This window comes from Dermacentor andersoni, chromosome 3 (assembly GCF_023375885.2).
Source record: "Dermacentor andersoni chromosome 3, qqDerAnde1_hic_scaffold, whole genome shotgun sequence".
Lineage (NCBI taxonomy): Eukaryota > Metazoa > Arthropoda > Arachnida > Ixodida > Ixodidae > Dermacentor > Dermacentor andersoni.
Window position 1 is genome coordinate 154,797,676 of NC_092816.1, and position 143,259 is coordinate 154,940,934.

A 143,259-nucleotide genomic window follows, 5' to 3' on the forward strand; every position below is an offset into this window, starting at 1 on the left:
GCAGCCAACTTACCCCCATTTCCCCCCCCCCCCCCCAACCCCGCCCACTCTTGACCGTGTTACTGCGAGCGAGCTCCCCTCTTTCCCTTTGCTCGAGAGGAAAGGGGGCACTCGTCAAGCCACCGTCTTTCTTTTCTCACAATTGCACATTTTCAATTGCACCTAAAACACAAAGTGCGTGAGGGGTGATAGGATCTTATCGCACTTGTACTTTATACGGAACATGATGCGGCTAGCTCTACTTCGGCGGCCACTCTTGTCGTGCGGCGTGCGATTAGATAGGTGCGCTTGCAAACAGCCGCTTGTAATTGAATCATTTGACCATCTGCGTCTGCGGAAGTTTCTATTTACCGTCTCGGCATCGCTTTGTGGTTGCAGTGAAATTTCGTTATATTGAAATGGCGTACAAACACACTTTGCTATATGAGGTTCTAAATACATGGTGTTCTATGGACAAGAGATTATTAAAAGTTAAATAGGTTGTTATATCGAGAATTTCCTTATATTGAAGTTTGTTATATCGAGGTTTAACTGTATATGCATCCAAGCATTCCGTCAAGGTTAGGAGTACAGACTTTTGGGCTAGTTGGTCGGATACAATTGCTGCGACTATAGCACTAATGTGTCATTGACAAAACAGAATGACAGGTATGGTGAGCCATCACACTGGCCAACAAAGTTGCACCAAGGTTCTTGTGTTTAAAACACACTGCCTCTTAGCCAGACCATATAGTGTAATAGCATGACAATGCTAGAGCCATGTGCTATGCGGCTGAGGCTCAGCCAGATTTATCATTTATTTAAGCCCCACACACAAGAAATGGACGTTGAAGACCACCACGTGAACACACAAGCTTCCATGGCAGCTAGCAAATGTGCATGTAGAAGAAACTCTACACATCAAGGCATCAAGGGGTTTCACATTTATTGGCTGGCTCAAAACAAGTACAAAAGAAACACTAAGGACATTAATGTTTCCCCTCGTGACTAGAGGTGCCTACACGAGAGCTCTTCCTACCTATACAGCATCAAGGTCGTCTATATGCAGTGCATGCAGTTGCTTGCTGCTGCAGCTGTCAAGTATAGTATACGTGTACCATCGGCATAGTCACACAAACAATACTTTAAGTAGTGCATATATGTACACATTTCTGTATTATGCAAAGACTGTACAAACACGTAAAATAAATTAATGTCACCATCTGACTGAAAAAGGAAGGGGTGGAAGAGGGCGAGGAAGGCAACCGCGTTAGATGCAGCGCACAAGTGCTGGCGTATGAAATGTGGCTGAAATGGGAAAGACTTCATGCAAAGGAGCATTTGTGTAGATGATGAATATTGATAGTAAAGAAAAGAAAAATAAAGGATAAATTTATAAGATTTCCCTTTCCTTCAAGGCTGCCTGCAAAATTATACACACCTGCAGGTTTAGGTGTGGATCGCATGCACAAATGTTCAAGCGAACATCACTAAAGACAGCAGCAATATGAAGAAGTAGAGTGTGTGTCTGTGTCATTTGTGTAGGTGTTGCGAAGTATAGGCATGTATAGTACAATGCAGGATGCATCTTGTTGTTGGTATGAGTAACACTCGAGTGACACGGGCACATTTCAAAGGCCCTTGAGTCAAGGGCCGTTGAAACTGACAATCTCTGTTGAACTTGAAGGAGTTGGGTTGCTGCCACATGGCAGTTTTCAACGGCCATTGAGAGTTTCACTTGTTTCACATTATGAATGAGTGGCACAACGATTACCACACCAAAGCCACACAAAAAACAAGACGAAAAACCCAATTGATTATGTATAGCACTATTGGCGATTATATAAATTATTTTAACTCGATGCTGATAATCTTTGCTGATAATTTTGAGAGAATGTTGTGGTGGCAGATTTTTTTTTTTTTATTTCGTGTTGGTTCGAAAACACTGCTACGAGAGGGCACACGGCTGCGACTCGATGGCATATGAAATTTCATGGGAGTTCCACGGAGCTAATTGAATTCAGTGGACTAGTGACTCGATGACCATCGAATCTGCCTGTGTAGCAGCACCCAATTCGCCGTTGAGTTGCAAGACCATCAGTTGAAGTGTCTGTGGTGACACCGGTATAACTGTCGCTCAGTCACATTCTGAACACAACGCAAGCATCAAAGGCATTTACAACTGTGGCACATGAACCAGTGCACACTGTCCGGCATGTCCACTGCAAAGGTGATGACACGCAAAACATGACAAAAACCACTTGTCATTCTCACTTCCTAGGCATACACTTGCTGCTATCAGAGAGTTTGAGGTAACATTTGCAGGCACGGAACAATCACACTGCCCAAATAAAATCACAAGATCCAGTTACTGTGTGCTCAGAATGAGAGAGCCAAGCAATGCATTTCAAGTATTGCATTTGCATACCACGCATTGCCTGTGGCTCTGCGTCCTTTTCCAATTAAGCCTGCTCGACTTCCATCTTGCATCACCTGCCATCATATGAAGCATGTTTTCGATCACCTGCTGCATGCCCAGTTTCACAGCCTCCAAATTTGGCATGAAGTGCTCAGAAACCTATGAAATACATTCAGTGTTCCTCAGTTAGCAATTTGTCATTTACTTGAAAAGAAATTCAGTTTAGTTACGCTATGCAATGTACAACTGAGTAAATGCACATATTTTTTTAAACATGAAAAAGAAACGACTTTCACTGGTTCACCAGCACATATCAAACCTGCACTGCCCTAATACAATTAGTGGCCTTTAATTAGTACAGTACACTTCCGAGTCCTAAGAAAACGAACATGCTAAGCAATGACAAAGTTAGCAGTGTTGGATCTATTTTTGTATGAGCAGCGTATCTAATTACGTACTGAACCAAGCAAACAACGCAGACTGCTTAGTTAAATAGAAGATGGACAAGGTTCATTCGGGCAGTTGGAGAGCATAAAGAAAGAATATCAGCGACTTTCTAAAAATAGCGCATTCTGAAAATCTCAGCTTACGGTTCACAATAAGCTAACAATACACTTTGCTTAGTACACCAGCTGAGCAACAACAAATTTCACTTTTTTCACCTTAACTTGTGACAGACTGTTATGTTGAAGTTTTTGGAGCAGCAAGGAGACTTCATTGAAAGCACAATTTCATTAAATGTGGAGTGGTATAGGAAAGGTGCACCAGTAAAAGAAGCTATGCAGTTGAATTTTGTTAGGTTTGGTTAGATTCATATCAGTGACAATGTGTTAGCATTGTTTAAATGCCCAACCCCACATCCCCCCGTAGAATAGAAAAAAATAGCTGGGATGGTTCTCACAAGCCAGCCAGCACCATGTGCATTTTCAGGGGTCTTGCAAAACTCATTGTGTTTGACACCACTAAACTTTCGTTTTATGCAAAACAAATAATGTTACAAGTATTCTATATCATTATAATATCTCAATGTTGCTTGAACACCCATCACTCATGCTTTTACAATGTTTTCCCAGGGTAGCTGCTCCCTGCCTCATCTTCAAAACAAGCTTGGTACTCAACCCTGATGCCTGTGCTCAGTTCCCCACTCAGACACATATAGTGAATGGCACATTTATTCTAACAACCTTAAAGAAGATCTTGCATTTGCCACTAATTTTTTCTCAGTTAAATTTAGCAACACCGTTTAATTTTTTGGTCCACATTGTTCAATGATTTACTTGGGATCTTGAGCTTATCTGGTTTATCCGTAAAAATGAAATAAGAAAAAATACTGTTGTATATGTGCGCATTACCACCAAAGGTTATCTGGTCTAATTTTAAAATTATATTCCCGTGTAAGTATAATTTTCCTGTCCATCACTCACATTGTCCTTAGCTTCTCTGAGAATTAGGGCCTAAGAAGCTTTAGTAGATTAGACGAGGGATAGCTGCAGCACTATCCGCCTTATGCAAATAAAATAAATCGAAATGAGAACCACCTGTGAGAGACTTTTAGAATTTTACTAATTATCTCTTTTAGTTAGCTGAGTAAACCATGGCCCCAGTAAAACGAAACCACTTTCACAACAGAGATTTACAGTACTTGACCACATTATGCTGAAAAACCAGTGAACTAACTGGAAGGATGGGTGCGGCAGTTCACATTTGCTTAATAAGGACATGAACACTGCTTGTGAGAACATGCAGCAAGCAAAAATTAGTGATTTATCATATGCAAATGTGATAACAACACTGCATAAAGAAACCATGGAAGAATGCCAGATAAGATTTTATCATCTCGCACACTCTTTAAGTAAACATGTAGGCGTACCTGTCATATTAGCCCGCCCACAAAAAGACATTGCTCCTTAATAAACACCTGCTGTGATAGCCATGCTAACCTATACAGAACCTGACTACAGACAAATATGAGGTTAATAAGTGATGAGAAATTTATGCCTCTGCTAAATTATGATGCATGATACTCAAGACTTTGCCTTTATAGCCGAGCAATGAATGATGCAGAAGACCTATTGTTTCTCAGCCTTTGTTCAGCAAGCAAGAAATATAGTAGGGAAGCTAGAGTAACATGCTCTTTATGGATGTGTATCATGTCAAACTAATACAGAAATGTAAAAAAAAAAAAGCTCATGTATTGTGCAAATATTTGAAATGGAGGTCCCCCGAGCAAATCTAGTAGCTGCTGCATTTTCACAAAGCAGATGAGATATAGTACTCGTACGACATGAAGACCGCTTTTGCAACTATGTGTGCTATCCTAAAATGACAGCAGAGAAAAGAGCCTGAAGCTTCTATGGAAAGGTAAATAAGAGTCAATAAATAATAGATTCAAGGATGTCAGCTGTGACATGCGCCACCATTCAGCATTGGTATCTACAAATAACGCAAAATCTAACTAGACAAACAACTTTTGATAAAACGACTGAGCAAATGTCAAGTGAGCGGACAAAAAGGTGCAACATTACAGCACGAAAACACTTGGCAAAAAAGCTGGTGCTCGCCATGTTGTTAGTTTTGCTGAGCAGCCCGTAACATGTATGTAAGAAAGGAAAAAATAAATACACATGCACATTCCCAGAAAGTTATAACGCACTACACTGTCACGTGCTGGCACCATGCTGACACGTGTCTGCCAGCAGCGTCACGTGGATGAGTTGCCAGTCTTTGTACTTGGTCTTTCAGAAAACTCCAGGATTCACTAAGTTCATTCATCCCTGCGAAGCTGGACACAGAAACTATGAAAAGTTTTTGCAACCTTTAAAAATGAAGGAACTCGAAACACTTCTCGACCCTGCATAATAAGTAAGTAATAATAAATAAAGCCGTCTCACAAGCAGTAACAGGTTTTCTTCCAACTTGAATTTGCCTTAGGTGGTTTTATTATTGACGCTTGGCGAGATGCTAGGACACAGGCATTTCTTTGGCATATATCACATGTCTCAAGCCTGTCATTTTCAATGTGGTAACTGCCCATCTATCTCTGGAGCACACTGCTTCAAGGACATTGCTCACATAAACTAAGAGGATGTCAGAGATATGCAAGGTCAGACTTGAAATGAAAGCAATGTATCAAAAGATATTTGTTCAGTGTTTCGTGTACATTGCGAAAATGGCAGTACAATGCAGCAAATGCCTTATGCTAATGCAAGATTTCTGATACTCACCAAGAAGAATACAAAATAACAGTTTCATTTAGCTAAGTGGTAAAGTGAACAATGCCGAAATCACGGGTAGCTTTATCGATGTCGACAACTTTTTCATATCAGAATCTTGAGCTTGCGTTACTTGGTCACTGCTGTAGCCCACGTCAATGGTTCTGAAGAACAATTACAGGCTTGAAGAGCAAATAGTATCTCACTATTGTATAGGCAATCAAAAGATCCCTTGGATAAGGTATGATGAAATAACTGCCTTCCCTTGGTATGAGGGATCATTCAATGCTGCATCCTAAATAATACACAAGCAAAAACTGCCACTGAACACACAACCACCAAGAGCATGCATGCTGCTGCCTTGGCAGTCAAGTTGGAGCATGTGCAAAAGCAGAGCAACAACATGTTTTTTGCTTAGTATTTGCAATGGCAAATTGTGTTTTATGAATGAGATTCCTGTGGCCATTACACGCTCTGTTCACTTACAAAAGCAGCAGCTCGAACACCGTTTGACAGAGGAACCAGAAGAGTGAAACCAAGAGGTTTGGCTCAGTACATTGTATATACAGTTCGAAAAGCACCGCAAGCGGCAATATATATCTATATTGTACAATCTGGTTCAGGCTTATTTCAAATACTGAACATTTCAGGATGCAGCCGCCTGGTGAAAGTGACATGTATGCGGCAAAAAGTTCTTCTGCTTGGAATTCTCAAAGTACAACCTTGGTCCGTAAACAAAAAATTCCTCTCAAAAGATGGCAGAAGGTACAGATGCAATCATATGGTTAAAAGAAATGCCGCTCATGAAAGTAGGGCAGCCCGTAAAAAATTGCACGACTTGAGATGCAATGTCCTCAAGACTTCCCAAATTGTATGACTACAAAGCTGCAACAGTGCTCTGCAAAATGTGCAAAACAATGATGAAGCAGCTGCTACAGTGGCATCGGACGCAGTGGGGGAAGTGGGGTGCAGTTATGGGGAGGTGGTGAGGCAGTCACCCCTAGATTTCTAACTATACTTGTGGACAATGTTCTGTGGCAATGAGGGGAGAGCTACAGGCATGGAGCTGATACATGTGTGTCACTACACCAAGCATACGACAGGGTTTGACAGCGCTCTTGGAACAGATGCCGAATCAGCGCAGCTTCTACATGTGACAGTTTCGCATTTCGCCAAAGGCAGAAGAAAAAGGCAGTAAAATAAGTTCAATTTAACAGTCACTGGTGTCTTATTTTGCTGTTGTAAGTAAGATGTTTTATGTTTCCTCTTCGCTAGCCTTAGCTAATGCTGATGAGAATGCAGGACCTTTATTAGGAGCACCCTTACTTGTGCATGCTTTGATTCCATAGCTTTTCCTTCATTGTCCCAGAAAGTTGTCCATGACTATACCACTGCAGATCACAGGCACATGAAGGGTCTCACATCGGCGGGTGCCAAATATTTCCACAGTGCACCCCCTTTGGCACATTCTCGACCATTTAATCCGAGAAAGCGCAAAGTATCATGTTTGATGCTAAGTTAAATACCTCAAAGCTCTGATTTAAGCATGGGGAACCTAATGCAATGCCCATGGTAGCATTTTTGATATGCTGGAGCGAAGCTTTGGTTGTGGACAGTTCAGAAAACCAATTACTAATTATTTACAATACTAATTAATTTTAACTAAAATGACACATTTCTTTAGGTATAAATGTAATCTCCATGGCCTGAAATAAAGGTAAACAAGTTGTTTTAATTTCCCCTCATGTAGAATCGTGTTCGGGCTTGGCAGAACTAATGTTCACTCCATGCCAATTAGCTGTAAAACTGCCTAGCCTCCCAAACAGCAGCTGTATGCTACCTAATCAACCTTATGCAAGGCATATTTTGTGCTTGCAATTTGACGCTCTCAAATTCAACAATGCATATGAAACTCTTCCAAGTTATCTTTCACAGTTCTATGGGATATCGAAAACTGTAGGGGCAAACTCGTGCCCCAGCAAGCCTAGGGAGTGCTATTGGCCCCCTTGCCCCCACTGAGCTGCTCACTGGAGAGAAGGTGACTGCTCCGCAATCCCTCACCCTTTCACACCCATTCCCCCCCTCCCTCCTGTCCTAATGCCAAGGACTTCCCATTGTTCTTTGTCAGCTTATGCCTCAGGGGGAAGCGCAAATGCAGATGCTTTCCTGAGATCTTTGGTGCGCAGATGTAAATAATTGTGAAATATTCCAAATGGTGCAAATAACCTAGTATACACTATAGACAACTATAAGACTAACATATGGCACATAGTATAAGATGCACTGGCGTTCTAAATACCTAAAACAAACAAAAACATTAACGTCGAAGCGTACAGGCATGGCTAGAAAACATGGCCAAAGACAAAACCTGCTGCAAGCACAACACATGGCAACTGGAATGAGCAGCAACACATTCTTCCCATTGTTGTGTTTGTACAAAAATATGCTTAAAGAAAGCATACTGACTATTGCCTTAAGCCACGAACGATTTCCAGTGTGTGCCAGCTCACATCTACGAGCCTACGCAGCAGCCATGCCTCCTGAGCAATGGTGGTTAGCATCTACAAAGGATGCACACTCACACCTGGCTAGGCGCCATGGTGGACGTTGTTTCAGATTGAGCTTAATTGATGGTGCTTCGAAATGCTTCAATTCCGTTGAACATATTCATTTCCTTTCCTTTATTTCTTAAATTGCAGCATGAACCTAAATGGAAGAACGCTTCCTCAAATGACATAATTTCTGCAGATGGAGGAGTAAGGTAGTCTGTACGACATCACAGCTGCTGCGATCACCTCAGTGCGGCGTGCTTGGACAGCATCTTCTGATTGGTCTCTATCTTTAGGTGCGTGGCAACGTTAGCTAGCACGGGCACCCATATTTGACCGGTGTAGATGTCTGCGCCTGCATGTAGATTAACATAGGCATGTAGACACGAGCTGGCACGCAACCAGCAAGCATACATGAAGTCTGGGCTTTATATGTATGAAGAGCACGAGAACAATAGTCAGTTCCATATTTTCCTGGAGTAATAACAACATGCTTTTAAATCATGATGAAAACTGACAAGCACAACTTGCCACAGCTGTAGGATTTGGTCACAACAAGGATACTGCCCCGCATTCCATAGTTCCCCACGTGTCAAAACTTCCGAGATTTCCTGCAATTGGCTACATTTGTATATGCTTCAATCATTGTACACTGCTCTCATAACAGGGGCAATAGTCAGTACACAGCAGCATATGAGTGGCCACCAGCGAAAAAAATCACTTTGAACGATACCGTGGGGCTCACGCTGCTGCGATAATTAGTGTCACAACGCCTTGAACACCGTGGCACTGCAACGCAGCGGCACTACCAAACGCAGTAAGCATAACATACAGGCAGCGCATAGTACCCCAAATCGATCTCGCGCAAACCAGTGCGGCGGGGCACGTAAAAGAAAATATCTTGCGAAACCGAGGAGCAAGAAGATACAGAGGGCACTGCAGGCTTCACTCACCCGTTTGCGACTGCACGTGCTCAGAGCAGGAAGCTGACAGCACCCTGTCACACAGCGACACACCTCCCTTCCCTCAGGCACAAACAAGGCAGCTGTCACAGAGGTGCTCGTCAGACAAGTCCACCGAAAACGGCCTGCAAGAACTAACCCCCACATCTGAGAAATGAGTGAGCCTGCTGCTGCAGGCTGGCTGCATAAGAAGCGCTGACACTCGGCCAGAAAAGGAACCATACGGGAGGCAAAGGATGGTTGATTGTAGCTCCATGCAAAAAGCTGGTGGTGGCGTGGCGGCGAACAGAACACCAACCCGTCGCCAAAGCATGCAGAAGTAAGTCACTGCTCAGAGTTCACGCAGGCACTGCCTTGAGGCAACCTTTGCCATCTCTTGCAAGGTTGCGTATCAGCTGGTGTGCATCGCACTCTCGAGGCTTCCTCCGCTACTTTCTAGGCGCTCGACTCCTTCAGCGAGTCAAAATACTCAACCAGCTGGTCATAGTTCATGCCTTTGGTGACGTCTTCCCACTCCAAGGTGCTCCCTGCTACTGTCTTCCCGTTGGCCCGTGCTTTCACAACCTTGCAGATGGGTGGCAGAACACTCCTGTTGCTGGGAGACGTAGACTTGGATTCGGGTGAGGTTGTCTTGGATCCACCCGGTGACGTGGACTTTGTGTCTGGCGATGTCCGAGATCCCGGAGATGTTGTTTTGGAGTCGGGTGAAGTAGTCTTCGATCCGGAAGAAGCCATCTTGGAGCTAGGTGACTGAATTCGAACATGTGGAGACAATGCCCTCTGGTGGTGGATGTTGCCATTAACGTGACCCAGAAGTGGCACGTTCTGCAGCGAGTCGGTGGCGGGACTGGTGCGTGACGTGGTTCGGTGTGGAGGCACCGGGGGTGGTCGGGTGAACGTAAGCATGGGGTTGGTGCGAATGCGGGGCTGATGTCCAGCCTTCTTGGTACCAGCGGTGTCATCGCCAGTGCTCTGCAGCGGGTTGTTGTCGGCAGTGGTGATGCGGCCTGTGGTGGCAGGATAAGGCAGGGAGGTGGGAGGGCTCTTGGAGTGGTCCTCGGGGGCCACCAGCGCTTGGGAGCAGCGCGTGTTGACGGAGCTGCGTTCGAGCGTGGCCCGCCCCAGCCAGACCCAGTCATGGGCACTTGACACTGGGCGGCGAGGGTGCGAGGGGGGAGCAGCAGCAGCAGTAGCAGGTTGCACAGAGACTGTGGTGTTGTTCACGTCCTGTCAAGAAAAGCACCAGATCAGAGGTGCCAACCCCAAGATGGCATTGAGAAAGCAGAGCTTGCTAATGAGATATTTCTTTGGAGAAGGGCTTTGGATCCACCAGCAGCCCTTCCAGATTCCGTAAGAAGACAGAAATATAAATTAGTTACTCAAGCTAGAACAAAATGAGCAAACAATGGGACTTGCCTCAAAAGTGGTAAAATGTGGTGCGAAAGTTAGCAAGTAGGTGTGGCTCCACCAAACCCAACATATCATTTTTGATACACTAAGTTTGATACCTCAAAATTTCAGTTGCGGATCGCTCAGAAAACCATCACTACTAATTACCTTTTCCCTACTACCACTGCTAATAATTATCGTACTTACTGGAATAATGGTCGCACTTTTTTGTCAAAAAAATTGATGCAAATTCAGGGGTGTGGTTATTACGTGGGTTAACTTTTCAGCGGAAAGAAAAAAAAATTTTTTTTCATCCTGCGTTTGCTGCGGGATGACAACAGGTCAACAAACAGGCGGCTGCCGCTGTAACAGTGCAGGACACCAAAACAAAAATGGCGGCCGACGCAGCAAGCCGAACGCGCCGAATGTGTTTTTCTTCTCCAGAGTACATTACATGCATTCAAACAGTTTCTTTCCTATCAGTAATGAGTAATATCGTTATTATCGGCAAGTTTGTGGCAATAACGTAGCCATGTCCACTTTGAGGGGACAGAAACAGAGATGGGCGCGCTCAGCTGCCAGTGACATAGAAACACATGGTGGGCATGCTGCAAGAACTGTGGCATTTTTCTTCCCTACTATCCTAATACGGCAAGTTTCCGCTAAGGGCGGGTGAATGTTAGCTGTGTAACAAGCGTCAGCGTATGAATAGGGTACGCTTCTAACGTATCAGTGTAAATGTGGCTACTATTGTTGCCGCTCAAGATTTGTTGTGTGCCCACGAGTGCAGGCGAGAGGAATCGAAAGGTGCCTTTTTTGTTGTTGTTGTTGACCACAACCATTATAAGGCCTACAAATAATAAAGCCAAGGCAAGTTTCGTTGTAGCTTTTCTTTTTTCATGGAAGTGTGGAAAGTGATGAAAGGAATGAAATGGGGCATCTGCTTAAGGATGTTTGGCACGTGCACACCGCTTGGTATGTCCTGAAGAGTCGTTCGCGTAGCATTCGACAGATGGTAAGCTCTCGTGATCATCATTAGCTAGACTTGGCACACTACATATTGCTGCGGCAAGTTTGGGGTGCAATCATTACACGAGAAAGAAAAAAATTGAATTTTCAAGACAAAATTCAAGGGTGCAATCATTACGCAAGTAAGTATGGTACTTAATTACTAAACTATGGATGGATGGATGAAAAACTTTATTGGGATCCTTTGGGGCGCGCACTAGCGCGCAGCGGGCCGCTCCCACGTCGGGACAGAGAGGCCGAGCCTCTCCGCCGCGTCGCGGGCCCGTTGGACAGCCCATAACTGTTCCTCGAGGTTGCGGCTGTGTAGGACCGCATCCCAGCGTGAATTACTAAACTATGTCTAACTAAAATACCACATAAATGCTTTTTTTGTACAAATTTATTCTTCATGGTCAGAAACAAACATGCACAATTTGTTCTAATTTTTCTTGATGTGGAATGGTGTTACGGCTTTGTGGGATCAAACTGCCTATAACAAATCAATTACCATGTGACCGCACACACTCCAAAAAAGAATTCTTGAGGCACAATAGACCCGACAGCTGAGACAGCAGACGACACGCTGGCACACTCACTGCATGCTTCTGGTATTTCACTGCAAGCACGGTGCAGCCCGTGACCATGACAGCGGCAGCCAGGCCCAGCACACCAAGAAGGGCATACAGGCCCAGCTCCAGCGGTGAGGCCATGAGTGAACGCGATCCATCGGCTGAGAGGGCGGCCCGGTTCTGGTGTGCCTGCACCGACGGCTCCAGGTGTCGTGCACCGTCCTGGTATGGCACTGCATCCAGGCTTCCACCGGCACCGGCCGAGCTGAACCGGGCATTGACCCTGGCACGTGCCCAGGCCAAAGGGGCACCTCGGCGCCGCCGCTGACAAGCTTCGCCCAGCTCCAGGCTCAGCTGATGGAGTGAGAAGAGAATGCAAAGATGTGCAAATCACGCAGTGCAGAGGAACCCTGGTAAACAGTTGGTAATTGGGTGAAAATGCTGGTTCGATAAAACGAGTCTTGAGATTCGGTCAGTCTACTATTCAGGCAACGCATATAGCTCAATAAAACACGTACCTGGGCTAGCTGGTGCATGAATTTCTGCCAGAATTTTGATGCAGCAAAAGACCAGGGATGACAGAACCAACATGGAGAGGTGCAACAATGCAAATAGACTTCCAATCACCAAAACCTAATTTATCGCACCTAAAATGAAGCTAGAATGAGAATGGATTGACAGCAATAGTCTAAGGTCATCATGGTATGGACCACTGTTTAGCTTTTTCAGTCTTTACACACCATATGACCATAGAGTTGCCCAGTTACCTTATTTTGCACTTAATGATGCACTGGCTTGAAACATAAAGTGTGCTTAGCTGTAACCTCTTGAGTTCGCATTTTGACCACTGTCATTCTATCACTACAGATAGGCAAAAATACAGTCACGCATCATGCACTGAATCTCTATTCCCTGGCAATAGAGGTCGCTCATGCTCTGGTAGCTGAACGATTGAGGGTTTTTTCGTAACAGTCGCCGTCCGCCAATTTCCTCACTCATTCATTCATTGCAGACATTCAGGGTGTAGTTGGTGTCACTTGAAGCTACCTGACGATTTTGAGCAACGAAAATTCGTAATGACAATCAGTGAAACTACCCAGGATTGGTACTATTCAATGTGTCAAGAAAGAAAATGCTGGATGTGCGGAACTCGCATGACAAATCACAAATGCAGCCTCTACAATTTAGCCGCTTGGCTCGGCTTGTCCTGTCGTTTGGTTGTGAATAGCGACTAGTGGATCAACTAAGCTTTGCTAGCTTCAGTTCTTGGGAGGTGCCAGTGACATGGCCAGCAACGTATCAAAACAAGGATATCGCTCTCTCTGCTTGACTCAGAGTCCAAATTAGCTCACAGTTGTGCAGGCGGTGTTCGAATTATTGAGCGGCATGCTGTAAGATGTCCGAAATTTCAGTTGTCCTTATACATTAAGTCTATGAGGCCAGTGGCAGTGTCATGAAGCTGTTCGAATAATCGAGCATGCCCGAGTTACTGACATTTTAACCCTTTGTATCCCATGCTCCCTGTAGTCAAACATCTAGATATATAGCAGTAGTTGTAGCCAGGCTTCTTGGTACATATTCAGTAAATATAAAGAACATACTTTCTAGATTCCTGTCTTTAGGCACGTGTCAGTTTCAGTTGGCCCCTTTGTGCATGAGTAGAGATGCACGTACATAAGCGGCCATCATCAAATAAATCTGGTTGACAGTACAGTGCTCGTCCCGTCCTCTTTCTTCATCTGTGTTCCAGGATGCGCTCCTTTATGTTTACTTAAGTAAATATCTGATGGCTGACTTTGCATTAGACAGTGCCAAATGATACAGAAAAGGAAAAGATAAACCTCCTTCAATGAACCTGAATTATTCAAGAAAGTAAGTGTCCACATATGTGCACACTAGGAATACAGGGTCACTCTTTGTGGAACCTTTCGAAGCAGTTTGTCGGTTCATTCTTCATTGCAGAGACACACCTTGCGGGTTTTGCACTGAAGCCTTGTTCTGTGTAAGCACACACATATATTTATGTAGTATATATAATCCACACCTGCAAAATGATGTCGTGTTGCACTAAAAACGAAAGCACAATTACGTCTTGTTGCATTTCGTTGTACAGTGTGACGAAAAATGCACCTGGACAACGCTACGTGTGCAGTTTGGGAACTCCGCTTTGCTGACAGCAACATGTATGCGGACGCAACATGATGTGTGGGGCAAAAAAATACTTCTGCTTGCCTCTTCCCGAGAAGCCTCACGTAAAAGTGATCCTTGTGTAATGCTCCTTCATACAAGAAATGTCACGAAGAAATAAAAAAAAAATACATCATGACAAGTTGGAAGCAAGTTAAGGTATAAACCGAGTCGCGGTACTTCGAGGAATATGCCACCTTTCTTTATCTTGCTGAGCTGCTGTGAGGACAGGTTGTGCCACCAATTATGTACATTTTTAAACGTCGAAGTGCCAAAAAAAAAAAAAAAGAAAATTAAATAAATGAAAGTGGTATTTGAAAGTCCGGTGGCGCGCACATGACTCTCAGCGCTACTTTATGTTATGGCAACATTTGTTGACATTGGGATAGGAAGAGTTAAACATCAGTTGGTGCCCATATCACTATCTCATCACTTCATTCTCCTCTCAAATGCAAACAGAGATCACTGTGAATAATGCAAGAATGTTTCTGCAATTATTAACCTTAGTAGCATGAATATGGGGTTAAAACACATAAAAAAGAAAAGGAGAAAGGAAAGACAACCATGAAGTTGATGTCAGGGGCCCTTCAAGCTAATAAACAGTTATGTTTATGGCTATCTGCAGGGAAGAAACATTTCTCCTTAGCTAAATTGAGAAATTCACAAAACTGATCTCTTTTTTTTTTCTGATCATGGTTTAGTGAAGTACCTGCAGTAAGCTTCCCTGCCCTTGGCCAATGGCCACGATACGTGGTCGTGCCGTCAGACCACCCGACGAGGGCGCCACAGGTGCCAGAGCAACCACCCCTGGATCCAGGCTTTCAGTGACGAGGCTGAAGTCCGACTCCGGCACGTCTGTCAGTGGAGTCCACGTGCCGTCCGAGAACCTCAGAGTCACATCCAGCAAGCCTTCCTGCTCAGGACCAAAAAAAAGAATAATAATAAATTATGGGGTTTTATGTGGCGAAACCAAGATCTGATTAAGAGGCACGCTGTAGTGGGGGACTCCTGCAATTTCGACCACCTGGGGTTCTTTAACGTGCATCTAAGTCTAAGTGCGCGGGTGTTTTCGCATTTTGCCCCCATGGAAATGCGGCTGTCGTGGCCGGGATTTGATCCTGCGACCTCATGCACAGCAGCCCAACACCATAGCCACTGAGCAACCATGGCGGGTTGCTCAGGACACAAGACATACCTTTTAATGCTTTAACGTTAGGAGTGTCCAAGTGGAAAAAAGTGCATGTATGTGAAGTGTGGGAAGCCAGTTGCTTGGTAAAGGTAGAGGGAGGACAGAAGACCTTAGAAGAGAGTCTTACGTGTGTATGTGAATATGTATGCATGTGCATATGTATGTGTAAAAAGTGTGTGTGTGCGTATGTGTGTGTTTGTGTGTGAGAGAGAGAGAGAGAGAGACTGCCAGTGACACTTCGCTCCTTGAAGAGGCAGGACATATCCAGTGAGCTCCTGAATGACACTTGGCAAAGTGGTGAATGTGGTTTCAATCGTGGATCTGGGACCTCAAAGGGGTGCGCCATAATGCCCCCAAATGCATTTCTCTCACATTTAGTGCTTAATTGCCAATGAATTTTCATATGCACCAAGCACTCTTCCTCCATTGAAGAGGTGAAAAGATCAACTGCCTCTGTCAGAAAGCACAATTCTGCCTCTCCAAGCGAATTCCTGTGTGGCCTGGACATTACTTGCACAGATCAATCAGCAAAGCTACAAATGTTCACTAATTATTTCTCCAATTATTGATTTGAGGCAGAGTGGTATGTAATGAATTACCATATTTACCCCATTCTAATGCACACCTTTTTTCGAGGAAAATAGGCCCAATAATCACATGCATGTTAGAATCGAGTACAGACCGGAAACCACCCCACAATTTCCCATCGCCATCACAAGGCAGTGGTGGTTTACTTGTTGCTGGTAACACAACATTTCCTTGTCATTTTCTGCAGTTGCAGCAGCCATTTTCGATCGTGGAGTACTGCCTTTGTTACAGTAAGCTGTACGTATCTTTCATATGTACAGCCTTGATACGCACATCTGTTACAGTAAGCTGTACGTATCAGTGACATCTACTCGCATACTCACTTGGCAGTCTATCGTGCTTGATAAATTTCAAGCAAATGAATGCAGCAGCTACATAGACGTGTCGTTTCGGCTATGAAAATTGCTTTAAGCGGAAAGTGATCCTACGCGCAGAGTAGAGCGGGAACAGAGCTACAGCACGCAATTTTGGCGTACAGGAGACTTGCGTTCGCAGCTGCTGAAAACTGAAGAAATCCATTTTCAGCAGTAAAACATCAAGAAAAGGCCACCACGGTCCGCGAACAGGGAGGTTCCCGGACCTTGAAGATGAGCTGGCCGACCTTGTCAGGAAGATCTGAGTGGACATGCTTGTGACCACGGAGGCGCTAACTTGCGGCCCTTGAACTTCCCAGGAGTCGAGGCATTCCGAGAAGCCAGTTTAAAGCAAGCCGGAACTAGACTAGTAGATTTATAAAGCGCAAAGAATATTCTTTGCGAAGGCGGACTGGAATGTGCTAGAAATCGCCAAAAGAATTTGATTTTCTTTTCAGCGGTTTGTTTTATCGTTGCGCCACAGCAATGCTTAGCAACATCAACTCGGCCAGATCGGTAATGCCGACCAGACTCTGATGTACTTTGATATGCCTGCCAACTCAACAATGGAGTTGACAAACAAATCCAATGCTGGCCTGTACAGCAGATGACCACAATTAAAACTTCTTTCTGGGTGAGTTGGTGCATACTTGACATAAAAATTGTAACAGCGCAAGCACATGCAACCACAAAGTACCAAGGATGAGACACAAGTGCTGCGCAGTGCGCAGCGCTTGTGTCTGTGATCTTGTGTCTGTGTCTGTTATCTGTGAGCTTGTGTTGTGGCGCTGATCTGTGCAGCGCTTGTGTCTGCGCTGTTACAATTTTTATGTCAAGATGACCACAAGTTGGCACCCTTTCTTGTTTTTAAGTGCGAGACTCTCCCCAAGGCTGTAAACTCTCTCAGAGGTGTTATAGTGCACACCAACAAGAAAGGTTGGATAGACACTGAGCTCATCCTTGACTGGATAACTGTGTGTGGCGCAAGAGGCCCGGTGCTAGCTTAGGACTCTGCTTGATGCTTGCGCATGGATACCTGGACCACCTGGTTCCACATGGACCAGTATGTCAAGGACAAGCTTGCAGCTTGCCACACAGACCTGGCGGTGTTGCCGGCCAGGATGATTTTCCAGCTCCAGCCACTAGACTTGTGCATTAACAAGCCTGTCAAAGAATTCATTCTGGCACTCTATTATGAGCGGCTGATGAATGAAGCCACAAATTCACAGCCAGCAATAGGCTGCAGCGTGCTTCAATCGAGGAAGAGGCAAGGGGCATTGTGGAAGCTTGAATTGGGATACCATTAGCCATGGTTGTGAAGTGCTCAAAAAAAAATGCGGCATTTCAAATACTATGGACAGCACTGAAGACGAGATGCTGTAGCCCAACAGTGAAAGGGAGCGGAAATTGGGTGCGCGTGAAAATAGGGTGGGCGTTAGAATCGGGGGCGCGTTAGACTCAGGTGAATACGGCACATGTAAATAATTACTCGTAATCAATTGCGTTTTCTTTTGGCAATGTTGCAATTTAACAATTATTTTGTTTACTCGGTAATGTTCACTGCAATTCAATTGTTTTTTCAGTAACCAATTACATGTAACCAGTTACATTGTTGACTAAACAAGTTCTGACAGGTGACGCAGCTTTGGCAGAAACTACAAAGTTGAAAGGAATAAAACACCTAAATGAGTTACTTCCCATCCACAGTCAGCACCCTGCAACTACAATTCAACCACTGGAACATGGTACGCTTACAGATTTGCACATTTCTTTTGAAAGTTCGACCTATGAGCTTTTTCCTTAAACGATGTAGACCGCTTATAGCACAGGTCACGGGAGTTCTGAAAATCTGCGCTATAAGTGGTACCGCACTATAACCAAAGCATGCACTTATCAGCTCTTGCACATGCTGGTAATATACACATACACACATACAAATAACTGGTACTCTGCTTTGTGTGCCTATACTTGTGGTACAGGGTACACATATACTTGAGTTCTATGGGAGACATGCCAGTGGTAAAAAAACCCCGCGTTATAAACGGTCCTGTGCTAAAAGCAGTTACATTACAAGTGGTCTGTACTGTAGTAAACATGGAAGCATTTAGAGGCGGCTTTCACGGGCGGTAAGAGCTACTGCTAAATTCTTCGCTTAGTGCAGTCTGACTTCTCTGACAAGTTCTTGGCCAATCAGCCCATATGTTTTTATCTGTCTTATATATGCATGACTCATGCACACCTGTTTTTGTGATAGTATTGCATGAACAATATTTCTACGACTGAATGGTATGCACCTTTATTTTAATGTGCACTACAACTTTGGCCACCTATTCAAGGAATGTGAATGTCTGCTGGCATCTATTACAATTATTTGTTTATTTATAAATGGTAAAAATAAATAGATTACAGATGAATGAAAGGCACCGAGAGAAGGTCCACCAGATGTTTGCTGGCAAATCGAAATGGCACTTCTACAGCATGATAGCAATGGCCACTTTGGATGTTGGTGCCAGGGAATCACCTATATACACTTTTTCAGTTTTTTACTGGCCCTGTTGGGAGTGCCTTCCCCTGCCACAGCAACAATGATGCACTGCGCTTCATAGAGAACGAAGACACCAGCATTATGGTGATGAGTAACCACAATTTTGTGGGCAAAGTGTTTATATGTTCCAACACAGCCCTTCTCTCCAGCGTGTGTGTCGAGCGAGTTTTCGATGTCGATGCAGATGTCTTCACATGAAAACAAGGGAAGATTACCGAAGAAAATTTTGAAAGGAATTTATTAGTGAAGATAAACAATGTGTGTAGGGGTGCAGAGGATGCGCTGGAAGAGTCAGGCCAGCTCATTCTATTTAGTATATTTGTGCAACGTTAATAAAAGTAGGGACGAAAGTAACTTCTAAGTAATCAATTACTTTTTCGTAATTGCTCCAATCCTTTCACGGGACAGTAATTGATAACCGTAATCAATTCCATTTTTGAAAGAAGTAATTGTAATTTGTTACTTCTTTTCTGTAACGCATAAGTGTGATTTGAGGTAAGCATTCTACTGCAGAATTGAAACTAAATCAGGGTTGAACTCTTTTCACAGAAGAGTATATACATAGGTGTTGTAATTACAGTAGAACCTCGTTCATACATTTAGGAAAAAAAACACAAGAAAAAATGTATTTATAACTGGGAAAACATATGACTGGAAGTCACTAAAACATTTGGCAGGCTCAACTGTAGTTAGCACTGCACGAATCATTGCAGCATGAGACACCTATTCAGACCCCCGATTTTTCAGACATGCTGGCTATGTTGGGCACCTTCACAGCACCACCATAGAGCCAATGTGTAAGGACGTCCAAAATTTCGGATGCTGGAACCCTTTGTCGTCTATTTTCTGGGCTTCTTGGCATGGCTCAAGGTCCAAAACAGCATTAATCAAAGTCACCACCATCGCCATTTTGATCTGTAACAGCGCTTTCGTACGTTAATATGCTGGAAGCCATACCCAGCCTCAACCACCGTGGCCATTATGTGCTCTGCAAGCTGCTTCGACATTTGTTGCCAAGTTTCCGGTCATTCGGTGCCATGCTTTTCGTTGAAAGTATTTGCTGCTGTCAGCAATGGCACCGAGTCCACCTTCATCATATTCGCCGGTGGCTTTGAAGCGCAGAAAGCCCGACAAGGGTCTAAAAACCGTTGCATACTGCCAGTCTTCCAAAAGTCACCTTTGCCACGATACAGCAGTGCTACGCGGTCAAGCATATGCAATGTATTGCGGTGAAGCGTACTAGGTGTGCAAAAAGGCCGCTGTCACTGGATATAGTAAGTGCTCCTTAATTATACAAGCATGCAACTGCGATCTCCTGCCACAGTACGAGCACTGAGATGCCCAATAAATGAACGGGAACGTCTAGAGCTATTTCGGACATTCCTGTGGCGATTTGAGCCCTTGAGGACAGTAAAAGGCACGCATTTGTTTTTTCGTACTGCCAGATTTTCCAGACATTCACAGTACATGCAAACGGTAATGAATTCAAATTTAAAAGCTCTATAAGTGCTGTGTGCATGTGTTTACGAGATGCAATTGCGCCAACACAAGTAAACACAAGTACACACAAGTACACAAGTAAACACAGATATACAACAGGAACTTGTTGCATCAGAAACGTTGCACGATGGTGAAAAAGCACAGACTTCAGACGCTACAGGACGAGTGAGCCCAACTCTCGTTCCACTGTCCAAACTTGCCGAGCCGCCGTCACAGACGCTTGCTGCAGTCACGGGCACTGCACGCGTTTGGTGTGAGCGCGGGAAAATGTGGACGGCGTCGGTGATCGCTCTGTCCCATCTTTTGGTGCATTGCCTCGTTTGTGCTGCTACAGCTCTAATCTCGTCCCACCACTGAATCCGCTGCAGTCCTCAAGTGCATTTTTCTTTCTTTGCACCCAATAGAGTACTGGTTATATGCTCACGGGAATGTACTCACTGTAAAATGCTTTGTTGTCATACACCAACAGCTAGCATCACAAAAAAAAAAAAATTAATTCTGGGGTTTTATATGCCAAACCCATGGTTTGATTATGAGGGCCTGTCGTAGTGGGGGACTCCGGAATAATTTGGACCACCTGGGGTTCTTTAACGTGCACGCAATGCACGGTACACCATTTTTGCATTTTGCCACCATCAAAATGCAGCCGCTATGGCTGGTATTTGACCCTGTGACCTCATGCTTAGTAGCCCAAACCTTTAGCCACTAAGCCACCACAGCGGGTTACTATCATAAAGCCCACTCCTAATGTATAATACCGTTGAAGTGCAATAAGTAATTAAATACACATTTCCATGCTGTGCGGTGTGTAGCTTCCTTGCCTGGTAAAGTGAGGTGAGTGCCTGGCTGGTGGACGTCTTGGCCACGAACACCCCTGAGGCAGCGTCGTCGGGAAGCACCTCAAGTGAGAGGCCTGTGACGAGCTGCACCTCGAGGCGCACCAGGCTCTCCTTGTCCGTGCTCACCCGCAGCTCACTCGCACCCAGAACCTTGCCTGTGATGGGTGACAGCACCTGCAGAGCCAAGGGGCACGCACAATCAGAAAAAAAAAAAAGAATACAGTGCCAATTGGCTATCACGCAATGTCTTTAGGGGTGTACCGATTCTTTTTTTTACAATTTGATTATATCGTATGCACCAACCTTCCCACAAACTGAAACAAATAAATAAATGTTAAATTGTTTGGTCTGGCGTCCCGGAGTCGCACAAGGGGCTATGAAGGACACTGTAGTCTTGCACTCCAGATTAAATTTTACTATGCATGGTTTCTCTAAGAGCACTGACACAATTTTTCTCAGCTTTTTTTTTTTGCTGTTAGATAGCCACTAACTCCAACAGCTGCTAAAAACAATGCGAGGCCTCAGCTTCTCTGATGTGGAACAAATCATGAATTATAACCTGTTTTAATGTGACAAAATCAAAAAGCGGGTTACATTTCGTGGCATACGAAGGGCTCCCTCATACGCCACGAAAATCAGAGGGGATGGGAGTGCCACATGATATGACAGATGTGCGAGTTAGTGCACTAGTCAAAGCCACATTGCGACTGTCTTGTCAAAAGCTTCATACGACTGCATAATAGGGGAGAGAAGGTGCACATTCGGACAAAAGTGACAGCAGAGAAACAGGCTTACTAGCCAGCGCAGAATGCGGAGAAGTGAAAGGAAAGAACAGTTTATGCAGCATGCGTCCAGCTTTTGGCAACATGGTCATTGTGTGGCTTATGACTACAGTGCAGTCCACTTATAACGATATATCGGTTACAACAAAAAGTCGACTGAAGAATATCAAATTATGCATCGGGGCTATGAGAGAAAAAAAAAACATATACAGTCAACGTCCGATTTTTCGTACTCCCTAGGGGCCCCAAAAATGATCGAAAAATCCGACAGTCTGAAAAAGTGAATTCATGCCTTTTACCGCCCCCAAGTGCTCATATCGTCACAGGCATGTCTGAAATTGCTCTAAAGGCCTGCCAGTACACTTATTAGGCGTATCAGTGCTCGTACTGTGATAGGGGACAGCAGTTGTGCACGTGTATAATTAAGGGAAACATACAATGTCCCGTAACAATTGCCCCTCCCTACTTGTGGTGTGCTTCATGGCGTAATACTACTATATGCTATATTGAGGCGAACCTCACTTTTGTGAACTGGCATTATGCAACCACGCCGCGCTTTCCGAGCTTTGAAGCCATTGGCAAGGATTGCAAAGGCAGAGTCGGTGCCAGTGAAACAGTGGTGAATTGATTCAATAAAAAACACGGCACCGAACAGCAAGAAGCTTGACAACGAACGTTGAAGGAGCTAGGCATAGCGTTGTTGCAGTCGTGACTATGTCTGCCAGCGGATCTGCATGGGAGAGCGCCAGTTCGAGGCTGCGAGGTAATAAAAATGGCGGCGGTGGTGGCTTCAATTAAAGCCATTTCGGACCTATGGTTATGGCAAAAAGCCCAAAAAATTTCTGATGCGAAGGTGTTTCGCATCCGAAATTTCAGCCATTCTTATACATTGATTCTATGGGGTATGTGACGGTACCGCGAAGACGTCCGAATTATTGGGCATGTCCAAAAAATCAGGCGTTCGGAAATCAGTTGTTGACCTTATAAGAATATGTTATTCAACACATATTGGATATAACGATCAAAATTTTCCATGGCATTTTCCATGTAGAATAATCATGACATTTGCGTCGCTAAGTTTCCATTAAACGAACAATGCCGAGACAGGGCGAAAAGCTTGCCTATGCGAGTTCATATCCACCGCCATGATAGCGCAGTGCATCCCACCTATGTACTGATTGCAAAAGCCACTGAGAGCACTGTGAGTTGGTGCAGAGCGCCACAAGATGGTGCCAGCCACTTCACGTCCATGGCACCCTCAATCATTCTCCCCGCGTATAGAGAAAACGAGAGAGAAAATAAAGCAAACAGGCGAAGCGGTGTCCGCCCTTTCTACACTCTCTCTCTCTCTCTGTCAGCAAGTGCAGAAATGCGACGTGGAAGGAGCCCCGAAGCAGTGGAGAAAAGAGCCCAGTTAGTAGAAGATGACACCGACAAAGCACAAAGCTGTGTCGCTTGATACAAAGCAACAAATTTTGCAAGACTCAAATAAGTACGAGCTCGTGCAGTTGATGATATTGACGATTCTGAATACTGGGAGCACCGCGATCATGAAGGCTGGAACCAGTGGGCTTGCCGATCAATGGAAAAGGCCGACTTTATGCGCCAGGGTGAAACCTCCTTGGGTGAAACCAACACAGTGGAAGCCGCCGACATTACCGAGCTCTGCAAGCATGTCACTATGGATGACGAAACAATCGGAGCTTTGATGGAGGAGTTTCTGAGCGCAGATAGTGCTGCTTCATTCTGCGGTTATATTCAACAGCGCGATTGCTGTTGTGACAGACGGCAAACATTGTTCGACAGAGGCGATGACAGCAGCGGCAGCGACGACAAGATTGATAATAGCCCGTCTTTGACACCGACACCGATTAAGTCGCTCATTGATTTCACGCAAGCTAAATTACTGCCACCAATGTTTGCGCTGCAGCTGTACATGATGCACACTGCGGTTGTGAACCTGAAACTCCTGTGAGAGCAAGTGCATATTTCTATTTCATCACGCCAACCGCTTGACACGCTATTTAGAGGTACAAATAAACATTTTATGTTTCACTGCCTAATGTCTCTCTTAGCACAAGTGGCAGATTTGGTTTAAGATCTGCAAAGGCATGTTTGTCATAGTTTTCTTTCTTTTTGCTTTTTGTAATGGTAGTCCAGATATAGTGATGATCGGTTATAATGATAGGATTTTTCGTTCTGCTTGATATTGTTATAAGTTGACCGCACTGTTCTAGATCAGGCTGACTAGCGCATGCATGAGCGGTTTGCAACACCACGAGACATGCAGTGTTGCCCATGTAAACAAAGCCTATGCCAAGAAGCCAAGCTACATTTTGAAATGATCCCATTAAAAGAGGATATAATTGGCGATTCTTTACGCATGTTTGAGGAATCTTGGCACGACACTGCATTTACGGGGCCGGCAGCTATCTAATAAAGCAGAAAAAGCAGGATACAAAATTTTTGTGTCAGTACTCTTGCACTTAATCTAAGTACATGAGTGTTGTGAATGCAGCCAACGTGGCCAGGTGTCAAACCTGCAACCTCGTGCTCGGCAGCTGAATAACATAGCTACTGAGCCAAAGTGGTGGGTAATGAAAGAAATGTGAAATCTGCACAACACCATACCAGTTAGTTCAAGGAAGACAGACCTTGTGAGCAGCAGTTTCAGTAATCTCCTGTACAAAAGCACGTACAGAAAGTATACCACCTTAGCTGTAACTCAGTTGGCACGTTTGGGGAAGAACACTTCCTGCAAGCCAACAAAGCCTTCTGGTAGTACTCTGCCTTTTCCTCCTGCTTTCCTTTTGACTTCTGGCTCTAGGTGCAACCCGAGATGGTCAAATTTAATCCATTAATGACTCAGCCAATTGCAGTCTTCGGCACTGCATTGGGCACCAGTCATGCGCTCGCCTAGAGCGAGTGCAGTGTTACGACTTTGCACCGCTGCACCACTATTACGACTTTGTGGTACCGTAGCGCTCGTCACCAGTTTCGTGACAGAGCGTTGGTAGCGAAGACTCCGAGCCAGGCGTCGATGAGAATAACAAAAGGGACTTTATACACTATATACAGGTCATTATACAGGACATGAAGGGATCGGCACTGGGGCCGAGAGCTCACAGCAAACGCGACTGTTCCCGCACGGCAACGTCTGGCGAAAACGCGTGACACATCTCGCTCCAGTCGAGAGCGGCACTGGCTCCCGGTGGGTCGGCGGATCCGGTTTTTCAGGCGGCGCGCCTCCGCTTATAAGCCCCCAAAACCATTGTCACCCTAACGGCCCAATACAAAGCGAGCACTCGACGGTCGTCCGAGAGGTCCAACCAGCGACCGCGCTGGCCACCTGGTTCAATTGTGGCGGGCGCGGTGACCTCCAGGCAAGGGCCGGAGGTCACCTAGTGGATGTCTACGGCGCCGGGCCGTCTGGCACTTGGCGACACGTTCAAACAAGTTGCTCGCCGATGCTTCTCCCGCAGGACACCGCTGCCTGACGGCTCAGCATCTTGACTTTTCAAGGGAGAATTTGGGCGCTCGAAGGATAATTTTGCATCTTGCAGATTCGGAATCCGGGCTGGTGGTAATGGCACAACAGCATCCCCGCCCTCAGATAAGGCGCCGGGAAGACGAGCTGCCTCCACGTGGCTCGGATGCCAGGCGCGCACGTTCGTCAGGCTCGTCCAAGTTCACGTCCAGTGTCGGGACGCCAGGTAACTTCACGTGCTCAGGTCCGACTCGCCAGGACAGGAGCTCTGCTCACCGCGTTGTCGCCAAGGCACCTCGACCAGCTCCGCTCGGGTCGTTCCTAAGCCCTTGCTTCTCGCCACTGGTCCCGGTTGGTCGTTCTGCAGCTTGCAAAACCGACCGGCAAAAGGCAACCCCCAACACGAACAAGTGCCCTCTGTCTCCCGTCAAACACCAGACAAGGCTATAATCCAAATCAACCTAACTGAATTGCTATCCCCCTTTTTGCTCCCGCTGCAACAAGAGGCAGGTGTACGATCTAGTACACAAGGCTCAAACAACCAGTTTTCAACTTAACAACACACCAAAATATCAGAAATAATTAATAATCAACAATAATAATGACAAATAGAATGGTCCCCTTGAAATCACTTGGACCGAAAACATACTACTGAGGAAGCAAATGAGGTCATTCATTTTTCCCGGCGATATTTTCGCGGAATCCGAAGCTGCTTATATTTGCGACCCTGCTTATCCGTGTAGCGGCGGTACAATAAGCCAGATTCCTTGCCAAATGAAACCCTCTTTTTTTTCACTCCCCGTTTGACGCTCTTCCTCAGATCGGCTAGTGAACAGTCTTCCTGTTGCTCGCGAATCAGAGTTTCTCTTTCAACTGCCGCCTGCTCCTGCCAGCTGGCGGAAACCGGAGCGAGTGTGGAGCCCGCGTCGCCTAATTGCGGCGTCGCGTCTATATCGCGGCTAGCACTGCACGCGTCACTCCCACTCACTTCCAGGACACGCTCGCCCAGGCCAGCCTCCGAGCTCTGCCTCTCCCGTGCCTGCTCGCCACTCAAGTTACCTTGATCGGTCCGTGTGCCGCACCGCTGTTCGCTCACCGACGCAAAGTCAAGTTCCCTCGACAGCGGGCGCGCTTTGGATCGCGTGAGGGCCATGTACGCCCCGTCAGCAAAGAACGATTCGCCCTGATCCTTCAGCAGCTGCTCCGAGCTATTTGAGAAGAGGTAGGGAAAGTGCTCCGGGAGGGCGGCTGACACAGCGGCTTCGGTGTTAAGTTTCCCAAACCCTCCTTCAATGATAACCGTTGCGATCGGTAAACAGACACTCTCCTCCTCGGCCACTTGCCGTATCCTAGCACACTCTCCCGTAAAATCACTCGAGGAGACGAAAGACGGGTGAACAACGTCCATAGTTGCTGCAGAGTCCCGAAGTGCACGGCACTTCTTACCGTTTATCTTAATTTCCTGCACATAGGGCTCCAATAGACGTATGTTTTTGTGAGTTTCCTGTATTGTTGCAAAAGCAATTCTCTCTGGGCAGCTTGCAGCGATGTGCCCTTGCTTTTTGCAATTGTAGCAGGTTAACGGTTTCCGTTTTTCAAAAGAACGCGTCGTATCGTTTCGCTGTTTCGGACCATCGTCATCATTCTGAGATGCATTCTGTCCTTCCCTTACAGTTTCTTTGGGAAGGGACTCGTCTTCCCGAAACTCGCGACGCCTGATTTCTTTTCGTTCATCGGGCTCCCCGGAAAACCCATCTCTCCTATCTGCTTTTTCTACGCGCACTGCCTTGCTGTGCAAGCTGCGGCGGGTGTAATACTCTTCCGCTAACTCTGCTGCCTTGTTTAGCTTAACCTCCTTTAGCCTATCTTGCAGCCAGAGCCTGACATCCTCATCAATGCAACGGTAGAACTGCTCCAACGCGATGCATTCGACGATTTTGTCGCGGTCGTCGTAAACCTCTTCGCCCTTCAGCCATTCCACCAGGTCGGCTTTTAGACGAAACGCGAAGTCAACATTCGACTCCTTGCCCTTTTTTGCATACCGGAACCTCTGCCGGAAAGCTTCGGGCGACAATTTGTACTTCCGCAGTAGCGCTTCCTTCACATCACTGTAGCTTTCAAACGCCTCTTTCGATAAGCAAGTTATTACGTCTGATGCCTCCCCAGGAAGCAAGGCTAACAGATTCTGTGCCCAGAGGGATCGCTCAATGCTATTCCGTTCGCACACGTGCTCAAATTTCACGAGGTATTTGGCCATATCCTCTCCGACGACAAAGGGTGGAAGTTGATCGCGTATTCTTGGAACGTTAGAAGTTAGACTAGGCGCCGGCGAGCTATTTCGGGTCTCCAACTCTTTCATTTTAAGCTCGTGCTCACGACGTTCTCTCCTTTCCTCCTTTTCCTCCTTGCGACGTTCCTTTTCTTTCCTTTCCTCTTCGCAACGTTCCTTCTCCCTCTTTTCCTCCTCGCGACGTTCCTTTTCTTTCCTTTCCTCCTTGCAACGTTCCCTCTCCTTCTTTTCCTCCTCGCGACGTTCCTTTTCTTTCCTTTCCTCCTCGCAACGTTCCTTCTCCCTCTTTTCCTCTTCGCGACGTTCCTTTTCTTTCCTTTCCTACCTTTCCCGACGTTCATTGATATCCGCCCAGGCCTCTGCGGCTTCCTCAGCCGTTACGTCCCCAGTCCTCATGACCTCAAGGATCGCATTCTTTCTTTTAGTTGAGCCCAACTCAATGCCCAACTCCTCACAAATTTGGAGAAGTTCCTTGACCTTGTACTTCTCCATCGTTCACACTGTCCTCCTGCTGTTTGCCCTTCTTGAATATACCTGCCGTACGCTACTATAATGCTACTAGTAAGACATATGCAAGTATTTCACACACTGCCCTGTTTACCCCCTCAGCATCCCCTGGTTTTCAAAACACTCTAACTAGGCTTGAAACACACAAGGTTAACACAATGCAACACCAAATCCTTCCCTGAGCTACTATAACCTGTGTCAGAGAAAGTCTGGTGTTTGAGGTAAACTTCAGGCACTCACCGCGCCGAGGTAGCTGATGCCGGTCAATCCCGTAGCTGCCATCCACTGTTACGACTTTGCACCGCTGCACCACTATTACGACTTTGTGGTCCCGTAGCGCTCGTCACCCGTTTCGTGACAGAGCGTTGGTAGCGAAGACTCCGAGCCAGGCGTCGATGAATAATAATAATAATAATAATACTTTTATTGCCAATAATCAAATCAGTACATTCATGCAGGCCTGCCAAAGCCTTTGAAGGCTTGAGCGGCAGTGCCTGGCAGGCAGCAAAACCATACACGGTACATTGATATACCAGTTATAAGCAGCGAACTCAAGTATAGAACACCAAAAAAGGTTATTGGAATTTATACAGTGTCTATGAAAAGAAATTTCATTGAGCATGATGAAACACAGAAGTACAGCAATGCGTGTGAACAAAAATTACCGTGAGATGACGCATAACCATATACCAGACTGACCGTCATGGTGCAAAGGAATGGCACAACCATATGCACAAAACACAAGCAGTAACGGTAAATAAATGGAACAAGTACGCCTTTACGAACAGACACGCCTTAGCAGTCTCTTTAACTTATATTTCGTTTTGGCAAAAAATGTGCTGTGCGGTAATTTATTGAAATAGGTGGGCACATAATGGGCCCGAGCTCTAGTGCCGTACCTTGTGGAACAACGTGGCCTCCAAAAGGGGTCCCTGGGCCTTAAGCATCGGGAAGCTGTGTATGGAACAAGGAATTGACTGCACCAGAAGTGTTTCAAAACAACCGTTTGCATTAAAAGATCATTGAAATTCGGCATCGAAAGTACTTTGAAACGGTCTGTGTCAGCAGTCAGGTTCAGATCATAAGATATGTTTTTTAAGAGGGAGCGAAGTATCGCATTTATTCTGTTGTGCCAGCGGACAGCACAGTGCCCGTAAATTGTTATTCCATACCGGAGTAGACTGTAGCCTAAAGCATGTGTTATAGTTTTCCTTACTGATAAGGGCATGTAGTATCTTATATTGTACAGTAGACAGGATACGGCGCGAAGCTTTTTACAAACGTAAGCAAGGTGACTGTTCCAAGAAAGGTCGCTATCAAGATATAAACCAAGATATTTTACAACAGGTGAGTACTTTAAAGGTCTACAAGAACAAGCTAAACAATCTGAAGAATGTAAAACAAGAGGATAGTCAAGGGCTACCCTCCTTAAAGGATTATGGAAGCAGATTAATTGCGTCTTAGATACATTTATAGTAATTAGGTTGTTTTGAAACCAATCCATAGTTTTTGTGGCAGCAGACTGTAAAGAGGCAATCGCATCATAGTAGCTGTGGGCGGTAGTTACGATCATCGTATCATCGGCGTATTGATAAAGAGAAACGGGTATCACGCTAGACAGGTCATTTACAAAGATATTAAATAATAATGGGCTGAGTATAGATCCCTGTGGAACTCCAGCATTAATAATGGAGAATGCACTATGAACTTCCCCAACTGAGACGACCTGACGCCTACCCCGAAGGAAATTTGCTAACAACGACCAGAAAGCACCCCGAAATCCTAACAAGAAAAGCTTATTCAACAGCAGACCATGATGAACACTGTCAAAAGCCTTGCTACAATCAAGAAGGAGCGCACAAGCAACTTTGTTATTATCGAAAGCTATATTCAACTGATCGGATAAATCTTCCAGAAGGGTCTGAGTGCTTTTGCCGGGTCGGAAACCATACTGACTAGGCGATAAAATGTTGTGGGCGTCCAGAAAGCTTGTCATTGTTAACAATAAGTGTTTTTCAAGTATTTGAGCGATAGAAGGCAGAATTGAAATGGGGCGATAGTTTTCAATTTTATTACGTGCACCGCTTTTATAAAGAGGTATAACCTTCGCAGTTTTCAGTTTTACAGGAATTTCACCACTTGAAATTATGCGATTAAGTAGGGTTAGCAAAACTTCGTGGATGTATTCATATGTTCTGCGCAACTCATTAATGGAAATGCCATCAATTCCAGGAGATTTATTACATTTTAAATTGAATATAATCGATCTTAGCTCTTCCTGAGAAATTGAAGGCAGATATGCAGATTCTCTAATGCTGTGACGCAAAGTACAAGAATCTACCTGCAGGTTTGCGTTTCTCATTACACGAGAAAAGTGATTATTAAACTCATCAGAAATATTCTGTCTGCCACTGGATAAATTGGAAGGAAAATAATTCATTATATCAGCTCGCGTATTAGTGCCTCTAAAGCTGTTAATTAACGACCATGTTTTCTTACTGCTGTAACTAGCGGCTTTAAATTTGTCTCGAAAATGTATTCGCTTTGCGGAGCGGATCATGGCAGTAACTTTGTTTCTGAGGAGCTTAAATTTGGCCCGTAAGTCTGCACAATTCGGGGCACGCTTGCATTGGGCCCACAGTAAGTCTTTTTCTTTTATTGCTGCGAGTATGACAGGCGACATCCACTTGTTATCTACGTTACGTTGTTTGATATGTATTGTTCGGGTAGCACTATCTTTTAAGTTTTTGAACACTTCCACGAGTTTATCATATATGGTAGCAGGAGACTCTATTGCTAAAAAAGATTGCCAGTCATATTGAGCCACCAGATTATCAAATATTTTCGGATCAAGCACTGAAATTAGTTTTTTAGAATCTGTGGGCGCTGTCGCAGTATCAGGATAACTCATTGAGGCGCAAACGAAATAGTGGTCAGCAATCTTAATTTCTACAATTGCGGATTTTATGGCTAGATTTTGAGCACGAACGATAACGTGATCAATGCAGGACACAGTGAGCCTACCAGCCAGAAATTCCTCACGAGTCGCTTCATGAATGACGCATTCCAAGCCCCATTTGGAAAGGCTATCGAGGTAATCTGCGACCAAGCCTACAGTAGGACGCAAAAGGTCAATATTGATATCACCTGTGATACACACGTGTTCCTCGAGCGATAAGGTTGACAATGTGGAATCGAGTTCGGATAAGAAAAGCCGCGCATTAGAACTAGGAGGTCGGTACACCGATAACAGAATCACCGAAAAAACAGGTGTGCTCAAGCGCAGCGATATCACTTCAGCTTGGGAAAAGGAAAACGTTAACTGTGAAGCTGCCCATTTGTTACTTATAAAAACTGCAATGCCTCCTCCTTTTCTGCTTGGACGCGTGTACGAGAAGCCCTGGAAACCCGGCAATGAATACTGTGGAATGCTCTCGGCAGGAATATTAATTTCAGTAAGTACAAAAGCATCGAACGTTAGGCGAGATGATGAAATGATGGCATAAAACTGATTCCAGTGTTTCCGAAGGCTGCGAATGTTCACATGAGCAACTTTGAAACTGCTGGTGGAGGCATCAGAAAAAAAAATATTTAGATCCGCAAAATCAGTGCATTTCATACTCTCTATACCAGCCATGTCTAGGCAATCCTATCCAAATCCGAGAATTTCTCAACTCGAATGAAAGGTGCTCCCTCAGATTTTCTTGCTAGAACCTTTCCGTTCCTCGTCCACACGAACTTATATCCATTTTCCTTTCCTTTGGAGCGGGCCAACCGGAAAAGCTCCCGGTTCAACCGCGTCAAGTTTTCGTTGAAGAACAGACGAGGAAACCTTTCCGGCCGAGCAAGATCCGAGAGACACTTCCGAGCACGAAACCATTTTTCTTTCACTGAAGCGTTCTGTACTTGCACAAGGATAGGAGGGCTAGAGCTAGATTTACTCCCGGTCGGTAAACGGTGTATCCTGCAAATTTCATCTTCCTGGAAGTTACTTAGGCGCAGTTGTCCAGCTAAGTCGCACATGAAGGACTTCAAGTCCTCACCAGGCTTCAAAGGGAGGCCATGGATTTCGAAATTGCAACGTCTGCCATATTGATCAAGTTCGTTTAATTGCATCGTTGTTTGGTCTAGGATTTCAGCCTGACGGGCGACTGTACCGGAAAGTGACTCCACTTGAGCCCGTAGCTGAGACACTTCGGTTTGATAAGTAGTCACAGTGGAGAGCATAGAATCATACTTTTCAGAAAGGAAAGCGATAGAGGCTTGTATGCCGGTCACCGTATCGGCCATCTTTTCACAAGTTGCCTTGAAAGAGAGCAGTTCCTGAACCTTTACCATGAGCGTCTGAATAACAAAAGGGACTTTATACACTATATACAGGTCATTATACAGGACATGAAGGGATCGGCACTGGGGCCGAGAGCTCGCAGCAAACGCGACTGTTCCCGCACGGCAACGTCCGGCGAAAACGCGTGACACATCTCGCTCCAGTCGAGAGCGGCACTGGCTCCCGGTGGGTCGGCGGATCCGGTTTTTCAGGCGGCGCGCCTCCGCTTATAAGCCCCCAAAACCATTGTCACCCAAACGGCCCAATACAAAGCGAGCACTCGACGGTCGTCCGAGAGGTCCAACCAGCGACCGTGCTGGCCACCTGGTTCAATTGTGGCGGGCGCGGTGACCTCCAGGCAAGGGCCGGAGGTCACCTAGTGGATGTCTACGGCGCCGGGCTGTCTGGCACTTGGCGACACGTTCAAACAAGTTGCTCACCGATGCTTCTCCCGCAGGACACCGCTGCCTGACGGCTCAGCATCTTGACTTTTCAAGGGAGAATTTGGGCGCTCGAAGGATAATTTTGCATCTTGCAGATTCGGAATCCGGGCTGGTGGTAATGGCACAACAGCAGTTACATTAAGCAGCTGCTGGGAAGGTTCGGCAACAATATTGAAGTATAATGAGTGATTACGTGCTGTGCCAGCAGCTTGGAGCAGCCGAACGGTCTATGCATTGCAGATGATGCCCCAGTGTGCCGTGACTCATTACATCACATGCTGCATATCAACATGGTGGATGCTGCCAGTGGCAGGAGCCTCAACTTATAGTTTGAGTCGCTAAGTCCAGATTATTAGAGCCTGCAGAGCCCTTAACCTTTTTGATTAGGTGAACAGGCTCCTGCACTTTTTATTGAGACACAAAACTCCAATTTATGTTTGACCATATCATAGACCCTTGAAATACACGATTTAGTGCCTTGTACAAGCTTAATGTGAAGCTGTGGCTCTGGTTACAACACTATGCACATTCTCAAGGTGGTGATAACACACACTCAAAATAAAGGTACCGTTACATTTGTGCAAATGATGCACACGACTTGCAACACTGCGCCCATCCTCAGAGCCCCACAGTGCAAGTGATGAATGGAACTCGGTGCAGTCACCTGGACCTCGGTGCGCCCTGCACGCAGCCCTCGGACGGTCGTGCCCCTCAGCAAGGCAAGGTGCGCGTCGGCCACGCGGAGGAAAGGTGCCACGAGCCTGGTGACGGCCACCTGGGTCCGACGCCCTAGCAGGTAGGCCTCCCTGCCGGAGTTGTGGTCCACACTCTGGAAGCGCGTGAGCACCTCCACCCGCGCCTGCTGAAACCGCAGGCGACAGGACCCCGGGGAACCACCCGACGATGGCCCATCGCCCTGCATGTGGGGGGAAATAAAAGGCTTCAACACTACCGCTGCTTCTTGCAAGACTTGAGAAAATTATGGTTAAGAGGAAGCCTTAGCATGGGGGCTCCTAACTAAATAGATGGCAAAGGAGAAATCATTTTTCTTGGCAACCTCCAGAAAAATTTCATGAGGTGTGTTGCATTTAGAAGAAAAAGATAAAATTTTGTGACTGTTTTAAGTGGTTCTTTTATGTAAGCCATCGGTATTTAATAATGATTGTTGAAAATTGCAAATGCCCAGACAACAGAACTCAAGTATAGAACTCTGTGGCTTAGCAATAAAAAATGATATCGAGATTCTGCAAATTGTACCTAATAGTACATCTAAGGCAGACAAAATTGATGTATTATACATGGTTCTCAAATACACTACTAATATGCAAGTAGGTCTTTCGTGAAACTCTTGTAAACTGTGTAACACCATGCAAGATAAAAGTTATGATATCAAATTTGTCCACTTATGATATTCCAAGGGGTGCAGTTCACAGAACTGCAATATATATTTTTGGTGCAAAGTTACGGATTTGTAAGTGTTGTGCTTCTATCTTTTTTAATCTTGCCAATTTTCAGCGATCAAAAAAAAAAGGAAGCTCATAATTAAAATTCTATTTTGGAAGAGTCACTAGAATTTAGAGTTCTCTCTAAAATGCAAGAAATTTCATTAAGATCGGTCCAGTGGTTATGGTTACTGGGAAGAGCGGTAGCACAAAGCAATACAACTGGACGACATCACAAACAAGGTCCTTGTTTCTCCTGTCGTCCAGTTGTGTTGTTCTTTTTTTTGCTTTGCACTACCACTCTGCCAAGTAATCATGACATAACTCCTGTGTAGCAGTTTGGGCCAGTTGGCATCTCAGAAAAGCATTTCTGCATTTCACAAGTAAGTGAACATTCAGCATCAGAATTTAGCATAAGCTAAAGCTTCCTCGTAACTTGAATGGCCAAGAAAAATGCTGAAACAGACATGAAAGTACAATGACCAACAAACAGGAGACAATGAATGGGAAGATGGGGAACAGGTGGGCATGATTTTTGTTAGACACGAGCCTATTGACACAAGCTGCCTTCAAATTGGGCATGCCAGCCATTTGCTGTGCCCTCCCAGTCGTTTACGAATACGCGTGAAAAAGAGCAACAGTGATGCATGGAACTCATGCTCGCAAGGACCATGCTGTCACAGTAATGTGCCATCAGCGCAGGACACGAGAAGAAGGCGTGTGGAATACTTATAAAAAGACAGTGTACATTGTAGTTGCAAGTCAGACTCTCACTTAGCTGTTTGTTTGTCGGGCCCAACTTCACCCAACGTAAACTGAATGAAGTATGTTCTTTCAACTGTGTGTTACAATATGAAGCCAATACATAACGAAGCCAAAGGAAGCATTGGGCAAATTATTCATTATTTTAAACTTTGAAAATTCTTGACTGTGAATCGGAGCCAATCACAGTCAAGAATATAAATCTAGATTGGGCTCGACCATGATCGAAAAAGGCCGTGTGACAATGGTATAAATGTGAGGTATTCAATGAAGGCAATCTTTATTGAGGTGCAAAGAAGTTGGTTGGCTGCATCTGCCGTGTGTGAGGAATGCCTGCTCCAATCTGTTCAGGAACTGCATGAGGTCGTGGTTGCCGCTCGTGCAGTCAACAACGATTTGCAGCAAACGGAGGCTCTGTATCACAAGGCTGTTTGTCCATTGCCTACTTGTCCTCATCAGGGTCACCAAGAATGAAGTCTATTCTTTCGGTATCTGTAGCTGCGGCAACGACGGGAACATCAGCATCAGCCAACGCGAATGAGTTGGAGTTGCCTTCTGCCTCTTCACCAACAGTTCTGCACACTGATTTCTGGAGATCATTGCAAACCAGGTGATCATCATCTGGCTCGCCTAAGCATGGTTGGCAAATACCTGCATGCGCAAGACGAAGTTTGTGATCCTTGCAGCTCTCAGCTCTTTCATATGGCAGCAAGCAGGTCGATGTTGTAGCCTTTGTTGGCATCACATGCAATGAGCGTGTGTTATAAAAGACTTGCGGCATAGCTTTCACGAGGTCTCAATAATGCCCTGATCCATAGGCTGCAATATTGTGGTTACGCTCGCTGACAGAAAATCCAAAGTGATCGCTTTGAGATTGTCAATCTTCTCATGGCTGGGGACCGTTGTCAACAACGAAAAGTGCACAGCGATGCTTTGCCTTGATTCAGGAGGTGGACATACAGTCACCAACCGATAAATTGGACACCGATAATCCGGACGTGCTCGGTAATTCGAACAGCTTCGTGGCATTGCCAATGGCCCTATTTACTTAATGTGTAAAGACGACTAATATTTCGAACAGCTGCCAGCTCTACATTTAATTATCTAGACTCTGTCCGTGGCTGTAGCATACACCGACTTTGCTGCCATTATCTCCTCTGGCAAGTACGGTCTCAGAGATTACACGCTAAACGTGTGAGGCCTTGCCTTGGTCGCAGCACTGCGCCTCAGAGATTTAACTGCAAATGCCAATCTTGGAGGCTTTGTTCGACTGTGAGGTCGCATCAACATCGTGACCATCCCATACATTCTGGCACCACTGTGCGTCGCCCACTGTTGTTTGCTGAATTTGCCCTCCCGACAGCGTCCTGCCATTCTGTGCTTGTTTGTTTGTTTAGTATGCATTCCAAACAGCACTCTGCTGGCTCCAGGAAGTCTTTCTTGTGAAGTTATCGACAGTCCGCTTCAAATGGCACTAACGGTGTCCTCGTAGTCTGACTCCAAATGAGTGTTGAGTTGCAGTCCGACTGAGCCGGACTCCGCAACTTAAGAGTCTGAACTGCCGCCTACCATAACGAGCTCAAATGCGGACATCATTGATGACCTGCTAAGCTGTGGTGTGCCGATTCCTGCTGCCGTTACATCTGAACACTTTGCAGGTGTTGACAGAGTGGTGTCATCATGTGCCGAACTGAATGATGATGGAAGAATTGAGCAAGTTCTCCCATAGTCGAACAGCGGCTTTAACTCTGGTGATGATGATGTGGCGTGTGTTTTGGAGCCTTCACATGTGGATCTGACTCGAGCCTTTGCAATCCTTGCATCGGCGTACAGAGACAACACAAAACTGGCATAAATACAGGTGGACTTGGTTGCACTTAAGCGGAGGTGCACACAGTAATGAATCGATCACTGCTTCTTTGCACAGGGGCCTTAAAACATAAATAAAATAATGTTTTTTTTTTTTAGGATACATTCATTTTTTTGGACATTCGATAGTTTGGACTTATTGACGTTCCCTACAGAGCCCAAATTATCAGTTGTTGACTGTAGTCCTGAAAAACAGCTAACAGTCATCCAAGCATATTTATTGTCTTTACATATGAAGTCTTTAGGCATCAGTGCATTGCAGAAGCATCACAGCTTTGCCTTCCCCATTATCAACAAAGTAAGCTTGTCCTCAAATGAAAAAGTAACTCAAGCCGACTGATGCCTGCACCAGCAAGTATGACCGGCGAGTCACTGCACCAAAATGTCTCGCGATATGCCATTCACGTCTGCTTACAATGCCATTGCCTATAAAATAAACGGCAGCGTATACAGATGTCCTGTTGGTTCTGCGGTTTTGTGAATGCGGTTGCGTGACTGGCCCAAAATGGTTGCTTTTGGGGAAAAGTGTCCATTTGCAACCAACTTGGTTGCGCGACCACTGTCAGCCACCAGTGTGAATGAGCCTTAACACACTTCTTGCATTCTTTGCCTCTCAATGAGGATCCTACTGTAATGTATGTGTGCTTCGCCAATGATTTGTAGAAGAATGCAGCCTCAGGTATGTTGCAAATGCCTTTCTCTTCACATTACTGACGTAGGGAGATTAGCCAATGCTTGCGCCATCCCTCCAAGATGTCATGGTCCACGGCTGCACTTTCGCCAACCATTGATTTTGAGGAAACACCATGCTGTCGCTTGAAGCATTCAAGCCAGCCATTGCTGCATTTAAAATCTTGCTTGCCCACTTAGAGGGCGAAAGCTTCGGCTTTTGCGGTCAGTGCAAGCCCATTCACGAGGAGGTTCACACTTCTGGAGTTTTACAGCCACTCAGGAAGCCCACTCTCCACTTCAGGATAATTTGAATCACGGTTGCACTTCTGTTTGGCTGAGAAGCTCTTCTCGAAGTTGTCCAGTATGGCTTCCTTGTTATTCAGTGCAGTTGACAATGTTGAACGCAGTAAGTCGTGATTTCCCATTTCTGCCGGTTGCCCTTTTCCAGCTCACATATCGAAAAAACTTTTTGTTCTCGGGTCAGACACACTCATGCGGGGACTGGCAGTGCCATTCCCAACTGAAGCCATGCGTTTACACAGCCTGCACCGGCTGATTCAAGCTTGCACGCAAGCACAGGGGAAGCAGTGCGTCTCAGTTTGGGTGACTCTGGACATGCAAGGCACGTGAAAGGTGGCGCAAAGTAACATTTGTTTCTTCTGTTGCACACTACTTCCATAGTGCTGCTCGCTGCTGATAACATGCAAGCGCAACACGGAGGAAGAGGGTGTACGATGGAGAGCTGCGAAGAAGAGGCTGAGGATCGCTCGTGTGGTGTGATAGGTGCGGAGTGCTGGCATGAGTGCGCGAGCACGCGCTCCCCACTGGTAATACATGGGCGCAGCATGGGGGAAAAGGGTGCGCAGGCAGCGCGATGGCATAGTTGGTGACGGAGAAAAGTTACTGGCTTCTTCTACTTGCTTCTTACGTGCAGTGCACTAAACATTAAAGTCTGGCATTAGTCCTCTCCATTCAGGCACAGAGAGATGGTGCAGTGTGTACTAACAGGCCCCAACAAACATTCTGGCTTAAGAAACACATTCAACAAATGATAGTCTACGTACATCATCCCACTTCTCAAGGATGCGTCGCTTGTTGCGCAGCCAATTGTTACGGCAGTCCACGGTCCCTTGGAGGAGTGGGTTCCGGCACCTGGCAAGGCACAGAGAGTTCCAGAATTTTATACTTGCTGCACTGTAATAACCACAGCAGTTGAACTTGACAAACGAAACTGTATGAATCCGTAGGCAAAGTGGATCTATGTATTATTGTTAACATCGTGAGGAGCACAAAAAGATGAAGAAAAGATGTGCTATCAGTTTACAATGAAACAAAAGTAACCTGTCAAATTACAAAATATTGCTTTTGTATTTACATCCTAAATAACCCATACACATGGCTCATTTGCTTAATGCTACTGACATGAAGGGCCACCGCTTATAATACTATCCTGTGGAAGTGATGGGTGTGCGATGATGGGTGAGGAACAAAGAACATCAAGGATGCAAACTGTCTATCAGTAAAAGCTGTAACTACAAAATGAAAAGCACCACTTAGCCTGGGCATCGTGTGTTGAATTAACACCTGAGGCAACTAGGAAAAATAACCAAAACGCCACTAGACGGCACAGCGTGTGTGACAAGTGAGAGAACACGAAGAGCTGATAGAGGCTCTAGAATAGCAGCTTGGGCTTGTTGGTTTTCCATCCTGGTGTTAACAGCACAAAATGTAGACAAGAGACAAGACGATGGTGTCGTCTTCTCGTCTCGTCTCTCGTCTAAATTTTGCGCTGTTAACACCATGATAGAGGCTGTGGTGTGGAGGTCAGTGCACCGGGGCCAGGCCTTACCTCTTGTGCCTGTGCGGAGTGCGCCAAGCTCGAATCTGGCTCAGCTTTGTGTCTGAGAGCCGCAGGTCCAGGGGAAGCTCGGGCATCCACACTAGAAAGGCAGCCTGGCCCGTGTATGTTCCGTACTTGACTAGCACAGTTGCATTCTGTGAGCCCCGCACTTCTGAGCCGTCCAGGTACACTGACGTGCATGACGGTGAGACCTGCATGGATAAGGCCAGGCCACATAATTGGTACTTGTTAGGAACACATGCAAACCTCCCCACGTTATTTTGGTTAAATAGCTGGTCGAGTACTAGACGATAGTAAGGCACCACGCAACCTTGAGCATCTCTATCTCACCTGCAGTGCATTGGCGTTTCTGCCTTCATTATCCATCTTAAAGATAAGCAAAACACTCGCTGCGTTATCCCAGTGGCAATGGCATTGTGCTGCAGAACTCGAGGTTGCGGGTTTGATCCTGGCTTTGTCATTCAATTACCACTAGCTCTATCATCCAATTGTGCCTCGTTCAAACAAGCATTTGAAGAAAAAAAAATACTGAAGGCCCACCAATGAAGTGCTTCAGTGCAATGATGTGTCGCTATGTTTACTTTGTTGCTATTGTAACTATACGTGCTGCGCAGAGCCAGACAGGGAAACTGCCTGCTCTGTTAATGGTGGCACAGAGATAATGCTTCAATGACTTATACAATTAATTTTGTGAACTGGCTGTGAGCGAAGTGTACAAATGCTATAGTTAATGTGTCCTTAGAGTTCGCTGAAGTACATCCCCATTGTTTACAAGATTGATGCATACATATCCTTCAGTTAAAATCACTTTCGCATCTCGTTACCTTCAATTTGCGTGCAGGCCCTCTGGATCAGTTTAATATGATGATACTGCTTACAATATTGAACATGGGTTCTAGCCTTGGAATAATAGTCGCAGTACTGGGTTAAAACTAATGCTCTTGAACTAGGAATTTCTTGTCACTAGTGTGAGTGCTTTATGACTGTCACGAGTGATGAATAAACACTTGGAAAACCTCTGCGCATATACTTGAAGCAACTTCCGAAGCTATGCAAAGTAACTAGTCCTGTGGAACAGCCTTTGAATGGACATATGGAAATGGTGAGAGCTGACCGGACCCATGAGAGCTACTGCTGTGAATGATGCACTTCTCAAGTGTATAGTTCTAAGAAAGGCTTAAATAAAAGCATACATGTCATAATTATTCATTTATTTGCCTTCTTAAACTTTAAGCAAGCACATTTCATACTCTGCAGTAGAATGAAACTTAACTCCACTTCCCTTGTTGAAGTATCATGTTTTTGCAAAAGTAGTTCACAAACTATTCTACTTTAAAAGTTGACATTTTGCAAGGTGTGGACTATCTATGTATACAGACTACACATGATTTTATTTTTTAAGATGAAAGGCACACTTCAAGAAAATGAGGTCACAGTGTGCCGGCAAATATTTATCCTGCTATATAGACCTTGGTAGACCAAGGCCTGTGATCTTGAAATTTTATGACTACAAGGAAAAGGATACTGTCCTCAAAAGCGGCACAAAGCTAAAGGGAACTTCAATCAGGATAAGCAATGACTATGCGAAGGAAACAGTGCAGATCCGAAAGAAATTATGGGATAGTGCTGCCTTGGACAGGGACGCAGGTGCAAAAGTAGTTCTTGTGCACAATAAACTTCGGATAAACGATCAGTTATACGCAAGGGATGACATCAGAGACAAGCGTTACTTGCACTCGAGCAAACGTGATACTGATCAAATGAAGCGAAGTGAGCGCGTTGTATCAACTAAGTCAAATGGATCTGATAGCTCATGCAGCTCATTTGAGACACCAAAAAAATAGCTAAGATTGCTCTCGTTTAATGCGTGCAGTATAGTAAATAAGACTACGCATCTTGAGTATTTATTGCTTTTGCATGATCCTCACATAACCACTATAACTGAAACATGGTTGCATGAAATGTACCGAATGATTGCACTGTACCTCCCGGTTACAACATATTTAGAAAAGACAGAGACTCACGTGGAGGTGGGGTGTGTATATTAGTTAAAAATTCTCTGAATGCTTCGTTGATTGATTGTGAAGTACCAGAAACTCTCTGGTGTAAAATAACTTCCAAAGGTACTGTTTTCCTTATCGGAGTTGTATATCGGCCACCCTCAAGCTCCCCTGAGTTTCTCGAAAACCTGAACAAGTTCTTATATTCTCATGTAAATGGGAACACTAGGTTGGTAATGACTGGAGATTTTAACTTACCACATATAAATTGGAAAAATTTTTCGTATAGTGGTGTGGAATCAGTAAGTGCTGAAAAAATACTGGACATTATGTTTGCGTACAATTTGAAACAAATCGTGCTTGAAGATACCAGAATTACGCCGACGTCAAGGTCAATACTAGACTTGGTGTTCCTATCAAATAAACTAAATGATTACAATGTGAGGGTAGAAGATGGTATATCAGATCACAGGATGATCTGTCTCGATGTGCCTATCCGAGCAACTAGGCAAATAAAGAGCTATGTGCCAGTAAAAATTAAGGACTATGCTAGGGCTGATGACACTTCGATTCTTGATTTTTTGGAGATTCAATTTGATACTTTCAAGAGTACCGCTGGTCTAAAAACAGTAGAGAAATTATGGCAGGAATTCAAATGTATTATAAGTCATTGCATGGACAAATATGTTCCATCAGGGGTTAAAAAAACAAAGCAGACAAGTCCTTGGATCACCCGAGATATAATTCATATTAAAAGAAAAATTAAGAGATGGCGTAAAGGGAGCAAGTCGCCAGTGGTCTTGGCCAATTTAAAAACTGAACTCAAACGTACTTTGGCTAAATCTAAACAAACATTCTTTGAAAAAAACCTCAGTGATTTCCTTAGATCCTCACCTCAAAAATTTTGGCGATATTTTAGCGACAGGAAAGAAATGATTGACGAAATTCATGATGGAAGCGACATTATAAGAGAAAAGAATGAAATAGCAAACAATGCTAACCATTTTTTCCAATCTGTACTTAACGTCCCAGAAACTAATGTGAGTTTGGAAGCCTTACATATTCCCCCTACTGTTCCAATGGAAACCCTTGAAATCACCCAGCAAGGAATATTTCAGCAACTACTCAAATTAGATACGAAAAAATCGAGCGGACCCGATAATATACCTGCAGTATTCTTCAAGCGATACGCAGAATGGATATCACATTATCTAACTGTCATATTTCGAAAATCTTATACAACTCACTCATTGCCGCAAGACTGGCTCACCACATTCGTGATACCTGTATTTAAAGGAGGTAACCGAAGACAGGCAACAAATTACCGTCCAGTGTCGCTTACTTCAGTTACCTGCAAAGTCTTCGAACATATAATAGCAAAACACATACTTAGGTTTCTAGATCAGAACAATTTACTATATCCTCATCAACATGGCTTTAGGACCGGGTTATCAACTGTTACACAGTTAATAGAAACAATTCATGACTTTGCGGGTGCAGTAGATATAGGACAACAGGTTGATGTGGTTTGCGTGGATTTTGCGAAAGCTTTTGATAAAGTACCTCATGTCCAATTAATCTTCAAATTACGTAATGCAGGAATAAATGAATTGATAATAAAATGGATTGAAGCATATTTAACCAACCGTACGCAGGTAGTTAAACTGGATGGTTATGTATCAGATTCATTAGCTGTACTCTCAGGAGTGCCCCAAGGCTCAGTATTGGGACCATTATTGTTTCTCCTTTATATCAATGACATTAGTAGCGTGGCAGAAGAGGGTGTTCAGGTTAAGCTTTTCGCAGACGACTGCTTAATTTACACCACAATTACTAAACTTGATGACCAGCTTAAAATTCAGTAATGTTTGCAAAATTTAGACGATTGGTGTAGGAAATGAAAAATGGAAATAAATTATCCCAAATCTACATATACACACATCACCAAAAAGAAAACTGTCTATTCCTTTTTTTATAGCATTGGAGGACATTTATTGGAGAATGCGCACCAGTTCAAGTATCTAGGGGTAACAATATCAAGAAATTTGACATGTAAGCAACATATAGATAACGTCTGCATGACTTCCTATGAAAAGTTATAGTTTCTGAGAAAAAAACTGGAACATGCATCGCGTAATATAAAACTTATTGCATACACCACCTTCATTAGGACGATACTAGAATATTCAGCCGTTGTTTGGAGTCCCCATCAAGTGACGCTTAAGAGAAAATTGGAAAGGATACAGAGACCGGCGGCGCGTTTCATTTGTTCGACGTACCGAAGGAAGGAATCTGTCACGCTTATGCTACAACGTTGCAACTTGGATCTTCTTGAAGTACGTAGAAAGAAATATAGGCTGAAGATGCTTTATCAAATAATGCAGGGTCAACTTAAGATTGATAAGCTCAAATATCTACACGCTCCAGGCAAAAGAAACCCGCGAACTAACCACGACTACGTCATAAAGCCGTACCGTACCAACACTGATACATTTCGATACTCTTTTTTCCCGGCTGCAATAGAAATGTGGAACCAATTGCCAAACGCTATTGTTAGCCTAAAAGATGTCACCAACTTTGAAAATGCTGCTGAGGCGTATTTACGGGAGTTTACAATTGAGCTTTGACATGCCAAGTGATATGTGCGGCTTGATGTTCATTGTAAGTACTTTGATAAATGTCAGAAGTGTGCTGAACATCATTCAAGTGAACATCTCATTCACTGTGAGTTGACATGTGTTGAGCTACTTTACGTACATTGGCATTGTACATATTTGATGTATGTAATTGTATTGTCCTCTCTGTTATGTCCCTCTATGAGGGTTGACAGTATTAATAAATAAAAAAAGAAATAAAAAAATAATAAAAAAAAAAATATATATATCACAGCAAAATCAGCTCCACAATAATTGTCATCGTGAACAAGCAACATTTCCAGCTCATAGTGGCAGCTTCTGATATGCAAGTGAATGTTGCTCGCGATGATTAAAGTGGCTGCTTTCCAGGGCTTTGGTTTGTGAACACATGAACAAAACCTAGTTGCAAAATGTGCAGTGCATTTATATGCAACTTATTATATGCACAAAACACAAGGACAATTGTGATGGCACCAAATACTATATGCTCAATATAGTTGACTGCCATTTATTCAACCTTTTTGGAACCAAAGATTTGGTAGAATTATCCTAAAGGTCGAATTAATTAAAATATCTTTTTATTGCTTGAAGTACAGTCCAGCCCACATATAACGAACTTGATCGTCACGTGGCATTTGTTCGTTGTATCCAAAGTTCGTACTAAGTGGACCACCTATAATACGGGAAAAAAGAGCAAGCGAGACGAAAGTTCACTTTGTTTTTGAAAAAAGTCCGTGATGCATGTCTGCTTCTTCAAAGCTGATCGCATCACTGCCGTTTCTAATTTTTCCAGCGCGGTAATATGTTCATCGCCAAGGCCTCTGCTGCACACGAGTTCCTTAAGCGACGCGATGTAACCGATCGCGGTTGAAGCGTTCACAGCAACTGGCGGTAGAGCAGCATCCTCGTCATCGTCCTCGTCGGTCTCTGGGCAGTCAGGAAGGGCTCGCACTTCACGCACAATAGCTTCGTTAGTGCATGGCTCCGCAATGTCGGCGTCGTCATCAGCAGAAACGAAATCGTCCCATGTAACGTCAGGTACGGCCAGCTGTGTGTCAACGACGCGTTGCCACAAGTCCTCGTGCGACCGGCCTTCCGGTGGGTGGTCTATGGCGTCCTCGGTGCCTGGGCCCATAAAACCCGCCATAAAGCGGAAGCGCTTTTTCTTTTTTTACTTTATTTTACCCGCAAAGGAGCGCCGGGGGACGCTTTGTGCGCTCTGTGTTCGCGTCGTGTCAGGGGAACACAAAGTGCGCGAAATTCGCCTGCCGCGGGTTCGCAGTCCAGCGAAACCGCACCAAACACCGCCGGCTCGGTCAACTACAGGGGCCCGACAGCTTCGCGTTCGCTCTAACCGAGTGTTGAGGCCACAACAGTTCGTTCTATGTGAGACAATGTGCCATTGCCCCAATATATATTTTGACGGTAGCACCGCCCTCGTTCGTACTAAGCGAGTGTTCGTTATATCTGCGGCTGTTATAAGTGGGCTGGACTGTAGTCTTTCATCATTGACAGGCTACTTCAGTCATCATCATCAGCTTGTTTTATGTCCACTGCAAGACGAAGGCCTTTCCCGGCAATCTCCAATTACCTCTGCCCTGTGTCAACCGATTCCAACTAGCGCCCGCAAATTTCCTCATTTCATCGCTCCACCTTGTCTTCTGCCGTCCTCGACTGTGTTTCCCTTCTCTTGGTACCCATTCTGTAACCCTAATGGTCCAACGGTTATCTCACCAGCGCATTACATGACCTGCCCAGCTCTATTTTTTTCTCTTAATGTCAATTAGAATATCGGCTATACCCGTTTGCTATATGATCCAAAATGCTCTCTTTCTGTCTCTTAACGTTATGCCTAGCAATCTTCATTCCATCGCTCTTTGTGCACTCCTTAAAGTCCTGTTCTCAAGCTTCCTTGTGAGTCTCCAAGTCTGTGCCCCATATGCCAGCACTGGTAAAATGTAGTATTACAAAGTATTACAAAAAAAAAAAAGTTGTAGTTTCACCTGAAAGGTGAAGCATCGATTGCGATAGCAAATTACTAGACAGCTATACGAAGTAAGGACAGTAGGTTTATCGGCCATATAAACTAACTAAATTAAGCATAGTGTCACACGCACACAGGCAAGAATTAACACATCACACTTGATGACTGCAGATACTCGCCGTCAAACAGCTGGTGGGAGGAAGCGCGGCAGCAAAAGCAAGCGAAGTGACCTTCATGCTGGCTAGCGGTTCAACGCAAACTGAGTGGCGAGAACATAGTGCACACGAACCTATTGGTACTCTGCACTCTGTCCCCACTGCAGATCACTTTCAAGATAGGGCCTATACGGTTGCGCCATACACAGTTGCTGCTGAAGTAGAACACCGCCCCCCTTCCTCCTCTCCCCCTAGTGCCTTGCATGTGACCGAAGACGGCACACGTCCTCACTGCTTTCCTCCCTTGTATGCGTGAGGTTGAGCCACCATCGTCAGCTCACCTTCGCACGCTTTCACTCGCACATACAGCATATGGCACACAGCGACAATGTTATCGCCCTTGGACTGCATACTGAACGTCACAGTGACGCCGAGAGCAGAAATACGCCTCCAGTGTCCATATACTAATTGCTATTGCAATAAAATTACGGCAGAACTTCATCTCGCAGCGACTGTCCATGGCAATGCAATTAGCATGTGACCAATGTAGTAACACACCGTATATCTGAAGTCAAGTTCATTTAACATCTGCAGTTGTCATTCTGCGAGTTCCGTTGTGTCGGCTATATGTGACATAATCGGCTATCCTTTCGTGTTACTACTGCACTAGCTTTCCAAGGTCACCTATGAGCTTTGCGGCATGACGATGATTCTGACGTTGACACACTGACGACGATGGAATAATGAGCAAGGAATGACGTCCATGGAATGACAACGGCGCTGTGACAACAATGGCACGACGACAATGAGATGACGACAACTGTACGACGACAATGGAGTGACAACAATGGTATGATGAAGCTGGAACGACGATGATGGCATGACCACAGTGACACGTTGATGACGGTATGACCATGATAGTGACTCTCTGACGACTACGCAATCGCAACAATGGTATGACAATGGCGCCGCAATCACGAATGAATGACGACATCAATACAATAGAATGCTGAAGAAGAAAAGAGCTTGACTAATCAATGAAGGTGGTATGACGATGATGGAATGACAGTGGAATGATGTTACTGCATCACGACAATGGCATCACAATGATGGTACGACAAGGAATGCACGACGATGCAATCATGACAATGGCATGACGACGATGGCAGGAAAACGGTAAGAGGACAATGGGATAAAAACGAGTGTATGACGACAATGGTGCTATTACGACTGCATCAGGAAGCCTGTGTGACAAGGATGGTCCAATGATGGCAGTATGACGAGAGTCAGATAATGAAGCTGGAGTGACGATGACTGCACGACCCTGACTGCATGAGAGCGACTGCCTGACAACGACGGAATGACGACGATGGCATGACCACGGTGGCATAATCATGATTGAAAGATGACAGAATAATTACGACAGAATGACGAAAAAGGATCGACATAGATGGAAAGACAAAGGCAGTATGACATTGATGGCATGACGACAATGGGATGACGTTACTGAAGTGATGACAGTAAAACGGCACAGTGACGACGATGGGGCAATGACAATGGCATGACAAGAGGTGGCCGAATATATTTAAATTGGCGTTGGGTTGGCGTAGAAGGTGTGACAACAGTTAGATGACAAAGCAGGAATGACGACTAAGAAACAACTATGGCGGCATCATGACCCTGCGCAGATACTTCGTGGCTCAAGCTGGTTGACAACTTCGGTCACTGGGTTGGCGTAAGAGGATGAACAGATAGACCGACAAACAGACAAATTTGAAGTAGTAGCTTAGCGCAAAAAAAACCACAGACACAAGGAAGACAGACAAGGACAAGCGCGACAAACAGACAAGACAGACAGGCTCAAAATGCCTGAAGCAGGCAAAGAATGCTAACTGCACTAAAACTATGCATGTTGTCGTTAATCAGTGGCCCACAGACAGCAGCACTGTCATCAGCGCTGACAAAATCTTTAAAGGAGACATTGACCAAGGTATAGCACAAGTCGTAATCGTCATTGCAGGAAGGGTTGGTGCCGTCACCATTGTCGCCTAGGGAAGCAGTAGTGCTGTCTGCTTTTAGTAGTCCCTGCGCACTTGAGAGGGCGCTGATGGCGGTCGAATTAACTGATGCAGCATACTTTCACACGAAAGCTAAATGAGTCTTCTTTCCATAACCTATGTATAGATTTTTGCTGGGACTTTCTAATGCATTCAAATTAAGTGAAGAGTTGGATTAACTGAGGTCAAATTAATGGGAGTCTAGAGCACTATGTACAGTATACTGGCACCAAATAAAGTACTATACTGTGTCTGCTGGTAGCAGACAAGCTGAAAAGCCTATTTTCAGTCAAAGCTCATGCCTGCGAGCTACACAGCGGGTAAGGACTATAGCCTGGAAAACATGGCAATTGTTGCAACCACTTGCCTTGAGAACGGACTCGTCAGCTGAGTGGCATGAGGATTGCAGGGTGACATCTCCCAGGAGACCAGACTGGCTCACCACGAACACCTTCATGGGCTGTGACACCTGTTTGCCGGTCAGCACTGCTGTATTCAGCAGCTGGTTTGACTGCAAACAATTCACAGCATGCATGTTTTAGAAATTATGTAACACTTCTATCCCAGAAACTATGTGAATGTAACAATTCCCCTTCAATAATATTTTTTTTTTCATGTCATCAGTGCTTTGAGTGACATTCTGCCCCTAGTTATTATTGGCATCAGCCAGCAGTTAACGGTGGAAGATAAGAAAGGAATACAATCGAGTGAAGGGAAGTGAAAGGAATCCTATGAAAACCCACAAGGTGAAGGTGCCCAATGTTGTTTGCTGAACAGTGCTGATGTTCTCTTTCGGCTCTCTGGTTCATTGCTTTTGAAGAAGTCTGCCTAGATATCAGTGCTGGTCTCATTTCACCACCACTCAACTTTATACAAAAGACTGCCCGTAAACACTTTCATGTGAACGTGTTGCTTGGCATGATTGATGCACTGATGCTCGAGTTCTTTTCACATGTGCTGAATGCAATGTGCCCAAGAGGCTTCCATGCTCTCTGTGCTCGATGGACACCAGACGTGAGACTTACACATGTGGGTGCGTTGTACTATGTGTGCTGCGCTCGAGATGCACCTGACAACCACCAGGCAAACCCAGTAGGGCACCTAAAGAAAGCTTTGCCTTAAAACGAGTGTTCGATGCTTTACTGAAGTTACGAGCACCACTGCAATGAGTCTCATGCAGCAGAGCCTGCATTCAAATGGCGCTCTCTGAACTGTCCTGACTTGCCAAAAGTGTGCGAGTACCTTTGCGACAAGAAGCACGGCTTGGACGTCGTCCTTGTGGATGTCCAGCCGGGAGGTGAGCTTGATGCTGTCGTCAACCTCGCTGACACTAGCAGTGCTGCTCACAGTGGCTGTGCTGTCCAAGTTGGGGAGGTCTAGGTAGCGCAGGTGCCAGGTCACCTGACCTCCATCTTCATGGCCCAGACCTTCCTCCACTTCGAAGAGCCAGTTGAGTACTTCTTCCCCACTGTGTAGCAAGTGCAAGAGGGACCATGCAACTGCAATTTTCAACAAGAATTGCTAGACAAAAACATGATGTTAGTGTTCGTAGTAGTACAGTTGTCCACCGACCATTCGGACTCGACGAGGACAACCAAAACATTCCAAATAACTGGGAATCAGAAATAGATTCGCCCAAAAATAAGTTACTTTGTTCCATAAGTGACCAAGAAAGACATGCAGTATTCTCAGGTCATCACTTTTGGAGATGCTTTCGATTTTGTGTGACTATAGCACAAAATACATCGTCATCTAGGAGCGACGGCATTCTTGGCACGGTAGCCGGGAATGCTATCTTGTCACTGTGCCGAAATGCTGCTGCCCATCAACGTGTACGATGCTAGTTGCACAAAAATGAAACTCTCTCTCTAAAGTGATCGTTGAAGAATACGGTCGAAGTTTGTCAATGTGTGTTGGTGTGCGCACATACACCTTGCCCTTGGCCGAGATGTTCTGTGGCCATGATTTTTCTAGCAATGCCTTTTATGTTATTCCTTTTCACGCTTTTCGTGCTTCTTCAGTGGACAGGGTGATGCTCTGCACACGTTATCGACAGGATTAACCAGCCATGGATAGTCAATAATAATTAAGAGTGGCATAGAATCGAGCGGAAAGCCTTGCTACAAAATCACGGCTCAAGTGTCATGCTGTCGCTACAGATAGATGAAAGTACAGTCAATGCATGTACCAAATTTTCATCAGCCACTACTAGGTCAATTAGGCTTTGCTAGTTTCGGTTTCGTAGAGCACTGGCAACAGAACCGACGGGCAGGGACACCTCAAAACAAGAATATTGCTATTTCTGCTCGACACGGTGGCGATATCAGCACATGCTTGTGCAGGTAGAGGTGGAATTATTGCACAACATGCTGTAAGGTGTCCAGAATTTTTATTGTCTTTACACGTTAAGTCTATGGGGCTAGCGGCAGTGCCACGGGGCTCTCCAAATAATCCAGCACGTCCACATTATTGATGTCCGAATAATCGGTCGTTGACTGTAGTGTGCTTTGTAATAGTTGGCAACGCAGTGGTGTAGCTAACGCCACTAATAGCACTAACATGCTACTAGAGGGCGCCACGAGGAGGGTGCATTTGAGAGTATATATTCTGGGAATAAATGGTGCATAGTATTACATGGGCTCACTGGGATACATTGCAGAGCTGAAACAATTGTTTATGTGAAAAAATTTATTACAGTGAAACCTTGTTCATCCGTTTTGGAAAAATCGGCGAGAAAAAATCTTACTAACTTTGGAAACGTACGATTCAAAGTAACTAAAAAATTTGAGAGACTCAATATTGTTGACATCTTACATAATGCGAAGTGTCGCGCAGATCTTTGTGGTATGAGACGCTGACACAAGTCGAGCTGGTGGTGCTCTGGTAGCCCTAGACACATTTTGTTGATTTTCTATTGTGTGGTGTTTTAAGAGGGCTATGGGAAACCGAGACGAAATCAAGCTGGTGGGCGACGCCGGAAGCCACCGAAGCGAAACGTGATGCCCACATTGCACCGCCTGCAGCAGGGAAGGGCAGCGTGTTTTGGTTATCGCCTAATAAAACCGTGTGCTACACTTCCAACGGCACCACATGCTGTGAAACAGCTAGATAGGTGAAAATGCTTATCGCAACAGGATTGGCGGTGATAGCTGTGAATGCTGTGTGTGATGACCCCGCAGAGATTTGCTGGTAATGAAATGCGAAACTGAGTGCACACTGGTGTTCTCACGTGAGAGGGTGGGCAAGTATTGCAGTGAAGCTGCCGTGGCAGGCAGCTATATACTGGCCTCAATCGCGCGCGCCTCGCACATTTTCTTGTTCACAAGGGATCTAGCGGCCTGAAAAGGTGTCATACGGTCGCAGTTTGGCGATGTACTGAATATTGGTGCCAAAAAATCGTATTTTCCGGGAAAGTATGAATCAGAAAAATATGAACGCAACTCTATTGGGTCACTTTTTCTTATCGATTGCGAACGTGGGCCCCGGAAAAACGTGCGTGACGGGAACGTATCAACGAGGTTCAACTGTATATTGTTACCCTCATAATTAACAGCCCACATTTAAAACGACACTCAAGAGAAAGGCTCTAAGAAATCGCCCCTTAGAAACTTGCTGAAGTACCTTTAATTTCATGCCCTAACACTGTGTTAATGACATCACTGTAACATCGCAAACATTTAGCTGTGTTTTTATGTACCTAGGCCATTTTCGTGCAAGAAATCTGAATATTAAGGCTGACATTTTGTGTATCTTACAATGAAATTGATAATCTTTTCTTTCTTAATAAATAATTCCCTAGCCTCAGCCAGGGGCGCATTCCTGGACAGTCACTTTTGGAGATAGCTCACTTTTGCAAGATTTCCAGAGAATAGGCACCAGACGAGGGTTGAGCAAACACGAGAGAGAAGCTCTATAGTTGGCTCTTGTGGGCTGACTCTTATGAAAGTGAGACTATCGCTGAAACTGATCGCCTGAGAATATTACCCCTAATGTCACCAACATTTATGAGAACATGGGGAGTTGATTGAGAAACTTCAATGCAGTCTTGCCACTCGTATCTTGACAGTACATTGTTCTCTGGCACACCAAGCCTTGCAGGCTAGGTAAATTCAGCCTATTTGCATCCCCAGGAATGCAAGCCAGCAGCACGGCTTAACTTAATATTTATCTTTTTATATCTTTTTAATGCCCTGAAACCTACAAATCAGGTATGGTTTCCTTCTGCAGATAGATGCATAGCTCATGAAAGTGGCAATACTTAAGAACTGACAGACCTGTACCACTAAGGTTGAACAGAAAGGTTGAATTGAACAATGCTGAATTATTGGAAGTCTGCTGTATCATACAACACCTACAACTGCATGACTTGCAGATTTTGCTGCTAGCTGTCTAAAGTGTACACTGTACAGCCAACTCTCACATCACTCACCCTTCTCTTCAGAGCTGCTACTTGTGTAGAACTTTCATTTTTGGTTCGGTGAAATGTACAGTGTAACTTCTATAGAATGTGATCCTTTTAAACAGACAAACTCTTAGGACTATTTAATTTAGTTTCAGTTGACCTGTACATCTGTATAAGGCCAGAGTGTTCGTCACAGGTATCTCCTGTGTATGTAAAACTCTCACGACATCACACGACTTGCGCTAACACTGGAAATCATTGCTTGCTGCTTTCATCAAGGGTGCATTGAAACTTCTTGTGACATTTTTCAGACCTTTCTGGCAGCGCAGTATCCTCACTGAGGCGAGTGACGGTCACAGTCGCAGACGTCTGCTTGGAGTTTGTGTCAACTGCAACATTCCACGACTGCTTAGCCGTAGGCTGCACCTGTAGAATCCTCAACCCAGGCTTGACCTTGGCCCTGTCAGAAGAGAGCAAAGCATATGCTTGAAATCAGTGTCACAGCTGCAGATTGTTACGTGCAACTGCCCTTCACATTATTAAATGTCAACTTCTTTGCAAGAATTCAGTCTCTCAATCAATGTATAGTTGGGTGATCTTTGACAGCAAATGCGAAGAGACGAGATTGGGTACACATAATGAAATGTCTTATACAGCCGATCCTGGATATATTAAGCTCGGATACATTGAATTATTGTGTAATATCGAACAGGTGTAAAATCTTCTTGAAAATTCCATGCAAAAGAATAGTGATGGACTATGCATACAGCGAACTGCCGTTCACCGCCACATTCAATATATCAAAGGCTACACCCCTGCAAGTGCACTTTGCCTAAAGGAGATCCGATCGCTTCTAGCGCCAGTGGAAATATTTAATGCCGACAAATTTAAAATGGGACTGTATTGGCAGATGCTGTAAAACAAGAGATTGACTTTGAAGAGTAGTACATGCCATGGAGCAAAAATAAGCAAGGTGTTTTCAGTTTTGCTAGTTGCGCATATGGATGGATCATGTGAACTGTGGCCATTCATTACCGGTAAAAGCAGATCACCACTCTGCTTCAATAACAGGAAAGGCCTCCCGGTCCGATATGCATTCCAGAAGAAAGCGCGGATGACACATAATCTGTTCACTAGGTGGTGCCAGGCATGGGATGCCGAAGTGGAGGTGCGCCAGGTTTGCCTTCTTGTAAACAAAGGCTATCCACGAACGGCATATTAGGATTCTGTGGGTGGCCAAAATGAATCCGACCCCAACCTCCACTTAGATGGATCTTTGCATCACAGTTTCAATTTAACAAAACCACCGCACACCACATACACACTTCACGGAAATACTCCATTGCGGCAGTGGACTCATTGCTGTGAGATCTGCAGGTCCGTGCTGAACGCATTTCATTCGCGCTCGGAAGGTTAAATGTATTTGGTAAATCACTCGGATGTTTTACAAGTTGAAAGCCACTTTCGAAACCAACAGCGTGTGTGTAGTGTCAGCAGTCACTGACGTAGGGGCAGGAGAAGAAAAGCTAAGAATGAAAGGACATGCCGGCTACGAGGAGTTGGAGCGCTCAGCAGCACGCACGAAGAGCCTCGCGCCGACTTTTTAGTGCGGACAAGAAGCAAGGACGACTGGTTTCAACAGGAAGTCGGTTTCTAAATTCTACACAACAGTCCACTTGGCTCATTGCCCACATATGACTATCGGCCGTTTAAATGGCGTATTGTTGGTATTGTAATGGACAAGCAGCCGAGCACGTTTACACGCTATTCAGAGTACAAGTGCGCTGATGGCGGCGGCACAGCGTGATCAATATATCAAACTATTCATGATCCCCTTTGAGTTCCGATATATCCAAGATAAACTATATGACCATCTATACCAACCCTACAACTGTACCTGTGTGTGCTCTCTACAGAGTTTCGCAAAAGAACAACAAGCGGTACGCAAGTCTCCTCACTGAAACAAATATTCACCTTCAAACACACACGATATGTTTATTAAAGTTAAGCTTGCTTTACATCCCCCCCTCAAGGTTTGGCGCATCTGTTTGGTCAGTTGCTTGGCAAATAAAGTGGGCTTATTCTGCAGACAGTGTAGTATAGTAAAATGGGCAGATCCTGGAGATGATATAATCCATGGTCCCATGGCTTATGCGGTAGAGCCACAGCTCATTGTGCCACTCCCTTCCTAAATGTGTCACTCATGTGTTTGTTCACGCTTTGTCCTTTAGTTGGTTTATACGACTGTCATTCAGAATTGCAGGGGACTTCAAGTAAGCTAATGCTATCTTTGACAAACATTACCAATGGTTTGTACTGGTATTTCTTCTTAAAAGGGATAAAGCTATGCAACAGTGTTGGTGCTTCACTTAAGGGGGACCCCCGCTGTGCGAGCATTATATTTACCAGCACCACACAAACAGACAAAGCTTTTGATGGGAAATGCTGCAACACTGAAGCAACAAAACAGACTGTGGCCCACTACTTGCCTAAAACCCACAGCACAGGCAACTAGGACAATGTGACTAAGCTTAAAAAAAAAAAAAACACATAAACCCAACTCGGTGAGCTTAGAAAGCACAAGTTGGCGATACATAAGCTGGCTTGATGAAATGAACTAGACAGCACAGATATCCAAAGATGATGCTCTGCTCAGCACACATACTATGTTTAATACGTACTAGGTCTTACAAAGGCCAGATGGCTGAAGCTCTGTTTATGGCCCTCTGAAATAACTAAAAATTTTTAACCATTTGTAAAGCAATTAGCCTTCAAGCTAGCCCACCTTTCTTATGTTTTAGTCGCTCTATCCGCTAATAAAAAATATGTTTACTCAACCATACACACAGAGAAAAGGAGGTGAAGCATGTATTTAGATATCTAAAGAGGACTTTGTACATACTGAAAGCTTCCTTACAGCAGACTATTGCCAGCAACAGCTGTATTGCCTTTAATGTTTGGGTGCGTTTGCATTCTTAGGGTACTACACGCACTTCCTGGATTGTGTGTGCATGTTGGTGTGTGTGCATGTCTATCTATCTATATCTATCCAACTATTTTTCCCACCTGCCTCGATCACTGGGTAGTCCAGGATCGAATCAGTAGCGCATCGAGCTGCTGTGCTGAGGGAAAAGGGTTCGAGACCAACCATCGGACCAACTTGGGTCACTGAGTATGTGGCAATGTGTATATATGTGCCACTCCTTCGACGAACCTTTTTCATGCCGACATGGGGCACAGTAGATGCGGGACCGGGCGGGTACCACTGTTAAATGAATTCCTTTGATGCCAACTTAGGTCACTGGGTATGGGCCAGTAGGTGTGTGCCACTCTTCAGTGAACATCTTTGATGCGAACATGATGTAACTAGGTACTGCATTTATTCGATTATAAGGTGAGGGTGCCAGTTGGAGGACCCAAGAAAAAAACCTTAAGTATGCACACTAATATAAGGTGATATACAGTAGCAGACGGATTATTCAGACTCGGCAGGGATTACCCGAAATAATGAATTACTAACATAGCCAAAACGCAAAATGGCGAACATGAAATATGGGGAAAGGGAGCTCCAACATGTGCAGTGCGGGTTACATGTGAATTTTTTCCTTAAAGTGTTACTTCACAGCGGTGCGAATATCGCCTTATACTGTGGCTTCACGGCATAGATATGCGTGCTGCCGTGAAGCCACATCTAAGGCAAAATTTGCACATAAGGCATGGGGTGACTTCGAGGCTGAAGATTCTGGGAAAGAAACCTTGCCTTATATTCGAATAAATACGGTATGCGCCACTGGAAATGTGTCGCTCTACAATGACGAAGGAGATTTCCTAAATTTCTCCGATGCTGAGCGGAATCGAACCGAAGTCACAAGGGTTCCTCAAGGACAGCAACCAGATGCTTTAGCAGGTGGCGCCAGCAATGCGTAGGTATGTGCCACTTTTCAGTTAACGTCTTTCGTGCCAAAGCTTTAGTGAGCTGCACCATGAATGCACGGGGTATGTGCCGCTCTTCTACGAGCCTCTCTCCAACTTGAATCACTGACTATGTACCACTGGATGTGTGGCAAGCAGGGCAACAATTCTCAATGTCTGCAGCCACTGGCGCATCATGCTTCTCGTCTCGGAGGCCATGCCTGGACTCCTCAGCAGTGCTACTAGATGGTGAAGCGAGTCCAAAAAGGAGTGAAAGAAAATCCCGCTTGCTGCACGATGCGTTTCTAAGCTTTTGCATGCACCAGTGTGCCATGCATTTCAGAGGCCATACACAGGTGGCACTTGGTTCAATGCTAAGTGCGTTAGCGCCGACATTCAATGTCGGATGGCTTCGGCCAAACATTTGTAATGGGATGCACACATCACGGCAAGCAGCAGTAAAAGTGGTGTGAATAAAGCAGAAAAGAATGCGCCAAGTGAACTTTAGAAATGGCGCACACGAGCAGGTTAGCAAGCCTGAAAAATAGTGCCAGTAATATGTTGTCGACAGTATTTACAAACTTCGGGTTCGCAATTTAAAAACTTCCAGTTGCAGCATAGAAACAAGTGCAACTTAAACCTGAACGACTCACTGATAAATTATTTTATCACTGAACGATCGTGCACTCAACGCATGCTCCGAACTAGCGTTTAGTACAATGTCTACACTTAGAACACAAGTGCTTCTTACGTATTTTGCCCATCTGTACGAGAAAAATGTTTTGGAGGAGGTAGTGTTGCCCTTACCTTATCACGAACGAGTGCAGTGGATAGGCAGGATTGGGGCGCACAAGCAGGGGCACGTAGACCTTGGACCGCGGGTAGACTGGGCCCTGGGGCACCAGCAGGCACACCACGCCGTCACCACCACTCAGCTCCTCGTAGCTGCCATGTGCCACAGAGAGCAGAAGCCGCCCCAAGGAGAGGCCCGCACCACTTCCCGGCACCGACGCTGCCGATAGTCGCAGTGACTGACCCTGACATTCCTGAGAGACGCTGCTCCGCACCAGTGCATACCTGAGTAAAAAATTAAAGCGAGAAAATAAATGCATGCTGCAGTGCCATGGCGATGTGTTCCTAATAAGAGATGGCAGTGCCTGACTTCTTTGCTACAAAAAGAACCACTAGTGACTGGGATAAAAGAACTAGACAGGTCATTAATGACAGCAATGAAAATTTTAACTGGCATATTGTATGACATTCCTTTTTGTCCCTGTCTGTTCAGCAACTTATGCTGCTTTCTCTTGAAGACAATGTCTACCTTAGCGAGCTAACCCCGCTTCTGCATATCAGGTATCTGGGTGTTCAGACTTTTTTTCGAGGGCCTGTCCTGAAGATAGTGGAGTCAAAGATGTTTAAACAGTCCAACGCTTCTCCTACTCCCCTCATTCGAGGTTTGTTGCGATAGAGGGCTGTGCACAGCGACTCTGCCCCATTCTCTTCCCCAACTTGCTCAGGAGGACATTGTCTTTGATCGACTTAAACTACAGGTTGAATCGCCTTTCAACTTTTTTTGACATGACACATCATTATCAACTCGACCAAATGACTACACCTCCTGCTCTAGTGCCTTCTCTTATGGTATTGTGCTTATCTTACACTATATCAGTCTAAGCTACTTCATTTTTATTAGCAATTCATTTTTACATTTCCAAACTGCTTACAAATCACAAATGTATGGTCGCATGAATGATCTGCACTTTTGTCAATGCTACACATCCAGACCTTTGCCCTTCACAAATTGTAGCTCCAGCAAATGATGTCAAATCTTGAGGATGAGTTTACAAGGCAAAATATTCAGTTCACAAGTAAGGCTTCAATGACAGCATACACTGATCTCAAAGCTGTACAATGCATGAAATGTTTTCAGTTGTGTATGCTGCTTTCTTCTATCAAAGGCCATTGAATTGTGTCAAAGTTACTGGCTGCCACAAAAAACAGGTTCGACGAACTATTGTGCAGAGATCATAGCCAGTAACAACAATTTACCCGAGTTTTGCTCTCAAGAATCGCGCTAGAGTGAAAAGTGGAAATAAAAGCGCAACTTGTAGAACTTACTAGGAAAACTTCATTCATGTAAACATATATATTTAGCTCTGAGGAGACAATAGATAAATTGAACTCATCATGTAGGTCTCCACTATGGTTACTTAATCCTTTATGGCCAACTTTCTTGCAAGTGCCTTGTTGCAAAAGAAACTTTGCTTCCCAACAGACATGTTCAATGAATTGCGAGGCATACTTCAAAGAGCTTTACGGAAAGCAAAAATACCTCTTCATTCATTCTTAATCCTTGAAGAAAGCACTCTGCTTCCCAGACCCCTGTTACCATTAGGTTTATAGAAAACTGGCTTTTCACGTAAGCTCTGAGCTGATATTACCTTTACGATGTCTCTCTTGCCTAGTTTTAATTTTATGTGTGGCACATCGCAGCTCTAGTTCCTCTTGCACCACCGAACTCACTTAACACATTTAAATGCGTATACAAGAAGCTGGGTATACACAACATTTCTGATATCAGCCATGTGTAAAGTTTGTATGGCTGAAATGCAAAAACACCCATGTACTTAGATTAGGTGCACGTTAAAGAACTCTAGGTGGTCAAAATTTTCGGAGTCCCCCACTACAGCGTGCCTCATAATCAGACTGTGGTTTTGGCACGTGGTCAGGTCTTGGCCGCGCTCCTGACGGGATGGCGAGAGCACTTCACCATGCTCCAACCCGAAGCACAGTGCTGGGAATGAACCAGGTGAATCTGTTCCAAATGCCCGATTTCAATTGGCCAAATGCTTCACCAGAGTACTTGAAAGCAACCAGCCGAATATACGAACACCGACATCACAGACTGATGCACGATGTTGGTTAACCAAGCTGCCCATGAACAGTGGAAGCTGCACAAAACCCGCATGGCCACTGACCGGAGGGCGATAGTGGGCCGGTGCGCCTTATGAGCAGTGGCCCACAGGGGGGGCCACCATGCGGCCGGTAGGGTGAGCTCGGCCAGGCAGGCCCCATCCCGGTTGGGCTGGCACACGCTCACCAGCTGCTCAGAGCCCAGTTGGGCATACAGGGCCACGCACACTGACGGCCCACCCACCTGCAGCACACATAACATCCAACATCAGTGGCGATATCAATTCAATGTTCCTCAACCAAATGTTAACACAGCACAATGCTCAACTTTGTGCAGGTATGTCCTGTGAGGGAACTACAATGTGCATTAATTTCGACTGTATTTACAGATAATATTGACCCTATAATGCTTAACACATTTATGCTATGCCGAGTTTCATACCTCAAAATTCGTATTTAGGCAAAGGAAACAACACAAATTATATTGTGTTTTCGATATGATGAAGAAAGTTTTCAGTTGTAGATAACTGAGCAAACCAATTACTAATTATTTAATTACTGTCATAAGTTTTTACTCAAATGACATTTCATTTTTTTTAAGCTGAAGTACTTCCCATGGCTAGAAATAAAGGTGAGCCAGTTGTAATTTTCCTTGATATGAAACTATGTTTGGGCACTACAAAATTAAGCTCCGACTTGGGCTACTGCTTTTTTTTTTGCTATACGAACAATACTAATTAGAGTCAGAACCACTGTCAATGAAACATTCAATATTTTACACCTAAATCTTTCTTGCTACCAGGTGCTCACACACAAATGAAAACTTTGGCAAGATGTGCTTTCATGAAAAAATTATCAAACATTCTTGGACAGCATAGGGAACGAACAACAGGTAGGCTATTTCGCTGAAGCATACCTACTCATAAGAGACTCTCACAACACACCACTTATGTATTAACATAGTAAATATCACTGAATGGATTCGGAGAGCGCCTCAAGGAATATTTTCTCTTGTGAGTAAAAGCACTATTAGTACGCCATAAAGTGACACATATACTACCTTATGGAACATCACAGCGCTTTCCTAGGTTTTAAATATTAGGAAGTGTAAGATCAGATAAACCATGCATATGCTCTGCCGATTTTTTGAAACATCTCATAGCCATGGGGCTATGCTGTTCCCGGCCACTGGTAATGCGCTGGTCCTGCAATATCACAACTGGTCCTTGTGAATTCAATGTGCCGCTCCATTCCTTCCTCAAAGGATTCAGAAACATGCCACCACATCACTACAGTCACCCTTACGTATGGAAAAAAAAAACACTGTTGCATTGCGCTGACGTAGCAGAACTATATTAGGGAGTTTTAGAATAGGGGCCCCAATATTTTGGGGCCCCAAAGAGCTTTGCGGGTGTTAGCGTTGGGGCACGCAGGAGTGAAGAGTTTTAGAATAGGGCTTTGCGTTTGCAGATAGCGTCTTGCGCTGACAGCGCCACTACGGCGTCTAAAAAAACGATTAAAAATAATTAAATAAAATATACCATCTTATGATATGAATAGTAATTTTGACTTGCGTGTATTCGCGTTTAATTACAATTTAGAGGTTATTCTTCAAGCAGCAAACAATTACTTGTGCTTAGTTTGGAGCAACAAAACCACCTTTACGTGCCTTCACCAGCCAAGCTTAGCCGTGTTAGGCCTACGAGCCGTAAAATCCACACTCGAATTCGGAATCAGCAGCGTCGAATGAATCAATCTTGATAACACACGCTAGTTGAGAGAAAGCGATAACTGCAGTCACTTCTCCTAGCTTGCGAACTTCACGCATTACCGCGAATCGAACCCAGTTTGGTGCTAGGTTAGAGCCGTCGCTTCGATGGGTGCCGCCATGTTTGTTGACGCAAAGCTTTTGGGAACGCTATTTGAGCTCCCGCTAAATCGGTGAAATAGCGTTCCCAACGCAAAACCCAAACGCAGTTTGCGTCTCGCGCATGCGCAGTGGCTTCGACGCTATTTCTTTGGGGCCCCAAAACGTTTGGGGCCCCTATTCTAAAACTCTCTATTAATGTGCCGAGCACGTCTTGCGAACATTGCTACAGGCCGCAAGGAAGGATGGATGGATGGCTGCTATGAGTGTCGCCTTTGAAACGTGGTGGTGGGTTGTGTCACCAAGCTCTTGTTCTTATTTTGCCTAATGTCCTACTTATAGTTAAAAAAAAAAAGAAGTACATAAACACAAAGAATTCCCAGCACAAACTTTCTGAACCACTACATTGGTTTTGTATGCCTCCGTTGTTTGTCGTCTCCCTATTTTTCTGCCACCAAACGTCCAATCGCCTCTTACTAATCTCTACTGTGGACTTGTTTACTTTCCCCCTGCTATACCAGAACCCAAGATTGCCGACCGCCACGCCACCGCTGTGCCACCTGTACGCAGCATGGCAAATCGGGGACAAGAGAGATTGTTTGGTCTGTCCAGGTTGATATGGGCTGATTTTACCTTTTATTCATGCATTTTTATTCCGCGCTGTATATTGGGGTCTGCGTGTTGAATCTGCAACTATCGGCTACGTCCTGTATTTGTTTCGTGTTCCATTGGCACGAGACTGTATCCTTTGCTTGGTGCAGTTGATGCTTCTTGTTGCGTTCTCCTCTATATAGCTTGATATTTCTTAATTCTGTCATAGATTTGTGCACTGTCATTAATTTCTGCGCTGTCATAAGTAATCGAATCAATTGATGCGGCCACTGTTACGAAATTCATGAATTGAGAGATCAATGATATGATGCTCCTTCGAACATGAGATCGCTCATAATCTTAAACAAGTGCTTTTGTTTCTACAGATATTAAGTGGCATAGTTGTTGTTTGTTGATATCTCAGTCTTTAGAAAGTGCTGAAGGCTTAAATGAAAACTGCATCCCAGCTGTAACATATGCGTCCAAGGCAGCTAACCGAACGAAGTTCTGGTGCTTTACGAGTCCAAATCATGATCTGATTACGAGGCACACCATAGTGAGGAGCTACGAATTAAATTTTTGTCTTCCGCTCTCATTAGAATGTGGCACCCACGGCCAGAATTGAACTTACGACCTCATACTTAGCAGTGCAACACCGAGCTACTGTGGCGAGCAGAGACGGCTATTTACAGCCTGCAGGAAGTGGCTCTCACAAACAAATGTAAGGCTGTGAATTCCACTTGCAATACCGCCCATCGTTCAGCACAGACAAATTCCAGGGTGGTTGCAAGGAAAGAAGCATTCGTACATGTGCATATAGCATCTTTCTGCGTCTTCTCTTATTGCACGCACTTCTCTAGATTATTTGGTAAAAACGTTGTGAGCCAAAACGTTATAATTAGTGCTTGTTTGCACCTCTCTTAGGTCTGTGGCTGTATGTTCTAACAACCTATTTAATTTCCCAATCTCCTTTCTTTATCCACCACGCTGAGTGTACTGTGCAGGTGATAACTGTGGGGGAGTCATTGTCCAAGCGCATAACGAGCGGCAAAATGAATCGCATGTGAAGTGCACCATGATAAAACGCACACCGTTGGACAACATGCCTGGAGCAAAACTAGCAGTCTTACGTTACCAATGTTTGAAAAGTGTTGCTTTTCTGCTGGGTTAGCAATTCTGTGCCCCCTATATCAGAAACAAATGCACAGCTGATGTTGCTATTTCGGGCATGTCGGTTCGTCACACAGTTATACAGCAAGCTCCCCAAGATACCCATCGCGCTGGTCCGCGAAAAATGGCAGATGCCATGGCCGGTCGGTGAACGCCGCAGCCGGTTTCAGTGTTTGAAGCGGTTTCTTTGAGTTTTCGCATAACAGAATTATGTTTTCTCGTATAGTCAAATTACAATCGGAAAGATATCATGTCTGTAAGTTGTGTGAAAGTCGTTGTTTACCATTTTTCTACGTATTTTAGCTTGAGAAATTTAATTAGCTCAGTCAATTCCATGCATAATGTGGAAGGCCTGGGGATACGTTGTTCGAAAATTTTTTTGTCGATGTGATTGCTGACGCCAGATTTTCTGCGACACGGGCTTGTTATCACTGACGTAGTGGCGCACATTAACTGCATATTTAAAACAGGCGTTATGCCCAACGAATTAACACACTGTAAAAGAACTTCTATATTCAAAAATAGGCTCTCTACTTTTCCTCGTGTACAATAATGATGTTCCTCACTGTTTAGCCAGTACTTCATCTATACTATATGCTGACAACAACAATGCATTTGCTTATAGACAATGCATATAGCCTTCGCTATATAGCGTATAGCCTTAGCTACATATATAGAATATGTGTAGCATATAGCTATATATGTAGCTAAGGCTATATGCTATATAGCGAAGGCTATATATAGCATATATGTAGTATATAGCTACGCATATGCAATGTGTAGCAACTAAATAATGCAGCAAGTCAATGCTGGGCAAGAGACATATTTTACTGATAGCTAGGCACTGTCACACGGGTCTGGGGTAAGCACTAAGGGCATATGTGGACTGAATCATCGAATATAATAGCAACATCGGCTACATGTCAGCTATCGTACAGTGCATTTTCTTTTCGCATGTTTTCACCACATAAATAATTATATTTTAGGAGCACAAACAACAAATCCTAGCCCTGCACCTCTGTTATCCTTGCTGTAGTTGCCGGACAGCTGCCCCACTTGTCCCGTCTCTGATCCCCAAATACACCACTATGTCACCTTCAGTGGTGCCCCTATAGGCAACGCTCACCACATTTAGAATGGTTAACATTGAAGTACTGTTACTGTAAATAGTCTTTCTTTTTTCAATTGTAATGTATTATGTTTCCTACATATGTCTGAGTCAAGCCGCCACATTTATGGGTATGTTGCAGAGCATTGTGCCAGCCAATCGTAGCTGGTGAGGCAGTTATAACTGCTGGTAACGCAAGTGCATTCTTTAGGCGCCATCATTCTTCAGTGCTGTAGCACCACTGGAGTGGCTGAGAGGTAAAACGTTCAACTGACACACTATCCAGACATACTATGAAGACAATACACACAATAGTGCACCAGCGATTGCATGACTGCTTTGCAGTATGGGACTCTGGTGACATCAAAATGACCAGGGGAGTGAGCTCACAACAGCTACTGCCGTAAAATAATGAGTCAAATGACAAGCAACTTTTAATTCACTTAGACATCTGTTATTTCAGTTCACTCAACAACAGTCCTGCAAGGCATGTTGTGAAAATAAAGTCAGAAGCGAGTTATTGAGTGCTTCGTTTGGTGCCAAGCATCAGCACTACTCATGGCGAAAATTTAAAAAAACATGAGGGATGATGATGGGTACGTACATATGAAAATAATAAATCTTGCCACTGATCATAATACTACAAAACTTGTGTTTATAGACCACAAAATACAGTCCAGGTGCTAAGCAGCAAGCTCAGACAGGATTTGATTAGCATGAAGGATGCTCTGCTCCAGTGCAGGTTTCCTAGTGTTGTTAACACTTTTCAACATACCATGCACAGATTGCAAATCATACTACATCAGTGAGGCCAGAACTCCATATTTTAGATGGTTAAAGCAACATCAGAATTACACCAAGGCAAGAAACACATTAACAAACACCTTAGCAGACTACGTATTGATGTCAATGAGAAAGAAGAGGAACTGAGGGGCTCAATTTTATTGTTGGACCCAACCACATAAAGCCAAGGACAGCATAAGCGAAATGACCTGTGGTTTTTATTGAAATGAAAAAAAAAATGATAACGTAAAGGGAAATGAAAATGAATGAAAAAGCAACTTGGCACCAGTGGCCATTGTTTCAGGACCAACTAAGGGTCGTCCAGAGGGCCCATGATGTCGCTGAAAGGCTCGGCCTGACAGTGCCAACGTGGGAGCGGCCCGCCTTGATTTGAGAAGTCAAGCCTCCGGACCTCATTTCAATAAATGTTCTCACACACACACACCAGCGGGAGCCAAACCCACATCTTTCATATTACACATATGATGCTCCATCAATCGAGTTACTTTGTGTACTGACTGATCTGATTTGTGTATATGGACATGAGCTGACAGACCATGGGCTGGGATCACACAAGAATTTTGGCAACAGGCCTAAATGTATGATCACGTCAAATAGCAGGCGCTTAAACGTAGCCCAATTTCAGAGTTTGCGGCTACATACTCGAGCTACCATGATTGTATTAGATAAGCATTTAGCTGTTTTCTGGTTAAAATTTTGCTTAGACATTACGACACATAAAATAGCCATGTCCAAGTATAGCGGCTTGAGCAAAACATAAAAGAGAAATACCATTTAGTTTTTCTAGAAAGATGTAGTTTTCTTTAACTGTGTTCTTAACAAGCGTAAATACAGAAAACTAAATTGCCAAAATGTTTCAGCCTATCGTGGAAATAATCTCATTGGAGTTTTTACTAAAGCGAGCCTACTGTGTGCAACTCACCTCTGAACCAGTGTGGAAGAGGATGCGTAACGTCGGCTGGTCCCTGCGAGGCGCCGGGGTCACCAGGTGGGCCGTCACGTCACCCATGGGCTCGGGCCCATCCGAGGTGCTGCTCTGGTTCCCCACCGAGGTTAGCGGGCTGGCTGCGTACACAGTCTGACGCACTGAGAACGGCCCAAACTGTGCCACTACCGTCATGCGGCTCGAGAAAGTGAGTGCAAAGCGTCGCGAGGGCTCGGCTGACGATGCCTCCACTCCCCCTGGCTCATCTGGTGAGCTCAAGAAGAACGCCCCCGTCGCATCCCCGGGGTCCAGCACCACTTCGACACTGGCTGCCCACAGGACCCGCACTGCGAGAAATGGTGTAGGAAGATTAGCCGTGCCATCAGCTACAAGCTCCACATATATTTAGGAAACAATCATGATACGCATATAGTCGAGGACAAACATGTCCAAGGAGATGCAAGGGCTTTATAAATGAATTTGTAAAGCCACTTGTTGAAGTTAGTGCTTATGTGTAGAGTCATTTGTGCCACATGGAAGTCTTTGGCGCAAATAGCTCAACAAATCACCTTATGAACATTTGTTGAAGCTAATGCCCGAGTGTGGCCGCTTCGTTTTGCTTGAGTCTTCTATTGCGCTTGAATGTCTTTTACAGACAAGGCTGAACCAATATACTAGAACATGAAACCAAGCTAAAAAAGACATAGATAAGAATGACATCACATGCAAGCAATATCAAGAACATTTTAGTAATCTTCCCTACCAAGAGCTAGGGAAGATTAACTTGGATGAATCAGTGTATTCCAGGTGAACTGTGTGTAATGGTGGATGTAATTAAAGACAACAAAGAAATCTATTCCTGAAGTTAACAACATGCTTTGTGAAAGTGGCCTACTTCCCACTATGTCAAATAACTGACACACGAAGGTTAGAGTGCCAGTCAATGCACGTTGCCATCAGATTCCCCATAATTTAATCACATAAAGTAATCATCACATAAGATAGCTAGCTCTTTGAATGCTGGTTGTTGTTATTTCCCTAGTGGCACAGATAATAAATTTGTCCGATATGCAGACAGAAATATGAAAGAAAACAAGAAATGCATACGACACAAAATATCCTGAAGGCGACATAGATATATAGTTTATAGAGACGTAAAACATTTGCTTTACTGGGTAATTTTGTGGCATTCAGAGATTTAATTAATCCTATATTCAACAGACCTAAGGGAAAGGGTAGGGATAATACATCTTATTTATGCGTGGTATGGTTAAGTGGAGTTGGTAAAGTGCTAGTGTGCCAGGTACGAACTATAGGATGATCTGTGCCATATATGCGTCACTTTTCTGGGGCAGCTGTTAAAACCTCAATACTAACTGCAATTGCAGGGTTCATCTGACCAATCGTTCTGCCCAACCTCTACGAGAGGCTACACTGAATGCATGTATAAGGTTAGGTAATGATGAAATAGTTCCACTGAACATGCTTGTATATGTGTGATCTAAGACAGTGAGAACACAATTGTCCATAATGGCTGGGAACTACTATACCTATTCTTTACATGAATACACCATTCTACATCTGTTGCAATGTAATTAAAGGGTAATCCTTGTATACTCTCAAATTCTTTGCAAGCACATCATGCATGATAAATTGCTGTTCTGTCATTCAATTCCACAAACAATATATTTCGATTCCTGCGGTGCGCATTACATATGAAGTGCGTGTTATCATCGTTGGACAGCCTCCAGGAATAACCAGCAGAAACAAACTGTTGCCGGACGGGTGACATGGGTTTGAACAATTAAACCAGCCGAAATGCATCGAGTTACTCTGACCTATCACACAAATTATCTCTCGGGTGATTACATTCACGTATCATGAACGTGCGTCACTTTATTGTAAGCATACGGATCGAGTCATTAGAAGCTCATGCACGCACCGCACCCACAGCGCAGGGCGACCAAAACGCACGGCTCGACCTCCTCTCAATCGCGTCGCGATTTCGAAGCGCACGGCTAATAGCCGCGGGATAGATCGCCTCTCTTCACAAAGGGCAACCGGACAGCTGCTCCAAATTGCTCTAGCCAGGGCCCACCACGGCGAGCCGACGGGCCAGCGCAATAAAGCCATAAATCCTCTCTCATCGGAGACGCGCGCGCGCGCGAGTTGATGGTCCCGCAAACGGGCTCCGCCACTACGCACGTCCTCCTCTCTCTTCCCTTTAAAAATGGCCACCCTATTTTTGGGAACCCAAAGAAGGAAAAAACGCGTCGCGCTCGCCCCTCCTAACCACGTTGACAGGGTCGGCAGCGACGCCGGTCCGCGATGTCGACGAATGTCACGCACCGCGCCCAACCCAAAGACAGAGCTCGCCCGGCTACGTGTTTGTTTGCGTTGCAATCTCCCGGCGACCGCGCGCACGATCCAAAGGTGTCACACTCGCTTCCATCGCTGTCTCAGTTTGTAGCTTAGCTTACACGCGAAACCACAAGTTAGCAGGAAGCAGACGGATACGGCAAGCTTGAAGGAAGAGCCGGTTGTTATGATCGTTAACGGGCGCGCATAGCGCGCGCGCCGGACTGCAATGGAAGGCCACGCGCGCGGCGAAAAAGCACATGTCAAAAGCAAAACACCGCTCGAAAATGGCAAGCCGCGATCGAAGGCGATCGTCTCCTACGCCGGCCTTGGATCGCCATGCATCAAGAATTAAGGAGTTCGGGGCGAATGCGGTGACTTGTACGATGTCTTGAGAACGGGGTGTACACCTCGCAATAAAAGCACGCCGAAACGGCATGCCAGTCACGTCGTTGCGGCGCGGGCACCGGAGAATCGGCACCTGCCGTTTCCGTACGTCAGACGTCTACACGTACGGGCGCCGCTTGTATGCGTAATATCTAGATTCTGGGTTTGCCGTTGTCGCTGGGTGCCCGTGACGTTCATCTTCTTTCTGCCGAACGAGGCAACGACGTTTCCTGCGCGCGCGCGTCCCGAGAAACGCCCATACAAACAACGAACGCAGTGTCACGCAAAACAAGGCCGCACTGCCTCCCGCGTCAGTCTGGAGGCAACGCCAGAACGCTAATTAGCTCTCGGTCGGCACTCACCGGCACAGAATATCCACACCAGGTCTTTCCAGTGTTTCATGTCTGCAGGTTCCGTCGGCGAGCACCTTCGCTAAAGATCCATTTCTAGCGTGAACATACAAAAGAGAGCCCTTTTATCGACTGGGCGTCCGCCATCGTGCGCAGATGAGCGTCTGCATCGGCTTTCCCACAATGCACTCGAGCATCCAGCAGCATCCTTCGGGCGAGTGCCGCTTCCGCGCGTCGCCCCTTCCCATTGCAACACACTCCGCTCGACCGACGCCGCGATGTCCTTACGGTGGGACGAAACGGAACAAAATCCAGCAAACCGAGTAGTTCCAAGGCTCACCGCTATGCGCAAATCGACGGGATTATAGGGACTGGCGCTACTTGCCAACAGAAGTAGCATAAGTGTCGACAAGCAGCGCTTTACCTTGTCAAACTTGCTTGTAGTGGCGAGTTTTGGAACTAAACATTACCATCGCGCTTGGTTGTGCGCCAGTGGAAGCGCACAAGCGTTCATGGCTCTCGTCCTACTTTGTCTGGATTGGTCGCTTCTGGGTGGCGCCCTTTTTGATCTGGGCAGAGCGTCGGTCTGATTTTGTATCGATCAATTTAGGCTGGGAGCACTGTCGTTCTATCCTAGAGGCTATAATGCTATAAAAATACTTGCCGTTCGCGAAAGTCTCGCCCTCCAGCGGCACACTTTTCTGAACCGGTAGGCGTTCTGTGCCGGCCCGGGCCTTATGAAGGCGAGTCAATTGATTTTCGCTATTTTTGTATATAGCCAACAATTTTCGAATAATCGGTCCCGCAAGCTATTCGTGGGAGTACTTTTTCAGCAGTACTTTACTACAGTGGTTTTGCACTTCGAGCATGTCTGTCCGCGAAGCGAGCATTGCGAAAAAGCTTCCGAAATAACTATAATTACGGAATAAAATCATAAAAAAAAAAGAAAAGGATTGAACTCGTGAGAAATCGTCATTGAAACCTGACCTCTGTACAACGTACCAAACCTGAAAAGACGCAATTAAGGGCTTATATATGGAGTGTTATAGGTTGAAGTTGAAGTTTTTTCAAAATAGGAAAGTACACAGGAAATATGTACAGGACATCTGAATCCCTAGCTCAAGGCTAGGGATTCAGATGACACGTCTCGTCGTTTTACGCTTTGTCCGTGTTCGCGAGGACCGAATTATTGCGATTATGATGATGTCGCTGGGCTCGAGACGCGCCCGTGCGGTATCCAAAATTTCTTGACCATTGTCGGGAATTCTGTGTAGCAAAGGAGGCTTTCCGATAAGATTGGGCGCCTGTCGCAAATTGCAACGAGCGACAACTTGATAACAGTGATAAAATAAACAGTGACAGCGAGCCCAGTCAAAACGAACGCCGGCAAAAGCAAAGCAAAACGACGCGCGACACTGTCTTACAAGGGTTATGAAAAATGAAATCGTTTAAAAAACCTAAATGTATGCAAACTCTCGGGGGCGTAATTCATGAACTGTACGTGTCAGCTTGCCCCGAAACGCTGAAGGCCCGCAAATATTTCCAGGTGGAATCTTTTGCTGATATTGAAGTCTTCGGAGAGGTAATTCATTTGTGCCGAGGTTCGCATGAAGACCGTCTACACCGACACGCATTCAGCGTTTCTACCGGCGTCGGCTGACTGCGTCCCTCGGCGCCGAGCGACCCAACGCCAGTAGATGTCCGAGGAAACGCCCAAGTCGGCCTTTATATAGGAACATTGAGAGGGTTATGGCTATCGTTGGAAGATCGCCGGCAGGCTCCTCTTCCAGAACTCCCTAAAAAAAGTTCACGGACTGGACTAAAGGAACCTTTTTATGTGACTCCTTTGCATCAACATATTTTACAAGAACCATTGCATAACCTTACTCATCAATTAATTAATTAAAAAAAAAAACGTCAGTGTCCTTCCACTCTGTGAAGAAGATGACCAGCGAAGCTGTGTATGTGGGCCCCTTGATGGTGAACTGCACCTCCGCCGAGAGTCGGCCCGGCATTATGCACTATCTTCGGTATCGGCCCACGTATGGGGAGTGCTTAACGCCAGCTTCACCTCCGCCGCGGGTCGGGCCGGTATTGCACTATCTTCGGGATCGGCCTACGTATGGGGAGTTTTTTGCTTACCACGCCAACGACGCGAAATTTTCCTTGGACGGTAGAGGTATATGGCTTCGCTGTAATAATTTAAATAATTACACGAGTGGGACGAGCTCTTAACATAGCCTACAAACGGTACCAGAAGGACAAATAAGGAGACATCGAGACGACCACAAGTTGTATACTGCGCTTTAACAGTAAGCGGTGTTACACTCACGGACAACTTTCTGTGGCAATGAAGGGAAAGCTATATACGGAGGCAAAGCGCGCGCAAGTGAGAGCGCTTCTGAAGAGTCCCGTGTTTTCATCTGCATTAGTTTAAGCTGGCGAAGAGAAACATAAACAGCTAATTAGCAACAATTCAATAAGATAAAACACACCACCGAAAGAAAAAGTTTACTTATTTTGCGGCTTTTACATTCCGCGTCTAGGCAAACGCGAAACTGCGCCAATTCAGCGTCTGTTCCGAGCAACCAAAAGCACTGTCAAACGCTGGCGGACAACCTGGCGCGGTAACGCTAGTGCAGAAGCTCCGTCCCCGTAGCTTTCCCTTTATTGCCACAGAACGTTGTCCGCGAGTTTAGTTGGAGTCATAAGTGGGCCTTGTGGTCGTTTTTCACGTCTCCCTGTTTGTCCGCCGTGTTGTTGTCTGGTGCCGTTTGCATACGTCATGACGAACCAACGAGCCCAACAACACGTTTCTCAGCTCTAAACAACTGACATTGCCACGTGCACGTGGACAGGCGAGAGGCAAAACCGATCACAGCCATATCCGGGACTACGTGCGCTCTTGGGTGAGCGTCGAGATAGTACTTACCGAAGATGGCGAGTAGATAGCGGAGGAGAAAAATCTGAACTGGACGGGACAGGTTTTACCTTAATTATGTATCACGCTGTAAATGAAAGCCCCGCCGAATGGACTCACGATTGGAGACCGTTAAGAATTAGTGCGTAGGTTTCCTAAACGTACAAATTCCTTCGTTAACCCTTTACTTCCCGCTGATGAGTATCGTCGTCATGAAATTTTGTACCAAAGTAACCAATGACGGCTACGGTCGTCATAAACGGTAATCGTTCTATTGTAGCTAGTTGCGATTCCTGACACTAGATGGCCCTACTTGCCCAATAATGTGCCATTTGTATCTCGCCTTTCCTTATATTGCCGCCCCTGGCATACCCGCATAAAGCATGGCTGCCTCCTCGAAACGAGACAATGAAAGCGCGCGCAAAAGAAAGTATTTTGATGACTCCTCATTGGGCGACTGCTCTGTAGAGTTTTGCACAGAAACGAAAAGTGAAGTGCTCTCATCTGAGGTATCTGATGACGACGTTTCTGTGGATGGACCGGAGGACCTTGCGGCTGCCCGTGAGTCTACCATACGAAGACGACCTACTAACTGCTTTAGGAGCTGCGGAAAAGTAGCCACTACTCATATGCGTGTCACGGCACCGTTTAGGCAATTTTGCCTTCGTATTCTGCTTTTTCATAGCGTATCGAGCCCTTCAAAACGCCTTTTTTTGCAAGACAATAAGGCCGCCATGCAGTGAAGCCTTCTTCAAGCTATGTCTTTACGAAATTTGTGAAATAAAGGAATCCCAATTGAATTCAAAGAATGGTACCGTACTATTCAGGAAAAAAAAAGCTCTGCAAACTGAGCCAAAAAAGAAGTTCCGTTACATTTAATAAAGTTTTCTTCTTTTTACGTTGTAGGGAAAGGCTGAATTGAATTGACTTTATTTTCAATTCTCCGTTGGAACGAGCTGAGGGGAAAAATTGCGTCAATGGCGTGACGACTCCGTCAGCCCCTACACTGCGTTGCCACACGATGAAAAAAAAAAAAAAAAAAACTTGTTTTCTGGGTATGCACAGAAAGAAAGGAACATGAAACTGAATAACAGCACGAACGGTGTAAGACATTGCAATATTAGAGATTTAATTAGTCAAAGGTACTGCAGTGCCCATTAGCAATCAGCAACAGATGCAAGAATGTCATGCAGTACTAAGTTGTTAACAGAACAAAGATAGATGGCTATATGACCGGCCACTGCAGCCCAGTGACTATGGCGTTGCGCTGCTGAGCTCGAGGTCGCGGGTTCGATTCCGGTTGTGGCGGCCGCATTCCGGTTGGGGTGGTGCGCAAGAACGCTCGTGTCCCCAGCACTGCGTTTGCATTAAAGGAGCCTCGGTGGTCAAAATTAATTCGGAGCTACCCACCACGGCGTGCGTAATAATGAGACCACGGTATTGGCAAGTAGGAACCCAGATTTTAGTTCCCGGGTAAACAGTTACATGAACGATCTCAGAAAGTGCCAGAGCTGCCAACTTCCGAAACCAGTTTACCTCTAACTAGATAGGAATTTAAAAAGGTTCCCTAGATAATTGCAAGATGCGGTTGTTCAGTTTACGAATATATTTCCTGTAAAAATAAATTCTTCTGATATGGAAGTAGAGTGAAAATTTTGTGTAACTTTTTAGAGCGCAGTTCTTAGGCGCCCAGCCTTGGGTTGAGCGTTGGCGTCGGCAACAGAGCGAACGCGCTCGTGCGTTCGTCGTGGTCTTCTTCCACAGCTGGCTCCGATGCCGCTCATCATGCCAGCGCTGCCCTTTCCTCTGCGAAGGCGCTGACGGCACAGGCCCACTGCCAGTCGGTGCGGCGTCGCAGCAGTGCTTTCTTCTTAGTGCCAAATTTCCCTAAATGCTTACAGTATTCCCAATTTACCGAAACTCTGCCTAAACTCTCTTGACCTAGGAAAATTTTCCTACAGTTGGCAACATTGCTGCACAAGGACATATGTAGTGACGATTGCATTGCACATACTGATGGCACATGCAGTGTAAGAAACCATTATGGTGCAAAGCCGTGAGCAAATTTTGTTTCATATAATGAAATACTGCACCTTCCTTGTTAATCACGACACGGTAGAACTAAAATAAATGTCCAACTTTGTTGCACCTGCAGACTGGCCACTCCAGGCACTGACAGGGTCAGTCGTTGCAGCTTCGGTGATAGCGTCGCTCATGCACCCGCTCAGCTGAGTGGAGAGTGAGGGTGCGTCCTCTTGGCTTCCTCGCTTTTGCAGCCAAATGCACTGCACGCTTTTCGAGTCACTGGAGGCCCAAACCATGCGTGAGCCACGCGTGCGGTTCGATGCAGTGACAGCTCAACGGCGCCGACACCAAAGGCGACAGCACTCATGCTAATGCCAGTATTTGAGTGATAAGTGTCGCATACGGCATCTATAGGAACCACTCGTGGCATAATAGCCCGTGGGTTCTGCATTCTTCGTTATAAATGCCAGAGATGTTTGGCCACCCGCGTAGGATGATACTCGAGATGCATTAAATCAAACCTCCATGCACGAAATGACCCATTCATACATATGTAAACACTGCCCTGCATGCGAAAGGAAAAAAATAAAAATAAAGACCTTTCGGTAGAAGGACTGGCAATGCGAGCGTTGCTCCGAGCTCGAAGTTACGTGATGCCGCTCAGAGCGTTCTGCGCAATTACACTCCTAGCTCTAACTTTTTCAATAAGATTCATTTAAAGGCTTTACAGGCAGAGCTTGCTTCCTTCGGTTGGTTTAAACCCAATTTCGCATTTTGCCATGCCTAACAAATAATTTTCGTCGAAAGAACAGCTAACTTTGTTACAGTGTGAGGGTCAGTGCGAATGCCCCACTCTGAGGAGCACACATGTCGCTGTTGCTCAGGTCTCTCCTCATGACCCCACACGAATTAACCTTTCGCCTTTTACTAAAGGTTACCGTGGGGAGGGACACTCCAATGAGCCTATAGGCCAATTTTTGTGAGGCCCCGCTTGTTTGGGTGGGGCCTAATAAATAAACGCAAAAGATAGATCGTCTTGATACTTATGTGCGGTGTCATGTATTCTTTACGCGGTACGAATGACCCGGCTAAGCATTGTTGGCAGCATTTGTTATGGCGTTATGTGTCGGCTTGAAACTGGACACGTCTGGGTTCGCTATCAGTACAGTTGATTGGCCAAAGTGACGTAGTCATTTGTCTTATTGGCGTCATGGCATCGTCGTTATGCGCCTATATCGTTCAATCAGTATTGCTCCTTCTTCATTTCATCGTCATACAGTCGTCGTCGTAGTTGCATGTTAATGGGCGGCCTTCGCAAGCGGGTGTCATAGCAAGAAGAAGAAGAAGAAGAAACTATTAAAGACTAGTCCGGTAGTTTTTGTTGTGGTGGCCTCAGGTGGCGGCTCGAAGTCCTTGGACTCGGGCGGCATCTTCGGCTTGCCTGACGGCCCAGAGCTGGTCTGCCAGCGTAGTGGTACGATATTGCAGCACGTGGCACATAGCCGACGCGACGAAAGTCTTAGGATCGCCACTACACGTGCTCAATAAACGTGGCTTCAGGAATATATGGTGTGTCGCTACATTGTTCGATTGCTATTCGCATTACCGTCGACAATCATTGTGAGATTCTGCCGCAATTTTCTTTCTCGGTATGTAGCTATGTCACCAAAGATATTGGCGCAACCCTACATAGTTAGGGAAAACCTGGACGTGAATACTACTAAAATCTGGAGTTAACGCACACAAATCGGGACACGTTCTGGAACAGTGCATGGCGCACCATTGCACCAAGCTTGTTTCAACTGGTATCAAAATGTTTATCATGCTCTGTCCACAAAAACACATGCTGCCTTATGCTCAACCATTGGAATGAGCTATTAAGAGGAAGCTTTAGCTATAGGATGCTCCTAGCTATATACATGTAAAAGAAGAATTAATTTTTCGCGGCAACCACTTCACCAAATTTGACGAGGTTTGTTGCATTTAAAAGAAAAACTTAACATATAGTGGTTGTTGGTTACCAATTTTTTATTTATGTCGTCAATTATTTATTAAAAAGTGGCAAAAATAGAAAATTTTCAGAAAATTACACTATCAAGTTTAAATCTCTGTCACTCGGCAATGAAAACTGATATCACAATTATGTGAATTGCACCTAATAGTACATCTAAAGTGGACAAAATTAATTTGTTACACATGAATCTAAAAAAAAATTAGTAGTACGGAAATACATCTTTTGCAAAAGCCTTGTGCACAACGTAACAAATTCACGTAAGGTACAAAATTACATACCAAGTTTGTCCGCTTTCAATGATTTAGTGGATGCTGTTTACAGAACCATGATATTTGTTCTTGATGCAGAGCTATTAATTTGTAAACTTCGTGCTGCTATATTTTTCGAACTTTCGAATTTTTCAAATTTTTTAAAACAAAATTCAGACTCTAAATCGAAATTATGCTTCCAAATGTCACTGCAATTTAACTTTCTCCTTCAAATGCAACAAATTTCATGAAAGTTGGTCCAAGTGATATCTCAGAAAACGTTTTTGCGTTTTACATGTATTTCATTAGGCAGCGTTGGAGTTGGGCCCGAGCAAAAGCTGCCTTTAAAGAATATCTCAAGCGGCCGCTCGCTCAAACTATTTTCTCTAAGTCATTGTCAAATTTGGCTGGAAAACCATAGATCCGCCCCTGTACAACTGCACACTTATCAATGGTTCTCGAAGCCAAGCCGGATAAATTTGCCCGAACATGTCAAGGACATATGAAGCTCGGAGGGAAGGAGCTGTGAAATCTGAACAGGACCCAAACAAATGCTGCTTTTGTTTCTTGCGTGAGCTCAGTAAGCGTACTTGTGGTACTTGATAGCCAGACCGACCGATAGGTTTTGAATGAGAGAGAGAGAGAGAGAGAGATGCAAATGAGAGAAAGGCAGGGAGATTAATCAGAGTTAAAGCCTCCGGTTTGCTACCCTGCACTAGGGGAAAGGAAAGGGGAAGTAAAGACGGAAAGAAGAGCGGGGACAAACGGAAAAAGAAAAAAAAGGATGGGATCATTATAGTCTTTCATAAGAGTGGCTTGTTGGGCTAGTTGGCACATGGTTATTCTAGAAGAATGCCAGCAAACTTGAAAGTTGAAAAAATCGAGAAGCAGACATAGAAAAATCGACAGGAGGGTGGCTGGACTAACAACTGAACTTCATTCATGAAAACGCCGTCCCCCGAGTCCATACTACACATGCGCAAATCACAACATAAGAAAACACGGTCACCACCTTATCTATACACGTCTACACTGATCAAGAAATAAAAGTTCTTTCTTGGTAAGGAACACAGATAGCGCGCTTACACACTTCTCGGGGCCACGTTTACAGATGCGATAGGCTTCAATCAACTCTTTTTCCGGCTGAGTCTTAGCCTTCCCCTAGATTGAAACGTCACAGAAGATGGGATTACAACCGCAGTCCTTACAGTGTTGTGGAAGATTACCCCATGTGCCTGTGGGTATTAGATTCGCATGCTCACGCATCCGATCATTCACACAGCGACCGGTTTGTCCTATGTAATCTCTACCACATTTCAAAAGAATACTGTACACCACACATGTGTCGCACGTGTGGTACTTCGCGACATGCTTCGTATTGCACGTACTCTTTCGCGTACAGGGCTGCGAGACTCTCATGCGAAGTTTTGCAAGCTTACAAGGCACAGAACAAACCAATCTGACGTCGTTTCTTGCCAGTAGCTTTTTCAATCTGTGGGAAAGGCCATGTACTACATACGGCATAACCATCAAGTTCTTTTTTATTTTGTCTCGTACTTCGCGATTCCCTCTGTTTTTCATTTCCAAACCAAACGCTTGTACACAGCCAAGCTTGTAAACGCTCAGCCACTGCAGTCATCAAAGTCTTTGGATAGCCTGCCGCTAACAGTCTCCTCTCTTGCTGGGCGGCACTGTCTTGCATTAGATGCGTACAACTCTTTTCCATCGCATTCGACAAGCACAAAAAAGCTATGCCACGCTTGACCAGTTTCGAGTGAGCGGATTGGTACGGTAGCAACCTCTTTTTAGTTCTTGGATTATAAGCCCAGCAAATGTGAAAATGCTACTCGAATTATTTATTAGCAACAGTTAAATAAGACGAAACACACCACTGAATGTAAAAGCTTACTTATTTTGCGGCTTTTCCCTTCCGCGTCTAAGCAAACGCGAAACCGTCGCACGTGCAAGCTGCGCCGATTCAGCGTCTGTTCCGAGTAACCAAAAGCACTGTCAAACGCTGGTGGACTACTTTTCGCGGTAACGCTTGTGTGGAAGCTCCGCCCCCCCAGCTTTCCCTTCACTGCCACAGAAAGTTGTCCGCGAGTTTGGTTGGAGTTATAAGTGGGCCTTGTGGTCGTGTTTGATGTCTCCCTATTTGTCCGCCGTGTTGTTGTCCGCCGCGGGTATGCCCAGCATTGCACTAACTTCGGTATCGGCCCACGTATGAGGAGTGCTTAACGCCACCTCCGCCTCGGGTCGGCCCGGCATTGAACTATCCTTGGGAACGGCCCACATATGGGGACTGCTTCACGCCTGCTTCACCTTCGCCGCGGGACGGGCCGGTATTGCACTATCTTCGGGATCGGCCCCGTATGGGGACTGCTTCACGCCTGCTTCACCTTCGCCGCGGGACGGGCCGGCATTGCACTATCTTCGGGATCGGCTCACGTATGGAGACTGCTTCACGTCTGCTTCACCTTCGCCGCGGGACGGGCCGGTATTGCACCATCTTCGGGATGGCCCACGTATGGAGACTGTTTCACGCCTGCTTCACCTTCGCCGCGGGACGGGCCGGTATTGCACTATCTTCGGGACGGCCCACGTATGGAGTCTGCTTCACGCCTGCTTCACCTTCGCCGCGGGACGGGCCGGTATTGCACTATCTTCGGGATCGGTCCCGTATGGGGACTGCTTCACGCCTGCTTCACCTTCGCCGCGGGACGGGCCGGTATTGCACTATCTTCGGGACGGCCCACGTATGGAGACTGCTTCACGCCTGCTTCACCTTCGCCGCGGGACGGGCCGGTATTGCACTAACTTCGGGATCGGCTCACGTATCGGAAGTGCTTAAGGCCTGCTTCACCTCCGCCGCGGGTGTGCCCAGCATTGCACTATCTGAGGGATCGGCCAACATATGGGGACTGCTTCACGCCTGCTTCACCTTCGCCGCGGGTTGGCCCGGCATTGAACTATCATCGGGATCGGCCCACGTATCGGAAGTGCTTAAGGCCTGCTTCACCTCCGCCTCGGGTCGGCCCGGCATTGAACTATCTTCGGGATCGGCCAACGTATGGGGACTGCTTCACGCCTGCTTCACCTTCGCCGCGGGTCGGCCCGGCATAGAACTATCATCGGGATCGGCCCACGTATGGGGACTGCTTCACGCCTGCTTCACCTTTGCCGCGGGACGGGCCGGTATCGCACTATCTTCGGGATCGGTCCACGTATCGGAAGTGCTTAAGGCCTCCTTCACCTCCTCCTCGGGTCGGCGCGGCATTGAACTATCTTCGGGATCGGCCCACGTATGGGGACTGCTTCACGCCTGCTTCACCTTCGCCGCGGGACGGGCCGGTATTGCACTAGCTTCGGTATCGGTTCACGTATGGGAAGTTTTTTGCTTACCACGCTAACGACACGAATCAATGAATGAATAGAATTTATTGATAGGAAAGACAGAGAGGTCGACCTGAGCTAGTGCGCTCTAGTCTGCTACTCTGCACTGGGGAAGAGGGAAGGGGAGTGAAAGTGCTGGGATGGATAATGATGATAAGAGAAGTGGTGAGTGCTTATGTACATGAGACAGTTGTCTCGCTAGAGCCGCTCGTCGAGCTTGGTGTCCTGCAGATACTTCAACAATACTTTTGTTGCACGCATTGAAATTGCAGTGTCAGGCCATGGGCCTGACACTGCCATGGCCATGGCCTAACGACACGAAAATTTTCTTGGACGGTAGAGGAATACAGCTTCGCTGTAAAATTATGCGGATCCTACGCACTGTGGAAATCGATGTATTGAATCTTTCTGTGCTGTTTGCTTTGATTGACGATATCTTACGGTGACGTTGACGGTGAATGTTAAATTTATGTAGCGTTTAGTCCAAGACTAGAGTGGCGAGTTCATGTTCGAATGCCTCACTCTGAAGAGCGCACATGTCACTGTTGCTCAGGTCTCTCTTTAAATCCTCGTCAATTGTGGTTCGCTGTTTCTGCATCACTTCAAAAGAGGAAAACTTTTGTTTGCCTGCGTTGTGCACAGAAAGCACAGCAAGACGTGTTTCTTTGCGCCATTGTTGTGCGCCAGTGTTCATAACTTCCGAGAACGTTAGCATTGTCATTGCCTCACATGGTACATCACATCGTGGCAGAAGTGAAACTTTATGCTGTACCTGCCGAAACCCCAATCGGATAATGAGGCCCGCCGCAGTGGAGGACTCCGGATCAATTTTGAACTCATGGGGATATTTACGTGCACCACACGAGCGTTTTTTGTGTTTCGCCCTCCTCGAAATGCGGCTGCCGCGGTCGGGATTGAATCCGCAACCTCGAGCAATGCCATAGCCGCAAAGCTATCGCGGTCGGCACAGAAGTGTTGATTTGACGTGCGACCCCGCTCGCGTCTAGTAGTAGCGCTTCATCGCATTTTACGTCGTGTTTTACCACTCCCCCCTCCCCCCATGTATGGGAACTGCGAGCGATGAGTGGCAGGGCTGTCGCCCACTCTTTTCTTGACTGCGTCGAATCTACCCTTTCTCTGCCTCCATTCACTGTTGGGAAGCGCTGCAGTCTCCGCAATGCTTTTGCGGGGGCTCACCGATTATTACAGCTGTCAAGAGGGTATTGTGGTGACGGCCAGGGATCTTGAGAGAGCATTGTGCACATGCGACGCGATGGAAGGATGCAAACGAGTTTCTCGCATCGCCTTTTCTCTCTGCCACGCTTCTGCCATGTATATGCACGCTCTGAAACACCTCTGCGCGTCGTGCAGGGCAGCAGCAGCAGCAGTGGAAAAGTGGTAAGAAAAGGCAAAGCACGCTTCGCTTTAAAACTGGCCTGACAGTGCTATAACCGCTGTTCGCGTAGACAACATAGCCCTCTCTCGCGGTGATTTATGCATTTACCGCGTGGTCACTATGCTGTGACACAAATTACACTACGTCACTTTTACAAATCGACTGTGTTGATAGCGAACCAAGACATAACAAACGCCGCCAACAAGGGTTAGCAGGGACATGCGTACTGCGTCAAGAATACACAGGTGGGTCAATTTTAAGCTTTATGTAATTTACAGTTAGGCAGTTGCAGATAACATAATTCAAGTCGTTGAGCTTGATAATTCATAGAGGTGGACATATTACTTGTGCGAGAAATCAAAAACAGACATTCGACTAATTAACAAAGATACTGTAATTATATTTTGAATTAATTACTTTATGGCACGTCTCGCAATTTACGAATTGTAGCCAGTGAGCTGGCAAGGCATACCGACTTGGAATGAAATTCCAAATGACGCCACTTTGGAGATATGCGCCATCAAACTTGCCCTAGAAATGCACTGCTGTGCCACTTAGTTTTTGACAAAATGCTCTTTTATGGAATGGAGCACAGAAGTAACTGTAACGCTCATGTATTTCGTTGCACACTTTGTGAAATAATGACTCGATACTGGTATGGTAAAACCTTATTCAGGTCCTTCGGAACGCGTGTCAGCACGTAGCGGGCCGCTCCCACGTCGTTACAGAAAGGCCGAGCCTCTCTGCTGCAGTGCTGTCCTGGAAGTTCATTTCAAGTGGATGCGTCTTGCAAGCTCACCGGCTACAATTCGCAAATTGCATTATGTGCCGAAAAGTAACTAATTAAGCATTTGTGGATTATTATGAACTAGTTGAATACGTGTTTCGATTTCTCGTGATAGCAATGTCCGCCTCTTCGAATACTCCAGCTGAAGGACAAGAATTTTGATGGCGCACACATGTATCAAGACAATCTAATTTTCGGTTGACATATTAGGCCCCACTCAAAGAAGTGGGGCCTCACAAAAATTGGCCCATAGGCTCATTGGAGTGTCCCTCCCCACGGTAACCTTTAGTAAAAGGCGAAAGGTTAGTTCGTGTGGGGTCCTGAGGAGAGACCTGAGCAATCGTTACCTGTCCACTGTGCGGAGCGGGGCATTCGAACTGACCCTCACGCTGTAACAGCCTTAGCTGTTTGTTCGACGTAAATAATTTATTAGTCATGCCGAAATGCGAAATTGTATTTAAGCCAACGGATACAAGTAAGCTCTGCCCGTAGGGCCTTTAATTGAATCTTAGCAAAAACTTAGAGCTAAGAGCGTAATTGTGCAGAATGCTCTGAGTGACATCATGTAATTCGACCTCGGAGCAAAGGTATTGTGGCGACGGCTAGGGAGCTTCAGAGGGCATTGTGCCCGTGTGGCGCGGTAGTTAAGTAAGGCCCAAACGACATTCTCGCGTCGCCTATCCTCTCCGCCACGCTCCTGCCATGTATATGCACGCTGTGAACCTTTTCCCGAGACGTCGTGTAAGACAGCAGTTGCAGCAGCAGCAGTGTAAAGGTCGAAGGAAGAGGGGAAGAAAGCTTCGCTTTAACACTGGACAACTGGGACAATCTATAATTGCGCGGGACACCCAGCGTAATTTTGAGACACCAATGTTGCTGATGGTGGTGGTGGTGATAAACTTTATTGAAAGGGGGGAGGTGCCTGAGGGATCGGACTCAAGTAAGGCCCTAGGCTTGCTTGGACTTCTCCGCCAAGTCCACCGGCACAAGCTGTCGGTCGACGTCCCCGGCCCGGAGCCAGGCGGTCCAGTCAGTCTCGCTGCTGACCGAGGGAGCGAGCTGCATTCCCACGTTAATAATGCGTGTGTGTCCCTGTTTGTGAACAGTCTACATAGGTCGCTTTCCTTGCCCCTTGTGATTTTGTTAATGTACTTTGGGTGTGGGTATGCGTTTGTTTGGAGTCGCCTAGACGCGACCGCTTGTGTTTTATCGAGTTGCTTGGCCGGTGGCGGGAGCGTGCGACGCCTCAAGCGATGGGGCTATTTCGTGATACGTCTCGCAGAGTTCCTCGTGTCTCTCCTCCTCGTTCACGCCGTCCGCATCCGCGGACGAGGCTCGGCGCGTGATATCTCGAGCCAAGCTGTGAGCCGACGCGTTGCTGAAAACCAGGTGCAAGCATCTTGATAGAGGCATGCGCGTGGCGGACACTGATGTCTTTGACACGCAGTTGCCAGGGGCGTAGCCAGCGGTGGGGGGGGGGCTTATGGGGCTTCAGCCCCCCCCCCCCCCCGAAATTTTTTCGTGCTGTCCATGCACCGCCGACCAAAGCAACCCCCGGCGCCGGAAATCATTCTGGATTTTGTCTAGAATGTCTTTTTCACGCTCAAAAAAACATTTCACCGCGAACATAGCGAACTCGGGCGTCATTTTGCGACAACGTCCATGCACCAGGAGTTACATAATACTTACTTTACTTGTCCTCGGTATCCCCATCTGCTTGTCCTCGGTAGCCCCATCTACTTTGTCCTCGGTAGCCCCATCCGAGGACAAAGTTTCAAGGGCGTTTTGATGGCGAACGGGCTCGCCGCGGAATCTACGGAGCGCATGGATGTCAATTCCGAATATTTATGGGCATAAAGTTCTCATAAACTTTTGATGTCAAACGTGCATTGGCATTTCCAAAGTTGTACTTTCGATTTTCAATTGTGGAACTTTGTTGGTTTAATGCTGTTATAAACGTTTGACGCCTAAGGTGTACTGACTTTTTTAAAGTCGTACATCGGAACATACAACAAGGCAAGCCAAATCAACACACTATCAGACAAATGGACAAAGCACGCAGCCAGGTCCGATGAGACGAAGCGTTGATGTGGTTCATTTGTGCCGCCATCTCACACAAAAAATATCAAAATTTTTTTTCACCTACTCCAAGGCAGCCATGTCAAGACACTAAAGCCAGCAAAGGTAGCTGCGTTCTTATTTATTTTTTCTACTTTGACTTTTATTCACGAGGACGCATTGAGCCTCTTTAATTTTTTCGTTCTCGCTACCCTCTCCGCGGGCTGCCAGAGCCAGCCAGAGCGCATGCGTTTTTCTCATGTTGCCCCGACCACCGCGCGGCGCAGTTCGGTGCGCGTTCGGTTTTCTCCGGCCGAGTGGATTTTCGCCTAGCAGAGTTTTGTACGCTTTCTGGCTAGCAGACGAGAAAAGGGAACAATGGTCACTTGCCGCCATCACTGGGGAGGGGGGGGGGGGGACTCGACGGATTGCACCACGTTCGCTTGAGAGCAACATCTCCGGAAAGTCTTGTCTAGCCGGTGTAGGACACCGAGCAGTATGCGCATGGTTCTCGGTGGACCAAACGTCTCACGTTTTCTTCGATATTACTTCGGTAGCCGCATTAGGGGCCCAAAGTAGGCATTCGATTGTGGAGATACTTTGCGTTTCTTCATTTCGGTACCCCGCCTGACAGAAGGAAAAAAAAAAAAGACATTGCTGTGGCGCAGCAAACTGTCGCATGGGGAAAGTTCGTTTTCGTTACTTCTTTTGCGGAAAGGAAAGCAATGGGCCACGGGACGCTTCACTTGCCGGATATTCTTATTATGTTATCCAATTATACGGACGCTACAGGCGCATTCCTGCCATCGCCGTCGGCCTCACGTTCCGTATAAAGTCCAAAGGCGATAACATCGGGACCGCGCGCTGCATACTGTATGTGCGAGTGAAAGCGTAGGGGGGTGGTGGCATGAGTGGGCTGACGGTGGTGACTCAGTCTTGTGTGCGCAAAGAAGAAAAGCGGGGAGGAAGCGCGCCACCTTCTGTCGCGCGCGATACATCGGTGGGAGTGGATGGAATGGGGGCGGGATCTAGGATTCCGTGAATCTGTGATTGCGCAACATGCTTATTTGCCTTATTTGATGCATTATATAGAGCGACTTTTTCTTAGATACGTAGATTTATTGGATACTTATACGTATATTTTAATATCTTGTTGCGAGGTTTTGTGTATACGTGCAGCGAACTTTGTTTCCAGTGGCATTTTTTTGCCCTTTATCAATCTGTATCTTCGCATTTTTATATTCCATCGTATCTTCGCATTTCTATTGTACGAGGGCGAGTCAAATGAAAGTGCGTCTACACACCTCACGTAATAATGGTTCGGTTCATTATCTGCGAGGCATGAGCGTAGCACACAGGCATCTCTCATTTACAAAAGTGACAAGTAGGTATGAGAATAAATGTTCTTTAATGCTCTCATACACTGGGTTGAACATAGTTGCGTGACGTAATGGACGCTCCAGAAGTTGAGCAGCGTGGTGTCGTGAGTTTTCTGACAGCTGAAGGTGTTTACCTCCAAAAAATTAGTCGCTGTATGGCTGCCGTGTACGTTGAACATTGCATTTCATTGGTCACTGTGAAGCGTTGGAGCAAACTGTTGAAAGAAGGACGTGAAAGTTGCAAAGACGATCCAAGACCGGGCCAAAGTCACCATGCAATCACCCCCAACAAAACTGCAAAGGTTGTTGAGCTGATGAGACAAGAACGGAGGATAAGCATCGATGAACTCGCAGAGCGTGTGAACATCAGTCACGGTTCCGTTCACGCCATAATTCATGAACTGCTCGGTTATCGGCTCTTGTGCGCGCAAGGGATGCCCAAGATTGTGAACCACTGCCAGAAGACGGAGAAGACACATCTGATCCGGTATCACAATGAGGGTGACGACTTCTTGTCTGCAATTGTGATCGGGGACGAACCACGGTGCCACTACTACGAGCCTGAAACACGACGGCAAAGCTTACAGTGAAAACATTCGCATTCACCCCCCCCCCCCCCCCAAGAAAGCAAAGGCCGTCATTTCCGCCGGAAATGTGTTGTTGACTTTTTTTTTCGATCGTCAGGGGCAATTACTGATAGAATTTGCTAAATCTTGAGAGGCTATCAATTGTTTCCGATATTGTGAAACGCGAGACCGGCTACGTGTCGCAATCAAGAACAAACGACGTGCAAAATTGGCGAATGGGGTCATCTTGTTCCACGACAATGCCCGTCCCCACGTCGCTGATGTGGTTAATATAAAACTGGTGAAGTTAAAGTGAGAAACGCTGCAATATCCGCCATACAGCTCAGATCTGTCGCCTTGCGACTTCCACATTTTGGGGCGACTGAAAAGAACAGCACAAGCCAACCAGATTCTTGTCGGACGATGACGTGAAAGAGTCAGTTGCAGACTTTTTCGAGCAGCAACCCAAGGAGTTTTATGAAACGGGAATCACGCGACTCGGTCTTCAATGGGACAAATATCTGATTGCTCATGGAGACTACTTTTAAATAAAGTACTCCGTTTGTCATATATTCGCATTGGACACTTTCACTTTCATGTGACTCGCCCTCGTATATTTTGCAGAACTCCTGCTTTTTATGCGTGCTCTCTGTTGCGACTATAATTTCGGTGCAAATACTCACGATACAGGACCGGTGACAGCTGCTCCTTCGTAATACATTGGAGCAAATGACAGCGTCATTGAGATTTTTTACTGGCCGTTGCATGTGTGCATGAATTTAAACAAGGTTCTTGAATGACAAAGTTTCATTAACATATTTGTCCGCAACTTGTTCATTTCATGACCTTTCCATTTTTCATATCAGCGGTATGCAATGCTTTGCTGGTTTCGAACTGATATAGTTCTAAAGATGGTGTGATATTTTCTTTACTTATTGAATAGACAAAAACATGGAAGCATTGATATAATTTACTTTGGGCACAATTTTCGGCACATAAGAGTATATTCTTTTATAAAAAGAAAACTAAATATTTTACTTGTTCTGACAGTGCGTAGCGTTCAAGAATTCGCTTGCAGCATCTTTGGCAATGCCAATGCAGTTATTATTCATGTATTTGATCCCTCGACAAATTGTTTAAGAGGAAGCTTTAGCTCGGGCTCAACTTCGACGCGATCTATTCAGATACATGTAAAACACAGAAACACTTTTCTGAGATAACCCCTGGATCGCTTCTAATGAAATTTGTTGCATTTGAGAGGGAAAGTTGAATTCTAGTGCCTGTTGGAAGCGGAATCTCGATTTAGGGCCTGAATTTTGTTTAAAATATTTTGAAAAATTTGAAAGTTCGAAAAAGATAGAAGTACGATGTTTACAAATTAATAGGTTTGCATCAAGAACAGATATCGCCGTTATGTAAAAGGCATCTACTATAACAATGAAATTGGACAAATTTGGTATGTCAGTTTATATCTTACGTGGATTGGTTACGTTGTGTACAAAAGCCGTATTTCCATAATACAATTTTTTTAGATTCATTAGTTATATATCAATTTTGTCCGCTGTAGATGCACTATTAGGTGCACTTCACAGAATTCTGATATCATTTTTTATTGTTGAGTTAGAGTTTTAAACTTGATAGTTTCGCTGTCTGGAAATGTGAAATTTTTGCCAATTTTTAATGAAAAAATGACAACCTAACTAAAAAATGCGAAACAAGCAGTCACTAGAATTTAAGTTATTCTTTTAAATGCAACAAACCTCGTCAAATTTGGTGCAGTGGTTGCCGAAAAAAACTAATTCTCGTTCTACATGTATTTAGATAGGAGCACCTAAGCTAAAGCTTCCTCCTAAGGAGGAGGCCGAACTGCAACGTGAGCAGCTGTCATAGGGCGAAGTACAATAACTTTTTACCCATTCCATTTATCGCGCCTGATGTGTTGCAAGGTCTAGCAAACAGACTTATGCACACATACAGCGCAATCTCACCCACGCAATGATGCCAGTGAGCGTATGTCCGTTCTGTGCGATCAGATAACGATAATAAATCATGGCATAATACCGGCATTACATCACGTGTCCCGCAAGAACGCCCGTATCTCACGCATCGTGGGCACGTTACAGATCCTCTGGTGGACAAAATAATCCGGAGCGCCCCCCCCCCCCCCCCCGCACTACGCCATGACTCACAATCAAATCGTAATTCTGTGATGTGAAACCGCTCAATTCAATTCAATTATACCGTGTGTCCCAGCTAACGTTAGCCAAGCATTTCAATGAAAAAAAAAAGATTAAGAATTCACGGTGCTAAATATGCCTATAAGACATACGGTGTTCAGTCTCAGACCCGTGGAGACCGAACCCTTTGTCTCACAATCGTATCTCGCATCACGACTTTGGACGCTTCTTTTCTTTGAACAGCTTGGCTAACGTGAACTAGGGCCCCCTATATATGCATACTAAAGTAGGCTCATTTTTTCTGAAACGCAATGATCTGCTTATAAAACGGTGAACGATATTCAGTGCTTTTAAATGTTGACGGGAGCACCAGGTTGCACCACACCAGACGCTACTGAAACGCCAGCTGCTGTAAACGAACGCGGGCAGAACGCGCAATGTGTAGCCAAATAACTGCTCGAATTCGAACTTCACCTACCAGCGAGGTCTAAAAGAATGAAAATTCTCTGCACTTCTACGCGCGCCCGCGGGCGCGCGTAAGTGTGCACGAAAGGTAGCTGATCTTGCTGTGCGGGCGTTCTGCCCGGCGCATGTGTCACAGAACCTCTGCTGTAAACTTAACATGCATTACAGAAAATAATATGCAAAAGGCGTGGGGACCCTCACATGGATATGCATCACTGGGTATGTACTACTGGGTATGTGACATCGACGCTCTCCAACGAACCTCTTTGATGCCAACTTTGGTCGCAGTATACACGTGTCACTGGGTAAACTGACAGCTCCTGAGTTTTAATGATTCCGGGATCATTTCACATTTTCAGACACCAGGAATAACGTGGGAATGGAACGGTGGCACTAAGCGGGCATATGGAATGGGAATGGAATGGGAGCCCGCGATTAGTTGAAGTTGCTGGTGGGCCTTGTGATCCACCTGATGTCTCCTTATTTGCCCGTCCGGGGTTTCCCTGTTGCCGCTTACTTCTTAAGCCATGAAGAACTGAGGAGCTCAACAACGCGTTTTAAAGAAGTTCTTTAAGGAACTTAAAGCTCTTAAAGAAGTGACGCTGCCGGATTCACGTGGGCCGGCGAGAGGGAACACAGACGATACATATATCCAGGACTGCGCTCTTATATAGGTGAGCGTCGAGATTGCTTTCCGAAGATGGCGAGTAGGTGGCGGAGGAGGAAAATCTAAACTGGATGGGACAGGTTTTTCTTGATATATATTAAAATAGATGACGCTGTAAAAGAAAGCCGCGGCGTTTGGACTGTCCATTGGAGACCGATAAATAGTTAAATGAAAGGCATTAGAAACGAGCAGAACTATCAGCTTCCGAAACCAGTTTACCCCTAACTTGGAATTTAAAAATATTTCCCAGATTTTTGCAGGCTGCGATTGTTCCGTTTATCAATATCGTTCGAGCAAAAATAAATTCTTCTGGCGTGAAAATAGAATGCAAATTTTAAGTATAACTTTTTTTCTAAGCTAGATTTGAAATATTTAAATAAGCTGTTGATGTCGTAGTGCAAGTTTATTGCATGCCGTGCACTGGCGTAGCAGCACCGTGCTTACGCGCGCTGGTTGGCCTTCCTGCCTTTCCTCTCTCTGCTGTCTCTTGCTCTCTCTAACGCCAATGCAGGGAAGCAAGCAGATGGGGGGGCCGATTTCTTGATTCCTTCTCGCGAAATCTCGTCCAAACACGTCGCTACTGAGACCTGTCAAGGTTGCTCTGGTTGTGCTGCCTATGGGCGGTTCCCGATAAGTCTTAGCATACGCGTGCATATAGCCAGCTGCTCAGCGCCGCGGCCGCCTTGATGTGCCCGGTGGTAGGTACGCATTTGTCCTCCTATGCCGAGATTTGCCTGACTGCATGTTTTGTCCATTGTTGCGGCATACGTTTGTTTCGCCAGTTACAGATGATAATTTTATTCCAAGTGCACAGCAGTTCACGGCAGAACGCAAGCAGCGCAATATCAGTTCTTCGGTAACCAGCCCAGGACATCCACACCCTGTCGTTTGTTTGGCGCAGCGCGTTCAGTACACTGCAGTACACTCAAGTCGTACTTATAGCCTGGTAATGCGAAGGTGATTTGCGGCTATATACTGAAATCGAAACACGGCCTCCGTGGCAGCAGTTCCACGTATCGGTCGTCCTGGCTTCGCAGCAATGCTTTCTTCTTAGCGCGGAATTTTTCTAAACGCTGACAATAGTCTCAATTTACCTAAACAGTACCTAAAATTTCTTGATCTAGTGAAACTTTCCTGAAGTCGGCAGCACTGCACAAGGACATTTACAGGGTGTTTCACGTAACTTGTGCCAATTACTTAAAAAAAAAAAAAAAACGGTTAGCCGCAGCTGAATGGAACCACTCGGCATATGGTTTGCCGTCATGTGGCGTTCCTTAGGCTACTTTCTTATATTCTACCTAATTAGGTAATTAATTAAGATGAATTATGCAATTTGTTAAATATTCACTTTAGGGCAAAGGGCGTTTCGTTGTGTTGTAAAGGGGGTTCAGAAACGACCGGCCCAATTTTTGTGGCAACGTGCATGATGCGGTGTGTGGTTTTTCGGCGTTTAAAGAAAGCCCGCGAAATGTGAAATAAAACCACGTGACCGCGCTCGTGCGCTATCGTATTGCAATGCAGCGCTCTCAATCGCCGTTCGTGCGAAAGAACCGTGTGCGCGGACCGTGGCGAAGTGCGTGGGCGTGGCTCTTGGCATCGGCTTCACAGTGCGACAGCATCTATGGTGGTGGCGCACGGCGAGGAAGCGTCGTCGTCCCTGATAAGCGATAGGCTGGACGCACGGTTGAGCGCGCTGCAATAAGATAACGCACGAGCGCAGTCACGTGGTTTTATTTGATATTTCGAGGGCTTTCTTTAAACACCGAAAAAAAAAATCGCCACGCAGCATGTACGTTGCCACAAAAAAATTTGATCGGTCGTTTCTGAACATCCTCTACAACGCGATGAAACGCACTTGGCCCTAAAGGGAATATTAAAAATTTTGCATAGTTCATCTTAACTATTTAGGCTGAATATAAAAAAAAAAATACTCCAACGAATGCCAAGTGACGGCAAACCACATGCCGTTGGTTTCATTAAGCTGGAGCTAACCACCGTTTTAAAGATCACTGGCACAAGTTACGGGAAGCACCCCGTATGGTCACGATGGCATTGCATATACTGATAATAGATGCAGTGTAAGAAACCCACATAGTGCAACGCCGTGAACGAACTAAATTCGTATAATGAAATACTGCGCCTTTCTTTTTAATCACTACACTCTAGAACTAAAATAAATGATCAACTTTGTTGCACTTGCAGGCTGGCGACTCCTGGCACTGACAGGTTCACTCATGCAAGTTTCGGTGATAGTGTCGGTCATGCACCCGCTCAGCTGAGTGAGAATGACGGGTGTCCTCTTGGCTTCCTCGCTTTTGCCGCCCGGTTCTCGAGTCTCCGGAGACCTACATACAACGCATGGGCCACGCGTGCGGTTCGATGCAGTGACAGCACGACGGCGCCGACACCAATGCGGGCAGCATCGCAAACGCGCCTCGAGCGTCACTAAATTGCCATCGCAACAAAAGCTCACGCTCGCATTTGAGCCAGAAGCGTGGAATACGCAATATATAGGAACCACTTGAGGCATATAAGCACGTTGGTTCTGCATTCTTCGTTATGGATACCCGAGATATTTGGCCACCCGCGTAGGATGACACTAGATATGCATTAAATCAAACCTCCTTGCATGAAATTATCCAGTAATGCATAAGAAGGCACTGCACTACATGCGACAGAAAATAACCTCCTGGTAGCAGCAGTGGTAATGCCAGCGTTTCTCCGTGTTGAATTACGTGATGCCGCTCAGGGCGTTCGTCCCAATTGCGCTCTTAACTCTAAGTTTTCAGTAAGATTCGATTAAAGGGCCTGCAGGCAGAGCTTATGTTCATCGGTTGGTTTAAATGAAATTTCTCATTTCGGCATGCCTAACAAATAATTTTCGTCGAACGAAGAGCTAACGTTGTTACAGTGTGAGGGTCAGTTCGAATGCTCCACTCTGAAGAGCGCACGTGTCACTGTTGCTCAGGTTTCCATTAAGGACTTCTTCGACTGTTGTTCGCTGTTTCCGCTGACGTCCCTGCGCGTTTCATCTCAGGGGCGTCCATCTCTCACGCCATGACACCTGCAGTTCTGTGGACTCCTTAGAAGGCCCTGGTCTTCGATGTTGCTGTCCCTGCGGGGAATGGTCCTGAGAGAGTCGTCGACGCGACGGCCTCAATAGTTGGCCTGTATGAGGTCTATTGCGTTCAGCGCATGGGAGGCTTCAACTGCCAAGTCGCCGTTAAGAGCATGGCTTCCGTGACTCTAAATAGTCGATGCTGGCTGCCTTGTCATCGGTGGCGAGCGTTACCCTGTCGTTCCCGTCGGCCCGCAGGTCCCCAACGTAACCTGCCTCTTCTTGCCATCCTTCGTTCCGAATGAAGTCTTCGTCCAGGCACTATCATCATACAGCAAGGTTCTGTCTGTCAACGCTTGTGATGAGCTGACGACGTGGCGTGCTCACGGGTACCCGCTTCGTTCGAATGGAAATGAACACCTCAACCCCTGTCCCCAATTATCTGCGAGTCTCGGGTCATCGTGTGACGTTTGGCCACCGTGGCTTGCAACGCGTGTGTCGTCGGTGCGGCTCTAGCGACCACTACCGTGCACAGTGCACCGCAGCGTTCTGTGGCCGTTGTGGTATCCATGGCCACGAAAGCGACGGATGTGACCGTCCTTGTCGGCGTTACGGGTCAGGTCACCCTACAATCGTGTGCCCTGTGCGGCGTTCCTACTCAGACGCTACTGCTGGTGCCTTTCCCTCCTTACCGCCGGCGCGACGGCGCGTGGCACCGTAACCAGAGAGATTGCCTTGACACCGCAGCAACCAGCGTCGGCAAACGACAAAGAAGCATGCAGCTCGAGCATTCAAAACACGCCATGTTCGCCGGCCTCGTCAGCCGAAAGGGAGGACCATGCTATTGATGGCGTGGCAGATCGCAGCACACCATGTTCACCGGCCTCCCAGACAGCGAGGGACAAGCGTGTTGTGGCCGGTGGCACCTCCACTTCGCCTGCTGCCATAAGTCCTGATCGTACCGAGAGAGAGAGAGAGAGAAACTTTATTGCAATTGTAAAGATTTGAAGGAGGGGTGGTCGGAGCCTCTCAGTCCAGGGCCCCACTGGCCTCTGCCGCCTGCCTGACCTGGCTAATTAAGGACTTTTGTCCTGTCAGGTCGGAGCGGGCGAGCTGTGCCTCCCACTGCTCCATTGTCCTACTGGTATTTAGCCTATGAGGGTGCTTAGTGCACTCCCAGGTTATGTGTATTAGGGTAGGTATGCCACCGCACCAAGGACAGTTGGCCCTATAACGAGTGGGATACATGGCGTTTAGCAATTTTAAATGGGGGAACACCCCGGTCTGTATTTTACGCCAATCGGCGGCCTCTTCCCCGTTAAGTTGTGGGTGGGGTGGCGGGTATTTTCTGCGGACTCCACGCTGATGAGCAAGGATGTCTTTGGCATTTAAATTGGTGGAATTTTGTGAGGGATAGTGCGGGTGGTTGGGGTTAGAAGAGGACGCCGTCGCTCGGTTAGTGAACCCTCGAGCTAACGCGTTAGCCTTTTCGTTCCCCTGTACCCCCGCGTGGCCCGGGCACCAGAGTAGGCGATGATGGTGGTTGAAGGATTTGGGAATTATCGTGAGGCTAGCAGCAGTCACGCGCCCCTTGAGAAACATGCGACATGTCTCCTGGGAGTCCGTGACCACGACCGAGTCCCTTTGCGAACGCTCCGCGTGGGCGAGTGCGATCGCCACTGCTAATATTTCAGCCGAGGTGGGAGATCCTGCCGTGGCCGACGCGGTAATTTGCTGTTGGCTGATAGTGTTCACGACTGCCAGGGCGTACCTCCTTTGGTAGCGCTGCCCGGTCGCCTCTGCATACAGAGCTGCGTCCGTGTAGTACGTGTTGTACCTATGGTTATTAGAGTACGCTGATTGAATGTGTTGTGCGCGTGCTTTGCGCCTTTCTTTGTTGTACTCGGGATGCATATTCTTTGGAATTGGGGCTACTGTAATTTTGGATCTCATCGAAAGAGGGAGAGGCACTCAGCTTCACAAAAACTGGTAGGGCAATATTGGCTAGACTGAATATCCCAGCATACCCCCTTTATCTCACAGAGCAGGCCGTGCCTCTCCCTCTTTTGATCGTACCGAAGTTTTCGACACGGCTAAAACACCTGGCCCGGCGATACCTGCGCTCGCTACACCAACGAAGTCTGCGGTGCCTTCATCCGCCTCAGTTGCGTCGCTTGCAACACCACACCCGATTTATGACTCTTCTGCAAAAGCCACTGCGCCGTTGCATCTGATTGAGCCCCCGGCTGCAGAAGTTGCCGATGGCGATGTCATCGATCCCGCAGCCCACCCGCTTCCATAATCATCATCATCTGAAAATAGCTTCAGTCTTGGAGTTGATAGTAACGTTGGACTTTCACCAAGCCTGGATGGACTCGGCGTGGAAATGGTGGTCCCACGAGACGTAATGCGTGCAGAGGCGTCATCCTCTGGCTCAGACGGCGCCCCGGATCGCCGCGCCGAGTTACAACTGCCAAAGAAACCTCAGCCTTCTTCGAGAGTGTCGAAGAACTGACGTGTGTACTGCATATCCCCTGGAATTGTTACCGGGGCGCCGACTTGAACAATACAACCAGGTTAGTTAGGCGACACTTTTAATTAAATATCGCTGACACCCAGAAAATTATTTCATTAAATGCACAGGGATTCCGAAGTCTTGTAAAACAAGCCGAAATTATCAACGTGGCCCGTGCTAAAAATTGTGACATTCTGTGTTTGCAAGAAAAAAAACTTTTTCACTATTGGACATGTTCTTTCTTTCAAGCGTACTTTCAACCTAGATTGTTTTTTCTCTTTCACGACATCACGCTCTAGTAATCGGTATTATTATTTTCAACAGAAGTCTCTTGCGAGATCATCACGTCTTTTATGGTGGGACAGGGCGGATATTTGCATTTGATTGTGTACTATCTTCATTTAGGTAACGGATATTGCGCATCTACGGGCCTGCGCAAGCCACTAAGTTCAATGATTTTTTTTCGTGACCTGGACATGTATTTCCTGAATGGTCGTCCCGTAGTTCTTGTTGGGGATTTTAATTGCGTTTTAGACACGCGAGCAGATGTGCAAGGCCCGGGCTGGAGTCGCCCTAATTGGAACGGACGGTAGTTGCGTCGCCTCGTCCAGCACTTTTCGTTGCTGGATACATATCGACTTTCAAAGCGAAAGCTTTACTGGCCGCGAACTTGCGATTTCGCCGTGGCGGTGCTCCGAGGAGGCACATGACGTCACAACGCGCTCCACGCCGCGAATATTTCTCTCTCTCTCTCTCTCTCGCTGCCTAGTCACTACTGCGCATGCGCCACTAGTAGCACCGAGCCACAGGTGTGCCGCTGGTGTGCAGCGCCGCGCCTTTCCGCAACCGCCGTTTGGTATGACGTCACACCTCGTTCGTCGTCGTTGCGCTCGCCTCCGCTCGCTTCGCCAACTGCGTCGCATGCCTGATAACATGTCGGAGGATTGAAAAGAAAAACTCGCGTGCGCCGCAACCACAGTTGAGGCTGCAGTATGGACGGCGACAATACTGGTAAGCAGGAGGAGGCCCGGAATCGACATCGGAACGATATGAAGAGGAAACGAATCGCCTAGGAAACAGACGAACAGCGCGCCGAACGACTGGCTAAACGCCGCAACATAGCTAGACAACCAGACTAACCTGGACTTGCAATCAAGATTAACCAAGGCTAACGATGCTATGCCTTAGCTTTCGCTACGTATATCCTGGCATAGCCGAGCTAAGCCACTGCCAATTTTCATGGTTCATTTGTCTGGACGTGGCGACGCGGCGCGTCGTCAAGCAGATTACACCGTGCCTATGGGCCAACCAATTTAGCTAAGTATGTCTCCCAATCTGATGTAATAACTTTACCTTCATCTCCTGTTTATATTTCGAATCACCGACCAGTTATGCTTGAAGTTTGCTTCCCTGCGTCTTCATCAGCAAATCCTTGCCGCCTCGACATCCGCGTTCTACATGACGCCCATTCGCGCTCTTGTTTGTCAAGAGTCTTGAAAACCTCTGTTTCTAGTTCTGACCCAGGGACATGCAACGCGCTCAAGGTGCAGTGGCGTCTGCATTGTTCAGACGAAGGTCGTGCACTCAGACGACGCACGTCAGAAGGACTGGCGGATACTGCCACGAAGCTCCGTATTGCATGCCCTTCGGGTCAATCAACTGACTCCGCTGATGCGGTCATGGCAGCGCGAGCTACGCAGGCGTATCCAACGCCTCATGGCAGCGTCGTCTTTGCCAGCGTCTGCTTGGCGATGCAGACGTAATCCGTGTGCACACCTTGAAGTTCCGCGCTTTGCAAGAAACTCGCAAGAAACAGCCGAATGCATTCGGTTCTGTAGCCCCTAGAGCACTTCCTGTTATGTCGTCTTCCACGCGTGATTATTCGCTCTTTGTATCGCATTTTAAAAACATGGCGCGTTCGAATATGCGAATGGGTCATGACAACGTCGAAATGCTTAGTGAGCTGCCTCAGGTTCCACCTGAAGTCGCTGAACGTCTTTGTCCACTACCGTCAGCTGACGAGGTAAAAGCAGCATTATCTTCCATGAAGCGTGGCTCGGCCCCAGGACCTGACGGGTTACCCATGAAGTTTTATCTAACATTCTGGGAAGATATTGGTGCCACTTTCGTGTCTGTTATCAGCCGCTGCTTCGAGAACTTTGAATTCCCGTCTAGTTTTCGCGATGGTCGTATTGTGCTGATACCTAAGCACGATCCATCATCAGTTCGCCCAGAAGAATGGAGGCCAATCACGCTTCTCAACGTTACAAAACCTTTACGGTTGTTCTCACCCGACGCTTGGGAAGCCTGATACCTTCCTTAATAGGACACCATCAGGCCTGCTCTGTCCCTGGCAGAGAGATACACAGCCTTTCGTTCGTTACGCGTGACATAATGACATACACGCTGACCAGGTCACCGCGTGGTCTCTTAGTTTCCCTAGATCAAGAAAAGGCATTCGATCACCTTGAACACAGCTACATATTTAATGTACTGACCTCGTTTGGCTTTTCGTCAAAATTTGTTGAACTTATTGGGGCTGCCTATTCAAATATCCGAAGTACATTGTTTCTTGATGGTCGGGAAAGTGCACCATTTCCCGTTACTCGTGGTGTTCGTCAAGGATGCCCTCTATCCCCAGTGATATTTGTGCTCAGCCTTGGGCCATTTCTACGCTCAGTACTGAGAGAACCTCACGTGTGCATTGTCCCACTGCCTGGTAGCAGTGTTGTGAAGGTGACAGCCTTCGCCGATGACATCACATTGTATCTCAGGAATGAAGATAGCTTATCCCGTTGCCTTCGAATTTTCCCTAGTACGGAAATAATTCAGGTGCTGCGCTAAATTTTTCAAAATGTCGTTATGGGTTCATTGGTTCACCACAGACACGCTTAAGTCCTATTTTCCATCTTCAAAAGACCGACTCTATTGGTATTTTAGGCATTGATTACACCTATGATGGCATATCAGACTCTGTGTGGCTCTCAATTCTTGAAGATATAAGGCGAAATATTCAAGAGGTTCAAGCGTATGATTTACCTCTATATTAGAAAGAAGGTACTTAGCACAGTCTTTATTTTGCGGCCGAGTGTGGTACGTTTGTCACGTTCTACAGCCACCATTACGAGCTACTAGGTCTCTGCAGTCCCTTCATGGTTGATTCTTCTGGTCGGGAAGTACAGAACTGGTCTGTCGCGCGGTGCTTGGGCAACCACGCACTCACGGTTGGTTCGCGTTCCCATCCGTGTCTGTCCGCTGCCGGCTGCTGGCTCTTCAATTTCTGCTCCATCTGTTACAGCGTGATCCGTGTCCTGCGCGTGTACTTGCCTGCTATTTTCTTGGCAAAAGAATTCGTTACATGTTACCGGGCGTGCACTTAAATCACGGACCACAAGTGTTAAACGCACCTGCATTTTACTCTATGGCGGTGGCATATTATCGCCACATACAACAGATTTGTCCTGATGTAGACGTTTTTGAAAAACGTGTTGTGAATACAATGTCGACCTTACTTCTTCCTCTAGTTCCTTCAGCGCGCCGCGCACGTTCCAATAATGTGTGGTGGGATGCAATAACGACATCAGTTCTGTCTGGCCAACTACGCGACTTCATGTGGCGTCTAGGGTGGCAAGTGCTTCCAACTCGTGACAGGTTAGAGCGGTGGGGCGTAGTTCCATCTTCGCTGTGTCCAAATTGCCCCCTTCAGGAATCCAATAAACATGTGCTACTGGAACGCGTCGTTGCCAGGGTATTTTGGAGGGCCATGCATACTGGTTTCCGTGGCCTTGGAGTTAACCCCTTTATTACATATGGTCGCTGCTCCCGTGGCGGCATTGCGCGACCTTTAATTGCTGCGGGGACCTTTTGTCTATGGCGTAACCGGTGCGAGCAGTTGCCGCAGAACATCGTCGCCGCGCTCTGTTTCCACTTCTGGGGAGCTTCCACTTTGAGCTACTGTCGATTCTGTCAGAGGAGTGGTTCTTCCTTGGGGAAGAAGAGCTCCTTCGACAGTGGTCATGCCGTTTCTTGTCGGTGTCTGATAGACGCGTACGGCTTAATTTTCGACCAGCCTGGTTCTTGTAGCCAGGCCATCAGATGTGTTCACTGAATGTGCACAGAATGTAGTGCATGTGACTTCTGTGTGTGCGTGATCTCGTATACCTGATCATTTTTGTATATACCCATCTCATAGCAACACTTCAAAACTATGTAAAATGTCTCTGTCACTTCATTGTACATAACCTTTGTGTACACTGTATATATCAACACCATTTTATATAATGTGATAATTAGTTTCTGTGTAACTGTGTGTTGCGTAGGTCTATGTAGTTATGTGTTAGTGAGTGAGGACTCGGACACTTCTTTGAAAACGTGCCGTGTATACAGTGCTTCGGACTTTGTATATGTAATTGTCCTGGTGGAATTGTGCCGTGATTGTGACTCAGTGTTCGTATCGTTTCTTGTTGAATAAACTTTTTCTAAACACAACCTTTCGCCTTTTACTAAAGGTTACCGTGGGGAATGAGCCTATAGGCCAATTTTTGTGAGGCCCCAATTGTTTGAGTGGAGCGTAATATGTCAACCCAAAACCAGATTGTCTCGATACATGTGTGTGCCGCCATACCGGGTGATCATTTTTAGGTACTATGGAATTTTTAAAAATCACCTGTTGCAGCTACGACAATTAAAATCCACAATGAACTTCTTGTTTTACTTACTTTATGGCTCAAATTGTAATTAAGGAATTGTAGCCGGTGAGTTTGCAAAACGTATTCACTTGAAATGAATTTCCAGGATGACACCAGTTTCGAGACATTATTTCACAAAGTATGGATTGAAATACATGGGCGTTCCAATTACTTTTATGCTTCAATGTAGAAATGATGGTATTGTCAAAAAAGTAAGTGGAACACTAGTGCATTTCTAGGGCGAGTTTGATGGCGCATATCTCCAAACTGGCAGTCATTCTGGAAATTAATTCCAAGTGGATACGCCTTGCAAACTTACCGGTTACAAATGGTAAATTGCAAGATGTGCCTTAAGGTTATGAATTCAAGGTAATTAGTGTATTTTTGGTAATTAGTCGAACATCAGTTTTTGATTTCTCGTGCAAGTAATATCCGCCTCTGGGAATAATGAAGCTCAAGGACTAGAATTATGTTATCTGCTACTGCCAATATATAAATTACGTAAAACTTAGAAATGACGAGCCTGTATATTCTTGACGCACTACGTATGTCCCGGCTAAGCCTTGTTGGCAGCTTTTGTTATGTCGTCATCTGTTCACTTTAAACTGGACAAGTCTGGGTTCGCTATCAACACAGTTGATTTGTAAAAGTGACGTAGTGCCAGTTGTGTAATAACTGTGTTGCTTCACAAATCCTCGCAGCACGATTTCTTGATTCACCCCTTCCAGCTCTCTGCTCAAACTTCTTGCAGCATGGCCATTTTTTAACATGAAAACATCGCCATATATATTTGTCATTCCGACATCCCTGATAATATTTGTGTTTATTTTTCAGTGCAAGCACCTCCTCCAAATAAGGGGGGTGTCTCTGTGTGAGGCGGCAGCAAATGCAATGAAACCAATGCGTTATCGCGGTCCTCAGGGGCCTGACCAGCCCACCGTCGTCCGAACACTGACCAACCAGCCTACCGACCTCAGCTCCGTGCCCTGATAGCCCTGGCCAGCCCACCGTCCTCGGCACCTCACCTAATTCCTATCCTCAGGGCTAGCCTAATCCACCTACCTTCATAAGAGATGGATCCTTGGCGCTTGCTTGCAAATAAACTGCTTTAACATAACCCAGCGTCACCCATTTAGGTGCGCGGATTTAGGTGCCTGTTATGAACTGTTATAAAATTGTCTTTTAGTATTCCTTTATTATTTGCACGTGTAGAATGCTTTTGGTTCTTGACGTATTATAATTCTACTGCGTTTCCCATAGGTACAATGGATGTAGACAGTATGGGGACAATTGCTATCAGAAATGCCACTAGCAAAAGGTTCGCCCTAATGATGCTGCGTGCTCTATAGCAAGCGTATTTACAATATTCATCATCCAAACAGCGTTGTCCTTAAGAGGAGGTTTTAGCTCGGGCCCTACACCGACGCGCCCTGTTCAAATACATGTGAAACGCAATAACGTTTTTATGAAATAACCATTGGACGGATTTTAATAACTTTTTTTTTGCATTTGAGAGAGAAAGTTAAATACTATTGAGTGTTGGAAGCGGAATTTCGATTTCGTGACAGAATGTTTCAAAAACGATTTTCAAACATTCGAAAGCTTGAAAAGAAATAGAAGCACGAAGTTCTGCATCAAGAACAGCTATCGCGGTTCTGTAAACGGCATCCATTAGATCATTCAAAGCGGACAAATTTGATATGCCGATTTATGTCTTACCCGAATTTGTTACGTTCTGTACAAGGGTTCTGCAAAAGCTGTATTTCCGTATTACTAAATTTTTTAAGATTCATGCGTAACGTATCAATTTTGTCCGCTTTAGATGTACTATTAGATGCAATTGACAGAATTGTGATATCGTTATTCATTGCTGAATTACAGAGTTGTAAACATCATAGTTTAGTTTACTGAAAACTTTCGATTTTTACGGATTTGTCATAAAAGATCGACAATCTAAATAAAAATTTGAAACCAACAGTCACTAGCTTTTATGTTTTTCTTTTAAACGCAACAAACCTCGCCAAATTTCGTGCAATGGTTGCCGACAAAAAGGAATTATCCTTCCACATTTATTTAGATAGGAGCACCCAAGCTAAAGCTTCCGCTTAAGCTGACAATAATAATGGCAGCAAGATGGCTCAGCGCTGGTATTGCGCTAGCAACACATTGGCTGCTGCATTGGCATAATGTTCGAAAAACCTTGGCCTTAACTCTGGGCCAGCATTGGATTGGGCTGAATTTGACCAATATGCCAGCGTTGGTACAGGAATGCTACCAATTTCTGCAAGCATTGAGCCATGCTTGGGGCCATTGCTGGTGTGCTGCGTGGGTCGACGTTAATTATCGCCAATCAGAGGAAACAGCACAGAAAACACAGCTTACATCGATTCCCACAGTGCGTGGGAGCCGCATAAACTTCCTTTCCGGGTATCTAGCCATCCCACCAAACATATGGGTGAAACCCTATAGAGTTAGGGAAATCCTGGACAAGAATATTACTAAAATTTGGACATAGAACAGTGAGGAATCGGGACACGTTCCGGGACAGTGCTTTGTGCACCGATGGGTTAAGTGTGTTTCAACTGGCTTCAATGTACTTATCATGCTCTGACCCCCAAGACACATTCTGTTTTATACTCTACTATTGGAATAACTTAAAAACATCTCTTGCGGCTGCTCGCCCAAACTGTGTTTTCTCGAAGTTATTCCAGAGTTCGGTTGGAAAAGACGAGCTCGGATCCTGTATAATTCTCTACCTATCGATTGTTCTCAAAGTCGCATAAGTGCGTCCGCATAAGTTAAACGAATATAATGCTCGGAGGCGGAGCTAAGAAATCTGAAAGGGAACTAATCAAATGCTGCATTTGTTTCTTGCGTGAGCTCATCGTATGCATCACTGTGGGGCTTGATAATCCCACCGGAAGCTTTTGAATCACTTCGCACTACTGGTATATTAGCCCTCTTTACAGCATACACTGCAGAAAGCACAAGATACAACATACTATTTGGAAAGGTGCAATACTCAGATAGATTTGCAGCAAACTTTTGACGTTTCGAAACTGATCTTTCGGAGGGAGAACAAAAGCACGCTGTTGCCATAAGGTCTACCTTTAACTTTGAGAGCTGTTCAGAAAGCGGGCGCATTCCCGTCATGAACCACTGTTGATGCCACCTGATGCGCAAATGTGCTACTTTTGCAGTTATTGAAGATTGGAAGGAATTGAAGAATGAAAGGCTTCAGCATAGACAGACGAACCACTTGTGATCCTTGACAAAGGTAAAATATTATATGTAGTTGAATGGCAAGCCCATCGAATAATTCAGTGGAAACAATATTAAAAGCATATAAAAATCTTCTGTGGTACTTTCTGAACTATTCGTAAACATTGTGCCACTTGCTTATCTCCGGGCAAGCCAGTGTCATTATCAATGATATGAAACTTGATTCGTCAAGTATAAACCCTAATCAGCCCTCATCCGTCGTTACCAACCTTACAGAATATGGGCAGACCTTCATCAACTCTTATCTGCCTCCTTATCAACATAGATGTCAACCGAATTTGTTTCAAAACCACCACTGCATTTGCTGAGGGGAGTATGCAATGCTTTATTTTTGATTCGGGTGCTTGTTTTGAACTTCTTCTTTATTGAAACGTATGCTGTTCTGTGTGTTGTAGTAATGTATCATTGAATGTATACACTGTTCAATTCACTTTGCTGAGACCTTGTAGCCTCTGCCTTACGTACACACTAAGAAAAAAAAGGAGTACCCCTTGCTCTTTTCGAAGAGTCTGGACTCGTCACGTATACGACACATATTGTGGGAGACACCCGAACTCTCTTTTGGAAGAGTCCCGAGACTATCTGTGCTCGATACATGGTATTTACGTGACTCCGTACACAATAGTCATGCATACTCTGTTGTAGTAGTCGCCTATACCCTCTCAAAAGGGTTACAAGACTAGTGCTGAGGAAGTCCGTTAACTATTCTAGATGAGTCAGATGACCCAAGATAAAGTGTCACATGACCACTGCAAGAAGGATTCAGGTAACTATTCTAGATGAGTCTGATGACTCCAGCAGTGTGTGTCAAGTTACCCTTAGTGCGTGGTGCAGGACTCTTCCAAATAGAGTAAAATAACTAATCCATGTAAGTCGTTTACCTCTTGGATGGCAGTGTCAAGCCGCTTTTTAAAATGTGTCAACAACTCTTTTTGCTGTAAGTACACACGACTACGGCTAGTTCTCAAGAGGACTACTGTGAAAAGACAGCACAGGATAACAAAGAATCCATAGTAAACTTGCCAAATAGCACATGGCAGGTTAGCAAGAAAAAGTTATTTCCTCAATCTTTGTTATTGTCTTCTGGAAAATTGAAATGTATCAGTCAGCACAGAATCACTATGAAAGCAAGACAGTTCTCATTACTATTAAACTGGAATCAATAGCCAACCAAGCAAAACAGTCTTAAATAAATATTCAATATGTAGCCTGCAGCTGCATATGCAAGGCACTGCAATGCCACTCAGAACCATAATGAGACCCCAAAATATTATGTAACTCATGTAGAAGTTCAATTCACCACCGCACAAATCTCTTATAATATGTCAAAGGATTTATAAGTTAAACCTATTTCACTGTTCTAAAAGACTTAACTTACGACCTAACATTCTAAGCAAGCTATAGGTAGGAGCCATTGCATTTTTTGCTTGCTTACGGGAGTATGAGCCATTGCATTCGTCTTACGGAACGAACGCACAGGATTCTCGTTGGGTAAGCATACAAATGCTCGCGCATTTAAAATTTTGCGGATCCCACGCACTGTCGGAATCGATGTAGTTGATTCTTTCTGGGCTGTTTGCTTTGATTGACGATAATTGACGGTGACGTTGATGGCGAATGTTTAATTTCTTCCGCGGTTAGTCCAATACGCGGGTGGGTTACGCGGGTGGGTGGGTTATGTTAAACGTTACCTTGCGTGCGCCCTTCTGTTTGTCTGCGTAGCACAGATAATTCATAGCAAGATATTTTTTAAATCATTGTACGCCATTACTCATAACCTCCGAGAAAGTTAGCACTGTCATTGCCCCGCACGGCACGTTCCATCGTGGCAGAACTGTTAAACTTAATTTGAAATATGGGGCTGTACATGCCAAAACCACAATCTAATTATGAGGCGTGCCGTAGTGAAGGACCCCCTGGGGTACTTTACGTGCACCAAAATCGAAGTCACGAGCGATTTCGTGTTTCGCCCCTTCGAAATGCGGCTGTCGCGGTTAGTATCGAACCCACAACATTGAGGGATGCCCTAGCCGCAAAGCTACCGCGACGGGCACAGAAGTGTTGCCTTGACGTGCGACCACTGTCAAGTCTAGTAATAGCGTTTCCTCGCCTTCTCACGTGGTCACTTACTTCTCCCCCATCTATGGGAACTGCGAGTAATGAGTGGCAAACTTGTTTTGTGATTTCGCCGATTCTACCCATTCGCTGCCTCCATTCACTGCAGGCAAGCGCTGCAGTTTTCGCAATAGTCTTGCGGAGGCTCACGGATAGTTACAGTTGTCAAGAGGACATTGTGGCGACGGCCAGGGAGCTCCAGAGGGCATTGTGAACGTGCGACGCCATGGAAAGGTCCAAACTGTACAAACGATTTTCTCGCGTCGCATTTCCTCTCTGGTCGCGGTATATGCGCTCTCTGAACCACCTCGCAAGGCGTCGTGCACGACAGCAACATGATCAGTGGAAAAGTCGAAGGAAGAGTCAAAGAAAGCGTCGATTAAAAATTGTCCTGACCGTGCTGGGAATGGTGTTCGCATTAACACGTGTCGCCTCTCGCGGTCACTTATAAATCAACAGTGCTGATAGCGAACCCAGGCTTGTCCCGTTTAATGTTAACGCATGACGACAGCCGGGACGCACGTGCTGCGTCAAGAATGTATGACCAGCGCACAGGTGTATCACCACAATCTGCTTTTGGGTTAACATATTAGGCCCCAATCAAACAAGTGGGGCCTCACAAAAATTGGCCTATAGGCTCATTGGAGTGTCCCTCCCCACGGTAACCTTTAGTAAAAGGCGAAAGGTTAATTCGTGTGGGGTCCTGAGGAGAGACCTGAGCAGCAATTACCTGTCCACCATGCGGAGCGAGGGATTCGCACTGACCCTTGTACTGTAACAACGTCAGCTGTTCGATCGACATAAATCATTAATTAGGCATGACGAAATGCAAAATTGTATTTAACTCAACGGGTACAAGGAAGTTCTGCGCGTAGGGCCTTTAATTGAATCTTATTGAAATCTTATTCAAATCGCCAGCTGCTACCTACGAACGCGGGCAAAACGCGCAGTGTGCAGCCAAATAACTGCTCGAAATCAAGTTTCACCTGCCATCACCACACTGGGGTTCGAGCTCCGATGACTGCGGCAATATGCACTTCAGGGCCAAACACGCTGACCGCTGCGCTATCACGCAACTCTGGGAGTTAGCCATGGGCATTCGTAATGGTGGAATGCCGAGAAGAATGAAAACAGGCGACACTTCTACGCGCACACGTGGATGCGCATACGTGGGCACGCGAGGTATCTGTTCTTGCTGTGCGGGCGTTCTTACCGGTGCATGTGTCACAGCCTATGCTGTGAACTTACACTTATTACAGCAAATAACATGCAAAAAGTATGGGTACCCTCACACGGATATGCTTTACTGGGTATGTGACGGTGACGCTCTTAAGTGAACCTCTTTGATGCCAATTTTGGTCGCTGTGTATGTGTGAACGGGCGAAGTGACAACTCCGGAGTTGGAATGATTCCGTGATCATTTCTCATATTCAGACACCAGGAATAAAAGTGACAAAGAAGAAGAAGAAGAAGGAGGGCGGAACAAAAGTTTCTGCTGACGTCCCTCCGTGTCTCACGTCAGGGACGTCCACCCCTCACGCCATGGCACCCACAGCGTCGTGGACTCTGTCGAAGGCCCAAGTCTTCGATGTTGTCCCTACGGGAAATGAGACCGTCGTCGCCGCAACAGCCTCAATAGTTGGCCTCTCTGAGGTCTACTGCGTTCAGCACATGGGAGGCCTCATCTTCCAAGTCGCCATCAAGAGCATGGCTTCCGTGACTCTAATCATCGATGCTAGCTGCCTTGTCATCGGTGACGAGCGCTGTCCTGTCGTTGCCGTCGGACCGCAGGTCCCCGACGTAACCTGCCTCTTTTTGCCGTCCTTCTTTCCGAACGAAGTCCTCGTCCAAGCGCTATCATCATACGGCAAAGTTCTGTGGGTCACCGCTGGTCTTGTGAGTGGACGACCTGGCGTGCTCACGGGCACCCGCTTCGTTCGGATGGAAATGAGCCCCAAAATCCCTGTCCCTAATTACTGGTGAGTCTCTGGTGATCGTGTAACGTTTGGCTGCCAATGCTTGCAGCGCGCGTCTCATTGATGCGGCTCCAGCAACCGCTGCCGCACGCAGTGCACCGCAACATTCTGTGGCCGTTGTGGTATCCATGGCCACGAAAGCGACGGATGTGACCGTCCTTGTGGGCGTTGCGGGGATGGTCACCCTACGGTCGCGTGCCCTGTGCGGCGTTCATACAAGGACGCTGCTGCTGGAGCCTTTCCCCCCTTACCGCCGGCGTCAGCTGTGGTCGCAAATGCGCGTGACGCCGTAACCAAAAAATTGCCTTGACACCATCTTAACCAGCATCGGCAAATCACAAAGAAGAAGCATGCAGCTCGGGCAATCACAACGTGCCATGTTCGCCAGCCTCCTCTACCGAAAAAGGAGATTGTGCTATTGATGACATGGGGGATCTCAACACGCCATATTAGCTGGCCTCCCAAGCAGCGAAGCACACGCATGCTGTGGGCGATAGCGCCTCCACTTCGGCTGTTACCATCAGTCCTCCTGATCGCACCGAGGTTTTAAACACGGCTGAAACGTCTGACCCTGCGATTTCTACAGTCGATACACCCGCGAAATCTGCTGTGGCTTCATCCACCTCAATTGCGTCGCCTACAACGCCGCATCCATCGCATCTGAAGGAGCCCGGGGCAGCCGAAGTTGTCGGCGGCGATGAAATCAATCCAGCAGCCCTACCGCTGCCGACGTAATCATTATCAGAAAACAGCGTCAGCCTCGCAGTTGACAGCAGCGTTGGACTCTCGCCAAGCCTGGATGGACTCGGCGCAGAAATGGCTGTCCGACGAGACGTGAAGAGTGTTCCATGTGTCAGCTTCTGGCTCGAATGGCACCCCGGATCGCCCACCTGAGTTACAGCGGACAAAGAAACCTCGGCCTTCTTCGAGAGGGTCGAAGAAGTGACGTGTGTACTGCACACGTTACTGCACATTTGTGTTTGCAAGAAACAAATTTTTTCACCATTGGGCATGTTCTTGGTTTCAAGCGCGCTTTTAATTCAGACAGACGGACGGACGGACGGACGGACGGACGGACAGACGGACGGACGGACGGACGGACGGACGGACGGACGGACGGACGGACGGACGGACGGACGACCGCAAACTGGGTGATTTTCCCAAAGAATTAAAGCATGTCGAGCACACAAATGTTCACACCATGCTTGGCTAAGCGCGATTAATACTGCGCAGGTTCGAGCAGCGGCACTCGATGCAACACCCTTCCGGCTGAGATCGCCCCTTTCTTCCAACTAATGTGCAGCTTCTTTTCCCGAGGCCCAGGTGTATGTGCAAGTTCCGTGCTTGTGCATAAAACCATGCCTATAGCGATGCTCAAGGAAGGTTTTCTGTCTTTCGCCGGGAACGTTTCTTTCAGATTATAGATATGTGTCGCCATCTCGAGCTCCTATGTGCTCCGATTGAGTGTTAGCCTATTGTTCATGAAGACACGAGTATATTTATTGAAAAACGACGTAAGGCTAACTTTACCTTCAATCGTGTTCGCAAGTACACATCGAAATTTAAAGTACGACGTGTAACACAAAGTTACAGAAATTTCGAAACAAGGAAACCGTGAAACGTCAGGCGGTGAAACATGCGCAATACAGCACACCGCTTTACGAAAAGTACGGCGACAGCACGACAAGAGGCGTATATCAGGAGGTCGCGCAAATGCTAGAGTTCAAGGAACGCCCGCCGGAACGACTGGTGCGTTGTGCCACTGGGCGTGCAGGTCAGCGGGTGTATCCCTTGCTCCCTTGCGCAAAGGAAGCGTCGGATGCGCGTCCCCAACGGAGATTCGGTGCACTTTCTCTTCCAGGCTCTCTTCTGAAAACAGAACAGAATTCAGTTTGTCAGTTTATTTTCCCGACATGAAATCTATAATTCTGACCAAATTTGAAAACGATTGAAGCATTCAAGTGTTCAATAGCAAGTGACAGTGACAAGAACTTTATTGGAGTGTACTAAGGAACTTGATTGGGCGGAACCGAAGGCCCCCTAATCAAGTTTGTGGCTCCGCCCACGACGGGACCAGGAGGTGGTGTCTCTCAGCGACGTCGCGGGCCCTCTGGAGGGCCTGTTGTTGGTGCCCAATAGCAAATGCCCAAATTTTACTAATGGAATACCATCGGCCGTGGTAATTCTGTCGCAATGGCATTGCTGCAAAGCACGAGGTCACGGGTTTTACTGCCGGCCGTGGATGCAAAAAAAAAAAAAAGCTCGTGCACCGTGCACGTCAAAGTTAATCCGGAGTTCTCCCACTACGGCGTGCCTAATAACCTGATCGTGGTTGTGGTACGCAAAACCCTAGAATTTGGTCTAATTGCAAGATGCCATTTATAGTTCAGTGGTTGTTTCAGGGCGCTCTCGCAGTCCCAGTAACCTATTTAGGCACTATAATTTTATTTCATGTCGTATTATTTAACTGTATACAAAACTGCATCAGTAAAATTTTTTTTTCACACAAGCAACTGCTATACTTACAAAGACCAAGCGTTTATTTGTATATATGAGGAGAATGCGCGAATCAGTCAACTGCTGCCTCTGCACGTGTATTGCCGCAAAAATGTCACTTTAACGTGTTTTCGCATATGCACGCGCTGGCTCGCGCTCTTCACGAATTCCAGCTAAAAAAAAAAAAAAAGAACAGTGCTAGAGGGGTTTATTTTCGTGGATATTTATGTTTGTAATACCGAAGGAAACAACTCTGCATGAAATGTGTCAGAAATAAACGCTCATTGATTTGGTGAAAACGCCCGCAATTAACATATTCAAATTAAAATCACGTAACAATAATGCACCTGTATAATTGCGTAGTGTCTGTCTGTTATTTTTGACATACTTTACCCAAGACAACTTCCTATCGAAATAAACAAAGTTTTCAGGCTGCGCACTGATAATTGAGGACCGAAAGGTATATAAAGGGCACCTCACCAGTCTCCGTCCGAACTTTCGGTTATACGCAACCTGCAAAGCGCCACCAAAGGAGCGTTCCACCGGAATAATTTTTTTGTTCGGTGTTTAGCAGGCAGCCGAGATTGAGGCAAACAGAATGTCCCAAGCCCACGGTATGAGGAGGTGAGCTACTTGCCTCGCACCGAAGGCTCTCTCCCGTTGCCTCGACAAGCAATTGACCCGGAAGCCACATCCATTTCTTGCCTTCTGCTACATTGGAGCCGGAGGATCGCCTTTCTTTCGTGACGATTATGCATTCGGTTCAAGTCGCGTCCGGATTGCCTTCCATTTTTAACACTTTGGCTCAAGTTATGTGGGACAACCTGTATATATATGTAAGTATACGTATTCTATATGTCATGACATGAGGTATATATGCGGGTTATACTGCCACACTATTATATCGCTAAAGTCGTTTATACAAGATCTCACATTCTTGACAAAAACAAAGAGCACTCTGGTGGCGCTAGTGTCTACGGGAGCTGCAAGCAGGGTATGTTCGGCCAACATGGGAATAATGGGCAGTACATCATCATCAGCCTAGTTACGCCCACTGCAGGGCAAAGGCCTCTCCCATACTTCTCCAACTACCCCGGTCATGTACTAATTGTGGCCATGCTGTCCCTGCAAACGTCTTAATGTCATCTGCCCACCTAACTCTCTGCCGCCCCCTGCTACGCTTCCCTTCTCTTGGAATCCAGTCCGTAGCTCTTAGTGACCATCGGTTATCTTCCCTCCTCATTACATGTCCGGCCCATGCCCATTTCTTTTTCTTGATTTCAACTAAGATGTCGTTTACCCGCGTTTGTTGCCTCACCCAATCTGCTCTTTTCTTATCCCTTAACGTTACACCCATCATTCTTCTTTCCATAGCTCGTTGCGTCGTTCTCAATTTCAGCAGAACCCTTTTCGTAAGCCTCCAGGTTTCTGCCCCATATGTGAGTACTGGTAACACACAGCTGTTGTACACTTTCCTTTTGAGGGATAGTGGCAACCTATACTGTTCATGATTTGAGAATGCCTGCCAAACGCACCCCAACCCATTCTTATTCTTCTGGTTATTTCAGTCTCATGATCCGGATCTGTGGTCACTACCTGCCCTAAGTAGATGTATTCCCTTACCACTTCCAGTGTTTCGCTACCTATCGTAAACTGCTGTTCTCTTCCGAGACTGTTAAACAGTACTTTAGTTTTCTGCAGATTAATTTTCAGACCCACCCTTCTGCTTTGCCTCTCCAGGTCAGTGAGCATGCATTGCAATTGGTCTCCTGAGTTACTAAGCAAGGCAATATCATCAGCGAATCGCAAGTTGCTAAGGTATTCTCCATCAACTTTTATCCCCAATTCTTCCAACTCCAGGCCTCTGAATACCTCCTGTAAACATGCTGTGAATAGCATTGGAGATATCGTATCTCCCTGTCTGACGCCTTTCTTTATAGGGATTTTGTTGCTTTCTTTGTGGAGGACTACGGTGGCTGTGGAGCCGCTATAGATATCTTCCAGTATTTTTACATATGGCTCATCTACACCCTGATTCCGTAATGCCTCCATGACTGCTGAGGTTTCGACTGAATCAAACGCTTTCTCGTAATCAATGAAAGCTATATATAAGGGTTGGTTATATTCTGCACATTTCTCTATCACTTGATTGATAGTGTGAATATGGTCTATTGTTGAGTAGCCTTTACGGAATCCTGCCTGGTCCTTTGGTTGACAGAAGTCTAAGGTGTTCCTGATTCTATTTGCGATTACCTTAGTAAATGCTTTGTAGGCAACGGACAGTAAGCTGATCGGTCTATAATTTTTCAAGTCTTTGGCGTCCCCTTTCTTATGGATTAGGATTATGTTAGCGTTCTTCCAAGATTCCGGTACGCTCGAGGTTATGAGGCATTGCGTATACAGGGTGGCCAGTTTCTCTAGAACAATCTGACCACCATCCTTCAACAAATCTGCTGTTACCTGATCCTCCCCAGCTGCCTTCCCCCTTTGCATAGCTCCTAAGGCTTTCTTTACTTCTTCTGGCGTTACCTGTGGGATTTCGAATTCCTCTAGGCTATTCTCTCTTCCACTATCGTCGTGGGTGCCACTGGTACTGTATAAATCTCTATAGAACTCCTCAGCCACTTGAACTATCTCGTCCATATTAGTAACGATATTGCCGGCTTTGTCTCTTAACGCACACATCTGATTCTTGCCTATTCCTAGTTTCTTCTTCACTGTTTTTAGGCTTCCTCCGTTCCTGAGAGCCTGTTCAATTCTATCCATATTATAGTTCCTGATGTCCGCTGTCTTACGCTTGTTGATTAACTTAGAAAGTTCTGCCAGTTCTATTCTAGCTGTAGGATTAGAGGCTTTCATACATTGGCGTTTCTTGATCAGATCTTTCGTCTCCTGCGATAGCTTACTGGTTTCCTGTCTAACGGCGTTACCACCGACTTCTATTGCGCACTCCTTAATGATGCCCATGAGATTGTCGTTCATTGCTTCAACACTAAGGTCCTCTTCCTGAGTTAAAGCCGAATACCTGTTCTGTAGTTTGATCCGGAATTCCTCTAGTTTCCCTCTTACCGCTAACTCATTGATTGGCTTCTTGTGTACCAGTTCCTTTCGTTCCCTCCTCAAGTCTAGGCTAATTCGAGTTCTTACCATCCTGTGGTCACTGCAGCGTACCTTGCCGAGCACGTCTACATCTTGAATGATGCCAGGGTTCGCGCAGAGTATGAAGTTGATTTCATTTCTAGTCTCACCATTCGGGCTCCTCCACGTCCACTTTCGGCTAACCCGCTTGCGGAAAAAGGTATTCATTATACGCATATTATTCTGTTCTGCAAACTCTACTAATAATTCTCCTCTGCTATTCCTAGAGCCTATGCCATATTCCCCCACTGACTTGTCTCCAGCCTGCTTCTTGCCTACCCTGGCATTGAAGTCGCCCATCAGTATAGTGTATTTTCCTTTGACTTTACCCATCGCCGATTCTACGTCTTCATAAAAGCTTTCGACTTCCTGGTCATCATGACTAGATGTAGGAGCGTAGACCTGTACAACCTTCATTTTGTACCTCTTATTAAGTTTCACAACAAGACATGCCACCCTCTCGTTAATGCTATAGAATTCCTGTATGTTACCAGCTATTTCCTTATTAATCAGGAATCCGACTCCTAGTTCTCGTCTCTCCGCTAAGCCCCGGTAACACAGTACATGCCCGCTTTTTAGCACTGTATATGCTTCTTTTGTCCTCCTAACCTCACTGAGCCCTATTATATCCCATTTACTACCCTCTAATTCCTCCAATAACACTGCTAGACTCGCCTCACTAGATAGCGTTCTAACGTTAAACGTTGCCAGGTTCAGATTCCAATGGCGGCCTGTCCGGAGCCAGGTATTCTTAGCACCCTCTGCAGCGTCACAGATCTGACCGCCGCCGTGGTCAGTTGCTTCGCGGCTGCTGGGGACTGAGGGCCGGGGTTCGATTGTTGTATTCATATAGGAGGCTGTGGCCAAGTACTGCACCAGGGTGGCCAATCCTGCTCTGGTGAGAGAGTGCGTTACCGGTTCTGGTCACCGGGATCAGGCCGCACTCCAGGCCTGTTTGTGCAATTTTCTCAACACACGCTTTTTTTTTTTGTATTTTCCGGTGGAGAATAGCGCGGCACCGGGATTTGAATCACGGTCCTCTTGCACTGGAGACGGATACTCTACCGTCCCCGTAGGAGTTAAATTAAAAATTTAATTTATGGGGTTTTACGTGACAAAACCACTTTCTGATTATGCACGCCGTAGTGGAGGACTCCGAAAATTTCGACCACCTGGGGTTCTTTAGCGTGCACCTAATTCTAAGTACACGGGTGTTTTCGCATTTCGCCCCCATCGAAATGCGGCCGCCGTGGTCGGGGTCCGATCCCGCGACCTCGTGCTCAGCAGTCTAACACCATAACCACTGAGCAACCACGGCGGGTCCCGCAGGAGTTGTACGCCTCATTTAACCTACAGTGGTGCCCTACTTGGTTAGTCAAGGTGGACCAATCTGAGCTCGGTTATACCGCATGGATGGCACTCGGCTAGAGAACCTGGTATTTATGACCTGCACATGTGAGTGTGAGGCCATACATATTTGAAGATATATATCTTCTTTTTTTTTTTTTTAGGAGGGTTCCCGTACAGTGATAAAGTAAAGGAAAAGACATTAAAAGAAAGAAAAGAAAGAAAGAAAAAGGGGCGGAAAAAAAAAGGAACATAACAGGTGATTTGAACTCGTGACCCTTCGATGTTGCCCGGAAAGATAGCTCAGTCGGTTGGTTCGTCAGGCCCCAGGCTACTTTTAAGCGCCACAGCTCCTGCTCCGAGCCTCACACTTACGTGGAAAGAGACTCATGTTGTCCGCGATAGTCGGTTTGGTTGGAAGGCATACTTTCTAGGAAAAATGGCCGCTCGAGGAGAAGAGCGAACTCGAGCGGCTTTAGAGGCTAGGAAAACTGCCTTAAAATATTTAGACTTGAGGGAAAGCTTCGTTAACAAATTATAACACGGCAATCAGCGCTCGAATACGACGAGAGAAATTACTGAGACGTGGAAAATTCCTTTGAAAAAAAAAAATCTGGTTTGCTAGACAAATGCTTGTATGTATTGAACCTCTTAAAAGATGAGGGGTGAAATATGCGCTCACCGAGAGGGCATCTTCAGCACGAGACATCCACAAGGCACCTTACAGAGATGTGGAGAGCTTCGCGGCCGGAACGAAGCCTCCCTTCTCCGCCGGCCAAGAGGGGGAAACGCGCTTTCCGATCGCTCAAGGTTGCGCGGACAAAGCATAACTCTAGCGTCTAGGAAAAGCTTAACCAGGTGCGATGGCGGCACGCATAGCGTGGGAAGCTAGCCGCCAGAATAACTATACCCAGGACTGCTGCTGATGAGGGCGAAATACCTTCGTGTAATTATAATAACCCTAATAGGACTACTTTCGAAAAAAAAAAAAAAAAGGAAACGGCCCAGAGGGCTATACTACGAGAGCTATGTCTGATAGTTTTCTATATATATATATATATATATATTCATCTCATCTATGGGATCGCATGCGCGCGCTGTTTCTTTGTCTCTGCGTGTAGTACAGTTAAGAGAGCCAGTTTAAGGGCGGAGAAGAAGAAAGAAGAGAAAAGCAAAAACTGCAGCGCCGTGGTTTTAAAGCGCACCCGTGGTAGAGAAACGGAATGCGATATAAGCGTGCGTAGCCATGATACGCACACGACAAACTGCCTTAAAATATTTAGACTTGAGGGAAAGCTTCGGTAACAAACGATAGCACAGCAATCAGCACTCGAATATAATTATAACCCTAATACTAATTGTAAATATTCATCTCATCTATGGGATCTAATGCGCGCGCTGTTGCTTTGTTCTGTGTGTAGTAGTTAAGAGAGCCAGTTTAAGGGTGGAGAAGAAGGGAGGGAAGGAAAGTCTCTGAAGCAAAAAGCTCTGAAGAAGCTCTGAAGCAGTACATGGATTTGCCTAAACTTCGCCCTTCTGGCTTTAAATAGCTTCGTGAGCGCGCACAGCGATAATGTTTAAATAAGTGACTGCGTTATAAATAATTTGAGGCGCATTACTAAAATTTTCCGACGGCAGGATTCGAACACAGGGCACCTAACACAAGAGTTTCATATTGAAACCATTACGCCACGGACGCATGGACTGTTGGTAGCACTGCAATTAACAGCGATTATGCGTTCTTGCAGAGTCTGATTGCCTTCTGCATTAAAAAAAAAAGCATAACTTTCTTTGAAATTTAAGCCAGTTTGGGCCAAGATAAAGCATAATAAACGAAGCCACAAGAACTTCTGAAGCCCCAAGCATGAAGATCAGGCAAATCCACGTACTACCAGCGGCCGTGGTACTACCCAACATTCCCGTGGTGGCTGAACGATCGCAGCACGGGAGTTCCCTTTAGTAATAATTGTAGGAAACTCTAGCGGGGACTGGCACCTGGTGTCCAATCATTGCACCAACGAACGCGCGCCACCGCAACATATGCGCGACAGTTGCACGGTAGGTGCACCTCTAGCGCCTGAAAGGGGCTGAGCTTCAGAATTGCGGGTTATGTGGCCTTCGTTCCCAAAAGACACATGACTCCGGAATTATCGTATCGCAAGGTGACTCACCTTAACTGAATCCTGGCTACATAGATAATACAGATTGGGTATTTTCAAACGCAAGAAATGGCGGGGTTTTACGTGTCAAAAACTCAATATTTATGAGGCACGCCATAGTGGAGGACTCTGAAAATTGCGACCACCTGGGGTTCTTTAAGGTGCACCTAAATCTAGGTAGAGGGGCGTTTTCGTCTCCATCGAAATGCCGTGGCCGGGATTCAATCCCGCGACCTCGTGGTTATCAGCCCAACACCATAGCCGCTAAGCTACCAGCTGGTAAACTCATAAGTATGCTTAACAGTTCATATTTCCCACAAAGCCAAGAAACTGAGGTTTATTTCAAAGTTTAAGAAATGAGTAATCAACATACCCTGATGATTTTCAGTATTAGAGACATCATTATGTTCATTTAGGATTGCACCTCTACTTTGCTGGATTTGTAAGCGTAAAATTGGTTTTGTAGGGTCAACCGAAAAATTAAAAATGAATTTGCGTGGCCTTGTTGATAGCTTCCTGTGTGTGCTTTACAGTAAAAAAAATAAGAGTAATAAACAAATAAGCTCTGTGGTCTTGCGTGCCAAACCACGACTTTCTGCAAGGCACGCAGTAGTGGTGGACTCCGTGTGAATGCTTTCTCGGGTGCCTTTAAAGGGCACTAAAGCGAAACAATAAATCAGTTGAGACTAATAAAGCATTGTCTGAGAACCATGCAGTCAGTCAGTTCAAAATAATAGTTTGATTATTAGATGAGAAAATGAAGGTCGAAGTATCAGTATTTGAATTTCGCGCCGAAACACCGACGCGTGTACTTCAGTGTGACGTCAGGGATTCCAAATTATGTTTTCGCGTTTGGGCCGCGTTGGCTGAGTAAAAGTTCCCGAAACTTGCCATGCTTAACATTTTGTTTCTTTAGAACACGATGTAGTCACTCTGTACCGCTATATAATTAAGTGGGTCCTAAAGGATGCCATCCAAATCCATGATGTCACAGCGACCAGGTGCGGGAACTTCAAGGAGGCGTCGCCACCCGTCTTTCATTCTTGCGCTTTTTCTCGTTTACCAAACGTCTTATTGTGATAAGAGTGGTGTTATTGGTGTCATAGAAAGGTGATTTACTGATGCAGAAGAAATAATTTTTCTCTTTAGTGTCCCCTTAACATGTGTGCGCTGCTCAGTATACGCGAGCGTACTTTGCATTTCGCCCCACGCAGCGGTATGGGGCTGCCGCGGCCACGATCGAGCCGGCAACCTCGAGCTCAGCCAGCAGCGCAACGTCATAGCCCCTGAACTGCCGCTGCGCGCCGCCGTCCCTAGGTGGCCTTCGTAGTATTGAGATGCCTGTTATCCTGCACCAGTTCGCATTTAGACAACATTCTAAATTATTCGCCATTCTGCTATACTGATGACTGATTTATCTCTGTTTCGGCGTGTGCGCGTCTGTTTCTTTAAATTCTTGCATAGTTGTATACTTTTCGTTTCATTTCTTTAGATTGATGTGCTTGTTTTTGTGCCTACCATGTTTGCGCAGAGTGGTTACCACAATTTGCTGACGGAAAATGCAGCGCTCGGGAGCTCGTCAAGCTCTGTTCGGCGCAGTGTCTCGATGCTCCTCCACTATATAATGAGCGGACAATAAATTTCATTCATTCATTAATTCATTCATTCATTCATTCATTCATTCATTCAATGAATGAATATTCATTCATTAATTCATTCATTCATTCAAGTGGCGTTGACTTCACCCACCCCGTTAGTAGCCGATTAGGCGGGGCAAGGAATGGCGTGCCGGAAGGGCGGACCACGGACACTTTCTTCTTCTCCGCAGCAGTGGCTTGCCAGTTCTGGATGCGGGCGTCTCCGACCGGTTCGTCACGGCCTTGAAGCAGCAGTTCAACGGAGGCCGTCCGCTTCCTCCACTTGCGCAACGGCTCGTAGCATGTTCTGGAAAAGCAACGCCTATATCAGGGCACTGTGGACACGCGGCCGCCAGTAAATTTCCGTAAAGACTGGAACAGAGTTGTTTCGAATTGATGTGGAATCGAAGGCTTCGATTGGACACCGCAATTTCTCGAGAGTATACGATTATAGTCGAATATGTGGGATTGATGCGATTATCGAAGCCGGGCTGTCAAAGAGATATGTCCGTGCATATGGTAAACCGACCGCTTCAACTTCTAGTTTTGTGTATCGAAGGAAATAAACAGTATCGCGTGTACTATAGAAAAATTAACATTTGCATGACCTCTATTATTTCATGTTCATCCGTTAGTTGTGGCATGCTCTAACTGCTGCTGTGTGTGAGTTTGCAACGTCAACTACAATCCATCATACATAACATCACAGCCACTGCTTATTGCTATTAAACATGACGCACATATACACCACAGTCATCAGCGCGCTACATATACCATGCTGCTATGTATATTCCGTAGAACTCGCTACAGATGGACCATACCTATCCTTATATGTAAGTGCGCACACCTACATATAGGGTGTTTTTCCTTCTGTCTGCACCATATCTTTAAAAATTGCCTTTCAAATAGCAGAATTCTAAATGGTGATGTAAATTACTCGGTGAAGCGGAGATTACTTCTACGAGAAAGTGAAATGTCTAATTGAATAATTAAAGTAATTATTCCTAGGTAACTACTCAATTAATTATTTACAGGAAATATTTAAATACGCGAATTGTAGCTAGTGAGTTTGCAAGGCATGTTCACTTGGAACGAATCCTGAGGATGGCACCGGTCTTGAGATACGGTGCAAGCTAAAAAAAAAAAAAAAATGCGCCCGGTATACCTTATGCCAAACACAGCTATCGCTTTATTAGATTATACATATATACGGCGCAGTACGGTGAAGAGCGTTGCGACTCGCCGTGATGGCGTAGTGGCTAACGCATTGCGCTGGTAAGCCCGAAGGTGCTGGATATCCCAGCCGCGGTGGCCGCATTTTGATGGGGGTAAAATCGAAAAAAACGCCCCTGTACATGCATAGGGTGCACGTTAGACAACCCCAGGTTGTCAAAGTTAGTCCAGTGTTCCTCACTACGGCGTGCCCCATAATCTAATCGAAGTTTTGGCACGTCAAACCCCATAATTTAATTTAAAGGGACCCTGAACCACTTTTTATCGAAGTGGAGAAAAGCATTTGAAGTGAAAAAAGGCTATTTCAGAAATTCTTTGCCGCAAGAAGCACTTCAATGCGTTCAGCAGAAGCGGAGTTATTCGAAATCAAACGCGACGGCCTCGGCTGTGTCCCGGTTCCTTCTTGAATGCATTGCATTGCGAAGGGTACGGCGCAGTGGGGCGTGACCACAACGCTACACTTTCTAATTGTCACCGTGGCACACAGTTGCAAATTCGTTTTGGATTTTAACGTAGGCTCTACGACTTCCGCCTTTGGTGCTACGACGCGCTAAACGTAAGCCAAAAGCGGTTGTCCACAGCGACCCGCAATGCGCTTACCCATTTCACTCGTGGGGGCTCCCCGTGGTGGCCGCGGTATCTACGCCACGTAACCAACTGCAGCTTGATGTCAGCTGTCGGCCAACAGCAGTAAGCTGCTATTCTAGGCTACGTTATTCCAGACGTATGCGCCTCGCTCAATTTTTGATGTCAGAACATGAAATGGCTCATTGAGCGAAAAAGCCGGCGTCTGTAGCAGCGAAACAGCACCTAAATTCCCATTGGCTGCGACGCCAGGTCACGTGGGCGTCTCGACGGAGCAGAACGGATGAATGGGACAACCTGCCGTTTCGTTGGCATGCCAGGTGTTGCATGAGGGCATCACCGTGATGCCACGTCACCCTCGCTTTCACTCTCGGAAGCCTGTGTTATCTGCGCGCTCGTTCCCCACGCAAGCTCTCGCCTGCGTTCTAAGTTCGCCTCGGTAATCACTATAAAGAAATTAATGTATAAAACAGAATAAATTTGAAAAGAGCAAGAAAAATTGGCACTGGCTTAACTCGGCTATGCCGTATATACGTAGCGAAAGCTAAGGCATAGCATGGTAAGCCTTGGTTAATCTTGATTGCAAGTCCAGGTTAGTCTGGTTGTCTAACTATGTTGCAGCGTTTAGCCAGTCGTTCGGCGCGCTGTTCGTCTGTTTCCTGGGCGATTCGTTTCCTCTTCATCTGGTTCCGATGTCGATTCCAGGCCTCCTCCTGCTTATCAGAATTGTCGCCGACCATACTGCCGCCTCAACTGTGGTTGCGGCACACGCGAGCTCTCCTTTTCAATCCTTCTACATGTTATCAGGCATGCGACGCAGTTGGCGAAGCGAGCGGAGGAGAGCGCAACGACGAGGAATGTGGTGTGACGTCATACCGAACTGCAGCGGCGGAAAGGCGCGGCGCTGCGCACCGGCGGAACACCTGTGGCTCGGTGCTACTAGTGGCGCATGCGCAGTAGTGACTGGGAGTGAGAGAGAGAAATATCCGTGGCCAGGCGCGCGTTGCGACGTCATGTGCCCCCTCGGAGCACCGCCATGGCGAAATCGCAAGTTCGCGGCCAGTAAGGCTTTCGCTTTAAAATTCGCAGTTCCGCCCGAAAGGCGAAGCACCGATTGCGATAGCAAATTAGTAGAGAACTGTACGAGGTAAGGATAGTAGTTTTATCGGCCGTGTAAACTTGTAAACATCCACTTACTAAATAAATTAACAATGATAGGATATGTAAGCGTGGCTCAACGAGGCGATATAATTGTGTCCATATAATTGCTATCGCAATAAAATGTCGGCGGCAGCGAGTTCAGAATCTACAACCCCACGCTCAGAAGCCGAGTGTCGTACCCACTGGGCTAAACCAGCGCCTCCTGGGCTGAACCAGCGTCTCAACGCTGGTTCAGCCCAGCACTGCCTGCGAATTCATAACTCCGAGGACTGCTGAGCGGGGTTCAACTGGACTTGAGTATTTTCGCATATTAAACTCGTAGGCAGTGCTTAGGTGTCCATGGATTTGTTATGGGAAGCATATTACTAGAGCTCAACCCAGCTCCTCAGGCGCGGCGGTGTCGCCTTCAATACCACGTGACACCGTGACGTCACGACAGAGGAGAAACGGGGCTCCAACTCGCGCCGTCGCTCGCGGCGTCGCGGCAACTCTTGCAAGATGGGCTGGGTGGGAATCGAACCAGGTTCTCCGGAGTGTGAGACGGAGACGCTACCACTGAGCCACGAGTACGATGCTTCGAAGCGGTACAAAAGCGCCTCTAGTGAATGCGGTGTTGCCTTAGAAACGAGCTGTTTCTAAGGCTCAGGCGTGCTTCGCTTGCTCAGGCACACATTTCGTTGCCGCGCCGAACGCTGCGTTGCTCGACGCTCACCGCGTCCAATGCGGGGCGCGTAGTCGCTGCGCCGTAGCCCATTGTCTTACACCCCTTGGCGGGTCGACGGGAACGCTGTCGCGTTCCACTCTTGAAGGCGAAGCAGAGTAACGCATGAGTTGTTTCTTCTACTAGCCGAACCAAATATAGCCAAGCAACAGCAGTTCACCAGGGTAAACAGTGGTTCAACAACTAAAATAAAGGCTAGTATGCTTCGCATCCTGGGCTTAACCTTAGCTAAGCCACAGCCATTTTTTTAAATTGTGCGACAAGTTCTTTTCTCACGATTGAGGTCCCCTGTGAGTGTTTTGCCTACATGAACGCAGACTTGAACAGATTCTAGAGGCTGACTGCCGACCATGAAATATCATTCTCTTACCAGGCTATTGAACATTACCTGCGTTTTCTGCATACTGATATGAACGCAGACTTGAACAGATTCTAGAGGCTGACTGCCGACCATGAAATATCATTCTCTTACCAGGCTATTGAACATTACCTGCGTTTTCTGCATACTGATCTTCAATTTTATTCTTTCACGTATAACGCATAGGTAGACATAGAATTATTCACTAGAAAAATAACTTTCGGCGATCGGCCAACAAAAGATGCTTCAGCTCGGAGACGTCAATTTTCCTGCAGGCGGACGTATCTTCGTTAGTAAAACAGCTTGCTTTTTTTTTTTTAAGTGCTCAGACAATTCTGTTTCGACCATAGCGAGCGGCTGAAACGAATACGAAAGAATTATGGGATGGCTACTTAAGTGGAGTGGAAATATTGAAGAAGCAAGATGACGAGAAATGGAGGGGGAAGGGGCTCGAGCTCGCTTTTTTGGTGATGGTAGAAAATGGTTCTTGTTTCGAATTCGCCCAAGTGAGTTCTGCAGTTTAGATATTAGGTATAGCGTTATCGGGGTCCTCTTGTGGGCTTGATAAATGTACTGAAAATCACAAGATAAAATAATTTATCGCGCAACTTCATATTAAGCGGATGGCTTGTTTGGTTTAAGAATTTTTTCGTTTCTTCTTGCCGAGTTTTCTACGCAGCGCAGTGAATCATCCCATGACGTACATCACCCGTATGACCTCGACCACGGTCCAGAACACAGTCTGGAACAGCAGCACAGACATGACGAGGAGGTAGAGGATCCACCCTGCGGCCCTGAGGAAGCCGCTCGCGTACATCCAGGCGAACGAGAGCACCAGGGCGTCGCCCGCGGCAGACACGGCGTCCACCACCATGCGGAGTACGTCGACCCTGTGGCTGGGGTCCGTGAAGAAGTCAAGTAGCGGCTGCGAACGAGCAAGGCGGAGGAAATCAAGAAGGCGAGTCGACAGCGGTTGGACATAAAACAAAGACAAGTTTTGCTTGGGCGTAGCAGTGCACCACGTGGTTTGTTTAGAACGACACAAAGTTGAACTTGTTGCTACGGACAATCTTTGCTGAAGGTAGACGTGCAGACGCGGACGCAAGAAGAGAGGAAACGGAATGTTTGTGCTGTCCGCCTCCCACTTCTTGTTTCCGTGTCTGCACACCTTCGGGTCCGGCCCGCACATTTAGACTGCACTATCTCCGGCATCGGCGCGTATCTTTCGTTGAGTAAAGCCACCCCACTTGTACGTAGAGAACTACATGTAATTAATTACTTGTAATAAATTACGGTTTCTAATAACTTAGTAACTGAGCTATCATTTTGTTTACTCGGTAACGTTCACCGTAATTAAATTACTTTAAGTACAAAATAAAGTGTTCAGGGTTGAAAACATGCACATGGGTTATTTCCTTCCCACATCAGTGTCCTGCAGCTACGTCTCGATAACCCGAACATGGCAGACTTTCTGATTTGCGCGCCTCTCTTGGAAGTTGTGGGGATTTGGGGAATTCGACGCGCCATTGCGCGGGCGCATTTCACCCATGTCTGCAATCCTTTTTGCCACGTCGTCCTTGCTCCGAACCAGTTTTGGCGGTGGCGCTCCACTTGCGCTGGTTCGCGGTGAGGGCGGAGCTAGTGACGTCACGGAGCGGCCCCTGGTGGCTACTGCCGTGACGGTAGCGACTCTCTTGCTCCTTGGGACAGCGCCCGGTACGTACATGCTTCCTCTCGTCCGCCGACACCTTTGTGACTAGGACTGAGCTCACGCACGGTGCCTTTGCCCGTGCGGGGAGCGCGTACCTCGTGTTGTTCCTATCCCGACGCTAAGCCGAAGAACGGGTGCCTAGTGCTCGCGCGAGGTCGTACCACGCCGAGCCGCACTCATCGGAGGCCCAAGCCGAAGGAGATTGCCCGAGCTCTCCCGAGTTGACCCATCGGTTATCGCGAGAGCGAGTAGCATAGCCGCCGGGACTTTTCCTAGCGGCGCGTCCCAGCTTGAGCCTGTGCTCTCGCAGCGACGTGCTACAAAGTCCGACCTCTGAGCTTTTTTCCCATAGTAAATTTTTCTCTCTCCCTCCTTCTCACTCTTTGAGCGCTTTCGAGCAGCCTTCATAAGCGATAGGAGCTGCTGCTGAAGTATTCTTCGCTCAGTGCAGCCCACGACTTCTCTGATGTGTGCATACGTTCTTGGCCGTTAAAAGCTTACGTCTCACCTCCTATATACGTGATTCACATACACCTGTTTTTTACGATTGTAATACGCGAACAGTATTTATAAGGATGAATAGTTTACAACATTATATTAAATTATTTTAGAGATTTGGCCACCTTTTCAAGTAATGAAAACGCTTGCTGACGTCCGTTGCAATTAGTCGTTTAAGTCAGAATCGAAAACGAGTGAAGAGCGCCGGGAGGAGGATCTTCGAGATGCTGGCCGACAAATTGAAACGGTGCTCCTGCGGCTCGATACGGACACCTACTTCTGACCTCGATGCTGGAGAATCAACTACGGAAGATATTTCAGTTTGTCACTGTGCCAATAGGGAGTTCATTCTCCCAACTCTAGCAACAATGAAGCGCTGCGCTTCATGGAGGTCCCTGACGGCGAGAATCGCGCCATTAAATAACCACAATCTTATGGTGATGGTGTTAGTGGTGGGTTGTCACAAATGGTTGGTTTAGCCTGGCGATCGACGCCGGCAATTCCTACCCCTGGGCGTCCTTGCAACATAACTGCGGTATGTAACCGCATGTCCAATAAACCAGACTCTCTTACGAATGCCAGAAGAAGACTTGCAGCCTTTTGGTGGCTATAACGTACTTTCCTGGGAACGCAAGGCGTTGCAGGCATGCATGCGGAAGTTCATTCTTTTCAGGTTTTTAAGCATGGTGTTGGTTTACGCATCGGTAATTTGGGCAAGACTACAGATAGTGTTTAACATAACAAGGCCATCCAAAGACTAGTACACCAATTTGAAGGGACAGAAGAAGAGCTACTGGAAAAAGTCCGTGTAGAGTGCTACGGGCAAGATAAACCCGAAGCGTACACGGAGAGATACCGAGGCGAAGAAAACCCCGACCTAGAGAGACCCATCACCAGGGAGGAAGTTTTCGCAGCAGTTAAGGCATCGACCCGGAACACAGCAGCAGGTGCGGACAAGATTAGGAACGCACTAATCCGCAACCTAAGTGATGAGGCGGTCACACAGCTGACGAACTTCCTCAACACACATTGGGAAGCGGGGACACTGCCAGAGGAATGGAAACATGCGGAACTAGTTATGATCCCCAAGCCAGGGAAAAAGCTACTAGTAGAAAACCTACGGCCGATATCACTCACTTCGTGCCTTGGCAAGTTGTGCGAGCGAATCGTGACAAGGAGGCTACAACAATACATGGAAGACGAAGATCTGTATCCCCACAGTATGTTCGGCTTTCGCACCAAATTATCAACCCAAGACGTCCTACTACAAATTAAAGAGGGGGTTCTAAGCAACATCCCCTACAACGGAGAAAACATAATAATGGCACTCGATGTCAAAGGAGCATTCGACAACGTCAGCCACACGGCCATCCTCAAGGGACTGGACGATCTCAACAGCGGACGAAGAATCCACGGCTACGTGACAGCGTTCCTATCAAACAGAACAGCCACGGTGGGGTTAGGAGACCTGCGGACAGACAAGTTCCACACGCCTAACAAAGAAACCCCGCAGGGATCCATGATCTCACCGATCCTTTTCAACATTGCAATGATTGGGATAGCCCGGAAGCTGGAAGAGATCGACGGCATACATCACGCCATTTATGCCGACGATATCACCGTCTCGACTAACCAAGGCTCGCTCAGCCAAAAAGAAGAACGACTACAAGCCGCAGCAACATGCGTGGAAGAATGTGTTAGGGAAAGAGGCCTCGCCTGCTCGATGGAGAAGTCAGAGCTCCTACGAGTCAGAAGAGGAAAACGCTCGGAATAACAAATCAGCGTCACCCTAGAAGGACAAAAGATACCAGAAAAGTAAGCCGTCAGGATTCTGCAAATGTGGGTGCAGAGCAATCAGCGCTGCACACACACCATAAACCTACTCAAGCAAGCGACGGCTTAGGTGGCACGCATGATCACCCGCGTCTCGCAAAAAAGAAGCGGCATGAAGGAGGAAGATACAGTCAAGTTGGTTAAGAGCCTCATAGTCAGCCGGATTACGTACGCTCTCCCATATTACAACACAAACAAAGGCGAACGGGACCACGCCGACGCCATCATAAGGAAAACATTCAAAACAGCGCTTCACCTGCCGGCCAACACCTCGACAGAGAAGCTGCTGGCCCTCGGACTCCACAACACGTTCGAGGAGCACAGAGAAGCACAATTAGGGTCGCAGCTACTCAGACTCCAGCAGACTACTACGGGCAGAAAGCTCCTAAAAAACTGGGGCACAAAGAAATTGAAAGGGAAGAACAAAGAACGGCAAACCTACCCGATAAGTATCGCAGTACCATTAAGGTAGGGTCCCTGCCAAGAAACAAGGACCCGTATTTACACACAGCCAGGCGGAGCGCTAGGGCAAAATATGCAGAAAAATACCTAGCAACCAAGGCGAACACGGTATACACGGACGCCGCGGTATATCCTCGAGAACGAAGGAAAACAGAACAAAGAGTCGTCGCGGCAGTAATAGACTCGATTATAGGGAAATCGCTTGCGCGTAGGCACGGGATTGTACGCTAACCGAGGGAGAGGAAATGGCTGTTGCTCTAGCAGCTGTGGAGGGCTACCGCACAAATAGATCCCTTATAATTCTAACAGACTCCAAGGAAGCATGCCGAAACTACATTAATGGCAGAATCGGTCCAAAAGCGCTCCAAATCTTCCTCTGCTCTGGCCAATAGAATAAACGCATTAGACACCATCTTTTGGGTACCGGGGCACACTGAGATTGAGGGCAACCAAAGGGTCGATAGGATCGCTAGCGAGCATACAAACCGAGCGGACCTAAAGAGAGATCCTGAGGACTTCATGACAGTGATCCCAACGTAATCTGACACACTAAATTACCATAGAGGGACGAGGATCAGATATCCCCCGCCTCACAATACACTCACTCAACGACAGGCAGTTTACTGGCGAAAGCTGCAGACAGGAACTTTCCCAAATTTACATATACTATGCAAAATGTTCCCAAGTCAATACAGGGACACATGCCCGTGGTGTGGAGCAATACCCACACTTTATTACATCACATGGGAGGGCAATACCAATAAGGCATTCCACAAAATAGAAAATCCGAGTGCGGAGCAGTGGGAGAGCGTGCTGTCCAGCGGCGACCCTAGCCTCCAACGGAGGCTGGTGGATCATGCCCGACGAGCAGCCACGCTCAGTGGTGCCCTGGAATAGGGGCGCCAACCATGCAGGCGGGAGATCGTCATCAACCAATAGAAGATGAAGACATCCGGCCCGACCGCTGAATTACTCTTTCTAGAGCAATAAAGTTTACTTCCTTCTCCTTAACGTCTCCTATTTCTTCGCACGCAGTACAGTTCGGAGAAGGGGTACGCCCCGTCCGAAATAATAATGCTGGTGTATTATAAGAGATCCTATTTGGCGAACACAGTATTCGTACTTTACAAGACAGCCATTTTGTACAGCGAGCACTTTGAATGATTTTTTAGTATCGCTGCTGATGTCTTTACAAGGAAACGAGGAAAGATCACCAAAAAAAATCTGAAAAGCAAGTCTTAGTTAAAATAAAGAACGTGTGAAGGGCTGCAGAGGACGCATTAAAGGAGTCAGTCCAGCTCACTCTATTTACTTTAGTAGAGCAATATTAATACAAGTAGGGCGGAAACTAACGTTAAAGTAATGTACTAATGTTTAGTAATTGTAATTTTAATCGGTTACATTTTATGTTGCGTGTACAATCCGGAAAGTCACACTTCCGGTTCCGGGTTTAGACGTGTGCAGCTTCAACGAGCGCATGTGGGCGTCATTTCGACCTTTCTGCGTTAATTACGCATAGTTATTGCTGCGTATATAGAGAGCTACGCCAACTTGGAGCGTATTTTTTGTTTCAAACTTACATTTTACGCCTCTTTTTTGTCATCCTAGTGTCTAGAAGGTCTCAGAAAGCCTAAATTGAGGGGACAAAGTGGCCAGATGCCGAGACCCCACGAACCTCAAATCAAACTCACGCCTCCAAAGATGACCTTGTCGTCAAAATCTTAAATTATGGCGCTTAACGTTCCGAAACTGCATTATGGGCTATGAAATACTAAGCTGCAGCAAAGCTTTTGCTTGAGCTAAGTAGTCAGACATACTGGAATATGTATTATGGCGCCAAAAAAACGAAGACAAAGTGTCGCAGTCTTGCCCGAAAGGCGATGCATCGATTGCTATTGCAAATTAGTACACAGCTATACGAAGTAAGGATAGCAGTTTTGTCTACCGTATAAACTTGGAAAGATTCGCTTACGAACTGAATTAACGAGCATGCTGTCAACGAGCGCAATCCAACATGAACATATACCCAATGAGCGCGGACACTCGCTGCGAAAACGCTGGTGTGAGCAAGCGCGGAAGCAGCAGCGAGCGAAGTGACCGTCGTGCTGTCTATCGCTTCAACGCAGACTGAGCGGCGAGGATCCAGCGCGCACAAAGGTATGAGCTGTCTGCAGATTGCTTTCAAGATACGGTCGCCGAAAGTACGCACTTATTGGCGGAGTTGATGCCCCCCGCCCCCCCTCCCTTCCGTGCTGGCCCCCCTCTCGCGTTCATCCATATATGGCGCGCGACATTTAGCAGCGATCGTCTGTTTCAGTTGCGCCCGTTCGCGAAATGCCCAGTGCTGCCGGAGCCACAAAGCCTCCATTCCTCCCTCCCATCCCCCTCAGACCTTTCGCGCGACGGAAGACGGCGCGTTTGCGCTCCGCTTCCTTTCTTCGCACGCGCCAGATTGAGCCGTGATCGTCGGCTTATCGCGTTCATTGCTCGCACATAGCCCTCGCCCATAGCATACGACGCGTGGCGACGGCGTTATCGCCGTTGGACTTTATACGGAACATCACGGCAACGGTGACGCCGATGGCAAACGTGCGCTTGGAGTGTTCATATAATTGCTATCGCAATGAAAAACGCACATCGGCAGCACCAACGCCAACTGCCAACTGAAGTTATTTAGGGAAGAACACAAGCATATCAAACCACGTTACTATCAATACATCATGCACAACTACAGCAGCAGCGAAAATATACGGTTTGTATGTCTTATTCACCGATTCTTTTTTTACTTTTTTTCCGATACAGTCGAAAATGCTGAATTTCTTTTTCAAGTTTCTTGCGCAAAGTACCTAATGGTGTTTTAGCTCGCACACGCCGTAATACAGCCCCATTTTCAGCCCTTAGCCCTAGACTGGCGCTATTTTGCCCCATAAGGTGACAGCCGAGAGGTGTGACATTTGTCAGTAATCAAATGTTCTTTTTTTCAATTTGTACTGTGGATAGGAATACAAGCCTTGTATCATGTTATATGCTAATACATTGAAATCGCTGCAAATGATTCGCCCTCCGGGCGAAACCAGGACTTCTTGTAGAAATGTTTCCCATTTATTTGCAGCAACCGCAAAGACAGTGCTGTGGGACACCAGGAAAGGAAATTACATGTGGTAGCTCGAGGAAATCTAGCCACAACACGCAACGGCCAACTCAACAGAAGTTTGCCGAATCGTTCCAGATATGATATCTTATAGAATTCAAAGTGGTTAAACATTGCAAGCTTCTGATTCCTATATATTGATGTTATGAACCTTATTACGAATTAAGCCAATACTGCTACGGAACTATACGCCTTCCCACTTGACAACATTACGTAAATTGAAGACTGCCTTCCGGGCCCAAATGAGGAAATTTAATAACATGAAAGTTCAATGCCATGCATGAATATTTGGAGGTGTCAACATTGCCGCGGTAAATTGGTTTACGTTAGCCCAAAGAAGCGCCTGTCATGCTACTCGAGTTATTTAAGATGTGAGATGAAATTATAATTTAAAATGAGAAAAACAGAACAGAAAACAAAGTAAAGGAAGCACAACAAAAGCTATGAAAAAAACACTGATTCATGAAACCAAGAAAAAATAATTCTCTAATGAAAAGGGTACATGTGACCGGAGTAAATTCTACAGGGATTGTTTTAAACTTGCATAACGTTAATCAAAATTGGTCAAACGTCGCGGTAAAGCAAAGTGATAGAAAATAATGAAGGAAATTGGAAAGTGGGCTAGTTAGTCACTCTTAGTCAAATTTATTCGCGCGCGTGAAATTCCAAAGAAAGGAATGCATAATCTCCACAGAAGTTGTCTAAATATGTATAAGCAAATGACCAAATTTTAATGGCCCAACCCCAAAATAAATTTTGCCCACCCCGAAATTTCAAGTTGGCCTACCTCCAAATTTATGTTGACCCACCCTCAAAATTTAAGTTTGCCCGTTCCCAAATTTAGGTTGGCTCCGTCGGCCCACACCCATATGTCGGCCCACACCCATATGTCAGATTGGTACATCACAAATTTAAGTTTGCCCATGGCCAAACATTATGTTGACCCACACAAAAAGTTCAGTTGGCTGACCCTAAATTCTGAGTTGGCCCTCCCCAATATGTCAAGCTGGCCCACTCCAAAATTTCTAGTTGGCCCACCCCTAAAATTAAGTTGTCCCACCCCCAAATTTAGAGTTAAAGCACTCCCAAATTTAAGGTGGCTCACTCCGAATTTTAAGTTGGGCCATCTCCAAATTTCAATTGGTCCACAGCCACCCTCAAACTTCAAGTTCGCTCGTCCTAAATTGAAGTTGGCTCTCCTCTAAATTTAGTTTGGTCCACGTCTAAGCTTCAAGATCATCCTCATCAGCCTATTTTAGTCCACTATAGGACGAAGGCCACTCCCTGCGATCTCCAATTACCTCTGTCCTGCGCCATCCAATTCCAACTTTCGCTGTAAATTTCTTAATTTCATCACCCCACCTAGACTTCTGGGGTCCTCGACTGCGCTTCCCATCTCTTGGCACCCATTCTGTAGCCCTAATTGTCCACCGGTTATCTAACCTACTCATTGCGTACATGGCCTGCCCAGCTCCATTTTTTTTCCACATTCTTCGTTCCATGGCTCTTTGAGCGATCCTTAACTTGTTCTCGAGCTTGCTTGACAACCTCGAAGCTTCTGCCCCATATATTAGCACCGGTAGAAGGCATTGATTGTACACTTTTCTTTTCAATGGTAGTGGTAAGCTTCCAGTCAGGAACTGACATTGTCTGCCGTATGCACTCCAACCCCTCACTCCACCCAAATTTCAAAGTTGGCCCACCCCCAATGTGCAAGTTGGCCCACTTGCTAATTTCAAGTTAGCCCATGCCCAAATTTAAAGTTGGCCCACTCTCAAGTTTCCTTAGCCCTCCCCCAAATTTGAAGTAGGCCCACTTGCAAATTTAAATTGGATTGCAAGAACTCGACACTAGGAGGAGGGGCCTTGTAGCGACGCGACTATTGCTTTCAAAGCAGGCAAAGAAGATGGGCTCACGTGCAGGTAACGCGAGAATAGTGTACCGACCGTGGGACATTTTATTGTTATTACTTTTCCTTAGTTTCTCAGTCTAATTTCTTTTTTTTTAATGTATATGTGTTCACCAAATCGGTATTATCAGCTATTTGCCAAATGATTCGTTTTAAATGTTTGCCTTTAACACTTCTGGTATGTTGTTGGGTGTTCGTTTCATTCTATACAGTGTGGCCAATCCACGTCGTGGGTATGGGCCATGTTTTGAGCTGACAACAACAGGAACACGCAAGCGTGCTCGTGTTCGATCTCGGTGTCGACCACTCCCGAGACCCCGCTGCACCACGGCTGGCCGGCCTAAATAAACATGGCTATGGCGGCTACCTCTTCGCGCCGCATCCCACAGGGGCAAGGCAAACATTGGTATGTGGAAAAATCAAACCAATAAAAATAACAGCCACAACACCCTTCCTTTCACTTTATGATCCACACAACTTGCATATGTGGCTTGATAAATTTATTGTACAATGAAAATATGTTGAATGACAGAAGAACTTCACTTTGGCCTAGTTGGTGTTTACTGCATATCATATTGACCGCAAATAAAGATGGGGACAGAGGGAGAGAACACATAAACAGCACGGGCGGCAACTTTCAACTGTTTTACTCACGGCAGCCCGTGGGCATATGTAGGCATACAGAACATGCGCAGATCACAGCAAACAAGAACACTCATCAGGCTAGCGTGGCAACCAATTATAAAAAAAAATCTATTTCCGATTGAAACAACCTAATGGAGGTGTCACTGTGTTAGTGACACCTCCATTAGTGACACCGAGAGTGTGTTAGTGACACCTCCATTAGGTTGTTTCAAGCGGAAATAGATTTTTTTAAATAATTGGTTGCCACGCTGGCTGATGAGTGTTCTTGTTTGCTGCGATCTGCGCATGTTCTATATGCCTATATACGCCCACGGGCTGCCGTGAATAAAACAGTTGAAAGTTACCGCCCGTGCTGTTTGTGTTCTCTCCCTCTGTCGCCGTCTTTATTTGCGGTCAATATGATATGTTGAATGACAGCTCAGAAAAAAATATGCGCAAGATGCTTTCCGCGGCTCAACCTATAGCTCATCTTGCGGCGTAGGAATATGACGCCACTAGGATTCAGCTGAAAAATCGAGATAGCGAGTAGTCCCTTCGTTTTCTTCGATGCTTCGCGAAGTGTTTTGTTGGGATATTACCTATTGGACACTCCGGGCGCATTTCTGCCGTCGCCATCGCCGTCGCCATCGCCGTCGTTGTGACCTTCCATTATAAGGTTCAAGGGCGATAACATGGTTGCCACGCGCTGTATGCTGCACATGCGATTGAAAGCGTGCAAGGGTGAGCCGACGCGCGTAAGGCACCCGGCGGAAGGGAATCTGGGAAGGGGGCATTCTACTCCGGCGGCCGCTGCGTATGGCGCGGTTACGCAGGCCTTATATTGAAGACGATCTGCGATGGCGGCAGGTGCGCGGAGTGCCGATAGCTTCCTGTGAGCCGTTTCCTCGCGGCTTCGTTCGCGGTGAAGCGAAAGGCAGCACGAAGGCCAACCTGCTGCTCGCTGCTGCTGCGGCGCTTTCACGCTCCGGGGTTTTGACAGCGAGTGTGCGTGGTCATCGAGTGAGATGTGCCCGTGTTTGCTTCTGCGCGCGTGACACCATGCTTGTTAATGTGGCTAGCGAATGTTTACCAGTTTTATATGGCCGATAAAACCTCTATCCTTGATTCGTATAGCGGTTTACTAATTTGCTGTCGCATGTTACGACTTTGCACCGCTGCCACCCCTATTACGACTTAGAGGTGGTCCCGTAGCGCTCGTCACCCGTTTCGTGACAGAGCGTTGGTAGCGAAGACTCCGAGTCAGGCGTCGGTGAGAATAACAAAAGGGACTTTATACACTATATACAGGTCATTATACAGGACAAGATCGGATCGGCACTGGGGCCGAGAGCTCACAGCAAACGCGACTGTTCCCGCACGGCGACGTCCGGCGAGACTCCAACGCGTGACACATTTCACTCCACTCGAGAGCGGCACTCAGCTCCCGGTGGGTCGGCGGATCCGGTTTTCCAGGCGGCCGCGTCGCGGCTTATAATGCCCCGAGAAACCATTGTCACTGAAATGGCCCAATACAAAACCAGCACTCGACGGTCGTCCGAGAGGTCCAACCAGCGACCGCGCTGGCCACCCGGTTTAAAGTTGGCGCGCGCGGTGACCTCCAGGCAAAAGGAGGTACGGCGCCGGGCTGTCTGGCATATTTAACAGGGATAAGCTGGCTAGTTGGTGGTCGTTAATGGAATGCATCATGTAACCGCACTGAAAAACAAGGGACAAGGAAGGAACACACAAGACAGGCGCGGACTTGGTCTGGCACTTGGTTGCACGTTTGGACATGTCGCTCGTCGATGCTTCTCCGCAGGACACCGCTGCCTGACGGCTCAGCATCTTGACTTGTCAAGGGAGAATTAGGGCGCTGTCCCTTTCGGCGCAGTCCCGGGTTTGTCCAAAGGGCGCTCGCAGGATAAATTCTGCATCTTGTAGATTCGGAATCCGGGCTTGTGGTAATGGCACAACACGCAATCGATGCTTCGCCTTTCGGGCGAAACTGTGACTTCTACTACAAACATAATGCGCCATGTTGTTTTTAGGCATAATTACTCCTGAAGGACAGTTATTCAGCTGAAGGTGTGATATAACTCCATAAGACATTGCGGTGTATATAAACCACCCATCGATTGATACAGAAGGCTCATTGAAATCTTGTGCACAGCCTTTTTGCCAGACGAAACAGGAGCTGAAGATCGTTTTGAAAAGCTCGGTTTACGAATATCAAGCACCCAGTGCGCACTGTGATTCAGAAGAGGAGGGCTAGGCACCTGTGATAAGCTTTTTCTTTTAGTTCGTACAATCACATTCTTTTGTTTGAACATTAAAACAGCCAAGGTAATATTTGACGGAAATGATATACACACTTTTCAGCCGCTGCAGCATAAAATATTAGAGTGCTGCACACTTTTTAAAGAATATATCCTGTTTTCGTTGACAGTCTTTGAGCCCTGGCGTCATCATTTCACACCGTAACCGTAACTTTGCTAAATATATTAAATGAAAATTTTTGTTTTTGTATCAAGCTTTAAGATATATTTAGCCCCAAATATGTCAAACAAAAGAAGTTCTGCCAAACGAAGACATTCAGAGCTAAAAGGGAACAGAAAATGAGGGCATAAATTTGAAATCTGCATTCACGCTTCAATACCGTAAATTCATCACTCATGAATTATGATCGACTACCAATAAATATTTCAAAGTTTCACAATTTTATCTCAAAGTGCTGCTTACTACATGGAACGAAAGGTAAGGCGCTATAGGGTGATTATTCGTGCAATATTTATTGAGTCCATCTAATTATGAAGCAATAAAATTCTTATTTACTCAACAGTTAGTCGTATTGCGTTTCTTATTTCGTAAAGGGAATGAGTCATCGACTGAAATCATTCTCTCAAGCTAACGATTAGCGGGCAGCCTTACGAGGAAAATATAATTATTCGTTTACTACTGCTGACGCAACGCCGCACTTAGAACATCCCGCGGAAATGGTGTTGCCATCAGTAGAGTGGTCGTGAGCAGCGATGCTGTGCATATTGAAGAAAAACAGAGCCACGTTAAAAAACAAAGCAATTGCGGTGTTTAAGCATCACAAAATTGTGCGCTTGATTATGAGAGACACCCTAGCGAGAGGTTTGGGACCAATTCAGACTACCTGGGGTTCTTTAACATGGCCCAAGTTTAAGTACGCGAGCGTTTATGGATTTCGCTCCATCTAAATGCGACCGTGACGACCGCAAATCCTACTCGTGACCTCGTGCTCAGCTGGATCCGCATTGTGGGTAAGCAGTGTTGAATGCACCCGCAGCTCGGTGTTTTTCCCCGGCGCAATACTGAGGGGACAAAACTTGCAAAAGCAATAGACGCCGTCTGAATCCACGGCCCAGTGAGAGTTGTCTTTGAATAACCGAAACAGATATGGAAGGCTGTGCATTTTGCGGCCTTCATGCACCGGAAATGACTGCGAAGCCGGAAACACGTCGGGGCCACCATTTTTTTGAGACTTCACTACTTCACGTATGTGCAAGTTTATTTGCACTGTGATTGAGGGGGCCAATTTGACTAGGTAAGGAAAGCGCACGCGCAGTGCCGCACACACTTACCGCCATCTTGAGGAGCACCATGAAGCGGCGGTGACACACGTCGCATTGATCCGTGTCGCGGTCGCGGAGCCACCGCTCGAGGCAACCCTTGTGCGCGAAGCCGCTGGGACCTCTGCAGGCACACGGCTCCAGCAGCGGATCGTCGGTGCAAGCTTCGCCGCGGAGGCAGATGCGGCACACGCGCTCAGCGTTGCTCTCGGGTGCCTCGGCGTACACCTGGAACAGCTGGTTAGCCATGTCCGTGCACACTTGAACCTACTGCGGGTCAGGAAGCTGCGCAGGCACCGTGCAGGTGTGAGATGCAATGTAACAGCTAACGTACCGGAGAAGCGAACAAAACTAGGGGAGCGCGAATAACGGTTTGTTGAAAACGCATAGAATAGTGCTTGCAGAGAATCGAATCGCATGCTTTTCGGCTGGTTTTCGAAGAATGAAAAAAAAATTCCTTTTTTCGCAATTGATATAAAACGATGTTCACGTTCTGGCATTCTTAATGCGAGCAAGTTTTTTTCTCATTACGTAGCTCGTTATGAAGCGTTGTTTAATAAAAGCACAAATGGAACCTTAGCGACCAACAAGCAGTTTCTGTGCATACACAGAACTCTTCAGAGAATACTGAAGATTGCTCCATAAACGGTGAAGTATGGCTGCCTAGGCGACGTAGCCTGTTGCACTACGTAAGTTCTAACGTTTTATGTCTACAGTATGTAAGTTCCCACGGCGATAAAATTATCCGCACTTTTACTCCGATTTAACCTTTATTTGGGCACAGTTGATGTTTTGCAATATTCGAAAACTTTTATAAAAACCTTCGCATTCATGAATGGTGACTATTTGACTCGAAGACCAAATCGAATAGGAAACTTTTCGGTTGGCTACACGAAAGTTTTCAATATTCGCACACCCATGAACAACACACCAGGCCCCTTATTCACAAAAAAATTCTTACGCTGGAATTGTTCGTAAGAGGAAATTGTTGCCGATCCTGATTCTCTACATATTATTAGTGAAGGTGACCGGCCAGGAGCTAAGAACACTTACGAATCAGTCATTATGAATTCGGTCCCAGTAATCTTTATCTTAGTTCTTAAATCTTAATCGGTGGACCTCACCTATTTACATTACCCTGAGAAGTAACCGCGTGATTTCCGCGCAAAATAATAATAATAATAAAGACTGCGACGGAAACATTACATAGTGCCCGTCCTAGATTTTTTGGGTTGTTCTCCCAAGCTTTCCGAGATTAACGCCATCGCACTCCTTTGCTGACGAATGAGTTCTTCAGAATTCCGAATGGTGGATGATCTTTGATGAAAGAAAAGAAAAATATTATCATTCAGCCGGCTGTAGCAAGATGCGAAGGCAGCCTATAGGTGTTTCTCACAAAGAAAAACAAGCTCCGCACTCGAACAAAAATTCGTTCTGATCCAGGAATCGAAATCTGGACCAACACCTCTCAGGGGCGACAGCTCTACATCTGAGCCAACTAGATGTTTCTCTCACCAGACGTTCCTGTAACAGTGCGTCCAGGAGTGCCTGGAACGAGGCAAAGATTGCTTCGCGTTCATAATGCCACGATCAAGCAAATGTTCCAGTATTAGGTAAGCGTCTGCTCCCTGACATTTCTTCACACCCATCAGCTGCATGCCCGTACCGCGTCGCGATGGCAACAGTACAGTACAAATCTCGGCCCGTATTCATGCACACACACACACACACACACACACACAAAAAAAAAAAAAAACGCTTACGCTGAAATTGTTCGCAAAAATCAAATTCTAGGCAATCCTCCTGCTGGAAATATTGGCTAACGCTGCGAGCCAAAGGCAAAGAGCACTCACTCACGAAAACCTGTGAGTTCACATCCTAGCGTCCTCAACGAAAGGATTCATAAAATGATGTTTAAACGTGTGCAGATAAGCACTTTCAAATAAGCCTGCTCCCATGCACTGGGGGCACGTTGAAGATCCTCTGGTGGCGAAAATAATTCCGGAGTCCCCCCACTACGGAGTGCCTCATAATCAAATCGTGGCTTTGGCTCGTAAGACCTCAGAATTCATTGATTCGTCCTGTGCTGCAATAATGAATCAATACGTAAAGTGTTTTTGTAAAATCAAGTAGAAGGTTACACTGCTTTCATTGCTTTTCACGGTATTTCGCGTCAGGCACGCTTTATTTAGTGGCTGGATAGGTGCTTTGGATGTATGGTAAATGTGAAATATTCGATCCTCTCATATTTGACGTTCTTGTAAAGAATAATCATGTGAAGTCAACATTTAATATATAAGACACAGCTCATTCACGAGGAATTTTTACTCGCTCGGCAACTGTATGGCTTTTCATCATTTTGAAGATGCAAGAAATGCAAGATTAATTTTGACCACCAGGGGATCGTTAACGCGCCCCTGACGCGTGGGACATGGGCGTTTTCGCATTTCGTCCCCATCGAAAGGCGGCCGCCATGACCAGGATTTGATTCCGCCACCTCGGGCTTGGCAGCGCAACACCATAGCCACTAAGCGACCGCGGCGGGTATTGTAAAGGTAGCTGACTGCGATGTTGCACGACGCAGACATAAATCGCAGTACTTACGAAGGAAGTTTATACCCTTGCAGAAAGAATTAATACATAGTCTGAGATAAACTGTAGGACACTAGGTGTGGCAACTACAGCGCATGCTTGCGAAACCGGAGAGGGAGAAGAGTGAAATGTTACATAAATCAAAGTAGATAGTGCATACCTGACACCTACAACTGGACAGGAGACTTCTTCTGTGGTCGTTTGGTTGGTTCCAAGTCAACTGGTGCGACCCACTGCGCGAAAGCGGTGAAGACCTGGTGGCATAGGATAAATGAAGAATACATATAAAAATAAAATTTGAGGGATATTAGAAGAATCAAAAGGAATATTAGGAAATATGGATATTAAGAGCCACGCAATTCGCATAAACATTAAGTAGGAATTCGCCTGCAGTAAACAGCGCGTCTTCCTCATCGTTGGCGAACCGCCAGCCGCCAACGATTCAGTTTTTATTGTCATTTACGAGCATTATTGTTGTTGCTTAACTGCAACAGACAATTTTCAATTTTAACTGAGGCATTTTCTTTGCATTCAACAAGCCCGTCTAGTATTAATTTGTATAATGACTAGGCATGATGCCCACGAAGCACTTGCCCACTCATCCTTCGAAGGAGTGAATGGATGTATGAGACAATATTTTTACGAGCCATGCTTTGAGTCAACAACAACAACATACGAGCCCAGGAGGACACATTGCCGCAGTGCACCTGTTTCTTTTTTTTGCATCCAGGGACCGCATAGCAACAAGCTCTTACGCTTAATGGTTGACATATTGACACATGTACCTGTTTTTCTTTTCCCGGTGACCGTATTTCACCGGCAACCAAATGTTAAAGGTTATCACTTAGCGCACGAAGCGCCTTTCTGCATCGCAAGTTTCTCGAATGTTATCGATGGTTCTATAAGTTGCCTAATGTTGTCGCCCAGCCATGCGTAATCAGATTTTGTGCTTGATGCGAATCATACATGGTCGTTTGGTTGGTTCCAAGTCAACTCGTGCAACCCACTGCGCGGAAGCGGTGAAGACCTGGTGGTATAGGATAAATGAAGAATACACATAAAAATAAAATTCCAGAGTGTACCATGTAGTGTACACTCTGGAAGTTTTGCTGAACCGTGTAGAAATAGCCGACACGTCTGACCAGCAGATCATATTATGACGATCGACAAGTCTGCTCGCCGCTATCGTTGTGCTGAGTGTTACTTGTTTTGCTGGGCAAAGATTCGCCCCATAAGCAGTTTTGTGACTGGCGTTAATTGTGCCACTGTGGTTGTTCACCGTCACTAAAACGTGACAATATTGTTTGCAAGGGCGGCAGGTCAACAGCAAAGTGCTCTTACGAACGAAAATATTTGTGAATTCGTACAATATCCCCGATGGCAGTTCATGACACCAGTTCGGAGATATGCGCCATCAAACTGGGCATAAAAATGCAGCGTTGTTCCACTTACCTTCCTTAACGAAGCTCTGTTTTATGCACTGCAGCACAAAAGTAACTGGAACGCACACGAAAATTATTACCTCTGAAAATTATATATTTTGGGAGTGAGTCGGAGTAAGTTCCGCTTATTGTCGCGACCTATGATTACGTCTTAAATATATTGTCCATCTTGCCTAAAAGAGCGAGAGTGAAAGAGAGAAAGAGCTTTAAATAAATTCTGGATTAATGTGCTCAAACCACCATCTGGCTATGAGGCACGTTGTATAGTGGTGTTGTTCATGCGAAACTGGGGTTATTCATGCGAAACCTGGGGTTATTCATGCGAAAGCATTATATGCTTCATTACGAGATAATACGTCATCGTCGACCGATAGTACCAGAAATGACCGATGCCGCTAAGATTAAAAACACGTCAAGAAATGTTGTGATTGACGTCAAATGTCTTAGTTATGTTCCTGTGGAAATAAAAGTTTTTCATTCATTCATTTCGTAAACAAAGGGCAGCGAAAAAGAGGAACACTATAGTGGGACATCCTCTGCAACGCTTTCTAGTGGGTCAAGCTCTCCAGCGCTGTTCTCGGAGAAAGCCGCTCGTGCTGAGAGTCCGTGCCCTGCGGACTGGATTCCAAGGGAAGGGAAGCGTAGCAGGGGGCGGCAGAAAGTTAGGTGGGCGGATGAGATTGAGAAGTTTGCAGGGACGACGTGGCCACAATTAGCACATGACCGGAGTAATTGGTGAAGAGGCCTTTGCCCTGCAGTGGGCGTAACCAGGCTGATGATATATATATATATATATATATATATATAAACCGGCAAGTGACAAGTCATTTTTTAACGACGGGCTGCCGCCCTTATCATTATCACAGATGACGACTCGCGCCAACGTACCGGGCTTTGTCGTGAAGCTGTGATGGTTCATACTTTAGAAATGGTTCCGCAACTTACGTCATCGGGGCAGATTTAAAAATGTAAATTCATGAGTCAGGCGGTGGTACCCAGGTGAAATGAGCTAAGTCTGATAAAGATGGACTTATACATTCACGTTCTTTTGAAAGTGATGATAACGCTGTAATGTAACACAAAACAGACCTTCGTACAGTGTTTCCCCCAATAGCTTAACGGCAGGCTGATAAGTCTTAATGTTATTAAACGTATAACTTTTCATCCGAGACACTCTCAGATGACTTTAATAAATACAATAAAGGCTTCTGTGATTTCCACCGTGACTTAGCGTAGGTAGCTTGGCGTACTTCATGTAATAATCTCAGTCCACCTACTCACATATACAGCATTACTCATCACATCTACCATGGCCTCGGCTACCTCCCTAGATGCAACTACCAACCTCTTCCTGTTGCTAAAGACTCCGTAGGCGTAAGGCCAGCCAAAATCGGATAGGAATGCGCGGTATGGAGCTAGTGTGGAATCTTGAGAACCTATGCAGAACCTATGTAGAACATATGCAGCACACTCAAGCCTGTCCGGAATCAGACGGCGAGATTAATTTAGTCTGCCGATGCATTCATCATCAGTGTTACTAAACAAAAAAGCATGCTGAGTTCCTATCCCTAAAAATTGCGTCGTGATGTCGCCTGACCTTGCATAAGTTTGAGTATTCTACGCTCCAATATTCCATCATCAATAGCTCGGCGCTTGTAGTCCCGTATGTGAGCCAAAAAGCAACATCGCCTTCAGAACGTATACTAAGCGTCAAAAGCTTACGGAGCGCGGAATCTGAAAAAAAAAAGAAGTTTATACTTCTACACTCTATGCACGCAGCGCGGTAATCGAATTTACAGCATGTACTGGTCTAAAGTAAACAGCAGTTTTGCATAGTTGTACCGGCTGCGGGCGTAGCTGCGTTGAAAGTGAACTTACTTACAGAACCTCGGTTGTGTAAACATTTGACCGCAACTGCGTCATTGAGCACCTGTATTTTCTTTATTCTGCACACCATCTTTTATATGAATGGCCTTCCAGCCAACGTCATGGAGTAATTACAGCTGGCTCAATTTAAGGACAGCCATCGCCAACATGATGTACTAAGTACAAGAACTCAGCTCTCCAGTATTACAACACTATTAGCACAAATGGGGCACAATGAATATATAAAAAACAAAGGATCATAACATTACCATAGAAATTTCACTCAACATTTACTCAACTCAATTTTAATCCCCTCTATAATGCTGTAAAGCCTTGAGGGTACAATAAATAAATAAATAAATAAATAAATAAATAAATAAATAAATAAATAAATAAATAAATAAATTGAAAGCCCCTCGCCTTCGCTCAGGGGGTCCGCGAGCCGCTACCAGCACGACAGAGGACCAGTGGCGCAAAGAACAAAAACCGCTTTAATTTACGATAATGTGAAACACTCAAACAATTACCGCAGCCTCGCGGCCAAAGAAGAAAAGAAGCAAACAGCAAAGAAGCAAAGCAGCAAAAAGCAGCAAAAGCAAAGAAGTAAGCAGCAAAAGAGCGAGGCAACAAAATATACAAGCCAAAGAGAGCGACGAAAGAACGGTCGTTACAAACCATCAACCAACACAATCTTTCGGTCGATAACACAATGCATAAAGCGCAGAAAGCAAGCAAGCACCGAACCAGGCGCGCAAACACAGTTCCAAAAGCGAACAACAAGAGCACTCTTTCCGCGGACACAATGCAAATACGCTTTCCCCCTGCTCTGCAGCACGCTCGGAAAGAAACCTAGACGGGCCACGCCCCACCAGCGCCTCCCCAGGCCCGCGCCCCGCAAAAAGCCACGAGTGCAGTCTCCGCTGCCTTCTTATCGGGCAGCCGCCTTCCCGGCAGTCCCCGCGCGAGTTCTTACGATACCGCGATCGATGCGCATGCTCCATGCGACGAGTGCCGTTGTGGCGCGCGTTTCAAAGGCTTCCCCCGTGCGCGCTGCAGAGAGGGCCAAGGGCCCGACAAAATAAATAAATAAATAAATAAATAAATAAATAAATAAATAAATAAATAAATAAATAAATAAATAAATAAATAAATAAATAAACTGTCAGGGCTACTCCGAGATTTAGCCTTCTCGTCTCGATGTACCTCCCTAAGTTTTCTGGGAATCTGAAAGGGCGGACTTCAAGGGCGAAATCGACGTGTCTTGAAGCACCATGTCAGAAGAAGGAATGTGTCGCATAGTGGGACCATATGAAAGGCTCGGCTGCTATTATGCTACTCAGGCATAACGAACGATGCTTCTAGATTTTATTTACAGCAGTGGAGAAAATGATGAATGGGGCTAATTGCGCGCTAGCGTGATCCTCAGAATACCGCTGTACCGATATTGGTCGTTGACAATTCTAAAAGGAGAACATTTCTAGCAAACCCTCACGATCTTTTCTCATGTTTCTTCGATTGTTGAAACACGCTAAACTTAAGGTAGAATAATATTCTCGCAAAAAAAAAAAAATTCTGGGGTATTACGTTTACGTGGGCGCGGCCAGCGGCTACAATGGCCTCCCGTTAGGAGGTCCTGACAGTAGCTCCGCAGGATTAAATAAA

General features: G+C 46.1%; 1 protein-coding gene and 3 non-coding genes across 4 annotated transcripts; 1 reads left to right on the forward strand and 3 right to left on the reverse strand.

Annotated features, from left to right (window-relative positions):
- Positions 1–908: 908 nt before the first annotated feature.
- On the reverse strand, positions 909–69,604 carry dtn (transmembrane protein 132C dtn). The gene is made up of 14 exons (XM_050172885.3): positions 69,362–69,604; positions 66,252–66,601; positions 59,855–60,033; positions 57,684–57,953; positions 53,278–53,424; positions 49,805–50,030; positions 48,930–49,073; positions 39,719–39,921; positions 38,934–39,021; positions 33,789–34,040; positions 21,271–21,462; positions 14,984–15,187; positions 12,115–12,441; positions 909–10,348 (listed from the first exon to the last, which is right to left on the reverse strand). The coding sequence occupies exons 1-14, from the start codon at positions 69,399–69,401 to the stop codon at positions 9,557–9,559; spliced, it is 3,414 nt and encodes a 1,137-aa protein (XP_050028842.1). The 5' UTR covers positions 69,402–69,604; the 3' UTR covers positions 909–9,556.
- Positions 69,605–75,170: 5,566 nt separating this feature from the next.
- Positions 75,171–75,300, forward strand: LOC126524809 (U5 spliceosomal RNA). Its single transcript, XR_007598077.1, has one exon. It is a non-coding gene; the product is annotated as a U5 spliceosomal RNA (small nuclear RNA).
- Positions 75,301–82,342: 7,042 nt separating this feature from the next.
- On the reverse strand, positions 82,343–82,472 carry LOC126524808 (U5 spliceosomal RNA). Its single transcript, XR_007598076.1, has one exon. It is a non-coding gene; the product is annotated as a U5 spliceosomal RNA (small nuclear RNA).
- A 23,222-nt stretch (positions 82,473–105,694) lies between these two features.
- On the reverse strand, positions 105,695–105,825 carry LOC126524810 (U5 spliceosomal RNA). The gene has a single exon (XR_007598078.1). It is a non-coding gene; the product is annotated as a U5 spliceosomal RNA (small nuclear RNA).
- Positions 105,826–143,259: the final 37,434 nt, after the last annotated feature.

What these genes read in the sequence shown, in the direction of transcription:
- dtn (XM_050172885.3), bottom strand. Translation starts at nt 69,401, where the DNA reads ATGAAACACTGGAAAGACCTGGTGTGGATATTCTGTGCCG. An exon ending in TCTTCCACACTGGTTCAGAG is followed by an intron (nt 60,034 to 66,251) that starts GTGAGTTGCACA and finishes TGTGTGCTGCAG; the next exon opens with GTGGGTGGGCCGTCAGTGTG. An exon ending in CTGACGAGTCCGTTCTCAAG is followed by an intron (nt 39,922 to 48,929) that starts GCAAGTGGTTGC and finishes TTATCCATGCAG; the next exon opens with GTCTCACCGTCATGCACGTC.